Below are 143,726 nucleotides of genomic sequence, written 5' to 3' on the forward strand. Positions count from 1 at the left end.
GTTCCGCGTTGGACGCGCTGAAGTAGGAGTGTGGTGACTTCGCAGTCAGAGATGTCTTAAGAATCTAGCAGTGTTGGACAGATTTCTCTGGTCCTAGGTGCTCGTCTGGGAAACCCTGGTGGTGTAGTGGTTAAGTGCTACAGCTGCTAACCAAAGGGTCGGCAGTTCAAACCCGCCGGGCGCTCCTTGGAAACTCTGTGGGGCAGTTCTATGTCCTATGGGGTCGCTATGAGTCGGAATCGACTCGACGGCACTGGCTTTTGGTTTGGGTTGGTTTAGCTGCTCATCTGTAGCTATGGCAACTGTAAAATATATTTAAGGTCACTCAAATGCCTCGGGGTTATGAGTGCTTGTGTGAAAGGGGGTTAATAAGGATCACTAGGTTGGCCCTACACCACGACCTAGAAGTCGGCATGTGCGGGCTAAGCATCTGCTACCTGCCAGGTCGCCAAAGGGGAAGATGGGTGCCCGGGGGCCACCTCCTGTGAGACAGGTCCAATCAGAGCCCAAGTCTAGCGGGTGGGACTCGACCTCGGCAGGCAGAGGGGCGCGGAAGTCGCCTTTTATGACAACCCATGGCCCTGGAAGGCCGAACTTCCTCGAGGAAGAGGGAGAACGAAACGGTGGCTCGGGAAGGGGCTGCCCGGGGCAGATCCTCCTCTTGCTCCGTTCACGGGCCTGGTCGCTCCTGCAGGTGGTCCTGCCGCGAAGACACTCGAACGAGAACGAGCAGAGCCCATCGTGGTCAAATAAGCTTAAAGCCGTCGATCGTAATTTATGTTAATTCTTCTTCCCCAACCTTGGGACGACAGCCTGGGGCGGGTGCATTTCCAGGGCCTGGGACGACGGCCTGGGGCGGGTCCACTTCCAAGGCCCGGGACGACGGCCTGGGGCGGGTGCACTTCCTAGGCCCGGGACGACGGCCTGGGGCGGGTGCACTTCCAGGGCCTGGGACGACGGCCTGGGGCGGGTGCACTTCCAGGGCCTGGGAGGACGGCCTGGGGCGGGTCCACTTCCAGGGCCTGGGACGACGCCTGGGACGATGGCCTGGGGCGGGTGCACTTCCAGGGCCTGGGACGACGGCCTGGGGCGGGTGCACTTCCAGGGCCAGGGACGACGGCCTGGGGCGGGTGCACTTCCAGGGCCAGGGACGACGGCCTGGGGCGGGTGCACTTCCAGGGCCTGCGACGACGGCCTGGGGCGGGTGCACTTCCAGGGCCTGCGACGACGGCCTGGGGCGGGTGCACCCCAAGGCCTGGGACGACGGCCTGAGGCGGGTGCACTTCCAGGGCCTGGGAGGACGGCCTGGGGCGGGTGCACTTCCAGGGCCTGGGACGACGCCTGGGAGGACGGCCTGGGGCGGGTCCACTTCCAGGGCCTGGGACGACGCCTGGGACGATGGCCTGGGGCGGGTGCACTTCCAGGGCCTGGGACGACGGCCTGGGGCGGGTGCACTTCCAAGGCCTGGGACGATGGCCTGGGGCGGGTGCACTTCCAGGGCCAGGGACGACGGCCTGGGGCGGGTGCACTTCCAGGGCCTGCGACGACGGCCTGGGGCGGATGCACTTCCAGGGCCTGCGACGACGGCCTGGGGCGGGTGCACTCCAAGGCCTGGGACGACGGCCTGAGGCGGGTGCACTTCCAGGGCCTGGGAGGACGGCCTGGGGCGGGTCCACTTCCAGGGCCTGCGACGACGCCTGGGACGACGGCCTGGGGCGGGTGCACTTCCAGGGCCTGGGACGACGGCCTGAGGCGGGTGCAGGCCTGCGACGACGGCCTGGGGCGGGTGCACTTCCAGGGCCTGGGACGACGGCCTGAGGCGGGTGCAGGCCTGCGACGACGGCCTGGGGCGGGTGCACTTCCAGGGCCTGGGACGACGGCCTGAGGCGGGTGCACTTCCAGGGCCTGGGAGGACGGCCTGGGGCGGGTCCACTTCCAGGGCCTGCGACGACGCCTGGGACGACGGCCTGGGGCGGGTGCACTTCCAGGGCCTGGGACGACGGCCTGGGGCGGGGGCACTTCCAGGGCCTGGGAGGACGGCCTGGGGCGGGTCCACTTCCAGGGCCTGGGACGACGCCTGGGACGACAGCCTGGGGCGGGTGCACTTCCAGGGCCTGCGACGACGGCCTGGGGCGGGTGCACTTCCAAGGCCTAGGACGACGGCCTGGGGGGGGGGCACTTCCAGGGCCCACGCTTCGCTCGGGTAGACGCCGTTAACCCCGCAGCGGCAGAGCAGGATCCCACGGCTACGGAGCAGGGCTTCTGTCCGCCTACGGACTCCAGTCCGGCCTCTTACCCGATAGAAGAACGCTCAACACGGGACGACCCAGAGCTGAAAAAAGCCTGGCCCCTGGCGAGCAGGCCTGCGTCGCCCGCCCCGTGCGCGGAGGGTAACCCAGGGGCTGCCCCGGGGCCGACGAGAGGGAGTCGGCTCGCTGGAAGCAGGACAGCCCCCAGGACCGCGCTCGGCCTCGGCCAATCGCTTTCCGTCCTGCAGAGCAGCGGCGGCTCGAGCAGGGGCCGCCGGTTAGGGTCACGTTCGCCAGCGACAGCGAGGGGCGTGCTCCCCGGGGAAGCCCTACGCCTGAGGGCCGGTGACGAGCCGGGCCGCGAGGGGCGCCGGGCCAAGGGCGAGAGCGGCGGCTGCCCCGGGTCGCGCCCAGCGCTGCAGCGCCCGCTCCAGCCTCGCCTGCGGTCCGGGCTCGGCGCCGGCGGCTGTCAGTCACTGTCGTCGGCCCGCCTCTGTCGGCGCTACCCCAATCGCAGCCGAGGGGCGGGGCGAGGAGACATAGCGCGAGCAGGGCAGCTGGGGCGGGCGCCGCGGGAGCTGTGGCTGCAGGCAGAGCAGCCCGAGCCTTGGGTCGCGCCCAGCGCTGCGGCGCCCGCTCCAGCCTCGCCTGCGGTCCGGGCTCGGCGCCGGCGGCTGTCAGTCACTGTCGTCGGCCCGCCCCTGTCGGCGCTACCCCAATCGTAGCCGAGGGGCGGGGCGAGGAGACATAGCGGGAGCAGGGCAGCTGGGGCGGGCGCCGCGGGAGCTGTGGCTGCAGGCAGAGCAGCCCGAGCCTTGGGTCGCGCCCAGCGCTGCGGCGCCCGCTCCAGCCTCGCCTGCGGTCCGGGCTGGGCCCTCGCGGCTGTCAGTCACTGTCGTCGGCCCGCCCCTGTCGGCGCTACCCCAATCGTAGCCGAGGGGCGGGGCGAGGAGACAGCGGGAGCAGGGCAGCTGGGGCGGGCGCCGCGGGAGCTACGGCTGCAGCAGAGCAGCCCGAGCCTCGGGTCGCGCGCCCAGCGCTGCGGAGCCCGCTCCAGCCTCGCCTGCGGTCCGGGCTGGGCCCTCGCGGCTGTCAGTCACTGTCGTCGGCTCGCCCCTGTCGGCGCTACACCAATCGTAGCCGAGGGGCGGGGCGAGGAGACAGCGGGAGCAGGGCAGCTGGGGCGGGCGCCGCGGGAGCTACGGCTGCAGCAGAGCAGCCCGAGCCTCGGGTCGCGCCCAGCGCTGCGGCGCCCGCTCCAGCCTCGCCTGCGGTCCGGGCTGGGCCCTCGCGGCTGTCAGTCACTGTCGTCGGCCCGCCCCTGTCGGCGCTACACCAATCGTAGCCGAGGGGCGGGGCGAGGAGACAGCGGGAGCAGGGCAGCTGGGGCGGGCGTCGAGAGAGCTGCGGCTGCAGGCAGAGCAGCCCGAGCCTCGGGCGCGGGGCGCGCGGCGCGCGGCGGGGTCGCGGTGAGTGCGGGGTGCGGGCTGTGTGCAGGCGTGCGGCCAAGCTCTCGCGCGTGGCTCTCGGCTGCGGAGGCGCAGGGCCCTGGTGGCAGGGCTTCGGCGGCGGAGGCAGAGCTGGAGCCCCGGGCCGCCGCCGTGTCCGCCCGAGGAGCCCGAGCCGCTGTACGCCCGGGGCAGGGCGCGTGGGAGCCGGGCGCGACACCTCCATCCTCCGGTTTCGGGCTTGCTGCTACGGGGGCCCAGCGCAGTGGAGCCGGGACCTCGGGGGCCTGCAGGGGCGCGCTGGGGCGCGGGGACGCACGCCCCTCGTCCCCATCTGGGGACCCATCTGTGCGCTGGGCACCCTCCGCCTCTTGGCTGGCGGTGCTCCAGCACGTTGGGCTGACCTGGCCTTACCCAGCTGTTGTTTTGGGGGATCACATTCAGGTCGTGTGGGGAGAAACGAGTGTGACTTTACCAGGTGTGATGTGGAGACCCTGTCCTGTCGCCCAGCTCCGCCTCATCCCAGGCAATGCTAGGGTGCTGGCGAGAGCGATTCTCAGGGTGTCTGGAAACCGCTTGGAACGATACAAAATATGTGGGTAATTTTTAGTGATTTTTTTTTTCCTCGCTTGGATTATTTAAAAGGGGATTGTTGCCACATTTCCTGAAGATAAAAGAATCATACAGCTCTGGTGGGCCTCCTCTCTGCCCACTGTGGTTAATTATGCTTTGGAACATCGGCGTGTTTGAAGCTGGCGGGACTCCCAGACCTTGCTAATTGTCTGATTCCGCGCGGTGGAGGCAGCATCACGCTGCTTGATGTTTGGGTTCTGCTTTCTTTTGACTATGTTTAGTATCTTCTCTTCATCCCTGTAATTCTCACAGTCTCTTTGAGCTGATAAAGTAACCTTATTTGTTACTGAGAAAGGACACGAAGGGATAGATCCCTGAAGTGGGGTTGGCCGGCCTCATTGCCCCTGAACGCGCTTGTCCCGATGGAACAATGTAAGTTGCAATTTAATCATCATTTCAAAGAGGCCATCCCTGACCAACTGATACAGGTAACACCCTCTTCTGCTCTACTGGTGGTTCGCCTACCTGGCTGTATATCATAATCGTAATCCGAGGGGAATGGGTCCTGCCTATGCGACCCCTTGAGTCAATTGAGAGGCACCAGGCCTCTGAGAAATAGAAAATGGACTTTATCGCAAGCCTGTCGGGCAAGGAGCTGGGAGACCCCGAAGCTGAGGATTTTAGGGCAGTTACAGGGTTTGGGATAGGGAATTTATGCATAATTCATGAGGTTTCTGGAAATAGGCAATTTCGAGAACTAATTAACACGTATGGGTGTGCAGTGGGGATGCAATACGACTGCTGGGGTGGGGGGTTATGATAAATGAAGTTTGTCTTAGGCCAGCTTTGCGGCTTATTGCCTATGTCCGAATGGGAGGGCAGGGCAGTTGATTAGTAGTGAAGTGGCCTGGAGCAGAGAAGCAGTAAGATGAGTTGTTACAAGAGATCTTACCAGGAGCTCAAAGAGCCTGGTTGCGGGGGCGGGGAGGGGGGGGATGATAGTTTAACCCAGTGGGTTACATTTGAAAAGGGAGAGCGTTTTGGTTTTTTTTTATTTATTTTTTTATTAACTTTTATTGAGCTTCAGGTGAACGTTTACAAATCAAGTCAGTCTGTCACATATAAGTTTATATACATCTTACTCCGTACTCCCACTTGCTCTCCCCCTAATGAGTCAGCCCTTCTAGTCTCTTCTTTGGTGACAATTTAGGGAGAGCGTTTTAACCCTGTCGGTTACATGATCTTTTTAAAAAGCTGTCTCTTGGGGCCTACTCTCACAGATTCTGATTTAATTGGTATGGTGGGATGCAAGTATAGTTTTTTTTTTTTTTTTTTAATTGTGCTTTAGGTGAAAGTTTACAGAGCACATTAGCTTCTCATTCGGTAGTTTGTACATAAAGTATTTCATGACCTTGGTTTCATTCCCCACAATGTGTCAGCACTCTCCCCATTTCCGCCCTGGTTTCCTCATTTTCTTTTGTCCTGATTTTCTACCACTTCCTGCCTTCTCCTCTTTGCTTTAGGGCAGGTAATGCCCATTTGATCTCTTAAAAGTGATTGTTCTAAAGAGTACGTTCCTCTCGGGTGTTATTGTTTATCTTACGTGCTCGTCTATGGTTTGGGTGAGAGGTGGTACTGGGAATGAGGGTCAGCAGAGTGTCTTAGGGCTATAGTCTTGGTAGTTCCTCCAGTCTCTGTCAGACCAGCAAGCCTGGTCTTTTTTGTGAATTTGATTTTTTGTGCTACAATTTTCTCCCACTCTGTCCAGGACCCTGTCTCATGATCCCAGTCAGAGCAGTTGGTTTTGGTAGCATCCAGGCACCATCCAGTTCTTCTAGTCTTGGGGTTCTGTAGGCTATGGTTCATGTGGCCCATTATGCCTTTGGACTAATCGCTCCCTTGAGTCTTTAGCCTCCTTCACTCTCCCTCATCCCAGACGGGAGGAGACCAACAGTTATACCTTAGACAGCCGCTCACAAGCTTTTAAGACCCCAGATGCTACTTACTGAAGTAGGATGCAGAACACTGTCTTTATGTTGTGTCAGTTGACATAGATGTCCCCCGAGTCTATGGTCCTTTGTCTTCTAGTGTAGGAACTTCATCCTGTGAGGTGTTTGGTTGTGTCTAAGCCAGGCATCCAAAAACAAAAAGCAAACCCTTTGCCGTCATAGTATTTTTAAAAGCTTCTTGGCTAGTATTTACTGTGTGTTCAGGGTTGAGAACCACAGCCTCTCAGCATGCCCCCCCCCCACCTTTTTTTCCTATAGCATTTGCTACTAGTGGCTTATTTAACAGATTTGCTTGATTACTTCTCTTCCCACTGTGCCCCCCAGCCCCCGTAATCTCCGTGAAAACATGGGGCCCAGCTTTGGGAGAAGGGCAAGGGAAGGCTTAGGTGAGTCAGCACTTTGGGCACATGAGGTGGCTATTCCCGAAGGAGAAATGGAATCTGCAGGAAACAGCCCTTCAGGCCAGTGTCCCTGCTTCACCTTTATCCAAGAGTCGTGTAGTGAGTTTGAGGGAATTCAGGGCTGATCAAGGAAAAGCTATGACCCTGAGATAGCAGTGATGCACAACAAGCTATTTGCTGGGGCCAGTGCATTGACAGCTGCATGCAGGGTGTGGTTCTCCACAGCTGGAGGCCTTCCAGAGGCAAGTGGCACAGGGAGCCACCAGAACGGGAAGTGGACATGAAAAACCTAGAGAAGAGGAGAAGGGAGAGGGGAAGGCTTGCATGATGTCATCCTCCAGCAAACTGGCGAGTCTCTGAGTCAGAGAATTGCAAAGGCAGCAGCATCTAGAGCCCTGGTAACTATAGCCTTTTATTTTGTTTGTCAAGGGCTACCAGGTGTTGGGGTAGTTTCTGTAGGTTTGTAAAGCAGGCAGGCTGTCAGTGGCTAAAAATTTGCTTATTTGGGCTATTTTTAAAACAGTTGTTTTGTACACATTTGAGTTTAGTGCCAGTGGGTTTTTTTTTTTTTTTTTTTTTTAAACAGCCTTTAGCTTGCCATGAAGAAGTAAACAGTTTGGGGTCAATATACAGATGAAGAGACAGGTTCCAAAGATCACTTTAACCAGAGGTTATCTTTGACTCATTTATATAACAGGATGGCCCTATTTAGTTGACCCACCATTGGCATGGGCTTGGATGGGTCTCTAGTTCTTCTCTCTCTACACCCTCCTCTGTTTAGTTTCAAGGTCTTACTTAGCACCTATGAAATATAGCTGCTCTTGGAAAGTCTGAACGTAAACTAAGTTTGGACACACTCCATGTAAATCTACTTTTGTCTTTTACACAAGAAAAACAAAAGCCCCAAATAACTAGTTGCCACTTAGTCAGTTCCAACTCATGGTGACCCCATGTGTTTCAGAGTAAAACTGTGCTCCATAGGGTTTTTAATGGTGTGATCTTTAGGCCTTTCTTCCGCGGTGCGCCTGGGTGGATTAGGATCTCCAACCTTACTGTTAGTGGCCAAGTGCATAACTGTTTGCACCACCCAAGGCCTTGTGTCTTTTACATTGTTGTTAAGTACTTTTGAGTTGGTTCAAACTCATAGCGGCCCTGTGTACAACAGAATGAAACACTGCCTGGTCTTGTGCCATCCTCATGATTGTTGCTGTTTGAGCCCCTTGTTGCAGCTGCTGTATCAGTCCACCTCATTGAGGGTCTTCCTCTTTTTCACTTTCCCTCTACTTTACCAAGCATGATGTTGTTCTCCAGCGACTGGTCCCTCCTGATAACATGTCCAAAGTATGCGAGATAAGGTCTTGCCATCCTCGCATTCTGGCTGTACTTGCCAAGACAGATTTGTTCATTCTTCTGGCAATCCATGGTATAGTCAGTAGTCTTCATCAACACTATAATTCAATTGCATCAATTCTTCTTTGGCCTTCTTTATTCATTGTCCAGCTTTCACATTGCATATGAGGTGACTGAAAACACCATGACTTGGGAAGGCGCACCTTAGTCTTCAAGGTGACATCTTTGCTTTTTAGCACTTTAAAGAGGTGTTTTGCATTAGATTTGCTTCTTCAACGGGCGTTGATTGTGGATTCAAGTAAGATGAAATCCTTGACAACTTAAGGCTTTTTCTGTTTATCATGATGTTGCTTATTGGTCCAGTCGTGAGGATTTTTTTTTTTTTTAACAGACTTTATTTCTTAGAGAAGTTTTAGGTTTACAGAAACATTGTACAGACAGCACAGAGCTCTAATATGCTCTCTCCCCTCTTCACAGATATTATTAATATCTTGGATTAGTGTCCTACTCTTGTTAGAATTGATGAACCCGTATCAATACATTATTATTAACTAAAGTTCATCGTTCACGTTAGGGTCCACTCTTTGAGTTTGACTTCTGTGGGTTTTGACAAATGCATGATGTCAGGTATCATATCCATCATTACAGTTATCACGCAGAACTTGCACTCCTGTGCTGCACTCGCTACAGTTGATGAACAAATATTGATACATTATTAACTAAAGTCCAAGTTTACATTAGGGTTGACAATTCTTTGGGTTTTGACACATGCATTATATCATGTATCCACCATTACAGTTACAGTATCATGCAGAATATTTTCACTGCCCTAAAAAGGCACTGTGTTTCATCTGTTTATCTATTCATCTGCTTACTTACTGTCATAGATTGAACTATGTCCCCCCAAAAATGTGTGTATCAAATTGACTGGGCCATGATTCCCGGTATTGTATGATTTTCCTATATGTTGTAAATCCTGCCTCTACGATGTTAATGAGGGAGGATGGGCGGCAGTTGTGTTAGTGAGGCAGGACTCAACCTACAAGATGGGATTGTGTCTTGAGGCAATCTCTTGAGATATTAAAGAGAGAAGGGAGCAGAGAGACAGGAGGACCTCATACCACTAAGAAAGCAGCACCAGGAGCAGAGCATGTCCTTTGGACACGGGGTTCCTGCACAAAAAAGCTCCTAGTCCCAGGGAAGATTGATGAGAAGGCCAATGGAGAGAGAAAACCTTCCCCTGGAGCTGACACCCTGAATTTGGACTTTTAGTCTACTTTACTGTGAGAAAATAAACTCTTTGTTAAAGCCATCCACTCATGGTATTTCTGTTACAGCAGCACTAGACGACTAAGACACCTACATAAAATAAATTTGTATAGTTTTTTTTATTCTGGCAACAACTAATCTTTTTACTATAGTATTATCTATGCCACAATGCCATATAGTTGGAATCAAATAAACCCAAAATCCAGTGCCGTTGGAATCATATAGTGTGTAGCTATTTCAGGCTGGCTTCTTTCACTTAGCACTATGCATTTAAGATTCAGCCCTCTCTTTTTGTAGCTTCGTAACTCATTTATCTTTACTGCTGAAAAATACTCCATTGTATAGGTGTACCACAGTTCATCTAGTCACTCATTGAAGGGCATCTGGATTGCTTCCAAGTGTTGGGAATTATGAATAAAGTTGCTATAAACATTCTTGTGCAGGTTTTTGTGTAGACATAAGTTTTCAACTCATTTGGGTAAATATTTAGGTGTAGGATTGCTGGATTGTATGGTAAGCCTGTGTTTAGCTTTGTAAGAAACTGCCAGACTCTTCCAAAGAGGCTGTACCATTTTACATTCCCACCAGCAACGAATGAGGGTTCCTGTTGTTCTGCATCTTCCCCGGTGTTTGTTGTTGTCAGTGTTTTGGATTTTAGCAATATCTCGTTGTTTTAATTTTCAATTCCCTAATAACATGACGTTGAGCATTTTTTCATATACTTATTTGCCATCTGTGTGTCTTCTTTGGTCAGATGTCCGTTCAGATCTTTTGCCCATTTTGTAATTGGGTTCTTTGTTTTCTTATTGTGAAGTTTTTAAGAGTTCTTTGTATATCTTGGACACAAGTCCTTTCACAGATACGTGTTTTGCATATATTTTCTCCCAGTCTGTCGTTAGCCTTTTCATTCTCTTCGTGTATGTTTTCTAGCTTATGTTCTGGTAAACTTGGCTGTAACTCCGAGCTCCTTCAGAGAATACCCATTGTTCCCCTATACAAAGGAGGAATAGCTTGCATCATAGCTTTAAAGGTAAAGGAGTAGGAGCAATGAATTTGTATCTTCTGATTGCCAAAACAGTGCTCATAATAACAGAAAGAAGGAGGCACCTCCTAACCTCCCCTTGACTTTCTACCAACATCATTGGAAACAAAAAGAAGAGTTGGGGAGGGCTTCACGAAGATGCTCCTGTGGTCATGGTGGTGGTGATGGGAGGGAGATGGGTTTCGTCACAGCCTCAGCTGGAAAAATCTTTCTTCTGCATGTCTAGTGGACCTCTGTAGTGAATCATTCGTTTCAATTAGTCTACCCTTCATCTCCAGAATTTCTACGTGTTTTCTTTCTATAATATCTATTCCTTATTGATGAGCTCATAATTTTCATTCAATGTATTTTTGGTTTCCTTTAGTCATTTAGCCAAGCTTTCCACTCTTTCAAGCTTTTCCGTATCTCCTTGAGCATATTTACAATAGCTAGTCTCCAGACTTTGTCTGACCATATTCCATATTCTGACCCCATTCTGTATTTGATAGCTGGCCCCCCCCAGGGTCAGTTTCTGTAGATGTATTTTTTTTTTTCTGTGAGTGGGCCGCCCTCTCCTGAGTCTTTGGATGCCTCGTAACTCTTCCTTGAAAACTAGGGTCCGTTTGTGTAGATTTCCTTCTTTTCTGTGTATGGGCCATTCATTCCTGATTCTTTGCATGCCTGGTAACTCTCCATTGAAAACGGGGCATTTTGAATAGTATACTGTGGTAACTCTGGAGATCAGATTCTCCTCTTTCCCTGGGGTTTGCTTTTATTGGATCTTGATGGGTTAGTTGTTAATTTAGTGGCATTTCCAAAGTATTTTTGCAAAGGCTGTGTTCCTTAGAGTGTGTGGCCAGTAGAGGCCCGTTATCTCAGTAGCCAGCCAGGCACCTGACAGAGATTTCTTTTAATTCAAAATTCAGGTCCTGTTTTCTTCATTAAGCAGTCCTCTTGTTCCTGTAAATTTCAGATTAGACTCCAGAGTTCTAAAAGAGCTGACTCTGTAGATCTCTGCCAGTTTATGGCTGTTTCAGTGGAAAGGCTGATTCTTCCAGCGCCCTGCCCGCCTATGAGTCGGAATCGACTCGATGGTGACAGGTCAGGATTTTTTACCCTGCCATGTTCTGTGATGTCAGCGTAATTCATATTAAAGGTTATAGCCTTTGATCTTCATCCGCTTCTCGGATTATTTGCTCAGCATACAGATTGAATAAGTATGGTGAAAAGATACAACCCCGATGCACAACTTTTCTGATTTTAAATTACGCAGGATCCCCTTGTTTTGTTCGAACAACTAACTCTTCATCTTTGTACAGGTTCCCATGAGCACAATTAAGTGTTCTAGAATTCCCGTTCTTTGCAATGTTATCCATAGTTTGTTATCCACACAGTCGAATGTCTTTGCATAGTCAATAAAACACAGGTAAACACTTTTATGGCATTCTCTGCTTTCAGCCAAGTCCATCTGATATCAGCAATGATATCCTTAGTTCCACATCCTCTTCTGAATCTGACTTGAATTTCTGGCACTTTTTAACTTTCTTTTACATGTTGTTGTTAGGTGCTATTGAGTCGGTTCCAACTCAAAGTGACCCTATGGTACAACAGAACCGAACATTGCCTGGTCCTGCCCCATTCTCACATGGTTGTTATGCTTGAGCCCAGTGTTGCAGCCACCGTATCAGTCTGTCTTGTTGAGGGTCTTCCTCTTTTTTGCTGACTCTCTGCCAAGCATGATGTCTTCTCCAGGACTGGTCTCTTCTGATAATATGTCCAAAGTATGTGAGATGAAGTTTTGCCATCCTTGCTTCTCATGAGCATTCTGGCTGTACTTCCTCCAAGACAGATTTGTTTGTTGTTCAGGCAGTTGATGGTATATTCAGTATTCTTCACCAACACTGTAACAATTCTTCTTTAGTCTTCTTTTTTCACTGTCCCGCTTTCATGTGCATATGAGGCGATTGAAAACACCATGGCTTGGGTCAGGACCACCTTAGTCCTTAAAGTGACATCTTTGCTTTTTAACACTTTAAAGAGGTCTTTTGCAGCAGATATGCCCCATGCAATACATTGTTTGATTTCTTGACTATTGCTTCCATGGGTGTTGATTGTGGATCCAAGTATAATGAAATCCTTTACAACTTCAGTATTTTCTCCATTTGTCATGATGTTGTTTATTGGTCGAGTTGTGAGGATATTTGTTTTTTTTATGTTGAGGTTTTTTTATGTTAATTCATACTAAAGGCTGTGGTCTTTGATCCTCATCACTAAGTACTTCAAGTCCTCTTGACTTTCAGCAAATAATACTATGTCACCTGCATATGGCAGGTTGTTAATGAACCTTCCTCCAATCCTGATACATTGTTTTTCTTCATATAGTCTCGGTTTATTTGCTCAACATACAGACTGAGTAAGTGTGGTGAAAAGATACAACCCTGACGCACACCTTTCTTGACTTTAAACCAATCAGTGTTTCCTCGTTCTGTTCGAATGACTGCCTCTTGGTCTATGTACAGGTTCCCCATGAGGACAATTAAAAGTTCTGGAATTCCCATTCTTCACAATATTAGCCATAATTTGTTATAATCCATGCAGTTGAATGCTTTTACATAGCCAATAAAACACAGGTTAACATCTTTCTGGTGTTTTCTGTCTTGAGTCTTGATCCATCTGATGTCAGCAATGACCTCCCTTGTTCCATGTCCCCTTATGAATCCAGCTTGAATTTCTGGCAGTTCCCTGTTGATGTACTGCTCTTTTACATAAAACCCATTTGTGGTTGAGTTGATTCTGACTCATAGCCACCCTATAGGACAGAGTAGAACTGCCCCATAGGGTGTCCAGGGAATGGCTGCTGGATTCAAACTACCAACCTTTTTGGTTAGCAGCCAAGCTCTTAACCACTGTGCCACCAGGGCGTCATGTTCTTTTACGTAGGGAACCATATTTTATGAATTAAAATTCCAGACACTTGCTCTAATGAGTACAATTAAGTTTATGTGGATAACATTTTCAGTAACGTAAGCAGCCACTTAGTAATTCTCTGCGGATGAGGGTAGGAAGTCAGGTAACTAACGCCAGCCTAGGTTTGTTAGCCATAGGCCGTAAAGAAGTTACATTGGCCAGACATATCCCAGTACTACTCGGGAGTAGTCTAATTCAAAATTTGGCAAAACAGCCCCAACAAACACTTGGTTCCAAATGCGCGACGGACCATGCATTTTATTTTTTGCATCTCCTTTGAACATAAAAATAAAGCATGACTTTATAAAAAAAAAAAAAAAAATTTTTTTATATGGAAAGGAAAGAGACCCTGAATAGCTACAGCAATATTGAAGAAGGACAACAAAGTAGGAGGCCTCACACTCCCTGTCCTAGTTATCTAGTGCAGCTATACCAGAAATACCACAGGTGGATGGCTTTAACAAAGAGAAATTTATTCCCTCACAGTCTAGGAGGCTAGAAGTCTGAATTCAGGGTGCTGTCTCCAGGGGAGGCCTTTATCTGTCAGCTCTGGGGGAAGGTCCTTGTCATCAGTATTCCCCTGGTCTTGGGACTTCTCAATGTAGGGACCCTGGGTCCAAAGAACATGCTCCCCTCCTGGTTCTTCATTCTTGGTCCCCCTGCCTCTCTCCTCACTTCTCTCTTTTATATCTCAAAAGAGATTGATTCAAGATACAACCTAATCTTATAGATTGAGTCCTGCCTCATTAACACGTTGTTGTTGTTAGGTGCTGTCAGTTGGTTCTGACTCATAGCAACCCTGTGTATGACAGAATGAAACATTGCCCGGTTCTGCGCCATCCTCACAGTCATCGTTACGCTTGAGCCCATTGTTGCAGCCACCGTGTCAGTCCATCTTGTTGAGGGTCTTCCTCTTTTTTGCTGACCCTCTACTTTACCAAGCATGATGTCCTCCAGGGATTGGTCGCTTGAGATAACATGTCCAAAGTCTATAAGACAAAGTCTTGCCATCTTTGCTTCTAAGGAGCATTCTGGCTCATCAATGTAACTGCCTCTAATCTGCCTCATTAACATCATAGAGGTAGGATTTACAACAGGTAGGAAAATCACATCAGATGACAATCACACAATACTGGGAAAGCCTAGCCAAGTTGACACACATTTTTGGGGGACACAGTTCAATCCATAACACCCCTTGATCTCAAAACATCCTATATAGCCACAGTCATAAAATCAACTTGGTACTGGTTCAATGACAGACACACAGACCGGTGGAATAGAATTGAGAATTCAGAAATAAATCTATCCTTCTATGGGCAGTGGAAAAGAGGAAGACCCTCAACGAGATGGATTGACACAATGACTGCAACAATGGGCTCAAGCATAACAACGATTGTAAGGAAGGCGCAGGACTGGGCAGTGTTTCGTTTTGTGGTGCATAGAGTTGCTATGAGTCAGAACTGACAACAACAACATGGGCAGCTGATTTTCAGCAAGGGGTCAAAGTCCATTCTATGGTGAAGAGGCAGTCTCTTTAACAAATGGCGCTGGCAAAACTGAATATTTGATTGCAGAAAAACGAAACAGGATCCATACCTAACACCATATGTAAAAACTAATTCCAAATGGATCAAAGACTTAAAGCCAAAACTGTAACACTCCTGGGAAATAATATAGTGACAAAACTATGAGACCTAATTTTTTTCAGTAGTAGATTACCAAACACAACTATGAATACATGAGCAATAGAAGATAAGGTAGATAACAGGGACCACCTAAAAATTAAATGCTTATGCTCATTAAAAGACCTTACCAAAAGAATAAAAAGAGAACCTACAGACTGGGAAGAAAGCTTTGTGAATGATATATCTGATAAGGGTCTAATCTCTAAAATATATAGAAAACTTCAACTCAACAGCAGAAAGACAAGCAACTCAATTAAAAAATAGGCAAAGGACATGAACGCACACTTCACCAAAGAGGACATTCAGTGGCCAATAAACACACGAAAAGATGCTTGTGATCATTAGCCATCAGAGAGATGCAAATCAAAACTACAATGAGATAGCATCTCACTCCTACAAAAATGGCATTGACCAAAAGACAGAAAACAATAAATGCTGACAAAGTTGTGAGGAGATTGGAGCGCTGCTCCACTCTTGGTGGGATTGTAAATTGGTTCATCCACTGTGGAAAACCATATGGCGCTTCCTCAAAAAGCTAGACATAGAAATACTCTATGATCCAGCAATCCCACTCCTAGGTATATATCCTAGAGAACTAAAACTGCTGACATGAACAGATATATGCACACCTATGGTCATTGCAGCATTATTTACAATAGCAAAAAGATGGAAACAACCTAACTGCCCATCAACAGATGAATGGATAAACTATGGTACATACACACAGTGAAATACTATGCAGCCGTAATGAATAATGATGAGTTCTCAAAGCATACTGTAACAGATGAATCTGGAGGTCATTATGCTGAGTAAAATAAGCCAATCATAAGACAAGAATAGATGTGCATACAGAAAGCGACATTCTTGGGTGGTTACTAGGGATGGGAGGAAGAGGAAGGGAGAATCACACTCTAGACAGACACTTGTTAGTTTTGGTGATGAGTAAGGCAATACCATATAAGGGTGAAGTCAGTATAACTTGTCCAAGGTAAAAGATGACGCTAAGAAGTACATAAGAATGAGGGACGATTTTGGTAAAAGCCACGACATATATACTTTTGCAGCAATAGTAATAACCAAAAAAATGTGTGTGTGGTTACATAGGTAGTTAAGTATGCTTATATGTGTATATATACATGGGTGGTCATGTATAGGTTTCTGTAGGCAAATGCATACACATATGTGTGTGTGCTGTGTATATAAATATCCACATGTAAAATAGAGTACCTAGGTGAAAGGAGAAAAACAAAAGCTGCCCAGACGTGACCACTAATAATGTTTTGGTGTATGTCTTTTCAAAGAGAGGTCTATCTGCTGTACCTCAGGCTACATCTATTTTTTTTTTTTAGTAATATTTTATTGTGTTTTTGGTGAAGGTTTACACAGCAGTTTAGGTTCCCATTCAACAATTTCTATACAAGTTGTTCAGTGACATTGGTTACATTCTTCACAATGCTTAACATTATTTCCGTTCTGGTTGTTTCATTTTCATAAATATAGCTGCCCTGCCCCCTTACATTCTCATTTTTGTTTTAAAGTGATTGTTGCCTGTTTAGTCTCATACAGGTGAATTTTCAGAGGAGCACAGCACTTACAGGTGTCATTCATTATTTTTAAGCCAATTTGTTATTTAGCTACAGGGTGACCTCAGGGGTTAGTTTTGGTTCAAGGTTTGAAGAGTATTTCAGGGCGATAGTCTCGGGGAGTCCTCCAGCCTCAACCAGTCCAGTAGGTCTGTTTTATTTTATTTTTTAAAAGAATTTAAGGTTCTAGTCCACATTTTCTTCCATTCTATCAGGGTCTATCTATTGTAGCCCTGATAAGAATGGTTAGTAGTGGTAGCCAGGCACCATCTAGTTCTTTAAGTCTTGGCGTGGATGAAGCCGTGACTCACGTAGACTGTTTGTCCTGGGGACTAGTTTCTTCTTTGAGTCATTGGTTTCCTTCTTTCTCTTTTGCTCCAAACAAGTAGAAACTAATAGTTTTATCTTAGATGGTTACTTGCAAGAGTATGCCTAGGATGTAGACCTTAACTTTATGAACTATATTATGCCAATTGACTGAGATACTGCATGAAACTATGGTCCTAGTTCAGGCTGCATCTTTTTAATGTGAATGAATGGGTCTCAAATGTCAGCGCCCTGCTTGCTTGTAGCAGGACATAAGGTTTTTTCCTGGCATGACCTTCCATAATGATTTCAGTAGGAGTGCCTGGCCATGAGTGGCTTCTTATCTCTTTTCATTGCTACTTATAAGCCCTGTAGTTCCTTTACTTTGGAGTCTGTTGCCCTTGCCATCTTTTGACACCTTGGCCACTGACTTATGTGCTGCTGCTGACTGCTTCTGAATCACACTGACATCCTCCACACTGCCAACGTCTACACAGCCCACAAACCACTCCTGTCCGTGCTGTGGCTAAATTCCCGGAGAACATCATCTTTTGTCTTCTTCCTCATTCGCTATCAGAGAAACCATGATTTTTATGACCAACTCTTTGAGAAGGGTTTTGTCTTAGGCTGGGTTCTCTAGAGAAACAAAACCAGTAAAGTGTGTAAATACATATAGAGAGAGATTTGTATCAAGGAAACAGCTTATGTGATTGTAGAGGCAGGAATGTCTCGAGTCCGTGCATTAGGATAGAGGCTTCTTCTGATTCATGTAGCCACAGGGGCTGGTAAACCCAAGATTGGCAGGTCGGCGAGTAGGGCTTTTGCTCAAAGGTTGTGAAGATCTACAAATCTCAAGGTTGGCGGGCACGATCCCAAGGCTTCTTCTGAATCACGTAGCTGCAGGGGATGGTGAGCCCAAGATCAGCAGGTTGGAGACCAGGAGTCTTGCTCATAGGCTGTAAAGATTGACCAATCCCAAGATCGGCTGGTAAGCTGCTAGCTCAAGTCCCAAGAACCGGAGGTTAGATGAGCAGGAGGCAGCTGCAGGACCCAGAGCAGGCAAAAGCCAGAATGTCCACTTATATTTGGATGTAGGCTACACGCCCAAAAAAGCTCCCTCTCAACTGATTGGCTACTCACAACAGATTCCATCATGTAGGTGATCACATATAAAATCTGAGAATCATGGCTCAGCTCATTTGACACAATCTTAACCATCATAGGTTTCTACAGCAGTGTTGGGGGCCCTGGCGATAGCTTTTTCCACTGTTTTACAGTCATTTCTTTCCCAGAATTTACAGGCATTTCAGGATGGCTAGGTGGGTGTTGGGGGTTTTGAGATAGTGCTGTCTTTTATAGTGGTGCCTGGCAAACCTGCAGAGGTGACCAGTAGTGGTGGATTTATTCCTCTTGAATTTAAGAAGGAGATCTACTCCTTGCCTAATATGAGTGTAAGCTTTTTAAGGGGAAATTTCTGGCACTTTGTCCAGTACCCTGTACAGAGTAGCCCTGCATAATTACTTGTTTCATGAACTGTTGAATCCCTGCACACCATGTTGTGTGGTAAGGACCAACATGAATCCAGTCCTCAAGATGTGGAGATTGATCTAGTCCTCACTTTCTCACTTCTCCATTCTCATCGCCAGCTGTGCCCACGACACTTTCTCTGACCCTAGCCACCTGGAGTTAGGTCAGGGCTCACGAGTTAAAAGGACCCAGTTCTTCAGACTGCTAAATAGGCAGATGCCAGCTGCAAATTTGGGGAGTCCACATGACATTCCAACCTTCTGACTGGCTGGCTACATATTTGGGACTGGTTTCTCACTACCCGTTTTCAGGATACCAGCTGCAAGCTTGGGAATCCACATGACACCCTCACTTTCTGACCTGCTGGCTCCCACTGCCACTTTGGGTTCAATAATTTGCTGGAACAGCTCACAGAACTCACAGAGAGTATGCTGTGTGTACGACTACAGATTTATTGTAGCCAAAAAGGATACAAATGAAGAGATGCGTAGGCCGAGGTCTGGGAGGGTTCCCAGTGCAAGCTTCCATGTTCCAAGGGATACAGTACCCTCCTTAGAGCAGATGTTCTCATCAACCAGGAAGCTCTCTGAGCCTTCATGTTCAGGGCTTTTATTGGCCAGTCCTGCATGATAGGCTAAATCATGCCTCCTGAGGATAGTTGATATCGGCCTCCTAGGGGCATCTTCTGGTCTGGCCAGCCCCCACTCACCAGCACAGATTCTCAGGTGTAGCCTGGAAGTCCCAGAGCAAGGCACCCTTATTACTACAAAGGTTATTTTTCTGGAGCCAAGGACAAAGGTCACCTTATTTAGCATAAAACTAGGTACTTTATTCCACACATGTGAAAAGCTAAGTATAGCTAGGAGTCAAAAGAGGATGATAAATTGTTATCACTAGGTTGCTTATTCTCTGATATGTGGTTTCTTTTTTTTTTTTTTTTATGTAATTAGTACAGTCCAGTTTGGGAGACAAGAAATATATACAAATACAGAGATCATCTGAGAGGTGAAAATGGTAAGTGCTATGGGAATTCTAGGAACAGAGCAGAGAGAGCATGTTGGAAGAGTACAGCAGTACAGCCTTGTGTGCGTTATGCAGCTCTGCTAGGGAAGAGCTGACCTGTTCCTTCTGGGACTGGAATGTTTCACATAGATGGAGAGGAGTGAAGGGAGGGTGCTTGGCAGGCTGAACCCAACGCTGAGGGAAGACTAGTGCAGCTAAGGCATTCTGTGATACTGTACACCGTGATTATGCACCCCTTTCCACTCCTACAACCATGGAAAGCCTCACTGGAAACAAAATACTAGCACCTCCTTTTTTACCTTTATCAGAATAACAGCTGTGGGAAGCATTTTGATTCAATACATGGGAGAACAGTGACTGTTAGGAGTGGCAGCTCTGAAGCCCTGCTTCTAGCAGCTCTGACAATAGATTTGGGTGTACTGTTGGCCACCCTGCAAGCTTCACTTTCCTCCCCCACATCTCCAGAGCAGGAGTCTCTTCTCTTTGTTACTAAGCTGAGGGACCACCAGGACCACACATATAGTGGGGGAGCTGGTAATAGCACCTGCTTCCCCCACATCAGGATGACTTCCAGGCTGCTAAAGAGGGGAAAGGATAGGGAGTCCTCAAAACCCAAATGCTGTTTCCTGTCTTCATCCCTACGGAAGAATGGAACTCCTTATTTCCAGAGAATGTCAAGGTGATTTGCACAATATCACAAAACTCCTTACAAAGACACTAGGTTTTCTGCTAATCATCTTTAAATATAATTCATATAGTAGTGTTATATAATTTAAGAGAGCAATGGTGGTTCAGTGGTAGAATTTTCTTCCATGTGGGAAACCTACCTTCAATTCTTGGCCAATGCACCTCATGTGTAGCACCATTCGTCTGTTGGTGGAAGCTCCATGTGATGCTGAACAGCTTCCGGATTAAGACATACTAGGAAGAAAGGTCTGGCAATCTACTTCTGAAAATCAGTCAGGGAAAATCCTATGGATCACAGTGATCTGATTGCAACTTATCATGGGATGGCACCGTTTTTGTTTCGCTGTGCGTGGGGTTGCTGTGAGCTGGGGGCTAACTTGAGGGCAGCTAACAGCAACATCTGACTTACACTGTAAGGGAAGGGAAGCTATTACTTACTCTGTAGAAATTTAACAGTTACTTTTATTTTGCAATTTCTAAAAGTTTGAGGACATTCTTCTTTGCTCTATTAAAGGTTAAAACCTAAATTGTAACAAGGCAAATATTACTATATTTACACAGAAGCCTGTGGGAAAGGAAACTGTGAGGATATTGGAAAGGAATAGCTGTGCCCCGGGTCTTTGCTTTCCCCGTGTGACTTTGGGGTTAAGGAAGAGGAAATGTAATGCGTTTCCTCTCACCCTGCCCTAGTCTATTGCTACTGGTGATCTGTTTTCTCATCTCCCTTCTTTGAAGGAGTTATTCAAAGAAAAATGTGCTGCTTGAGTCGATCCCAGTCTCTCCTCTACACGAAGAACTCTTAAGGATATTAGCAGGAAAGAAGCAAATGAAACTGAAACTCATCTGCGCTTCAGAAAAACAACATGGCGTCTTGAGGAGTGAAGGTAGCATGGTGTCGGCCATGGGTGATCAAGACACAGCCAGACAATGTGGACCAATTTCTTCAAACTACGGCTCTTCTGCTGCCTATTTGCAGTGTTGGTGGTGGTGGCGCTAGTCATCAATGTTACTCAGGTAGAGGTGAGTACCCAGCACACTTCTTTATGACTAAGGGAGCCAAATCTAGGGATTTGAGGCTAACTCGCCTGGGACAGTGTTGGTCATCAGGACACTTATCCTGGTCACAGTTCTTGTTTTCATTGATTTAGTAAGTATTTGATGCCTGCTGTGGTTATATGCTGTGTTAGTCGCTGAGGGTGCTGGTGGTGGGGGTTGGTGCTAATGAGCGGTAAAGGAGATAGACTTGATTTCTTAACTGACGGAGCTCATGTTCTAAGTGCACATGGGAGAAAAAATACTGATAGTCGTAATCATCTGATATAACAATAAATGATAATTAGAGTGTGTGAAAAGAGCTATAAAGAAAGGAAAGGGAGCTACTTTAGGGTGAAGAAGGAAACCCTATTGAAGGAGGGGACTTTTTATTTATTTATTTTTATTGTACTTTAGATGAAAGTTTATAGAACAAACTAGTTTCTCATTAAATAGTACACACATTGTTCTATGACATTGGTTAACAACCCCACGACATGTCAACACTCTCCCTTCTCAGCCTTGGGTTCCCTGTTCCTTCCTGCCTCCTAGTCCCTGCCCCTGGGCTGGTGTGCCCCTTTAGTCTTATTTTGTTTTATGGACCTGTCCAATTTTTGGCTGAAGGGTGAACTTCAGGTGTGACGTCATTACTGAGCTGAAAGGAAGGGTGTCTAGGGGCCATACCCTCAGGGTTTTTCTAGTCTCTGTCAGGCCAGCAAGTCTGGTCTTTTGTTTTTGAGTTAGAATTTTGTTCTACATTTTTCTCCAGCTCTGTTGGGGACCCTCTATTGTGATCCCTGTCAGAGCAGGCAATGGTGGTAGCTGGGCACCATCTAGTTGTACTGGACTCAGTCTGGTGGAGGCGATGGTAGATGTGGTCTCTTAGTCCTTTGGACTAATCTTTCCCTTGTGTGTTTAGTTTTCTTCATTCTTCCTTGCTCCTAAAGGGGTGAAACCATTGGAGTATCCTAGATGACCGTGCACAGGCTTTTAAGACCCCAGATGCTACTCACCAATGTAAAATGTGAAACATTTTCTTTATGAACTATGTCGTGCCAATTGAGCTAGATGTTACCCGAGACCATGGTCCCCACAGCTCTCAGCCCAGCAATTCAGACCCTCAGGGAGTTTGGATATGTCTGTGGAGCTTCCATTACCTTTCCTTGCATAAGCTGTGCTGGCTTTCCAAGTATTTTGTACTGTCTTACCCTTCACCAAAGTTACCACTTATCTATTGTCTATTTGGTGTTTTTCCATCCCCACCCCTCCCCAAGGAGGGGACTTTTTAGCTGACACCTGGCAAAAAGCTGAAAGAAATTTCAGGAGAAGGAGCTGATGATGAATCTGTTTTGAAACTACTGTATAGCACTCAAGGTCAGGGACTGTGAGTTATTGCACCCTTCACAAGTGTCTGCTGCTAAGAAAATACTTAGTAGTACCCTTCTGCCATCTGCATGAACTCGTATGTCATCAAAATTTATATAGCAGTTTCTGTACAAAAGGGTGCCATCCTTTTAATTTTGTTGGCTTGTGGTACTTCTCAGGTTAAAGTCCCATCTTAATTATGGCATTTCTTTGCTTATTGGCTTTTATTAGCACAAGATGTTCTAAAGCTAAGCCATATATTTTTTCATTCCTCCTGTTTGACTCACTTTGTGATTTTAGCAGAACATCTAATCTCATTGTGAAATGGGAACACCAAGGTCCTGCAGATATTTTTTGTGAGCCAGTAGTTACATTTGTAAGGCATTTTGAAGAATGCAAAGTGCTTCTGTTAAAGATCTCCTACTAGAAATGCCTTAAAGCATGAAAGCTGGGTATTTCCTGTTTTCTTTGGTTAAACTGCCCTTACGTGGTTTGCTAAAGATGCCAATTCCACAATGACAGTGCCTGTACCCAGGAACTTGTCAATGATGCTTCTAGATATTACAGAAACTCCTAATTGCTTAAGATTTTTTTTAACCTTTCTTCTTTAAAAATGTAATTGTTTTTCTTTTGTTTTTTCCCCCTATATAAGTAGGCGTCAGTTTTGTTGAATTCAAACATTTAAGATAAGGCCACTAAAAAAAAAAAAAACATTGCCATCGAGTTATTCCAACTCATAGCGGCCATATAGGACAGAGTAGAACTGCCCTGCAGGGTTTCCAAGGCTGTAAATCTTTATGGGAGCAGACTGTCACACCTTTCTCCTGCAGAGCAGCTGGTGGGCTAGAACTGCTGCGCAGCCAAGTGCTTTCACCGCTGTGCCACCAGGGCTCCATAAGGCCACTTAGCAGGTGTCAATTTTTTCTGAAAAGTTTTTTTTTTTATCATGATACTTAATGGGATGTGATGTTTGTTGTTTAGTATCAATAATGGTGTGTTAAAGCCTCAGTTAGCCAGAATCTCTTAGTTGAAATTATTTGCCATTATTTTTGTCAGTGCTTTGAAAGAGTTCTGTGGAAAATGAGAAACACACCAACTTGGAGGGGTTATCCTGAGTTTCCATTCTCCTCCAGACTCTGTATCTGCAGCTGGATGTGTGGAGATCTGATTTCCAGAATGACGACCATAAAGCCCTAGAAGATGCTTAATAAGTAAACTGTCTGTTATGGTTCCTTGACTACCAGTTAAGTAGCAAAAATAGTCTCAGTGCATCCTAGAAAGGTTTTCAACAAGATAGATCTTTGAGCTTAGCTTTCCAATAAATAGCTCAGTCATTTAACTGCTGTTCTCTCAGCTGCAGTGAATGGTTTTTGCTGTATTAAGCAGTTGGGGAAAGATCATTGTAGCAACATGTGTTTTACTTGGTGACAGTTTATGTCGGACGCCTTGGAAAAAGTAAGTCAGAAATCTTCCATTCATTTTAGAGAAAGGCTAGGTCCCAGGAGAAGCCTTGATACTGACGAGTAACATTCGCTGAGAAAGGAATAAAATAAGAAACATCTGGTATATTCCAGGAAGGACTTGTTAGAGATCTGTTGGTAAAGAACTGAGAAGTGGGAAGAATGTGAGAACAGGATCAGCCTGTCTGGTTTCCATTAAGATTTGTAGAGTAAGTTAATAATGGGGAGGAATTAGAAAATAACAGGGAGTAAAAATGAAAAATGAGTCCCTAGGTGGTGCAGCTGGTTAAGTGCTTGATTACTAGCCAAAAGGTTGGGTATTTGAACCTACCCAGAGGTTCCTCAGGAGATGGGCCTGGCAATCTGCTTCTGAAAGATCACAGCCTTGAGAACCCTATGGAGCAGCTCTACCCTGCACGGTTGGGTCACTGTGAGCTGGAATCGACTTGATGGCAACTAACAACAACCATAATGACAACCACAATATATCATTCTTCCATAACTTATTTAACCAGTCCCTATTGTTGGACTGGAAACCCTAGTGGCGTAGTGGGTAACAGCTATGGCTTCTAACCAAATGGTCAGCAGTTTGAATCCACCAGGCACTTCTTGGAAACTAGGGGGCAGGTCTACTCTGTCCTGTAGGGTTGCTGTGAGTTGGAATCAGCTCAATGGCAATGAGCTGAGGTTGATTACCATACTGACAAGTCAGTAGTGTGCTCATATTTTCTGATAGACTAGACACAGACACCACCAGGATAAATCAATAAAGGTGTGCTTATATAAAGGGTAGGGAAGAAAGTCAGTTCAGTCAGGATGAATGGAGGTAGAAGCTTTTAGATTTCAGCCCTCAGTTATAGGCAGTGATGTCTGAGTGAATTAGGGTCCCAGAGACATTCTGGAAGCTTGGCAGTCTCTCACTGGGCCCTGCCTTATGTATTAGTTCAGAGAAGTTCTGCAGATAGGCTATTCTGGCTATGTGTTGGGGACCACCTTATCTGAGCCAAGTATATTTCAGCATACTTGGTGTTATAAGGTATATAACATAAGTAGAGTACACCTCTTCCAGGCTGACTCAACTTGGTCCAAGTACACGTTCCCGAATCCAGAGCTGCAGGTCTATAATAAGGGTTGATCACCTAGGTGTCCTGGATGTCACAGTCACATGCTCTTAGACTTTGTAGGACCTTTCCTGCATTGACATTTAGGGTGTCTCCAGTATTATTATTTTTCTCTTTTACAAATAGAAAAAGTGCTTATAACATCCTTTATATCAGAACTTTAATGTACATCAGAATCACCTGGAGGGGCTTTTTTTTTTTTTTAATAATTTTTATTGTGCTTTAAGTAAAAGTTTACAAATCAAGTCAGTCTTACACACACATATGAACTTATATACACCTTACTACATACTCCCATTTACTCTCCCCCTAATGAGTCAGCCTGCTCCCTCCTTCCAGTCTCTCCTTTCGTGACTGTTTTGCCAGTTTCTAACCCCCTCTACCCTCCCATCTCCCCTCCAGACAGGAGATGCCAACAGTCTCAAGTGTCCACCTGATACAAGTAGCTCACTCCTCATCAGCATCTCTCTCCAACCCATTGTCCAGTCCATTCCACGTCTGATGAGTTGTCTTCGAGAATGGTTCCTATCCTGGGCCAACAGAAGGTTTGGGGACCATGACCACCGGGATTCTTCTATTCTCAGTCAGACCATTAAGTCTGGTCTTTTTATGAGAATTTGGGGCCTGCATCCCACTGTTCTTCTGCTCCCTCAGGGGTTCTCTGTTGTGCTCCCTGTCAGGGCAGTCATTGGTTGTGGCCGGGCACCATCTACTTCTTCTGGTCTCAGGATGATGTAAGTCTCTAGTTCATGTGGCCCTTTCTGTCTCTTGGGCTCATAATTATCTTGTGACCTTGGTGTTCTTCATCCTCCTTTGATCCAGGTGGGTTGATACCAATTAATGCATCTTAGATGGCCGCTTGTTAGCATTTAAGACCCCAGATGCCACACCTCAAAGTGGGATGCAGAATGATTTCTTAATAGAATTTATTTTGCCAATTGACTTAGATGTCCCCTGAAGCCATAGTCCCCAAACCCCCGCCCTTGCTCTGCTGACCTTTGAAGCATTCAGTTTATTCCGGAAACTTCTTTGCTTTTGGTCCAGTCCAGTTGAGCTGACCTTCCCTGTATTGAATATTGTCCTTCCCTTCACCTAAAGTAGTTCTTATCTACTAACTAATCAGTAAATAACCCTCTCCCACCCTCCCTCCCTCCTCCCTCTCGTAACCACAAAAGAATGTGTTCTTCTCAGTTTATACTATTTCTCAAGATCTTATAATAGTGGTCTTATACAATATTTGTCCTTTTGCCTCTGACTAATTTCACTCAGCATAATGCCTTCCAGGTTCCTCCATGTTATGAAATGTTTCACAGATTCGTCACTGTTCTTTATCCATGCATAGTATCCCATTGTGTGAATATACCACAATTTATTTACTGGAAGGCTTTTTAAAACATAGATTGGTGGATTCCACTCCTAGATTGAAAGAAGACTAATGAGATGTGACAAGTAAATATAACACATGACCCTGTACTAGATCTTTACTGGAAAAAATTTGTTATGAAAGATATTATTGGGACGATTGACAAAATTGGAATACAGACTCTAGATTAGATGAAAGTGAGTCAGAATTGATTTGACAGCAGCAGAAGTATAACAGTGACAGATTTCCTGAATTTGTTAACTCTACTGTGGTTATTTAAAAGAATATTCTTGTTCTTTGGGAGTATACGTTGAAGAATCAAAGGCTAAAGGGTCACGATATATGTAGGCAATCTACTGCCAAGTGGTTCAGGAAAATAATACGTATGGAGAGAAAGAGAATAAAAAAGTAAATGTGGCAAAATAGTGATAACTGGTGAATCTGGGTAAAGGGTATATGGCTGTTATTTGTGCTATTCTTGTAGTATCTGAGAGTTTGAAATTTTTTCAAAATAAAAATTAAACTTATGGGTTATTTAAAATTTTGATGGATTTTGCCAGGTTGTCCTCTAAGTCATGACACCAGTAGTTCCTTGCCACCATGAGTGGTTTGGTGCAGCTGTTCGATGTAGCTATTTTGATACAGCTATCACTTTGTTGTTTCCAATTTATTATGAGTATTTTCAAAAGTGTAGAAAAGTTGAATGCATAGTGCAATGAACAACCATAACCCACCACCCAGAATCAACAGTTGTTGATGTTTTGCTACGTCTCCGTTACTCCTTGATAATACTTTCTTTGCTGAATCATTAGGAAGTGGCAAACATTCGGATACTTTACTCTTTTAAGCACTTTAGCATGCATCTCCTAAAATAATTATTCGCCTGCATGACCACAATCCCATGATCACATCTAAGAAAGTTAACAATTCTCTAATGTCATCCAATACAAAGGCCATATTCATATTTCCTCAGCTGTCACCAAAATATATTTATAGCTGTTTTTTGGAAACAAGACCTTTAATCTCTTAATTTAAGAAGCTTACCACCTTTCATTTTTCATGACATTGACTTTTTTTTTGGATAATCAGGCCAATTGTCTTATATAATGTTCCACATTGTGGATTTGTCAGGCACTGTTATCATGGTGGGAAACCTTGTGGCGTAGTGGCTAAGAGCTAGGGCTGCCAACCAAAAGGCTGGGAGTTCAAGACCACCAGGCGCTCCTCGGAGACTCTGTGGGGTGGCTCTGCTCTCTCTTATAGTGTCACTATGAGTTGGAATCAACTCGATGACAATGGGTTTAATTTTTTTTAATTATCATGGTGAGGAGCCCTAGTGTCGCAGTGGTTAAGAGCCTGGCTGTTCAGCAGAAGGTCAGCAGCTTGAATCCACCAGCTGTTCCTTGGAAACCCTGTGTGGCATTTCTACTCTGTCCTATAGGGTGGCTGTGAGTTGGAATCGACTTGATGACAATAGGTTTTTTTTTTGGTTTTATTATCATGGTATTATTTAACTTGCTCCTCTAAACTATATATTTTTTGTAAATGCTTGATTAGATTTAGGTTAAGCATTTTTTGGTAAGAATATTTCATAATTTCCTATTTCGTACCTCATATTGCCTCATGTCTGGTTGTTCTGGGGACTTCTAAAACTTTTTTTATCATGAAAAGTTACAAGCATTCACAGATGTTTGCAGAATGAGCCCCAGTTGTATCCTATCATCCAGCTTCAAAAATGATCATGCTGCCATATTGCCAGTAGGGTTTCAATACGAAGCCCTTCACATTTGTTTGTTTATTTATTTGGTTATTTGTTGGAGTGTTTTAAAGCAAATCCCAGATGTAATATAATTTTTCCCATAACTACCTCTGTATAGATCTCTAACTTCTAACATTTTAAAATATAATCACTATGACATTGCCATATCTAACAAAATTAACAATTCCTTTGTATCATTTAATGCCTGGTCCATTTCACATTTCTCTGAATATTTCAAAGATAACTTTTTACAGTTGTTTTGCTTGAATCAGGATCTAAACAATGTCCACTCATGGCTTTTGCTTGTTGTGTCTCTTAAGTTTTTCTTTTTCTATAAGAATACACATTCCTTTTTAGAATTTTTGTCCCCTTGATTATTGGACAAACCTGGTCCTATATGTGGAACTATAGAATGTTCCACATTCTGGATTTGGGCGATTGCTTTCTCGAGGTTTGTGTCATTTGTATTTGCTGTGATCGTTAGAGCAAAAGATTTGATTAGATCCAGGTTCAGATTTTCTTGGACAGTGTAATGCTGTGTACTTCCTTACATGGTACCCTTAGGCATACAATGTCTGCTCATTTCACTTTTAGTGATAAGATTTATCCATGAGTTCAGGTCCTGAAGTGACTTTGATGAACTTTAAATATCAAACTTTAACCCATCTGCTTAGAAAAAAAAAATTACAAAATGTTTTGTGCAAAAGAGAGAACTTTCCCCTCCACTTATTCCATCACTCCATCCCTGAGGTGTGTATCGGGGATAAGGTAGAGGAGCATAGAAGCAAATCTAGATCTGACTTTAAAGAAAGCCCTCTATTTTTATTTATTAGCTGCCTTATTCAGGTTATTTTAGGGAAATCATAAATCACCATTGCCTGTATCCCTGTTGCAAATCACGCCAAAGCACAGTACCGTGATTCTTTCCATTGGAGAGCAGATCCACACCTGCGGCTTGGAGGTCAGCTTCGTGCCTTTTGATTACAGACTCTTTTGTGTAACCACCCCTTGTTTTTGCCATCCTCAGCTTTCTAATTCAGACAGCTTGTCCCAGTCAGCAGCCGCACAGACCCCTCAGGGTGACAGCTTCTCTCTGGATGATCCCCCAAGGTGAACTTTACAGTCACCACAAGCCTGTGTTTCAGGTAGATTGTCCCGTATTTTCAAATTTGCTGAGTACCCATTTTCTTCCAGTGCTCTGGAAGGTGACTGCCTACTGCTGTATGCTCCACAGGGTCTTTTGGACACTGTTTCAAAAAAGCCCTGTCAGAAGGGCTGTATTTTGCTTCCTCTGGGAGTAGGGGGAAGGATACTTTTCTTCATGCACAGAGATTATGTGTCGTAAGGTACAAGTCTGGTGATTCCAATAATACCAGAAGAAAAGTCTCCCCACATGTGTTGCTCTAGCATAATAAAGCAGATTTCTAAGAAGTAAGCAGCCATCTAGGAAGATGGTTTTAAATGTTAAAATGCCTTACTAATTAATGCCCACTGCTTTCCAGGAGCTTGGTGGAGCTGACGTTGCTATTGCATTCTTTGGAGAGAGGGATTAATTAGATCCTACTCATCTGTATTCCCCATTGTGCCTAGCAGTGACCTTCACGTTATGAAAGTTAAATTATGGTACAAGGAAATGAATCAGTGGTAGAAGTGAACATTGGGTTTGTGGGACAAAGAACTTGGTTTGGCCCCCTGAGTCTGGTTTCTGAAAATAACCTGAGCAGTCAAGATGCCTTTGCTTTCCAAAATAGCGGGGCTAGTAGGGGCTACACAGTGCCTACAGTTGGCCAACTAACCTTGGAAAGAGAGGGGGCCTTGTGCAGCCATTCATGTTCATTGATTGGATTAATCATATCTATGCATTAAGGCCCAAATCATGCACAGTCATTGAGGTCCCAATGACTAGGGGACCCAGGACCTTGGAGCACTCTTTGAGGACTCCTGGATCTGTGAGAACATCCATGCACGTCCCTGGGGACAGTGGAGGCCTGTGCCGGAAACTCCCCCAGACCTTGGCTGATGTGTCTCTGCACTTGTATCCTTTCTGGTTATAATCAATGGGTAGCTGTTAGTATAGGTGATAGTTTCCTTGAGTTCTGTGAGACGTTCTAGTGAATTATTGAACCCATGGGGGCAGGCAGGTGGTGGTGGCAGTGAGAACCAGCAGAGAGGCTGGTGTTTGCCCATTTGGCAGGGCCTGAAAGGATAGAGTCCTAACCTGTGAAGACCCAACTCTGGGTGGTTAGGGTCAGAGAGAAAGTGCCACATGGCAGGCTGGTGTCAGAATGATAAAGAGGAAAGTCAGGATATGAGTCATCTGCACGTTTTGGCAATTACCTTTATGTCGGATATTATTCATACGGGGTTTTAAATAATTACTCCACAAGCCATTTCTAAGAAGAAATCTTTCAGAAGGACAATTTATTCTTGGATAAATCAGAAAGCATTGCTAGTTAGGTAATTTCACTGCAGTAATCGCTGTCGCTTAGCTTGCATGTCAGAAGATCTGGGCCTAACTGACCAACTGGATGATCTTCCACGAGTTACTGGGTTTGAATTCCTTCCTCTACATAAGAAAAGATTACACCAGTTGGATATGTAAAATCGTTTCCGCGGTTTACCTTTCTGCTTCTGTTATGACCCAAATATTCAGCAGGACAGCAGCATCCCCTGGTATCAGTCGTCTCTAGAATGTCCCTCAGCTTCGTTTCTTCCCATCCTGATTTTATTGTATCACAGCAAGATAACCCTGTAAAACTTGTGAGCTCTGGTTTTTGAAATGATATTATTTCCCAAGTGGTTTTATTAATGTTTAAATGAGGCAGAAATTTGCTTGGCCCGACGTAAAGAGATTTGTCATAGCTGTTGTCTCTGTTGTTTGTGTCTTTCTTTCAGCACTTGGACCATGAGGCTGTCTCAGCCACATTCATCGACAACACTGGACAGTTTCTTTCCCCCCAGGTGACAGGAATTAGCCGGAACCCCTACTGTGGCTATGAGCACCAGACCCTGTCTAGCCGGGAGCGCACGGAGGAGGACTCCTTGCTGGCGGCCTTGCAATGGCAGGTGCCTGGCCTGGGCCCAGTCCCGTTTGTTAAGAGCACTGACCCTTCTTCCAGCTACTTTGTCATCTTGAACTCTGGATCCTTCTTCAAGGTGGGCAGCCAGCTGGAGGTGCTGGTTCGTGTACAGGATTTTCAAAGAAAGCCCAAGCAGTATGGTGGTGACTACCTGCAGGCCAGAATCCACTCTCCCAAGCTGCAGGCCGGGGCTGTGGGCAGAGTGGTAGACTACCAGAATGGGTTTTACAAGATCTTCTTTACTTTGCTCTGGCCAGGCCAAGTTACTGTGTCTGTATCTCTGGTCCACCCCAGTGAAGGGATCAGAGTTCTTCAGCAGCTGCAGGAAGAGAGACCAGACAGGGTCTATTTCAAGAGTCTCTTCCGTTCAGGAAGAATTTCGGAAACTACTGAGTGTAACGTCTGTCTTCCTGGGAGCCTGCCCTTGTGTAACTTCACAGATCTCTACAGTGGGGAGCCCTGGTTCTGCTTCAGGCCAAAGCAGCTGCCTTGCAGCAGCAGAATCAACCACTACAAAGGCGGCTACGTGAAGGGCCTCCTGACTGCCGCGGACAGCGCCTTCTTCCAGAGGTGGGTCGGTGCTCCTTGGTCTGGGGTGGTTTAGAGCCCTTTTCTTCCCTTCTGTTCCAACTTAGGAGAAGCTTTCTTGTTTTGGCTATGTGTTCCTTACAGCTTTCTAAACTTGCCCTAATTCAGGAAAGATGGTGCATTCCGACTCATGGTGACCCTATAAGACAGAGTAGAACTGCCCTGTAGGGTTTCCAAGGAGCAGCTGGTGGATTCGAACTGCTGACCTCTTGGTTAGCAGCCGAGATCTTAACCACTGCGCCACCAGTGCTCCGTAAACGGATAACAAATAAAAATCTGTGTTTATGTTGTTTCCTCACCTGGGGACCTGCTGAGGAAACAGTGCTGGGGCAGCGTAGGTTTTTAGAAATCAAAAATTTGACAGAGTCTTCATACTTATTTTATTTTTTGCATTTCTGATTTTGTTAAAGTTCTGAAATATTGCACTGGGCCGTATGAAAAGAAAAATAGAAAGATGAAAATTGACCTTTCAGCGATCTTTGGGCGTGCTATTTTGAGTTCATGACCTGAATATATTGAGTTGTGCTCATTTTTACCTTTCTGCTCACAAGATTACTTAATTCAGAAAAAATTAGGACGCTCAGCCTTGGTCCTTGGTTCCTGAAATGATGTTGGACAATTAAGGCAATTGTAGTCTGTTCTTTACCCACAAGGAAAAAAGTATCGTCTTAGAAAAGGATACTATTTTGCTTAAAAGAAAAAAAAAAAAACCTTTAATATGAAGGAATGCATTTTGAAATAATGAGCCTATCACATAAAAAGCTTCCTTTTTATTTTAGCCTGATTTATGCTTAAATCCACTTTTGACCGGAATTTCTTGCGTTGGGTGCCAGGGAATTTAAGGGAACGGTGAGGGGATTTATAGGCCTTGCAATGACCTAGTCTGTTAGGTCATCCAGTGTCCCTCTTTTTACATCACCATCCACCTTCTGTCATCACCTCTTTTTTTTTTTCTTTCTTTCTCTCAAACTTTGTATTTTGAAAAACTTCAGATGTTTAGGAACGTTGCCAGAATAATAGCGGTGACTGCTCATATACATTCACCCTAGATTCATCATCATCGGTGTGTTGCCACGTTTGGTTTCTCTCTCTCTTTCTCTGCATGTGTGTGTATGTGTGTGTCTAATGTTTTTTTTTTCCTTGAAGTAGTTGGGAGTAAATTGCACCTGAACCGTTTAAGTTGTAGACATCATGGCACTTCACCCCTAAATACTAGATGCACATCTGCTGAGAATAAGGACTTTTACAACACAGTGATCACATTTGGGACATTTATTATTGAAATAATTCTGTTATTCAATATGCAGTCTGTATTCAGGTTTCTCTACTTGTCCCAGTATTGCCCTGTAAAGCTACTTTTTAAATTTTCAGTTCTAATTGATGATCACACAACATGTTTTACTGTCTGCTTAATCTCCTTTAACCCACAGCAATTCTCTATTTTGTTTTTCATGACATGGGCATTTTTGATGTCACTGTTTGCAGAATGCCCCTTAATTTGTTGTTGTTGTTTTTTTTTTTCCTACACAGCTAGATTCAGATTAAACGTTTTTGTGGGGGGACGTGCTGTGCGTTCTGTTTGCTGTTATATCCCTGGCATCCAGGACAATGCCTGTACGTAGTAGGTGCTGAAAATTACTTATTGAATGAATGAGTGAATCTTTTCTGAAACTGATGAAACAGTAAAAAGTTATGACTTCAAGCTCTTGTATGAGTAATTTGGAAAGTTAGCATTTGTTTGTTTGTTTGTTGGTGAAAGCAGTGAAGTTAGAACTGTAACCAGTTTCTTCCCTAGTTTTTCATCCATCAAGTATTTATGGAAAACTCACTCTAGTTCAGGTCTGTGCTAAGTGCTGAAGATACAAAGATGAACGTAGCACAGGCTGTGTCTTTGAGGAATGTATATTTTAGCAAGGGGAATGCACCTTAAAGGGCCAGAGTAATGACCAGCAAAGTGCTGCAAGAGCACATCAGGGCCAGTGTGCCCCATAGGACTCACTTCAGATCCCGGCAAGGCCTAAGGAATCTGACATATGACTCAGTATTACATAGACTCGGAAACCTGAAGGCTGTTGTTGTTAGGTGCTGTTGAGCTGTTTCTGATTCATAGCAGCCCTACGTACAAGTGAGTGAAACACTGCCTGGTCCTGTGCCATCCTCACAATTGTTGTTGTGCTGGAGCCCATTGTTGCAGACATTTTGTCAATCCATCTTGTCGAGGGTCTTCCTCTTTTTCGCTGACCCTCTGTTTAAGCAAGTGTGGTGTCCTCCAGGGACTGGTCCTCCCTGATAACATGTCCAAAGTACATGAGACAAAGTCTCACAGTCTTTGATCCTAAGGAAAATTCTGAATATACTTTTTCCAGGACAGATTTGTTCATTCTTCTGGCTCAAACCCATTGTCATCGAGTCAATTCTGACTCATAGCGACCCTGTAGGAAAGAGTTTAACTGCCACATAGGGTTTCCAAGGAGCAGCTGGTAGATTCAACCTGCCGACCTTTTGGTTTGCAGCCGTAGCTCTTAACCACTGCACCACCAGGGCTCCATTCTTCTGGCAGTCCATGGTATATTCAGTATTCTTCACCTACACCGTAATTCATAAGCATCAATTCTTCTTTGGTCTTTCTAATTCATTGTCCAGCTTTTGCATACATACGAGGCGATGGAAGACACCATGCTTGGGTCAGGCGCACCTTAGTCCTCAAAGTGACATCTTTGCTTTTTAAACACTTTAAAGAGGTCTTTTGTAGCAGATTTGCCCAGTGCAATATGTTGATTTCCTGACTGCTGTTCCCATGGGTGTTGATCCAAGTCTTCATGATTTCTCTGTTCATCATGATGTTGCTTATTGGTCCGGTTGTGAAGATTTTTTTTTCTTTATGTTGAGGTGTAATCCATACTGAAGGCTGTAGTCTTTGATTTTCATCAGTAAGTGCTTCAAGTCCTCTTTGCTTTCAGCAAGCAAGGTTGTATCATGTGCATATTGCAGGCTGTTAACGAGTCTTTCTTCAGACCTGATGCCATGTTCTTCATATAGTCCAGCTTCTCAGATTATTTGCTCAGCATACAGATTGATTAAGTATGGTGAAAGGATACAACCCTGATGTACACCTTTCCTGATTTTAAACCACACGCTATCCCCTTGTTCTGTTGGAACGACTGCCTCTTGGTTTATGTACAGGTTACAGTTGAGCACAATTAAGTGTATTCTTTGCAGTGTTATCCATAATTTGTTATGATCCACACAGTCCAATGCCTTTGCGTGGTCAATAAAACACAGGCAAACATCTTTCTGGTGTTCTCTGGTTTCAGCCAAGATCCATCTGAGATCAGCAGTGATATTCCTCACTCCACATCCTCTTTTGAAACCAGCTTGAATTTCTGGCAGTTCCCTGTCGATCTACTGCTGCAACTGCTTTTGAATGACCTTCAGCAAAATTTCATTTGTGTGCAATATTAATGATATTGTTCAATAAGCTCCACATTCTGTTGGATCACCTTTCTTTGGAGCGGGCACAAATATGGATCTCTTCCAGTCGGTTGGCCAGATAGCTCTCTTCCAAATTTCTTGGCATAGACAAATGAGCACCTTCAGCTTTGCATCCGTTTGCTGAAACATCTCAACTGGTATTCCGTCAATTATGGAGCCTCGTTTTTTGCCAGTGCCTTCAGTGCAGCTTGGACTTCTTCCTTCAGTACCATTAGTTCTCGATCATATGCCACCTCCTGTGAAATGGTTGAATGTCGACCAGTTCTTTTTGGTACAGTGACTCTGTAATCTTTCCATCTTCTTTTGATGCTTCTTGTGTCGTTTAGTGTTTTCCCTGTAGAAGCCTTTAATATTGTAACTTGAGGCTTGAGTTTTTCCTTCAAATCTTTCAGCTTGAGAAATGCTGAGCTTGTACTTTTTCCTTTTTAATTTTTATTGTGCTTTAAGTGAAAGTTTACAAATCAAGTCAGTGTCTCATACAAAAATTTGTATATACCTTGCTATATACTCCTAATTGCTCTCCCCCTTATGAGACAGTCTGCTCCTTCCCTCCACTCTCTCTTTTTGTGTCCATTCTGCCAGCTTCTGACCCCCTCTGCCCTCTCATCTCCCCTCCAGATAGGAGATGCCAACATAGTCTCAAGTATCTGCTTGATCCAAGAAGCTCATTCTTCACCAGCATCTTTTTCTATCCCATTGTCCAGTCCAATCCCTGTCTGAAGAGTTGGCTTTGGGAATGGTTCCTGTCCTGGGCTAACAGAAGGTCTGGGGGCCATGACCACTGGGGCCCTTCTAGTCTCAGTCAGACCATTAAGTCTGGTCTTCTTACGAGAATTTGGGGTCTGCGTCCCACAGCTCTCCTGCTCCCTCGAGGGTTCTCTGTTGTGTTCCCTGTCAGGGCAGTCATCGGTTGTAGGCAGGCACCATCTAGTTCTTCTGGTCTCAGGCTGATGTAGTCTCTGGTTTATATGGCCTTTTCTGTGTCTTGGGCTCATAATTACCTTGTGTCTTTGGTGTTCTTCATTCTCCTTTGATCCATGTGGGTTGAGATCAACTGATGCATCCTAGCTGGCTGCTTGCTAGCATTTAAGACCCCAGACGTCACTCTCCTAAGTGGAATGCATGATGTTTTCTTAATAGATTTTATTATGACAATTGACTTAGATGCCCCCTGAAACCATGGTCCCCAAACCCCCGCCCCTGCTATGCTGGCCTTCAAAGCATTCAATTAATTCAGAAAACTTCTTTGCTTTTGGTTTTGTCCGGTTGTGCTGACCTCTCCTGTATTGCGTGTTGTCTTTCCCTTCACCTAAAGTAGTTCTTATCTACTGTGTAATTAGTGAATACCCCTCTTCTTCCCGCCCTCTCTCCCCATCTCATAACCATCAAAGAATATTTTCTTCTCTGTTTAAACTTTTTCTTGAGTTCTTATAATAGAGGTCTTATACAATGTTTGTCCCTTTGCAACGGACTAATTTCACTCAGCATAATGCCTTCTAGATTCCTCCATGTTATGAAATGTTTCACAGATTCATCACTGTTCTTTATCGATGTGTAGTATTCCATTGTGTGAATATACCATAATTTATTCATTCATTCATCCATTGATGGGCACCTTGGGTGCTTCCATCTTTTTGGTATTGTAAAGTGCTGCAGTGAACATGGTTGTGCATATATCTGTTTGTGTAAAGGCTCTTATTTCTCGAGGATATATGCTAAGGAGTGGGATTGCTGGATTGTATGGTAGTTCTATTTCTAGCTTTTTTTAAAAAAAAAAGCTTTTTAAGGAAGCGCCAAATTGATTTCCATGTACTTTTTCTTTTGGTTTTCTAAATCCAGGTCTTTTCACATTTCTTTAGAATAGTTTGCTTTGTCTTCTTGAACCATCCTGTGAAATCTTCTTCTCAGCTCTTATACTTCATCATTTCTTCCATTTGCTTTAGCTACTCTGTGTTCAAGAGCAAGTTTCAGAGTCTCTTCTGACATCCATCTCCATCTTTTCCTTCCTTTTTTAATGAGCTTTTGCTTCTTCATATATGATGTCCTTGATGTCATTCCACAGTTTGTCTGGTCTTTGGTCATTAGTATTCAATACGTCACATCTGTTCTTGAGATGATCTCTAAATTCAGGTGGGAGGTACTGAAGGTTGTATTTTGGCTCCCATGGACTTGCTCTAATTTTCTTCGGCCTCAACTTGAACTTGCATGAGAGCAATTGATGGTCTGTTCTGCAGTTAGCCCCTGGCCTTGTTCTGACTGATAATACTGAGCTTCTCCATTGTCTCTTTCCACAGATGTAATTGATTTGATTCCTGTGTTATTCCATCTGGCGAAATCCATGTATATAAAACTGAAAAAACCAAACCTGTTGCCATTGACTCAATTCCGACTCATAGTGACCCCATAGGACAGAGTAGAACTGCCCCATAGGATTTCCAAGGAGTGGCTGGTGGATTTGAACAGCTGACCTTTTGGTTAGCAGCTGAGCTCTTAACCACTGTGCCACCACGTATATAGGATCTGTTTATGTTGTTGAAAAAAGCTATTTGCAATGAAGAAGTTGTTGGTCTTGCAAAATTTAACATGTGATCTCTGTTGTTTCTGTTACCAAGGCCATATTTTCCAACTGTTGATCCATCTTCTTTGTCACCATTCCAATCAGCAGTAATTATCAACACATCTTGATTGTAGTTTCATCAATTTCAGACTGCAGAAATTGGTAAAAATCTTCAGTTTCTTCATCTTTGGCCTTAGTGGTTGGTGGGTAAATTTGAATAATAGTCTCATTTAACTGGTCTTTCTTTTAGGCATATGGATATTATTCTATCACTGACAGCGTTGTACTTCAGGATAGATCTTGAAATATTCTTTTTGACAATGACTGCGTCACCATTCCTTTTCAATTTGTCATTCCTGGCATGGTAGACCATATGATTGTCTGATTCAAAATGGCCAATACCAGTCCATTTCAGCTCAGTAATGCCTAGGATATCAATCTTTATGGTGTTCTGTTTCATTTTTGATGACTTCCAATTTCCCTAGATTCATACTTCTTTCATTCCATGTTCCTATTACTAATGGATGTTTGCAGCTGTTTCTTCTCATTTGGAGTCGTGGCACATCAGCAAATGAACGTCTTGAAAGTTTTACTTCATTCTTGTTATTAAGGTCAACTCTACTTTGAGGAGGCAGCTCTTCCCCAGTCATATTTTGAGTGCCTCCCAACGTGAGGGGTTCATCTTCCCGCACTATGTCAGACAGTGTTCCTGTGCTATTCATAACGTTTTCACTGGCCAGTTTTTTAGAAGTAGACTGCCAGGTCCTTCTTCCTAGTCCGTGTTTGTCTGGAAGTTCTGCTGAAACCTGCCCACGATGGGTGACCCTGCTGGTATTTGAAATATCAGTGGCATAGCTTCTAGCATCACAGCAACACACGAGTCACCACAGTACGACAAACTGACAGATGAGTGAAGACCAGGTATTAATAAAATAGACATTCTGGTCAGTATGAACCATTCTCTAGTTGAAGGGTAATAAGTAGCTCAGTGAGGAGCCAGGGTGGTATAGTGGTTAAGTGCTTGGCTGCTAACCTAAAGTTCAGGGATTCGAACCCACCAGCTGCTCTTCAGGAGGAAGATGTGGCAGTTTACTTCTGTAAAGATTACGGCCTTGGAAATGCTATGGGGTTGTATGCCTTCACCACACTTATTCAGTCTGTATGCCGGGCAAATAATCCAAGAAGCCAGACTGTATGAAGAAGAATGTGGGATCAGGACTGTTAATAATCACTCATTAACAACCTGTGATGTGCAGATTTTACAACCTTGCTTGCTCAAAGTGAAGAGGACTTGAAGCACTTAACAATGAAGGTCAAAGACCACAGCCTTCAGTATGAGGCTCAACATAAAGAAAACCAAAATCTTCACAACTGGACCAATAAGCAGCATCATGATAAATGGAGAAAAGATTGAAGTTGTCAAAAATTTCACTTTACTTGGATCCACAATCAACGGCCATGGAAGCAGCAGTCAAGAAATTACACTACACGTATTGTATTGGGCAAATTTGCTGCAAAAGACCTCTTTAAAGTCTTGAAAAGGAAAGATGTCACCTTGAGGACCAAAGTGGGCTGGACCCAAGCCAGGGTATTTTCATTCACCTCATATGCATGGGAAGGCTGGACTATGAATAAGGAAGATGGAAGAGGAATTGATGCCTTTGAATTATGGTGTCGGTGAAGAATATTGAATACACCATGGACTGCCGGAAGAACGAATAAGTTCGTGTTGAAAGAAATACAGCCAGAGTGCTCCTTGGAAGTGAGGATGGCGAGAGTTCGTCTCACGTACTTTGGACATATCATCAGCAGGGACTGTAACCGAACAAGTGTTCTTGTCCTGTCTTATTAGCCGATCAAAATATGATGGACGCCACACCACCAGTTGCAAGGGAAACAGAAAGCGGAAATTTATTGTCTGCACAGACAAGGAGCAACGTGGGGTCTAGTGACCATAGGCCATGTGCTTCCTGTCTAAGGGGGCTGGGGAGCTTTTTGTTTCCATTGGCACTGGGGGTTAGGTTTGGTACCTGGAACTCTCCACCCTTAGCCCTCCCACGCTCATACTTAGAGGTCCTGATATTAAATCATCTCCTGTCGGATGTGTGTGTAGTGGGACCCCTCACTTCTAAAACGGAATTGGATGAAATCATGGGCTAGGAAATATTTTTCTTTCTGGTGACAGTCGGGTCCGGGGTGGGTTGAAGGACATGATCTCCTCAATCTGCGTATGCTTCAAGGTGTAGCTTGGGCTAGTTCAGTGGATGGAGCCACTACCTGTTGTGACTTCCTGAAAAATGTTGCTCAAAACAAGTCTGTGGTTAGCAAGACAAAGAAGGGGGGCGGGAAGGGGTGTTGATTCGGGTTTTCAGGACCAGTTCCTGGAGAAGGACATCATGCTTGGTAAAGAAGAGGGTCAGTGAAAAAAGGAAAGACCCCCAACGAGATGGATTCTCACAGTGGCTGCAACAGTGGGCTCAAACATAGCAATGTTTGTGAGGATAGTGCAGGACTGGGCAGTGTTTTTGTTCTTTTGTACATAGGGTTGCGATATGTTGGAACCAACTTGATGGCACCTAACAACAACAACAAGCACAACCAGTTTAAACTACTTATTCGTTATTTTGGAGTTTACAGCCTTTTGCCGGGATAAGCAGTGCTCAGTGTGAAAAAATATTAAAAACCTATTTAATTCTTATAGTCTTATAAGAAATCTTATAATCTGCTTATTCTAAGAGACCTATAGGTTATTTATTAGTTATTGTGTTGGTTAACATTTTTAAGTACAGTAAAACCTGCGAAAGCCGGAAACTGTGTGAGTGAAAACCTATCAGAGAAGGAAATCTCAAATATTTTCCACTGAAACAAGTGTTAAAAAAGTGGTAAGACTGCACCCTATCAAAGGTGGAAAACGTGTGAGACCCGGAAAAACAAGACAGTACCTTTGAGTTCTGGCTCTCACAGGTTTCACTGTATATTTAGTCGTAATAAGGCCCTGTGAAATCATGTCCATTTTTTTTATTTGCAAATAAAGATACATAATGGAAAATGAATGTTCCTAAATCTAAGCTTGTGTTATTTTTATTGCTTTTAAAGTGGTGTCAATATCAAAATGCCGATCAACTCGAGTGGACCTGATTGGGTGACTGTGGTTCCCAGGAGAATAAAAGGTAAAAAGAAAAGAGCTTGACAATTTATTTATTGCTAAGCAGTGTGAGCTGCTGTAGTTTCACTGATACCACAAAAGCTTTTTTTTCCTTTAACATGGCATGATAACTTCTTGACATAATTGAAAATACTGAAAGGACCGTTTGATTAAAAAAAAAAACGATAAGTAGACATTGTTATGAGTTGATTGTGTTCCCCAATACGTATACAGTTCTGGGTTTTGTTATTTATGCTTGTGTCCCCCCCACGACACCCCCACCCCCGTTTGGCCCCTTAAGGACCTCTAGAATTGTGGTGTCCAATATGGCAGCTATTTAAATTAAAAATTTAGGTCTTTGGTCACACCAGCCATATTTCATGTACTGAATAGTCACATGTGATCAGTGGGTACCATATTGGACAATATTTGATGTAGGATGTGTCTGTTATCACAGAAAGTTTAGTTGGATATTTCTGTTCTAGACATATTCAAGAAATGTGTATGAAACTGTCATGAAAAGTTTTTAAATGGAAAAGCACTAGGTTAGTGAATGCTTCTGAGCCCGATCTCCCGACCAGCAGCATTAGCATTACAAGGGAACTTCCCAGAATTGCAAATTCTTGGGGCTGCAACTCAGACTACTGAATCAGAAACTCTGGGGAGGCGGGGCAGAGGTACCCAGGTTTTAACAAACCTTTTTGGTGATTCTCATTCACTGGTGTAGGATGTTGCTAATAATAAAAGAATGAAATTCAGAAGTGTAAATTATGTGGTGCAATGACGAAGCACTCGGCTGCTAACCAAGAGGTTTGTGGTTTGAACCTACCAGCCACTCCTTGGGGGAAATACGTGGCAGTCTGCTTCCATAAAGATTACAGCCTTGGAAACCCTATGGGGCAGCTCTACTCTGCCTATAGGGTTGCCGTGAGTTGGAATCAACTCCATGGCAGTGGGTTTGATTTGGTTTTGGACTTGACTTCTAAAGGACCCCCAGTGGCACAAATGGCTAAACTTAGCTGCTAACCGAAAGATCAGCGGTTCGAACCCAACAGCTGCTCCTGGGAGAAAGATGTGGCAGTCTGCTCTCATAGAGATTCCAGCCTAGGAAACCCTATGGGGCAGTTCTGTTCTGTCATATAGAGTTGCTATGAGTTGGAATTGACTTGATGGTACATAACAACAACGATTATGCATTTTGTTTTTGCAGAATAGACATGATTAGCTATAGTGATTTTTAGAAAGAAAGGATCAGTGTTATTAAGGAGACTTACACAGATGGCAGGCCCTTTCAACCGCCATCCCACACGGCAGGTACTACAGACATTCATGGCCAGGGGCTAGGCAGGTGATGCACATGAATTGTCAGGCTGGGTATCTGCTGCACCTTGTGTGAGAGGTGGGGAAGGTGAGGTGAGGAAGGAACCCAGAGCGAGGACCCTTTAAAGGGGTAGTAGCCTCTCAGCTCCAGCTGTGTTCACGCAGAAATGTAGAACAGTGCTACCAGATCTGCAGATTTTTTTTTTTCCCATGAGAAACTGGAAATCTTACATTTTAAATGTGAAATCTCCAGATCTTAAAACATTGGCATCCAATTCAGAACTTTTTAAAGCACTTTGTGCGCTAAATAAAATTTGCCTGTGGCTCAGATGCAGACAGGACACTGTCAGTCTGTATCTCTGGTCTCCGCTATCCTATCAGGAGCTATAAGAATTCCGTCTTTTCCTAATGAAGAGTGTTGTAGGGGGAAAAAAATCACAAAGTTTAGTAAAGCAAAAAGAAAGTTTTATTTGGCATATATTCAAAAAGGCAAAAGTGGGAAGTAGACAAGCATGTTGCTAGAGCTGTGTCTGCTCAAGTCCAAAGAATATTACAGAATAAGTAAGAATGGGAAAACAGACAAGCATGGGGCCACGGCCATGTCTGCTCCAATCTAAAGAAATATTACAGAATAGGCAAGAATGGGAAAACGGACAAGCACGGGGCCATGGCCGTGTCTGCTCCAGTCTAAGGAAATATTACAGAATAGGCAAGAATGGAAAAGCAGACAAGCATGGGGCCACGGCCATGTCTGCTCCAGTCTAAGGAAATATTACAGAATAGAGAAGAATGGGAAAACGGACAGGCATGGGGCTACAGCCGTGTCTGCTCCAGTCTAAGGAAATATTACAGAATAGGCAAGAATGGAAAAGCAGACAAGCTTGGGGCCACGGCCATGTCTGCTCCAGTCTAAGGAAATATTACAGAATAGGCAAGAATGGGAAAACGGACAAGCACGGGGCCATGGCCATGTCTGCTCCAGGCTAAGGAAATATTACAGAATAGGCAAGAATGGAAAAGCAGACAAGCATGGGGCCACGGCCGTGTCTGCTCCAGCCTAAAGAAATATTACAGAATAGGCAAGAATGGGAAAACGGACAAGCATGGGGCCATGGCCGTGTCTGCTCCAGTCTAAGGAAATATTACAGAATAGGCAAGAATGGGAAAACGGACAAGCATGGGGCCATGGCCGTGTCTGCTCCAGTCTGAGGAAATATCACAGAATAGGCAAGAATGGGAAAACGGACAGGCATGGGGCCACGGCCGTGTCTGCTCCAGTCTAAGGAAATATTACAGAATAGGCAAGAATGGAAAAGCAGACAAGCATGGGGCCACGGCCATGTCTGCTCCAGTCTAAGGAAATATTACAGAATAGGCAAGAATGGAAAAGCAGAAAAGCATGGGGCCACGGCCGTGTCTGCTCCAGTCTGAGGAAATATCACAGAATAGACAAGAATGGGAAAAGGGACAAGCATGGGGCCACGGCCGTGTCTGCTCCAGTCTAAGGAAGTATTACAGAATAGACAAGAATGGGAGAATGGACAGGCATGGGGCCACGGCCGTGTCTGCTCCAGTCTAAGGAAGTATTACAGAATAGACAAGAATGGGAAAACAGACAGGCATGGGGCCACGGCCTTGTCTGCTCCAGTCTAAGGAAGTATTACAGAATAGACAAGAATGGGAAAACGGACAGGCATGGGGCCACAGCCGTGTCTGCTCCAGTCTAAGGAAGTATTACAGAATAGACAAGAATGGGAGAAGGGACAGGCATGAGGCCACGGCCGTGTCTGCTCCAGTCTAAGGAAGTATTACAGAATAGACAAGAATGGGAGAATGGACAGGCATGGGGCCAGGGCCGTGTCTGCTCCAGTCTAAGGAAGTATTACAGAATAGACAAGAATGGGAGAATGGACAGGCATGAGGCCACGGCCGTGTCTGCTCCAGTCTAAGGAAGTATTACAGAATAGACAAGAATGGGAGAATGGACAGGCATGAGGCCACGGCCGTGTCTGCTCCAGTCTAAGGAAGTATTACAGAATAGACAAGAATGGGAGAACGGACAGGCATGGGGCCAGGGCCGTGTCTGCCCAAGTCCAAGGACATTACAGAGTCATTAGTATATGTTAACACTACAGAATGGGTGAGGCCACTGAAAGCTTCATCTCTTCACAGGTTGGCTAGAAACTGTGATCCTGCACTTTGAATTACTTCTTAGCTGTCGTTGGTACAGGTTGCAGTAATGACAGTCAGAGGGTCCTCGATGGTCCAACAAATGGAATATCTTTTGTGTTCTGGCTTGTGTGAAAGGTTCCCTAAAGGATATTTTCCAAGATTATCGTATTGATTGTCTTTACACCTCAGGGCCCAGTTGATGTGTCTTTGTTGAGTCCTTGTGAGTCCACCTTCAGCTGGGTCACATTCTCTGTGCTCAAGTACAGGGAATAATGATGCCAATATTATTTTCTAAATCAAAGCTGCATTTGATTTATCTGAACCTGGTAAGTTGCCAGTTTTAGAGGATACATATTGAAACATCATAAACGGAAATACTTATCTGCAGTCTGTCTGGGCCTCCACCCCATGGCAGAGATGTGGGTAGACACGGCACCCCCTACCAGTAGTGTGGTCTTCACTCGTTCCCACGTCTGCCGTTCTTAGGAGGCCCCATCGTTCTGCATCTGCCCTTCCCTCCCACAGCCTTGACTGTCTGGAGGAGACTGACTTGCCCACCTTGTGATATCTCTGGGTGTCCAGCGGGATGGTCAGTGGGAAGAACTTTGGATGGTTTACCTGCACTTGACCCATCTTGGAGATCAGCCCGTAGTGCCTGCCTGCTTGTGATGTGCTATTCTGTTGTATTGTACTATCAGCAAAGAGAAGACAGACTCAGTAACTAGTGAGGATTTTGATGGATTTTTAGAGGAAGAAAGCAACCATGAATCAGTAGGAGCAGAATGGTCTAGCATTGAATTCTGTAGCAGTTACATAATTAGATTGCTTTTTTTATGGAGTATCAAAGGAGCCCAACCTGGCTGGACTTCACCGAAGTTCACTCTTTGACCACTGGGGGCCGCTCAGAGACCCTAAATCAAGGGTGTCTTTAAAATGATTTTTTTCCTTTCAAGATAATTTTAGACTTAAATAAGAGTTGCAGAACTAATGAATTCCTGTATACAATTTTATGGGAGCCCTGGTGGTGCAGTGGTTAAGTGCTCAACTGCTAACCGAATGGTCAGTGGATCAAACCCACCAGTCGCTCCTCGGGAGAAAGATGGGGCAGTCTGCTCCCATAAAGATTTACAGCCTTGGAGACTGTTGGGCAGTTCTACTATGTTCTATAGGGTCGCCATGAGTCAGAATCGACCAGGCGGCAGTGGGTTTGGTTTTTGGATACAGTATTATTTACTACAGAATTTATCTGGATTTCATCAGCTTTTCCACGAATGTTCTTTTCCTGCTCCAGAATTCCAGTCCAGGATCCCACATTGCATGTAGTCACCATGCCAACTTAGTCTCCTCCAATCTGTGACAATTCTTCAGTCTTTGTTTTTTTTCATGACCTTGACCCTTTTGAAGAGTATCGGTCAGGTGTTTTGTAGAATGTCTCTCAGTTTGGGTTTGTCTGATGTTTTCTTGTGGTTAGAATGAGCTTATGCATTTTGGCAAAATAGCACAGAAATGATACTGTGTTCTTTTCCAGGGGAACATGATGGAGATATGTTAGCAATGTTAACCTTGATCACTTGGTGCAAGTGGGGCCTGCCAGGGTTTTCCACTGTAAAGTTACTATTTGTATCTTTGTATTTACTTATTATTCTGGGGAGATATTTGAGACTATGGTAGGCTGAGGAATGACCCCCAAAGATATCCAAGTCCTAATCCCTAGAACCTGTGAATGTAACTTTATAGAACAAAAGAGACTTTGCATGTGTGATTAATTAAGGATCTTGAGACAAGATGATCCTGAGTTATTTGAGTGGGCCTGAAATGCGGTCACGTATGTCATTGTAAGAGGGAGCCAGACAGAAGGTGATGTGATGATGGAAGCGGGGAGAAATTTGGAGGTATTCCACTCTTGGCTCAGAAGAGGGAGCAGAGGGCCATGGATCGAGGTGTGCAGCTGTAGGACCTGGCAAAGACACGGAAACAGCTTCTCCCTTAGGGTCTCCAGAGGGAGGTTGGCTCTGGTGACACCTTGGTTTTAGCCCAGTGAAATCGATGACCCTTCTGGGCTCCAGAGCTGTAAGAGATTCAGCTTGTGTTGTTTCAAGCCATTACATTTGTGATAACTTGTTACAGCAGAGAACTAATACAGGACTCTGCAAACGTTCTGTTTCTGCTTAAACTTTGACCCATTAGTTTTAGCATCCATCAGTTGATCTTGCTCGAAGCAGTTATTTCTCGTGGTAACTTTTATCGCTAATTCCTTTGACCTTTATTAATTGGAAATTTTCAGTAAGGAAGAGTTGTCTCATCTTCCCCATTTATTTAATTACTTATATCAGTATAGACTCATGAGTACTTATTTTATTCTCTGGGTTGTAATCAATACTATCATTATTTATTTTGTTGCTTAAATTGAACTTTTTTAGCCTCTGTGTGCTTTTGACATGCTCTCATTCTTTTTTGGGGAACGCTTCCTTACTGTCTCATCTCACAAAGTAGTCCAGGCTCATCTTGTACTTTCTTTACCCTAGCCTTGGAAAAGCTCATAGCCTTTTCATTTTTATTATTTCACTTGTGAATCCAATGTGTTGAAGTTTTTTTCACTAAGAAATTGTGTTATGTATTAGTTCATTGATTTTCCTACAAGGTAAAATTCTTCTAAGATGCATATTGATGCATATAAGATGCGTTTTGCTTGAGAGTGCCAGTGCTACCCTTGTGAGTGTGTGTAATTCCAGTCCAAAGCAAAGAAACAGGTTTTAATTAGACTACAGATCAAGGCCAGAGGCTGGCTCCGGACTGGCCTCGCCTGTAACAGAATTGCTGCTTGATTCTCATTAGAGCCTGTACTGTGGTCCCCAGTCCTCCATAGCTAAACAGTTTGGGAGTGTTCCTGGCCTCTGACCTCACCAACAGGGGGCAATGGTGGTTCAGTGGTGGAATTCTGGCCTTCCTTACAGGAGACCAGGGTTTGACTTCTGACCAAGGCATCTCAAGCTACCGTCTGTCTTATCAGTGGACGCTTGCATGCTGCTGTGATGCCGAACAGGTTTCAGTGGAGCTTCCAGGCTAAAACAGACTAGGAAGAAAGACCTGGTGACCTATTTCTGAAAAATCAGCCAGCGAAAGCCCTGTGGATCACAGTGGTCTGATCCTGTTGTATATGGGGTCACCATGAGATGGGGGCCGACTTGACAGCAGCTAACAACAACAACCTCAGTAACAACTAGACTTCATATTTTGGGGGTGGGGGGCTTTTTGAGAGTTTGAGATAAGACTAGATCTAATAGTAATAAAATAAATTTTTAGAGCTCATTACTGTTTTTTATTATTTATTGAGCTATAATACAACAGGACACACATAAGGAAGGATAAGTATATAGTACAACAAAGTTTTACCTTTGTGTATATCTTTGTAACTAAGAATTCTCAGATGAATCCCAATGATCCATGCCTTTTATATAACCCCTTCCCTTGAGTGTTGGAGGGACCTGTAAATATCATGGGTGTCACTGCCATGATTAGGTTATATCATATGGCAGTTTTGATTTTTAAAAAGGGAGATTATTCTGGGTTGACCTGACCTAATCAGGTAAGCCTTTAACAGGATCAGACTTCCTGAAGGAAGAGATTCTCAGTGTGAGAGGGATTCCACATGAGGGAGATCCTTCATTCCTGGCCTTGAAAATAAAAAAAAAAAAATTTTTAGAGGGGGTCAAATGGCAAGGAATATGGGTGGCTTCGAGATGCTGAGGGGAGCCGCTGCCTGACAGTGAGCAGGGAAATGTGAGCCCCAGTCCTTCAAGCACAAGGAACTAAATTTGGCCAACAACTTGAATGAGCTTGAACGTAGATTTTCCCCAGAGTCTCCAGAAAAGAATGCAGCCCTACTGACACCCTGATTTCAGCCTGTGAGACCCTGAGCAGAGAATCCAGTGACACAGTGCCTGGACTCCTGACCTGCAGAACTGTGGGATGACAAATGTCCCTTTTTCTAAGCCATTAAGTTTGTGCTAATTTGTTACAAAGCCATAGAAAATGAATAAAGTAGCGTTAGAACATAATGTTTTCAGCACCCCAGATAGCCCTTTACTGTTAACAGGCTGCTTTTACACTATTACAGTATTGAATTTTCACAGCAGCCCTACAACATAACCAGTAGTTTCATAGATGATGAAACCAAGGCCCAGAGACTCATTCACTGGGTCATCATTTTTGCCACGTGCTCTGTGCCAAGTGCTAGACCAGACTGAGGATACAGGGGATGACTGAGATGAGTCTCATAGTTAGAGAGCTGGCACTTTTTTTTTTATTACCCCTTAACCATGCTTGGGAGGGTGGCCAGGGGTATCTTGATGTTTTGCTTCATCTGCAGTAGTGGGATTTAGTCAACTCCCTAGTACGCACAGCAGTTAAGAGCTCGGCTGTTAACCAAAAGGTCGGCAGTTCGAATCCACCAGTTGCCCCTTGGAAGCCCTATAGTGCAGTTCTACTCTGTCCTATTGGGTTGCTTTGAGTTGGAATCGACTCAACAACAATGGGTTTGCTTTGCTTTGGAATCCAGATGTATCCATGTGATAGAGTGTTTTTCATGTTGTGCAGTGAAAGCTAAACTAGTGAGTGTCCTTATGGACAAGACTTCTCTCTGGTAATAGTTTCCTAAAAAATGGCAAAGAAGAAATGCTATCATAGCAAGTGGGACAAAGCTACTTTAAAGGCGAGTATTTTGCCAATTGTTGGAACGATAATTTGATACAGAACACGTAGTTAACCTACAGTATTAGAGGGCTTATATCCTGCATATAAAACCTTAGCTAACTGATGTCATTTGAGGGAAGAAAACCTGTCAATCATGCTATGTAAGGTATCTTAATGCAAATAATATGCACATTATACATTTTTTGCCAGCTTCACAACCCACCTTCACTATTTTCGTAAGCAGGGTGTGCCACGCATTGTATGTGAGGATGCGTTATTTGTGGAAAAATACGGTGTTTGTCTTTGCACACAGACAGCCTGTGTTTGAATGCTGCCTCTACCACTCTCTGAGGAATGCTGGCAAATGACTCGATCACTGTGTGACTTGCTTTCCGCACTTTTAAATGAGGTATTTGGACTAGCTCCTTATCAAGGCCCCTTTTAACTTTCGTGTTCTGTAAATCTACAAATATTTCTACTTATAAAACATCTTTAGCTTTCCTCCGTAAAATGCTTAGCTTTTAGAGGACTCAAATATAAAGAAAAAAAAAAAATCGAATTCACCAGGTTTTGTGGGAGGAGCTCAAACTCAAACTCAAGCCACTGTACTTACTGTGTAGCCAGGCCCTTCTCAGATTGCCCGCACAGGACAGGGCGCGCCTACCTGGCTCTTCACACACTGTCCCCATTCTGTATCTACTGAGGCGGCGTCCAGGCTTTCCTGTGCTCATGGCGTCCTCTGGTGCAGGGATCCCTTGACCCTGCTCCTTCTCTGTCTTGTCCGTCCCCCTCCCCCACAAATCACGCATGCTTCTTTGTCCTGTCTTTTACTGTTCTATAAGCCTACAGATTATTCTGTACCGTATAAGGTACATTAATAAACAAAAAACTCTGTTGTGATTCTGACTCATGGCAACCTTATAGGCCTGAGTAGAACTGTCCTATAGAGTTCCCAAGGGGCAGCTGGGGGATTCAAACTGCTGACCTTCCTTTTGGTTAGCAGCTGAGCTCTTAACCTCTGCGCCACTTGATTCACACATACCCCTCTCCTCCAGCCTTTTCTAGACAGCTTAGGGAGATGTCAGTCCTGCCTTCTCATCTCTCATTTTGTCCTATTTGTGGCACACATGGCCCCCATCATGGCTGATGAAGGGTGTGCGACTCACCCTTCGGGGAAAAGCAAGAGAAGCCAAGCCATTTTAGAGATGCGGGAACTTTGCTTTCAAAGAATCAAAAACATCCCCTCTGATTTTGTACAAAGATCCCCCTACCTGTTTTTACCAATGCCTCTGTTTAAACCTTTCCCTTCTGCACCAGTATTCAAGATAACCATAAAATTGAGTGATAGCTCATTTTTGTTTTATTTCACATGCATAGTACGTTAGGGGTTACTTTATCAATTTAAGAGACTTTCATTTTTAGTTATCTGACGTGAAAATATATCCTGAGTTCTAAGAAACTTACTGACTTTTGAAACACCACCTCAGAACCAAAAACCAAACCCACTGCTGTCGAGTCAATTCTGACTCATAGCAATCCTATAGAACAGAGTAGAACTGCCCTATAGAGTTTCCAAGGAGCGCCTGGCAGATTCGAACGGCTGACCCCTTGGTTAGCAGCCATAGCACTTAACCACTACACCACGAAAAAAAAAAATCATGTTGAGTCAGGAAATGATTCCTGTCCCAGTTGACCACAAGAGGGCAGTGCAGGCACACTCATGTCACTTTAAAAATGCGATTATGCTCTCTAGTGTGACTTGTTTAAAAAAATAATGTCAGGTTCAGTAATTGATTTGCTTTGCTTGGCTTACCTCTGGTAGTAAATATAATTAACATTTGAATGGAAATGTAATTGTTTCCTCTGTGATGTACACTCTGTCTTTCTAACATGTATTTGACACAGAACAGTCGACTCTAGCTACTAAATTAACCTTGCTAAAAATTGTACTTCAAAATAACTTTTAATTGCCATTCTGCTAAATGTTTTCTTTGGGCCCCAGGTGTCTTCCCTGAAGCTCTTTAGCCTCTCCAGTCATGACGTACTGATCTAATGACAAAGCTTCAGGCCAGGTGTGGTGACATGGTAAACCCACAGTTGGTAACATGTTGAGAAATTGTTTTTAAATAAACCAAATAAATATCTACCCTATCCCCATTTTTACTTTGACAATCTCATTTGCCCAATAAAGCTTTTAAAAACCTTGTTTACCTTTCAACTTGGATCCTGAACCTGCGAAGAATTAGCAGGCGCTCCTTGGAAACTCTGTGGGGCAGCTCTGCTCTGTCCTGTAGGGTTGCTATGAGTTGGGATTGACTCGAGGATAGTGGGTTTAAGGAAAAAAAAGAGTGAATGAGCAAATAGGGCATCTTTGAAGGGAATACAAATGAAAATAATTTTGCATAAAATGGATGACATCAAGGAGTCGATTTAGCCGAAAATAGTCACAAATGGAGGACTCAGTTAAATTTCTGAATCATGTAAAATTTAGATTGCAAGTTGTGGTCTAGTGGGTGACTGGAATGATTGGATTATGATCAAGGTTGAACTTTGGGGCATGCAAGGAAGTGATATAAAATGATTGGTGGCTTCCTGAAGATTTTAGATTTGAACACCTATTAGAAAGGAATAAGTATACCTCTTCAAAAAAAAAAAGCCGTAAAGAAATGGCTGGCACCCGTAACCGTCTTTTCTCAGAGGAGGTCTAGTACAGTGATTAAGGGCATGGGCTTCGGGGTCGTCTGCTTGGACCGGTTACTGGCTTTGCCACCTACTAGCTCTGGGACCTTGGTCAGTTTGCTTAACTGTTCTGAAAGATGGGGATAATAATGGGGCCTACCTTCGAGGGTTGTTGTGATCATCATATGAGATAGTACATTTAATTGCTCAAATCCGTATCTGATGTAAAGTAAGCTTGCAAGAAACGTGAGCTACCGCTGTTTGTTTTGAAGCATGTAAGCGTGTGGTTTCCACAGTGACATCTTCCAAGGGGAGCGTCAGGGCAGAGGGTGTTGACTCCCTCCGGAAGGTGTCCTGGCGCTTGTGTTATCGCGTGTAGCCAGGCTACACCCACGAGCACCCATGGCCGATGCACTTTCGGTATTGTTCATTGTGCATAAAGATCTTGGAAATCTTTGCATGGTGGGAAGTAATTATTTAGACTCTATGTCACTAGTTCTCTGTATTAAGCGGTGGTTTTCTGAATTAAAATTTGATTGTAGGAGCCATGGATTAAAACTTTCCTTTTAGAAGGCTGTGACACAGCAGGCTAGTATCACTCTGCATGTGTGGTAACAGGAATGTAAGTTGTTAACTGCCTCAAAGGCCTTTGGATGAGAAATTTCTTTCTTACTCTGGGATAACATTGGGCAATACTTACATCCACATATTTCCTTGTTTTTTGTCTCCGTTTATTTTTGACTATGATAAAAATGTGCCTAATCAGAGGGAATGCTCCAGGGCCCCTTTCTCCCTTCTGTCCACCAACACCCTCATCCTCGTTTCATATCTTCCCATTTTGTGCAAAGGAGAGCCTCTTGTAACAGTGGAAAATCTGGGATTTCTTTGCGATATGACGGCGGGATATGTTGCCCACATGCCAGCAGTCCAGCACGTATATGGACAGAATTGTGTGGGAACATTTTCCATCTATGGTTTGTTGGTGGAAAATTTCTTATTTTTCTTTTTTCATTCTAGACAGTGACAACCCAGAACTATCTCAAGGCTCAGGAACTTTTCCTTCTGGGTACTATTACCGAGACCAGTGGAGGCCCAGAAGGCTCAGGATGCGCCGGTTTAATGACCCCGACAACATTACAGAATGCTTACAAAGGAAAGTCGTGTATTTATTTGGTGACTCAACCATCAGGCAGTGGTTTGAATACCTTACTACCTTTGTTCCAGGTTGGTACTTTGCTTTTTGTTTCGTAACTCTTTCCCACAAGCATGAAATCAGCTTTGAAAACAGCACAGACTCACTCAGGTGCTTGAAGAAAGGCACCATGTGAGGCAGCAGTTCTCTCTCTGCAGGACTGAGGAGGCATCCCAACCCTGGAGGGGTGTGTGTCTTTCACTTTTAATATTCTGGTTGTAAAATATAAGTGGACATTTTCAGTTGTTCGCCCCTAGTTATGTGTGGTCCAACTCAAGGTTACAGTAGATTCAACTGGAGGGAAGTAGCCAAGCCCACTGTGGCTCCATTTTAATGCAGCAAAGCTCTCCTGGTGTCATTCACTGGGCCTTCCACTGGTGTGGCTCTGAGGTGGGACTGCCTGCCAGCAAGGGAGTCTGTGTAAGCATTCTTAGTGTCCTGGTTTCTCTGCTGGGCCTGGGATGGCTCTCCAGGGTCAGAACAAAACCACATTGGCTGAAGGGCCACACCTTATACGAATGGGCCTTCTCTTCTTGGAAAGCCTATGGTTGGGGTGAGGATGGATGGATCCCTAGGGCTGGGAATAAAGACCCTGCTTACAGTTTTTTTACAGTTTAGAGAGTTGGTAAACCGTTTTGTAAAAGTGTTTTTGAGAGCTATATATTGGCAGGGCCTTTCACGAAGTAAATTCGCATGGTTTGTTGTGAGTCATCATTTTGTGATGTTTGTTTTTCATCAGCTCTTATTGCATCAGGTTAGTTTCAGATTTAATTTTCAGCAGGAAAGGGGGATATGGATATTGCCCCCAAAAGTGGGAAGTCATTTTCTAGCTTTTGTTTTGCTTTTTATTTTTCTAAAATCAAAATAGACGGCTGAGTTCTAGTTGATAAAGAATAGAAATAAAACTCAGGAGGCGGGAGATGATTTATATGGCAGGATGGTAGGCAGGGTTCGGTGCTGACCAGGCAGGCAGGGCCCTCCAGGAGTCTACAGTTGTTTTACTCTTTGGCTGTAATGATGGAACTCGTCATTTCCTTTGATAGCAGTGATCGCGTTGGCTATCTCGATCATTTTCACCATATCCTCTACAGACAGATTTTTACTTGATAAAGCCTTGTGTCAGTGTTTGATCTTAATCAAAAGAAGGAACGATAGCTGGAGCTTATATGCATCTTAAGTGGGGCTGGATGCTAAGTAGTAATAAATTAGGTAGGAAAGCCTAGAAGAGAAACTGGGGACTACGCGGAAAAAAAAGTGCAACATTTATTTTAAACCTAAAAAGTAAGAGGACAATTATAATCTGATTTTACTTCTTCAAAATTGACTGTAAACTTCTTGTCAGCAAAGACTTTTGTGACTTATTCATCTGAACATTGTTGGCTTGTAGCACTTTATAGTAGCTGGCACCGAATAGGGGCTTCCCAAAACCAAACCCAACACCGTCGAGTCGATTCCGACTCATAGCGACCCTATAGGATAGAGTAGAACTGCCCCATAGGGTTTCCAAGCAGCGGCTGGTGGATTCCAACTGCCGATCTTTTGGTTAGCGGCTGAGCTCTTAACCACTGTCCACCGGGGCTCCTGAATAGGTACTTAAGAAACAAACCAAACCCATTGCTGTTGAGTCTGTTCCTACTCATAGCGACCCTAAAGGACAGGGTAGAACTGCCCTGTAGAGTTTCCAAGTAGCGCCTGGCGGATTTGAACTGCCGACCTTTTGGTTAGCAGCCATAGCTCTTAACCACTATGCCACAAGGGTTTCTGAATAGGCGCTTAAACCAAAAACCCACTGCTGTCGAGTCAATTCCGACTCATAGCGACCCTGTAGGACAGAGTAGAACTGCCCCATAGAGTTTCCAAGGAGCGCCTGGCGGATTTGAACTGCTGACCTCTTGGTTAGCAGCCGTAGCACTTAACCACTACGCCACCAGGGTTTCCGAATAGGTGCTTAGGAAATGTTAATTGAATTGGATTTCCAAAATTTACTTTTGTTTGCTAGGCACTTACGGGAATATGTAGGGATATGAAACAGACCCTCTTTCCTTGTGGGACGTGTGTTAAGTGATAAATGAATTGTACAGAAATCTTTTAGGAATAGCAAAGAGGGAGTCAGTTGCTACCTCCCGGGGCCTTCAGGAGATTTCAGAGGAGCTGGACCTTGAAGCTGGACTTAGATAAAGGAGAGAGGGAGGGGAGGGCTAAGGACATTCTAACTTGTTGTACTGTCTTTGTTATTTGCATGGTAGAGATAGTTCTTCTCTAGGGCAGTAATAGGATTTTCCAAACTTAGAGTGAAATCGAAAGTAAAAAATAATGGTCGTTCCTTTCTTTTATCTTTAGCTTATTTCAAGAAGAGGCATTTACCTGCTAGTGTGTGTTCATATAAAACCAGAAGTTATAGTCCTTGTCCTGGAAGAAATAATATTTATCTGTTAGAACAGTAAGTTTAAATTCCAAGTTGAATTTTAAATATTCACTGATCAATGGAAACTGCAGGGTTTCTTGGCTCAATAGCTAGAAGTGAAACAGGGCATTTTGTTTCTGAGGCATAGACATAGAATTGATCACTGATGGTATTACTTGTAACATCATGTTTTTTGAACAATTTCAATAATAAATAGTAAAGGTCCATTGATTTAAAGTGGGCAAGGGTTCAGTAAAGTGGGTATTCCCTTTATGTTTGTATTGTACCTTTCAACATTGTACTTTTATTTTGAAAATTGTTCTTTGAAGCCACTCCGTAAAGAATAATCAAGATATATATGCTTGATTGGATGTTTTTATGAATTTGAGTTTTCCTTGTTTCAGATTTAGGAGAGTTTAACTTGGGTAGTCCCAAGAATGTCGGTCCCTTTCTTGCGGTGGACAAGAAGCACAACATCCTGCTGAAATACCGCTGCCACGGTCCACCCATTCGCTTCACAACTGTCTTCAGCAACGAGCTGCGCTATGTGGCAAATGAGCTGAATGGCATCGTGGGAGGGAAGAACACGGTGGTGGCCATAGCCATATGGTCGCACTTCAGCACCTTCCCCTTGGAAGTGTACATCCGGCGGCTCAGGAACATTCGCCGAGCAGTCATCCAGCTCCTGGATCGAAGCCCTAAGACTGTAGTGGTCATCCGAACGGCCAATGCCCAAGAGCTGGGACCCGAGGCGAGCCTTTTCAGCAGCGACTGGTACAACTTTCAGCTGGACACCATCCTTCGGAAAATGTTCTCAGGGGTTGGAGTATACCTTGTTGATGCCTGGGAAATGACTCTGGCCCACTATCTACCCCACAAGCTGCATCCAGATGAGATTATTGTGAAGAATCAGCTGGACATGTTTTTGTCCTTTGTGTGCCCCTCGGAGACCTAGCCTGTCCTGGAAGGGACTGGAGAATCGCATCACTTGCATTACAGGAAGTTTGTGAGTGGCCCCATGGAGAGATGGCTGCCGTCGACTTCAAGTAATGACTTGCAAGGAGCTTAGAAACTGCAGGTTACATTTATATATACATATATATACCTGTAGGATTCTTTTCCAGACTTGACTTAGCCGTGGGAGAACCGTTATTAACAACATCTATACACTATATTGTCCTTGTAACCAAAGATGCTTATGAGTGTACTTGAACTAGCTTCTCTTGGGAGGGGAGATGAATGTCCCAAAAAGTGTTCTGCCCTAAATGGAACGGACAAGTTTGGTTGGCAAGGGAGTGTTTGTGGCTTCTCTAGTAAAGCAAATTGAGCACATGTGCATAAATAGCACAAGTGGGGTGTCTTCAGCGGGGTGAGCTAGAGAGGGCTCCCAGTCAGTGGCTTCTGTGGACACAGTGAAGACTGCCTTCCTCATCTCAGGAGTTTTCCTTAATCCCCTACCTTTTCTGAATTGCTTGAAAAGGTCAGTGTCCTTGGTAAGAATTTTATAATGAGGATATTTACCATTTCCTGCTTTTTTCTAGAGTAGAAGCAAAAGAGAGAGATATGAAATCAAGTATATATAAAATCTGTGTTTTGAATTGATATTTGCATTGGATGAATGTTTCTTGATCCAGCTAAATTTTGCATAATGAATACTTACTCTAAGAATAGCCACTTTTGGAACTGGAAGGGGGAAATCTATGAACTCAGATTTATTTTTGTGTTCTGAAATGTTAGGGTTTTGAGAATTGGCTTTTGTGTAAAGAATGCTATTGATTATCATAAAGTTGTGGAAGCTGTTTCCACCAATTTGAAGTGTTTCTTTGTTGTTATTATCTTGAACTGCATACCAAAACTAGAAATTAAGATCTAGTTAGAAATTAAAGTTAGATATTAAAATCTAAGACAGCTGTTTCTTGATTTGGACATAAGGTACACATTCTCATGGTTAGAAATGAAAAGCTGCTATTCCTACTGGTTACCTAAAAATAGTTGAATTATCAGTTTTATTTTACTGTCTTTTTAATTTTAAATGAGTTAACTTGGGATCATTTAGTAAGTACTGTTCTTCCTGAGCCACAATGGATTACAGTCTAGTTTTAGTTGTCCGTAAAAGGACATGAAGAAGCTGGAGAGGCTTTAGAGATGAAGATAGATGCTTAAAGCATAAAAGATTTATACCCTTATGAGAATGGCTCAAAGAATTTGGGTGTTTAACTTAACATAGAGTCTAAGGTCTTCCTTTCCTAACCTTGACCACCTTCAAGTCTATGAAATATTTTATGAGGAAAGAAGACTTTTAGTTACTTTCTGAGTCTAAAGAGGATCAACCAGCTAACTATATCAAGATAGCTTAATTTTAATGATCTTTAAGTTTTAGAGTACCTTAGGCTTTCTAAATAAAACGTAGAATTAGGGGCCGTGCCTCTGGCCATTCTGGACTCAACCCATGTGATGAGTGACCAGTGAATTTGATGTAATGGTCCTCATCCACACTTTGAGAAACCCTGACTAAGGGAAGAGGGAAGATGAAAATAGGAAAGTAACGTTGCTTGGCTGTTTTTTCAGGGGGCTTGCCAATAATGTACGTGATTCTGATCCTGACCTAGTAGTGTGGGCAATCAAACCAAAACCAGACCCAGTGCCGTCGAGTCGACTCCGACTCATAGCGACCCTACAGGACAGAGTAGAACTGCCCCACAGAGTTTTCAAGGAGCGCCTGGCGGATTCAAACTGCTGACCCTTTGGTTAGCTCCTGCAGCTCTTAACCACTACGCCACCAGGGTTTCCAGTGTAGGCGAGAGTAGCTCCATATTGTAGATGAGAAACTTGAGTTTGGATTTGAACGAAGGTACGTGAGAGTCTAGAGCCCTTTTAAACAACAACTTGCTGAATTTTTGTAAAGAAAGGTTTTATTTTTCATGAAAGAACTTTTGACCATTTTCTCAAGGATTGCTGAAGGAGACTATGGTATCTTCCTCCTGGGAGAGTTTGGAGAGAGGACGCTGCTACTTGGACAAATGATTTCTTGTGATCTTGTCCAGTTTCTGGTATTTTTTTATTTGGTGACATAAACTCCTATAGTTTTGGTGACACAGTTTCTTGAAGTATTTACAGTCATTTCCTTCCCTCTTCTAGTTTCACTTTCTACACTTTGGTGTGGAAAATTTTCAAAAAATGCATAAGCGTAGAGATTGGAATATTACCTAAATCATTCTCAGAATAACTAGATAATTAAATTTCTTCTGAAAAGTTTATTTTAGGCCAGTATTGCATAGTTGTGAATATCAGCATACCAACTTAATAATATAGTTTGTCATAAGTATGTATTTTCCTTATAAACACAGAGGATATAATTAATGTAAAATATAGAAGAAATCATAATTCTGTCATCTGATTGTGACGAGCATTAGCATTTGACTATATTTCCTTCCACGTGTTTTTAAACCACATAGTTGTGGTCATAACAAACCAAAACAAAGCCCTTGCTGTTGAGTCGATTCCGACTCATAGCAAGTTGTAATCGTAGAGAATATATAATTTATATGTGATTTGTATTTAACATATAAATATTTTTGTTAGCTAGTCTTCATAACTTAATTGTAAAGGTCTGCCTAATAGTTCAGCTAATGGTATTATCATTAGTTATATAAATTTTACCATTTGGCTGAACACTTAGGCTTATAATAAAATATTAAAATATTTATTATAATAAAATATTAAAATACACTGTCGTTGGCTTAAAATATGGATTTTTATCTTGAAATGACAGGATTAATTTCATTTGGTACATGTCCTCATGTGCCAAAGTGCAAATGATTGAGCTAATGTTACTTCTAAACCTGGGAATCTGTAAGGCCCTTAAGGCCATTCTGAGCAAATTACGGAGTCCCTGGGTGGCATAAAAGGCTAAGTGCTTGACTACTAACCAGAGGGTTGCTGGTTCCAACCCACCCAGAGGCGCCTTGGAAGAAAGACTGGGTGATCTGCTTCCAAAAGGTCACAGCCTTGAAAACTCTATGGAGCAAATGCAAATTATATGGTATAGAAATTACACTATTAAAGTAACCTTTCCTCAGCAAATACAAAAGAGACCCTCTGTGTACTAACACGATCCATATTTACCATTCCGAACAGCGATCATTTTATTAAATACCAATTACCTGATACTTCCCAGCTTCAGGTAGTAAGTTTCAGACTGATAAATGGGGGTGAGTAAATATGGGAAGCCTTTTTTTTTTTTTTTACATATTTGTGTGTTACATGCTGAAATTAAGTCTGTCCGTGAGGCCAGTTAAATGAAATAGCAATTGTTGAGAGGTATAGGAAAATAAACACTCAAAACAAAAGAGACAAGACCCCCTCCAAAAAAAAAAGCTGCTCAACATTATCTTAGTGAGTTTTGGGTAAATTCAACGTTTTCAAGTTGTTGTTAGCTGCCGTTGAGTCATCTTTGACTCGTGGGGACCTTACGTATAACAGAATGAAACTTGCCCACTGCTGTGCCATCTTCATGACCGTTTGGTATGTTTGACTCCACTGTTGTGCATATTATGTCAATCCATCCCGTTGATGGTTTCCCTCGGTTTTTGCTGACCCTCTACCGACCATGGTGTCCTTTTCTATGAGAAAAGCCTTACGGATGACAGCAGAACATGTTGACCTTTACTAGTTGCGAATGCCAGAAATTCCTCTTGAAGAGCATTTCCTTGTGTTAAGCGTTATTCTCCCCAGCACCTAGGGTTGTGTATTCTCCCAGGCTTAGGTCTACAGCGCAGTCTCGGTGTGCTGCACCTGACACTTCAGTATGCAACAAGTAAACAAGATTTTGAAGTTGCTGTTTTTCTCTTTGAAAGTGAGACCACAGTCCCCGAGTGCCCAGACCCCTGAACATCTGGGGGGTTGAAGAGAAGAGGGTTGTTGAGGGCAGAAATTGACAGGACACAGAGCGAGAGAAGGGCACAAGGTAAGGACCTCAGCTTCTCAGTCTAGCCTGCCTCTTAAAAGTGCCCTTACGTTTTGACTTCTTTTAACAAGCATGAATTTAAATATTAAATTTTGCCAGTGTAAGGAGAGGAAACCCTTCGCTGTGTAGCTGTAGATAGCCATTCCTCTTGGAGAACTGGACATCGTTGCCTGTGTAGTTACAAAGCCTGGTTGTAACACTGCCTGGAGAAGATTCAAAAAGAGGAAGCTGTACCGAGATTACAGCAGCAAGAGTCACAAAAAAAGGAAAAGAGGCCACAGTGAAATTAAATGTCCTTAAGGAGAAACCCTTTTCAATGTTGTGAGGCGTTCATTCCCTGTTTAAAAGCGTCCCCGTGAAAATAACACCGTCGTGTTACCAGATCACTGCCTCGCTTAGGCCGGAGATTCCCAGTTCCCGAATTTGTCAATGAAGGCACGTGATAGCGACACTACTTTTTGATCGCTATATTGAAAAAACTGTGTTGGAGAAGGTCACTCCTCTTCCAGAAAAAAAAAAAAAAAAAAAAAAAAAGAACACGAAATCTAAAGAGAATGTGGATTTAACGAGGCAATTCAAATGCCCGGCAGTGGGCAAACGGACTTCTCTGACAGGCACCTTCGGGGGACGCCGGTGGTGGAGGATGCCTCTGAATCCTCTGCCGAGCTCCAGGCCGGGTCTTGGCGCCGGCCCCGAGGGGACTGTCCGGACTCGGGTCGGTCCCTCTCGGCCCGGGAATTTCCAGCAGGCAGAAAAAGTCCGCGAGCCTCGTCCTGCTGGCGGCCCCTCCCACCCGGCCGCCTCCGTGCCCACGCAGCCCCGCTGGGGCCAGAGGATGACCCGATTGTGCGTTTCAGAAAAGAGGCCCCTGGCTTCCCCCGCCCTCACCCCACACTGGTGTCGTGAACCAGAAACCCAACCCTATAAAGGGGGCCCGGAGAGGTCCGGTCCCCGCCACGCGGTCAGACGCTGTTCTTAGAGAAAAAGGCTGCTTAACGGCTGCTTATCAGGCAATCTCGAAAGGAAGCTCCTCGTCTTTCTCTTGCTCTCACGTACTTGGGTTATTATCGCTGATTACAGCTGGAAACTATTTGCTTTTACGTATTCGTATCACTTGGCTCTTCAAACACAAAGGTATATTTTTATTATTTGATATTTAGTAGGAAAGTCTCTTAAAATGCTGTTTTTTTCCACCCTTTCCCATATTAAGATTCTTTCATTTGGGATCACTTTCTGATGTTTGGTTAATACTACTTGTCTGGGGACAGAATACTGAGGGGTAGTCTTTTGGGGAAAGAAAATCCTGTTTTTTTAAAGATAGTTTGGTAATGGCTATGAATCGGGTCTGTTTGCCCAGGAAGGACTAAGATGCTGTTAGAGGAGGTGGACGGAACAGGTGTTGAAGGCAGCGAAAATCTCATGTAACATTTCCTCTTTAGTCAGTGATGTAGAGCTGTGATACCCCACGGCAGAAATCTCTGAGGAAGCCGGATGTGTGTGGGTTTAGAGGTACACTTTCCCACAACGGGTAGACATAGAACTGTATCTTCATGGAAGACTGTATGAGTGGATCAAAGTGTTTTGTAGCATATCCTAATTAATTCTTATAGTGCCCGTGTAAAATTAAAGACGAGTATTTCAAGACCATTTTATGAATGAGTTATGTCAGAAATTTGTTGGCTCGGGCTGGAATTACAGATTCATTACTGTCCCTATAAAGTGTTTTAAGGGATTCCCAGGTGGAGTGGATTATAGATTCTCTTCACAGGGATTACTGAACTGTAGGGTGCTGTGTGTGTGTCCCAAAGAGGGTGACGATAGCCGACAATTACGGAAAAAAAAAAATTTTTTTTTTTTTGGTAATATACATATTCCGTCACCTTAAATCTGGCATCTAAAGAAATACATTATCTGGCTAGGTGGAATACTTTTTGCCTCTTAGGCAGTAGATTGTTTAAAAAAAAAAAACAAAAAAAACCCCGTTGCTGTTGAGTCGATTCTGACTCATAGTGACCCTATAAGACAGAGTAGAACTGCTCTGTAGAGTTTCCAAGGAGTGCCTGGTGGACTCGAACGGACAACCTTTTTGGTTAGCAGCGTAGCACTTAACCACTGCACCACCAGGGTTTCCAGTAGGTTGTTTAGACAATAGAGAGAGAAAAATTTTCTAGGGCACAGTCATCGCCCTCAGTGATACCTGATGGAGGCAGGGATCAGCCACACAGATCGCCCAAACATGTGCAGAACCGGGCAATCTTTTTATTGGGCTTCAGAATACAGTGTATGACCCACCACAGCCCTCCTCCATCTTTCTAGCATCATTTTGCTTAGTGGAAGTCCCAGCACAGCAGGGTGCAGGCCAGGACCCTGGGATGGTAGAAGGTCTGACAGCATCCTTTCCCGTGTGGAGACGATGTTGACCACCTTGGTCCGCATAATTTAGTTGTCCAGTACAGAGTCTTCCTCACTGAGGTAGACCCTTTTCTTTGTAGTCTCTCCTGAAACAGACCTGTCTTTCAGAAGCTCAAGGCACAAAGAGCAGTGCTGAGGAGGAAGATTGCCTGATGGCTCTGAGAGCTGTAATGAATTGCTCCTGGGAAAACCGTTTCTCTGGCTCATAGCTGACACTCATCTGGCGGCTTCTTGATTTCCCCCCAGGTTAACCGGAAGATCACCAGGGTGCAGGCTGAACTTCATCTTTTGGCTTTCTTGGCCTGATGCTGAACTCCAGAGGGTGAGAAGGACGAACTTTTCTAGCCAATTAGGGCCCAGGTGCTCCCTAGGCCTTGGCTGATGTGGTCAAATTGGGCAGTGGGATATTTTCTGAGATTCCTGGGATTCTTAATTTAATCAGATCCTTTAATCTTCATCTCTTATCGCCTCGGAATTACTCTAAATTTTGCTAAGATAGGCATTTTCCTGAGATTTCTTGTGAATTAAGATTTCTCGGTGGTTGAGCATCCTTTTAACCGATGGGTTGACTATCCACCTTCGGATGTGTGATCACCATTATTACTATTTTCCGTGGGACCAGGACACACGTGAACACACCTGAGAGGGGAATTCAGCTGTCTACGCTGATGGTCTCAGGGTTATGCAATCTTTTAACCCACTCGAGGGGGGTGTCTGCCTCCTGGTTTTGGTGAAGGGCTCATTAAAGTTAGTGTGTGTGGTTTCTGATTAAAGCACTTCCTGTTCCTTTAATTTGGGACTAAGAGGTAACGTACTTTCCTTCCAAACTTAGTGGATGAGAATATTGTACTGATCCTGGGGGAGTTAGTGGAGAGGGAATTAACGTTTATGAAATACTTCTTTTGGGAGCTTCCCAGCAAGCTCTCATCTAGCCCTTTTAACAGCATTTGAGGTAGACATTATGAACCTCAATTATAGATGAGAAAGTTAAGGCTCAGGGATTGGTCAGCTGGCTCAAGATCACCCAGGTAGTAAGCGGAGAGCGTGGATTTGAATTTCTTTATCTCCAGAGCCACTGCCCTTGCCACCAGGCCACTGGGATATTAGCAAAGGTGCAGTGGGGAGAGGTCAGCCTCTTTCCAGGACTCTGATTTCCCTAAGATCCTTCCCTTCCCTGGCTCATTCCTGGCTGTCAGCAACCCAGTTCAGGCTTAACTGATAAAGTTTTAGTTGATAGCCATCGTAACCCTTCACATTGTAAGAAGACCACAGCAGACTCTTTTAGATCTCAAAGAGTGACACCCTAATGGTAGAATTGATGAGTGGTGGGGCTGATGTTCTGGGGACAGGCAGTCTCTCACTAAGCTACCTTTGGTCGCAGCAACTGGGGTTATAAAGAAAAGGGCAGCCTGCTGCCTTTTGCTCTGCTCCCCTGAGACTTGGAAGAGCACTGGTAGCGACACCGGCGGTGGAGGAAGAGCACAGGTAGTGACACTGGCGGTGGAGGCCCACTGCTGCCGCTTCTGAAGCGGGAACCACGGGCACCTGCCAGACCCACCCTCCTGTTCTCTACCATCCCAGCTATCGCAGAGTGGGTTCATAAACAATTTTAATTAACTTCTTTCAGAGATAGTCCCCGGGGTAGAAATTTGTATGTTTTTCATCTCTGATGATTTTTTTTTTTTAAGCTCACATGATCCTTTTCTAGTTGCATTTCCTGTAGGATCTATTCCTACTCAGTGGCCCTAGGAGTTGGAATTGATGGCTGTGGGTTTTTGGTTATAGGATCTATGGTATAGGGTGAGTGGAGAAATCAATAAGTCTGCTTGGGTACTTAAAGTGTAAGATATTCTGAGGAATTAAGGAAGAATTGATGTTTGTCTTTTAAGGGAGTGCTTCTCAAACTTTACTGTGCAGAAAATCATAGTAGGTGTGGGCTGGAGACTGTGGTTCTGCATTTTTTACAAGCTCCCAGGTGATACTGCTGTTGAGAGTCCCAGGCCCGCACTTTGAGTAGCAAAGTTCTCAGGCATGTTAAATTCCAGTTAAGAAGAGTTATGGAGTCTTTCTATAAAGCCTGTGTGTATACATTTACCAGGTGGGAAAATAAATTGTCGTGATTATGTTAAACAACAATGGGGATGCTATGTTCTCTATACATGATACTGAATATCTGGTTTAAATTTATCAAAACTCTGTTAATCACCTAGGCGTTATACATGTCCAGTGCCAAGCTTCCACATATCTAGAAACATTAAACATGAATTTTTCACTTTTCGGCTAGATGTTTCGAAGTGTGCAGATACTTTTAATATTGATGCGAGACTTTTGGGCACCTTTTAGCCTTTGTTAGTATATGTGCAGCCCAGCCCTCTGATTGTTTCAGTCACATTTGCTCTTTGTCACCCCTGTTTTGTAGAGTAGCTAACACTGTAAATCACGCATTCTCAGTAAGGGTGATACTGCCCCCAAGAGGGCAAATATTGATTCTTAGGGGGGAAATTTTAGCTATTCCAGTGGTCTTGACTGAGGGTCGAAAAGATGTTTCTTGGCTCAGTTTTCTCTGTGTCTTGCTTTGTGTCTACCTCATTGCCTTGGATTTTTAACATATTGGCTTCCAGAGGAGGGGTGATTGCTGCATAACTCATTTCGTGTGGTCTTAGCAGAGTGCAGGGAATAAGTCTGTACACCATGAATATATGACAGAAAGTGATACCGAGTGTAAACAATCTGCTAATGATCCACCACCATGACTGTTAAGACATCGTCCCCCACACATTCACACGTGCGTGTGAAACACACTACAAAACAGGTGGGTTAGGAAGAATTCCTGTGAGCATTGCTGAGATAATGTATTTATGTTCCATATGGGTCAGACCCTTTGAAAACTCAGGCCATGTGCGTGCAAATGCCACATTTAAGAGAAAGCTTTGAGAGCCTTGGTGGAGGTTCGGAAGGACCAGACCTACAAAGGTGAGCCACAGATGTGGGAACCAGACCTTGTAAATAAGGGTGAACTGATCCAAGAGCACCTTGAGAATAGAAGTTGTCAAGTTCTGATTTTTGCCCTCCTCTTCCTCCCTCTCTCCACCTCCTCCCCTCACCTCTGCAGTTTAGCCCAGGGCGCTGCGTGAATTTTGGTTGAACAAATAACTCAGAATGGAAAAAAAAGTAAAAGAATTCTTGAAGTAATTGTTTTCTAATCTGTGAAAAGACTCTTAAGAACTTTCTATTTTGTATCTCTGCCAAGGGCAAAGGAGGTGAGTTTAACTAAGGGCACGGTGGAAGTCCAGAGTTGGAGGAAACCAAAAGAGCTCTCCGGGCAAGGCTGTTGGATTTACTGTCAGCATTTCTGGTGTCATAACAGATGACCTGGAGCTATCCGAAGGATGCCAGAGGCTGCTATGTTGTGGACCTTCCTAACCCTGCTGTTCTATGCTAGTGGTTCATAACTTTTAAACAGCCAGTGAAAAATATTTGTTCAATACTTGTGGTGTTGAACAGCATCCAGCATTAAGATAAGAAAAGAGTTCTTAAACATAACATCAATGTCAAAATCTAGGGGCCTGGTGACAGATTGCATCCAGAGAAAGTGTTTGTAGCAGGCAGAAAAGAAGGTGGAGTGTGGAGTGATAATGTTAAAGGAAACACTTTCCATCCCATGCCTCCAAATCTCGTGGTTGTTCATTTGGGGGCGTCTCTCTTAAAATGCAAATAGCTTTAAAGAAAGGTAACAGGTTCTGCCTTGGTGTGAATTAATTTTGAGATTCCCTCTTGAAGTTTTCTTGGAAAAGAAGGGCGAAGAGACTGCCCTGATCACACTGCAGATACAACGTTTGATGCCGTAGCCAGGAACAGCACAGGGACCAAATGCGAAGGCTAAAGTCAGCTTGATGCCTCCCCCAGTCCCTGTCGCCTGGCGTCCGTGTTCCTGGTCATGGTGCCGCCACTCGCTCAGTCTCATCACCTCTGTCTCAGCCCTCTCTGTGTTAGGTCTGTTGCCGGTCCTGTAAGTTACATCTCGAAATGTTTCTCTAAACATTCCCTCCTTTCCATTGCTGTGGGCACTGCTCTAGTTCAGTCCTTCATGCAATGTCACCTTGACTATTGCAGAACAGCTGCTGCTTTATCCTTCCTACAGCGTAGCTCTGATCAGGCTTTTACCCTGTTCAGAAATCCTGAATGGCGCCCAAGGACTTACCACATCAATGCCAACATCCTCAGGCGCCATCAAGGCCCTGGAGGGTAGGGCTCCAAACTTGACTGCCATGATCCTGTTCTTCTCCTTTTTGCTCTTCAAGTGGGGCTGGTGGTCCAAAGAGGCCAGAATGCTTAACAATCAACAAGTATTAAATGGAGCTTAGAAAAATGGATAATAATAATAATAATAACTACTGTCATTGAGTGCAAACTGTGTACCAAGAGTGCTAGGCATATCAGTTATGCTACTTCATTTAACCTGCGTGCAGACTGAATGCAGTTGATAATATCCCCATTTTATGGATATGAACCACAGTCTTAGAGAAATTAATTAAAGCTACATGGTTATTAACTGAAGGGAGCTGGGATTTGAGCCCTAGTTTGTTTGACTTCAAAACCCTATGCTTTTAAGCACAGGAGGAGGAACTTTCTAGGTAAGAATTCCAGCTTGAGTAAAAGTATAGGAGAAAGAATTATTGTGCTGTTTCCCAGGATAATTTGTAAGAACTGCGTGTTGAAGAATAGAAGGAAGTATGACGCGATAGGTTGAATGTAGCTGGATTTCCGAGGATGTGAAAACCAAGCATGGGAATTTAGTTTTGATGTGGAATGTCATAGGGGCCAACTGTGCTTGAACTGGGAAAACATGATTATCGTGGCTTTTCCAAACGATTCCAACTGCTCTTGAGTGTGATGGTAGCGAGAATGAGGACTAAAAGGTGAATGGGATGCGTTTTGGCAGGAACTGTTAGGACTGTTGGGAGCAGAAGGAGTCAAAGAATCTTTGAGGCATCTAGGGATTTCTGAAAGGATTGACTTCTGGCAAAAATGAGAGTACTAGGCTTGCTAGTACTAGAGAATGAGAGTACTAGGCCTGCTAGTACAGACACTAGACAAATCCCAAGGGTACAGCCCCTAGATACCCTTTTAACTCAGTACTGAAGTTACTCCTGAGGTTCACCCTTTAGCCAAAGATTTGACAGGTCTGTAGGGCCAGCAATAACACACATGAGGGATTGCTTTAGAGTTAAATCATGTATACAAGACTAATGGGCACACCAGCCCAAAAGCAAAGACAAGAAGGCAGGAAGGGACAGGAAAACTGGACAAATGGAAACAGAACCTGGGGTGGAGAAGGGGAGAGTGTTGACACATTGTGGGGTTGGCAACCAATGTCAGAAAATAATTTGTGTATTAACTGTTTAATGAGAAACTAATTTGCTCTGTAAACTTTCACTTAAGTCACAGTAACAACAACAACAGCAACAACAACAAAAATAAGAGGGTACGAGGAAAATGAAGATCTTTTGGTGGAGTAGAGGGCAAAGCGAGAATATGACAAGTTTGGCTTTAGATTTATCGATTATACTCTTGGCAACATGGAATTAGAACTCAGAGGAAAGGTCAGAGCTGGACATCGGGATCTGGAGTCTTTATACAAGTCAGAGTTGAACCTGTGGGAGTGGGTAAGACTGCTAGTGTTCCAAAAGGACAGGAGACAAGAATTCCCAGCTCTCAAACTGCTTTGTTGTCACACAGGTTTGGGCGATAGTAGGGAGGTTTTCCAGGACCTGTTGAGTTAGAATAGCACCTCTGGTTCTCCCTTTACCTTACTTCGGTTTTCTTATAGCACGTGATCACCACCTGGCATTATCTTATAGGGCTCTGTGGTTATTGTCTCTTTCTCCCAGGAGAATGTAATCTCCACAGAGCATAGACTTTGTGTTTTGGTTTAGCACTGGATTTCTAGTGAAGGGAAAAGTATTCAGAACATTGGCTGGTACTCAATACATATTTATTGAGTGAATCTATGAATAGGTGAATTTTTACAAACAATAGAATTTAAATTTAATGATAATTAGATGGCTGGATATTGCCTATTTATCTCAAAGAAAAATTTTGTTCTTTAGCAAATGCTTTTTGGTAAATGAACACATGGACACACGTATTTGAGAATCTTCTCAAAATATACAACCTAAACACTTCGTTTTGTTTATATTTGTGTTTTCCCTTAAATTGTACTTTCCTCAGATCAAGATCACCTAGTTACTTCTTTGAAATGCCATTTCTTTGTGAGACAGCAGGTGTGACTTTCTTTAAAAATCTAAGCATTTGGACAGTCTAGTAACTCTTATCAGGTTATCCATTTGGATCTACTTTTGTGTGTGTGTGATTTTCATAGACAGTTATTTGTGGAGTCTTTGGTTTCCGGTCAGTTCACTTTTCCCTTTGTTCACCGTACCTGTACATAAAGATTCTCATCTCATTTTTCTTACGTGGGTGCCAACAGTCCATACAAACAGAGAAGTCTGTTTATCACCTTCCTCTATAGTTTTCTACAGGAAGACTGCTAGTTACGGGATGGTGTGATGAGGTTTTCATAAAATACGACCACAGGTAGGATAGGCATTTAAACCAAATCTCTCCTGCCCTCTCTTTTTTTTTTTTAAATTTAATAATATTTTATTGTATTTAAGGTGAACACTTACACAGCGAATTAGATTCTTAACAATTTCTGCACAAGTTATTTAGTGATATCGATTACATTTTTCACAATGCATCATCATTCTCATTCATTCTATTCTGGCTTTACCATTGCCAGCACCCTAATTTCCCTGCCCCTTCCCTCCTCATGGAAACCCTGGCGAAGTAGTAGTTAAGAGCTACTAACTGAAAGGTCGGATGCTAACTAAAAGGTCAGCAGTTCAAATCTACCAGGTGCTCCTCGGAAACTCTATAGGGCAGTTCTACTATGTCCTATATGGTCACTATGAGTCGGAATCGACTTGACGGCAGTGGGTTTGGTTTTGTTTTGGTTTCCCTCCTCATTACCCTCTTTACAGTAATTTTTGACCATTTGGTTTCATATAGATTATTTTTTAAAGGAGCTCATTACTCATGGGTAATATTCTTTATTTTATGAGCCAATCTGTTATTTGGCTAAAAGGTGACCTCAAGAGGTAATTTTGGTTTAAGATTTAAAGAGTATTTCAGGGTGATAGGCTTGAGGACTCCTCTAGTCTCAACTGGTCCAATGAGTCTGGATTTTAAGAATTTAAATTCCGTTCCACATTTTTCTCCTGTTCCATCAGGATCCACCTATCGTAGCCCTGATCAGAATGGTCTGTAGTGATAGCTGGGCACCATATAGTTCTTCTGGTCTCAGGATAGATAAGCCTATGTTAATTTTTCACACAATGTGTTGACTATTAGTCCTGTAGATTACTTTCTTCCCTGAGTTTTTGGTTTCCTTCTTTTTCTTTTGTTCTGGATGAGTAGAGACCAATACTTGTATCTTAGATGGCCACTTGCAACCTTTTAAAATCCCAGACACTATTCACCAAGCTAGGATGTAGAACATACACTTTATGAATAATATTATGCCAATTAACTGAGCTGTTCCACAAGACCATGGTCCTAAGCCTTCAAACCCACAAAACCAATCTCATGGCATGTTTGGTTATGTCTAAGAAGTATCTGTAACTGTGTCCCATATGTGTGTATGTATATATATGTGTGTGTATATATATGCATGCACACACATATCTGTATGTACATATCCCTATAGACACATCTATTTGTACACACGTATGTACTCACATATTCATATCCATACATATATATTTCTATATACATATTTGTCGAACCACACGCACATTTTTGGTTGTTGTTGGTTCCACTTTTTTTTTTTTTTAAAGGAATCATAATCAAAGGTCAATCTGAATCTGCTTGTATTTCATAAAGGTGAGGATTCTTATTAAATCTAACTTGTCTTTTTCAGATAGTCTGAGTGGTATAAATGATACTAGAACTATTGGATAAAGTAATTTAAAGCAGTAGTTCTCCAACAGATAGGGGGTGCCTTAGTCATCTAGTGCTGCTCTAACAGAAATACTACAAGTGAACGGTTTTGACAGAGAAATTTCTTCTCCCACAGCCTAGGAGCCTAGAAGTCCAAATTCAGGTCAGTAGCTCTAGGCGAAGAATTTCTCTTTGTGTTGGTTCTGGGGAAGGGTCTTTGTCATCAATCTTCTGCTGGTCTTGGAGCTTCTTAGGGCAGAAACCTTGGGTCCAAAAGATGCGCTCTGCTCCCAGCACCGCTTTCTTGGTGGTATGAGGTCACCCTGTCTCTCTGCTTGCGCCTCTCTTATATCTCAAGAGTTTGGCTTAAATTGTAGATTAATCTTGTAGATTGTATCTACATAACTGCCACTAATCCTATCTCATTAAATCATAATGGCAGGATTTACAACACATAGGAAAATCACATCAGATGACAAAATGGTGGACAATCACACAATACTGGGAATCATGACTTAGCCAAGTTGATACACATTTTTGAGGGACACAATTAAATCAATGACAGGGGGATTCCTCCATAAAGGACCATCAAAATCACTGGAGAAATGTTTTCAAGGGCCACATAACCAAATTCTGGGGATTGTGGTGTCCAGAGAGCACCTTACCGGTGGGCGTGTGTCATACCCCTTAGGTGTGCCGGGAATCACTGGTCAAAGATTCCAAGAGTTAAAATGAAAGGAACATGTGAAACTGAAAGATGACTTTGTTTCTCTCTCTCCTCTGCTTCTTACAGCAGCATTGCTTTTTGGTCCCCTAAGTCTTGTTTGCTAGAATTTTATAGAATTTTGAACTGTATAGGATGATGTAGCCTGATAGAAATCTTTAAAACGCAGAAAGAGGCTCAGAGATGATATCGTGAGCATATATATTGGAAACAGAAAAATATGGAAGGAAGTTAACAGGAGAACCTGTTTACTGAACCTGGTGGCCAATTTAGTGTGTCTAGGAATTGTTCATTATGATAGTTTTCTGACTTACAAATTCTATAGTCATGATTTTTTATACATTGGGCTCCTTCCTAACCGGTTTGATTGCACTAAATATGAAAGTGCTTTAGGGGAAAAAATGCCATGCAGACACAAGGTGTGGCTACCCAGGTTTTTGTCCAGTCTGTAATCTACCCCATCTCTCACCCCAACTACACACACAGCGAGGTGGAGAGTTATTCAGTGGTCATAATTTATGGAAACTAACATATTGTAAGTGCCTAGTATGTGCCAAGTACCTTGCCTACATTGCACACTGTGTCTCATTTGATCTTAGCAGTTTGATTGGATACTAGTATCCCAACTTATGGAGCCCTGGTGGCACAGTGGTTAAGAGCTTAGCTGCTAACCAAAAGGTCGGCAGTTCTAATCCACCAGCTGCTCCTTGGAAACCCTATGGAGCAGTTCTCCTCTGTCCTGTAGGGTCACTATGAGTTGAAATTGACTTGATAGTGGTAGGATACCAGTTTATTTGTGAGTAGATTGAGGCTCAGAGATTAAAGAACTTGCCCAAGGTCACACAGAGGTGTGTCTGCAGGTTTTAAAGCCCTGACCATAGTGCCTCCAAGCACTTTTGCTTCAAGGAGAGTTTGGTAAACTTTTCCTGTTAATAGGCCAAATACTAGATATTTTATTATTGGCCCTTTGTGGGCCAAGAGGCAAAATGGAGGATATTGTGGAGGCACTTATATAACCACTTAAAATGTAACCATTTAAAAATGTAAAAACCGTTCTTAGCTCTCAGACTGTACAAACAGAGGTGGAGGCCCAGTCTGGTTTGGAGGTTGTAGTTTGGCCTGCAGGATTCAGAAAGTGCAAGCAAAGGCAATTTTGGGGAGATAAAGTGGTCGAATGCGTAATTGTCATTAACTTTGTATGAAGTGCACACAGTCTCCCCCCCCACCCCCCCGCCACCCCGTTGCTGTTGAGTTGATTCCGACTCGTAGCGACCCTATAGGACAGAATAGAACTGCTCCATGGAGTTTCCAAGGAGCGCCTGGTGGATTCGAACTGTGGACCTTCTGGTTAGCAGCCACAGCTCTTAACCACTATGCCACCAGGGTTTCCAACATAGTCTTTTAGTACCTGGGCATTCAGATTTCCTTATTAATTCTGATATCAAATTATCCTTTCAATCATAAAATTGTCTCTTATTGGTAGCTATGCATGTGTGTTGTATTTTATCTGCTAGACTGGATTGTGGTTGGAAAGACTTTACAAGTGCATATTTGCCCTCAATCTATGACCCTTCTCCCAGCATTTACTTACGTTAGAGATAGTGTATGTAAAGAACCTAACGTAGTATTCAGTACAGGTTGTCATTCAGTAGTGGTAGTTATTATTAACCTTATCAATATATGAGTGAGTTATTATATTGTGGGTCCATAATTTTTTATTGTTTTATGATGTCTGTTTTGACCATGAGTTAGGCTGATTTCTCCATGTCTGCTCTTAAACATTTTTCTGATTAGTCTTTCTATCCGGCACATGCTACTGCCCTTATTTATAGAAATTAAAAATAAACCTGTGTAGACATACGCTTCAGTGGTAGAATTCTCACCTTCCATGCGGGAGACCCATGTTCAAGACGAAACCAACACACCTCACGTGTAGCCATCACTCACCTGTCGGTGGAGATTTGCAAGTTGCTGTGATGCTGAACAGGTTTTGGCTGAGCTTCCAGACTAAGATGGACTAGGCCGTCGACTTCTATAGGTCACAGTGGTCTGATCTGGTACTGATCACGAGGATCAGGTCCAGGACCAGGACGGGGGAGTGTTTTGTTCCATTGTGCGTGGGATTGCCGTGAGTCTGGGGCCAACTCAGTGGCAGCTAAGAACAACAATAGACATAGGTGAAAAGTCAAAACACCCTGACATTTTAAACTCTGAACTAAAAGTTCTTGAAGTAAAATTCTTAAAAAAAAAAAAAGCAGCATAGAAGGCATTAAATTAGATTTTTTCTCATCCCTTACCCAGTTTGACAAATATTTATGTTAAAGGAAGGGAAAAAGAGATTATGAATCTGAAAGTTTTGAAAAATATATGTCAACATATAAATCGGTTCAATCAAGCGAGCATTTACAAGTAAGCTATCCCATTCTACGGTATTGGGGCATTACCCACTTTTCAAATTTAAGCTTTTCTTCTGGGAAGAGGCCAAGTTTAAGCCAATACCTTAAAAAGAAAGTAGAATAATACCTGGATGTTTCTTGGCTTCATGCCTTGGCAGCAGAAGGAGGCTAGTGCATCATACAAAGGAAGTGTGAACTGTCTGTCAAAATCCTTAATTGCTATAGATCCTAAAATTCAACCATGAAACATTCAGTCCTTTGGGGTTAATTAACTGTGGTCAGAATTTTTACTCCTTAAAAAGTAAATATTCCCAGGAAAGGCGATAAACAGTTAAAATTTACATTACAGCGTGAATTTGTTTATCAGTGATTTCTTCCTGAAAACTGAGATAATTTCCCAGAGGATGGAAGTTTTTTACCGTGGTGAAGTGAAGGGTACTTTTGGACTTCGTATTATCGCCTGGAAACCCCAGATCTGTGTGGGAAAAAGCGTGGCAAAGAAGAGAAGGAAGAGGAAACAAGGACGGAGGAAGGGGAGCTGGAAAGAGAAGATACTTTTCTTTCTTCAGTTTTCTGTTTAAGGCAGTTCAGATTTTAGTATCTTTTAAAGCAGGCAAGAATTGACAACAATCCTACATTGAGTGTGTATGATGGGGATTTCATTCATGCGTGTGGAAATGAAATCATTGACTGTCAGCAAGGCGGACAAAGCAGAAGCAGCCACAAAGCTTGCAGTGCTCTGCCCTTCGGGACAAAGCTCAACGACATCACTTTGATGTCTGTGCATGTGTCCATTATGAAGTTCATTGTCATAAATACAAAGCAGGAGGCACCCTTGCGAGCTGATGCTCCACAGGGTGAATTTTTGGAAAGTGCACTTGTTTCATGTGAACGTTTTGTGTGTTTTGATCATCGCCTAGTAGAGAATGTGTTCCACCAGTTAGCCTTCAGACCAACACCAAACATGACTCCATTATACATATCATATGATCGTGCATCAGTTAATATATGCGTTTATAGTATGTGCATATTTTCCCAAATCAAATAGAAAACCTCTTTATTTCTTTAGGAAAAATAAGTGTTAAAGGGGAAGACAGATTTGCCTTGTTTTTCGTTTTACATGTTGTTAGCTGCTGCTGAGTTGGTCCCTGACTCATGGCAACCCCATGCACAGTGGAGTGAAATGCTGCTGGTCCTGTGCAGCCCCCATGGTTGCAGATTAGGCCATTGTGATCTATAGGGTTTTCACTGGCTGGTTTTTCAGAAGTAGATCACCAGGCCTTTGTTCCTAGTCCGTCTTAGACTGGAAGCTCTGTTCCGCTGCAGCCTGTTGTGCATCATAGCAACACGCGAACCTCCGCTGACATAGGGCTGACTGCTCGCGGGGTGCCCTGGCCAGGAATCAAACCCGGGTCTCCTGCATGGAAGGTGAGAATTCTGCCACTGAACCGTTACTGCCCCCATTCATTTTACGTACTTGGGTTTTAATTTGTTGCTGGGCTAGAAGGATATGAAGCTGAGAAAATATTTCAGGGTACTGTGGCCTTGCTAGAGGGTCGCTACAAGTCAGAATCGACTCAACGGCAACAGGTTTTGGTTTGGTGGTGTGTAATTAACCGGGTTGTGTAGCTGTGTAACCTGGCTTGCACATGGAACCTCTCCTGCCCTTCCATCAGTGGACAGACTTTGCGCGCGAAGGAGTTCTGTTCTAATGAGGACGATTTACCTGGCACGTCGTGGGTGCTCAAAATGTTTGTGGAATGGAAAAAGTGGTACATGACACGTCTCTGACACTTGATGACAGAGAAAGCTCCAGAGAGATGTCTTCTGGGACACTCCATGGTTGACTTTGCCTTGACACAATCAGTCCATAATATGCAAAGGTGTACATTCTGTATACACAGTACTTAGAAGTATCTCAGGTTCAGTCTGTCACCACTGAGGAGAGTGTACCAAAATGTACAAACCTGTTGTTGATCTGTCTGCTCAGGGATTAGGTCACTGGACAGGTGTATCTGCCTGCTTTGAAACATTTTCTAAGCAGAAATATAATGGCATAATGTTCTTTGGCATCGGAATATAATAATTTGCTACAATCAGAACCTAGAAAATTATTTTAGAAGACAGCGTTTCGGTCTTTCCAGACTGAGCTTGTGTGCATTATTTGCGCAGACGAACATGTTATACCATTTGGAAGGAAGCGGTTTGTGGAGTGTAGTAATTACAGCTGTCTGCTCCATAGCCTGGGAGGTCAGCTGTTGAAGGTTTTCTGTTGAGAATTATTTGAGTTCCCAGCAGAACTCAGTATGTGTATCTTAGTATCTGAATATACGACCAGAACGTTCATACCTCCAGATACAAGCTCCATGAAGACAGGAGGTGTCTGTCTGATGCACTGCTGTACCCCAGTGCCTAAAAAAGTACCTGCCACTTAGAAGGCACTTCCATATTGAAGAATGAATGGCTTTTAAAAATATATCATCTAATTTGCTCCTCTGCACTTTTTTGCATCTATTAGAACACCCAGAACTTTTGAATGTTTCTTGAGATGTTCAAAAATGTTTTACATTGCCATAGCGAGAATGAGGCATTAGTGTGGTTCAGCAGGAGAATTCTTGCTTTCCCTGTGGGAGGCCTGGTTCGATTCCTGGCCAGTGCACCTCAGGGGCAGCCACCACCCATTTGTCAGCAGAGGCTTGCGTGTTGCTGTGATGCTGAATGGGTTTCAGTGGAGCTTCCAGACTAAGACAAAGAAGAAAGGCCTGGCAATCTACCTCCAAAAATAAGCTGATGAAAACCCTGTCAACAGTCTGATCTGCAGCTTATCGTGAGGATGGCACAGGACCAGGCAACGTTTTATTCTGCTGTGCATGGGGTCACCGTGAGTCGGGGCTAGCTAACGTCATGAGAAGAATAACAGATTATTATTTTTTCAGGAAGAGCATCCAACAAATTGGTAAAATGATTATCATTTTAATCATAAAATGATATCTGTTTTGAAAGTCCCTGAAAGCATTCTATATTCTTTACAAAGTTGATAAAACCCACTGCCACTGAGTCGATTCCGACTCATAGCGACCCTATAGGGCAGAATAGAACTGCCCCATAGAGTTTCCAGGAAGCACATGGCGGATTCATACTGCTGACCTTTTGGTCAGCAGCCGCAGCACTTAACCACTCTACCACCAGGGTTTCCAAAAAATCCTGAGCAAAAGAGAACTGGGTTTTTATGTTCAAGATATATGAAAATAGTTTTATCGTAATCTAGGTGATGAAAACAAGGGGATTCTAATTCATGGGGCCAGAGAGTCAGGGAAGGCTCTAGGTGTGTTGGGTGTGAAGCTGAGTCTTCAGGGAGTGAGTATGAATTGGCCAGTGAGAAAGGAGAGACATTCTGGGCAGAGAGAACAGCAGGAGCAATGTCCCAGAGCCGTGAGAAACTACGCAGTTTGGTTTTACTGAGGGTAATGAGGAAGTGGGGGCTTGTAAGGGAGGCAGGGCTCAGATACCTCTGCCATTCTAAGAAGACAGGACTTGATGCTAAGGGTGAGGGAGCCGTTAAAGGATTTTTAATAGAGTGAAGGCATGCTTAGATTTGGTTGTAGGGTGGATTTTGGGTGTGCAAGACTGGATGCAGGGCGATCATTTCGCTCACGTGAGATGTGAAGGCCCGAATGACACTGAACAGTGGAGCTTCTAGACTGAGATGGACTAGGAAGAAAGGTATGAGACCTATTTCCAAAAAATCAGCCAGTAAAAACCCTATGGTTCACAATGGTTTGATCCACAAACAATCAAGGAGATGGCGCAGGACCTGGCCGCATTTAATTCCATTGTGCGTGGGGTCACCAGGAGTTGGGGGCTGACTTGACAGCAGTTAACGACAACTTGGACAGTAGAAGGGGTAGGTTCCAGAACTAGGTGTTCAACAGTGACTAGTCTGGTCTGGAAGTATGGGGTTGGATGATACACTGTCTACATTCTCCCACTAAAAATTAAAAAAAGAAAAATCTTTGCTAATCTATGACTTCGTGATATAAATAACATGTATTTAAATAGAACTATATTGTAAAAAAAATTTTTTTTTTTTTAATATTTTCCAAACCAAAAAACGTTTAGGAGAAGAGCTGCATTGTTTTTGATTTTTGCGTGTATCTAGGTGGCTGTCTTTAGAGAAGACGGATTCTCGTATCTACCTTTGCATTTAATTTGTTGCAATATGTTGTTTTGGTTGAAGTAGATGAAGAAAATCTGGCCTCATGCAGATAGGTAGTTGGAAAAGAGATATTTTAATAGTCTTTTCAGATAATTGTGGCTATTCTTATTTAATATTACACCAAAACAAGGGGTCTTTCCTTAAAGGAGAGTTGCCATGTGGATTGTGAAGTCACACTGATAAACTTTCTGTACCCCCATAAATTAAGATAAATTGGTCTCACTTGAAATGCATCTTTTACCCAAGTGTGATTTTGTAACATCTTGCATTGTTCATTTGGAAAATATTTGTTCACTGAGTTATGAAAATCTTCCAACTATTGCCACATTTCATTACAGACTGTCAAAAAATTTATGTTTTTTAATGATGTATCACCTCTGATCTCATCAGAAAAATCTCCAAGTACTGGGAAGCTGTCAAGCTCATGATGTCAGGAGTTTCCCAGAATTCTAATTTTTATTTGAAAGTTTGAGTTTTTATGACTGGCAGCAAATACTGTCCGTTGTTTTTCCTTGACTTGACAGGCTTACTTTGTTCATTTTTTGGAAAAAAAAAAAATTGTCAAATACCCATGTCTGAACAGCCACAGTTTGTGACATTTTCAAGTAAAGTTGCTATTCCATGAAAAACAGTGGCTAGCTCAGCTCGCAGTGCAAACAGTGTTTGATTAGAATAAATGGCAACGTCATATCGTTCAACCTAAAAGACCAAGTGCTTTTCCTGGAGACAGCCGTCGTACTTCAGAAGCAGCAGAGGCGTTAATGCTTGCTTCCTATTTTGTTACACATATTTTCAATATCTTTTGTATATCAAAGGTCAAGATTTAATAAAATTAACAATCGTTACCATTTCCTCAAGGGCATTCTTCAGTGAGACTGGCTTTTTTTTTTTCCCTGAAAGCAGCTGGTGGTGAAGCATACGTGACCACTAGTTCACTTTTTTTTGGCCACTTGATTTGTTTTAAGGTACCGGCAACTTTCCCACCATTGCTTTGGTACCAAGAGTGCAAATGTCAACGCAGTTGTTCCGGAATAAACCATGAGATTCCAAAAGGTTATTGTATACTTTGGAAGCTTCAGTGCCACTGTTTGTTGTCAAGTGTTCGTATAAGAGATCTCCCCAGATGATTAGCTGAAGCTGATACTGGCTGTACACCATCAAAACAGCAAACCGGACAGTCCATCCATTGGTCCACTTTTGAGACAGAAGTGCAATTCTGTAGATGTGATATTAGCTCGGTTTTTATGTTCGTTAAATCTTTGATTAGTTACTGTATCCTTGGAAAGTGGCAGGCCTTTATTTCTTTTGCTAACTTTTCATCTATCGGGCATGTAGGAAAATAAACTCCCCCAGGCGTTACTGCTGTCTCAGGTATGGTTCACTTCTTCAGCCCATGCAAATACAATTAACATAAGATGCTTCAGTGGCTTTCAAATGTAAAGATCTGCAACCAACATTTTTTTTTTGGCTTTTCAAAAGTTCATCACATCTACGTTTAAGAACTCAACTTGTTTTTAAGCTCCGAATGACTGGTGTCAAAATGGTTGCACAATTTAACCGCAACTTAATACTATCAAGAATGTTCTGTTGTGTCAGTTATTAACATCTGTAAAGCCAAGGGAAAGGTAGCTTCGTTATACTTTTTTTTTCCCTCTTTATTTGCAGCTTCCATTTGCTTTGGGATAGAGTTCTTTCTTCCATGAATCAGAGAACCCCCTGATATGTCATTTTAATCTTTTTTAATGTCTTTAGATGTAGACTGTGCAGCTGAGGCTTGAGAAAACCAGTTTTATGTTCTCTGTTTTGAAAGCAAGATGTCAGGCTCCGGGGTTAGACAGATGTGGGTTTTAATTCCTTCTCCACCAGCGATAAGTGGTGTGTATTCGGGGATAATCTTAAGGCCCCATTTTTCTTGTATACTTTCTGTGGATTAGGAACCTGGGAGTGGCTCTCGGAGGTTCTGGTTCAAGGTCTATCATGAGGCTGATGTCATCGGCAGGGTGACTGGGGTTGGACAACTGGGCAAGTTGGTGCTGGCTGTCGGCCTCAGTGGATCTTCCCACAGGGTGCCCATGTGACATGGTGGCTGTCTCTTCCCGAGTGCTCAGCCACATTTGATTAGAACAATGGCAGTGTCATGTCATTCAGTCGAATAGACAAAATTGAGTTTGTATTCAACATTTAAGTAAGCAAAGTATTTCAATTTCCCTTTTGTAGTGCTGTTATATCCCGGGGGAGGATATCTGGAGGAGGGGATTGTGGTCGTCCAAATCAGACATAAATATTGCTTTGGCATTTCATAGAAAACTTAGAATGTTTATTTTGAAATATTAGCCTTTCACTGGACTATATTAAGTTCTCCAGAGGCCTTGGCTTTGAAGTTTTAATTTCGGAAAGAATTAATTAAAATAAATTGGGCCATCACCACTACCTGTTTCCAATCGTTTTCATCACCCCTACCAAAAAGCAGGAAACACTGGTGGCGTAGTGGTTAAGTGCTACAGCTGCTAACCAAACGGTTGGTGGTTCAAATCCACCAGGCGCTCCTTGGAAACTCTATGGGGCAGTTCTACTCTGTCCTATAGGGTCGCTATGAGTCGGAATCGGAATCGACTTGATGGCAGTGGGGTTTTTTTTTTTTTTTTTTTTGGTTTATGGGGCAGTTTTACTCTGTCCTGTAGGGTCACTATGAGTCAGAATCAACTTGATGTCAACAGTTTGGGGTTTTTTTTTTTTTGGTAGTATTTTCAGCAGATAAATCAAAGGAGTTTTTTCCTTTCTATTTTACTTTTTAATTTACGAAAATTCAAAAAAAGGGGGAAGAGAGAGGCAGCAAGCAGTTTCCCAAGCAATACAACGCTATCGTGAAAATACTTACTTTGAAACTGTACCTACCACACATTAACACTGACTCATAAACCAAGTTCATGATCTCCTTCCTTCCCTGATTCCTAACAAGTGGCTTCTGCTGGTTTCCTGTGATCTGAAGTCGGCACCCCAGTTCTCTTCACTCCACCCCAAACCCCAGCCCGAATGGGGCCCTTCATTGCTCCCTACCTCCAGTGGTGCTAGCCTTGAGGATTCTGCCCCAGCGGTGTTGTCCAGCTCTGCCTTCTTTCCATTCACTTTCCCCTGCCCCGCCGAGAGGAGCCCCGGTGGCACAGTGGTTAAGTGCTATAGCTGCCAACCAAAAGGGCAGTCTGAATCCATCAGCCGCTCCTTGGAAACCCTGTGGGGCAGTTCTGCTCCCTGTGGGGCAGTTCTGCTCCCTGTGGGGCAGTTCTGCTCCCTGTGGGGCAGTTCTGCTCTGGCCTGTAGGGTCGCTATGAGTCCGACTTGACTTGATGGCAACGGGTTTGGTTTTTCCCACAGAGGAGGAGTCCCTGGGTGGCAAACAGATAACGTGCTCACTATGAATCAAACAGATCCACGCAGTGCTTTGGAAGAAATGCCTGGCCATCTACTTAAAACAAATCAGCCATTGAAAACTCTGTGAAGCACAATTCTACTCTGACAATTCTAGTCCATTGCCATGAGATAGAACAGACTCAATGGCAACTTACTTATTTTTTTGTTTGTTTTCCACTTCAGGATACCCTATGGTCATGTCAGTTCTCTCCTGAGCTACTGCAGAGATTTCTTAATGACCTCTGGGTCCTCAGTTGCACTCCCTCTGAACTGCTTCCAGATTTTTTGTTTTGTTTGTATAGCACTTCATTTTCTATAGAGATCTTTCCTGTTAGCTCATTTAAAACTAATAAATACTGATCCCAAAACTAAAAACTCATTGCTGATGATTTCGACTCATGAAGACTCCACACGTATAGAGAAGAACTGCTCTATGGGGTTTTCAAGGCTGTGACCTTTTGGAAGCAGATTGCCAGGCCTTTCTTCCAAGGCACCCCTGGGTGGGTATGAAGCACCATCTTTTGGTTAGTAGTCGATGGCTTTACTGTTTGCACCTCCCAGGGACTCCTGATAAATGCTGATAAGCTGATAGGCTGACTAAAATTAACTCAGAGAGCAGTTTCCCCTTCCCACAGTGAAACACAGGGCCGGTTTGCACTGCCAGACACAGAATTTAAATCTTACAGATTAATTTTGCCAGCATAAAATTCTTCTGTTTCTCAATATTTATTAAATAAAATCCCAGTGTCTCAGCCTGCCACTAGAAGTGCTCCACGCGAAGGCATCAAGTTACCTTTTATATTTAAAATCATCATATTTCTTTTGACCATCCTAACAGGACTGCAAGTTTTTATCCCATTTCTCTCCTTAGTTCTTTGTTCATCTCTTCCTGTATGAGAGACAACCTTGCCAGACACTGCTTTGCTGTGTCATAATTGCGGTCCACCCCAGTACTGGCCAGTTGTACTTGATTTCTAGACAGCCAGGAGGCCATTAGAAAAAGGACAGCAATAACTCATGAGTTGCTCCATTTCTATCATGTCCTTCCATTGAGAGCTTGAACACACATTAGCACGTACAGAGTAGCTTTTATTACTTACAATACACGGACAATATAAAACACACGAGCAGTCCCGTGGCACAAAAGCTATCCGGGCTGAGATGAGAACTTCTATGCACTCCCCACTTTGTGTCGTGGATGAGGGACTTAAGTGGGACAGCTAGAAACAGGACACATTGTCCCCTCTGGCTTCTGGGATACAAAGAGCCCTTCCACCCAGACCCTCCGCCTGGCATTCTGGCTGAGGACACAATGGGAGCCTACCTTTTGCCAGTATCCACCTGGCCAGGTAGGCCCACTTTGGTGGGCTGTATAGTTAATGCTACACGTGCCCCAGTAGCAGGAGAACCCCCAGCCAACCTTTTTTAAATTCTAAAGCCCAGGTGGCACACTACTTGGGCACACCTGAGGGCTCAGAAGGTGGTCACTGTGGAAGTCTGGGTATGCTCCCTCCCTTCCTGAGGCTGTTGCCAAGGAGATGAATTAGGCACTCCCAATACATTTTTTTAAAAATACATTTAGGTATGTGTAAGTATGGCCTGGCTCTTTTAGAAAGACAAAAGGTTCCTTAATTGCTCAGGCTATTTTCAGGAACCAGTGTTCCACTGTGTAAATGGCTGTGGGTTGAAATCCCACCCATCCTTTAGGGCCAATCTCAAATCCACCTTCTCTGCAAAGATTTTCCAGGCTGCCTACCCTTTTTTTCACTCCTTTTGGGAAGCCCACGAACTTTGTACCCCTCATAATATTTAATCATAATCGTTTTAGTATAGCCTGTGTGTACTTTATCGTCCCTCCAAGATAAGGTACTTGAAAGGACCGACTTAATCACTCATCGTTTTCTCCTGCAATACCAAGCAATGGGACTTCAGTAAAGACCGTATACATCCATTAAAAAAAGTAAGACAGGGAAAAAAAAAAAAAAAAAAAAAGATAGGAGAGAGGAAAATTCCTGTTTATCGGATGCAGCGTACTTATGCAGAATAAAAAACTTATACGTATACACATACATATATGTATTGTATCGTTATACTACGATGGCTTTGTGCTAGCATTGAAGGATACTGGGGTGTGGGTATTGCTTTTTATTCTGGCACTATGAAAAACATGAAATAGAAACTTGTTGCTCAGATTTTATCAAGACAGAAAACGATTTCAACACCTCGTTCAATCTGAGGCCGGGTAAAAGAACATTGGCAAACGCTGAAAAAGTTAGGAGAAAAGCCGCTCTAAGGAGCTGGAAGTGACGCGCCCGAAAAAAACTTCCAGAGACGCCTTATCTCGCGCGGGCGAGCAGTTTGCCGCGTCAGGGCGGGCAGAGGGGTGCGGGGCGCGCAACTGGCAGGACTTCCTGCTCCCGGGGAACCAGGCCGACCTGTTCCCACCGCCGCCGCCCCTTCTCCCTCTGCAGGCCCAATGCCCAGCGCCGCGCGCCCTCTTCCTGGGCGCCGGGGCCCGGCCGGGGCGCGCCGGGGGCAGGGCCGGCCCGGGCATCCCTGGCGGGCGGCCGGGGCGGGAGTCCGGGCCGCGGAGGCCGCCGTGGGCCGGGTTTCCAGGTGCAGGCAGGCGAACAACCGGTCGGCCAGGGCGGAGCCGGGCGGCCGGGGCGAGGGCGGAGGGCATATTGCCTCATCCTGTACATTTTACTGGAAACGGGGCGCATCCGGAGGAGGGGCCGGGAGGCGGCCCCGGCGTTGCCAGTGGCCGGGCGCAGCGCGGGGGAGGTCGGCGAGCGCGGAGGCCCACTCCCCCGGCCCCGGCGGCCCCTTAAATGCGCAGGCGGCCCGGGGCCGCGCCCGTACCGGCGTCGTCCTCCTGCCGTGCCAGTGCCCCGCCGCCACAGCTACAGCCGGGAGGGACCGCGCGCAGCGACCGGTGGGCAGGTGTCTGGGGGTTCCCGAGCGGCGCGCCCGGGAGCATGATCGTGGACAAGCTGCTGGAAGACAGCCGCGGCGGAGAGGGGCTGCTGGACGCGGCCGGCGACTGCGGCCTCATGACCAGCCCGCTCAACCTGGCCTACTTCTACGGCGCGTCGCCGCCGGCCGCGGCCCCGGGGACCTGCGACGCCGGCTGCTCGTCGGGGCCCTCGGCGCCCGGCTCGCCCGGCTCGGACTCCTCGGACTTCTCCTCCGCTTCGTCCGTGTCCTCCTGCGGGGCCGTCGAGTCCCGACCGAGAGGCGGTGTCCGCGCCGAGCGGCTGACAGGTACTCACCGCCGGGCTGGCGAGGGCCGTTCATCCTCCTGGAAGGGTGGGGTCAGGGCTCCCCAGATGTGTCCAGAGGTGACCTCGACCCCATGTAAGCTGGCCACCTGCGCGTTGGTTAGCCGCGGTGCGCGATCCCATTAGCCGTCGTTGGTGAGCGATGCTGGCCGCGTAGCCGGTGCTGGACGCCTGGCCGTGTCTGAAATCCAGCTGTCCTCGTAGCTGGAAACACGGATCGTAGCAGAGCGCTGGTTACTCGGGGAGTGACCACATGCGGCCTTCCGCTTGTGGTGAGGCTCGTTTTGTTAATTGTTGTTTTGTGTGTGTGTGTGTGTGTATCAACAGCTTTATTGAGCTATAATTCAAATACTGTGGTGAGGTTTTGGGTCCGTTGTAGTTAATTTTCTTTTGTGGCTATTTTAGTGAAAGGCCGTAGCTAGGCATCAGGGTTTGGTTACTGTGTATTAAGGTCATGACTTATTTCTTCAAGTATCTGTGGAAATTTTAGGTGAAAGGACTTTATGTTAAAGTAAAGCAGCTGCTGCCCTCAAGATGTAAGATGAAACTGAAGACCAACTGAAATCATGCCTGTTGTTTGTGATGTTTGGGAGTTTCGGAAGTCAGAGTCAGCAGGATCTGCAGTCTTGTTTTTGTTCTGTCTGCTTTAAAATGGTTAAACCGTATCTAGTAAAGAAAGGCATGATGTTTCCTTTCTTTGGTTTTGAATTGGTTAGTTTCCTTTTTGTAAGGTAATGAACTGAGTTTCATAATTTGGAGGACAACAGGATGCCACTGTGGGTAAACTCAAGAAAGTCTAGATAATCTCCAATGTTGGAGCATCTCATCAGTAGTATTCGCCACTGCTAAAAAACTAGCCCCTCCTATTTTGGTTGTCTTTTTTTTTTCCTTTAAAGGGCTTTTTCCTGTGTGATTTATTTTAAGCTGCTTGGTTACCTGAAGTGCTCACTGTTCCTTAAGTGTCTGGCAGATGCCAAATGGTAGTGCCTATACCCTCAACCCTTGCCGTGGAGTGGATTCCTACTCACAGCAAGCCTATAGGACAGAGTAGAAGTACCCCATAGAGTTTCCAAGGAGCGGCTTGTGGATTCGAACTGCTGACATTTTGGTTAGCAGCCGTAGCTCTTAACCACTGTGCCACCAGGAATTTTTAAAACTGTGTGTATGTATGTTTTTAGAAACTTTGCTCCCACGTTTGGCCTTCATCTGGCTGAAACTGTTTTGCTGGTTCCTTGGTTTACCACATAGCCGTAGGGGATTTCTGAAATTGAATTTTTCTCTGGGACGTGACGTTAAAGTATTAACTCCTGTCATTCCAGGGAAATTCTGTGTTAGATTCTGGCAGTTCTGGTATCCCTAAAATCTAAAACAAATGTGAAACCAACTAGTTGCTTACTTCCGTCTATCGTTAAGTTATTTATGATATTTTGTATATATATATGTGTATTCTAATTGTTCATTATCACTTGTTCTGTTTTCTTACTTTTTTCTACTCTTAATGGAATGGCTGAATTATTCATTTCCTGACTTTGTATGTTTACTTTGTGATCAACTCATATCCTATGCGATTGTGACATAATCGCGTGGTCACAAATGGAATGCCGTACTCATACACCACATTTTCAAGTGTGCTTCAAAGTTTAAATGTGAAACGAGCCTGTTTCCTTTTTACTTAGAAGGCCTGTGTTGGCAATTCCACAAACAATCGGTGAGAGGAAATCCTGTGTGGAAACGTGTTTCAGCGTAGTGAGTTTAAGCAGCTTTCTTGGCATGGCCAAACTGAGGGAAATAATGAAAAAATCTAAGGCATTGTTAATTGATAGGCTTTGGTACACTGAGATATTGGAGGAAGTTTGCTTTTGCCTTTTTAGGTGAATGGAATTAATAGACTTAAATTCCTGAACATAAAGTCTTTGGTTTGAAAAGCTAACACTTCATTACTTATCCTTTGCCCCCCACCCCTCCCCAGACTTTTCAAAAGTCAAGAATAATTACAGGTCTGTGAGAAGGTGTGACCCTGCCTATCGGGTAAATAGGGCTGAGAGAAAAGCTGAATTGGTCTGGGGACCCTCCTGCCCCCACCATACTTTTGTGAACTTGAGTTCCTGAAAAAGCCTGGTGGGGAAAGTTCCAGACAACATAAAACCTTGGAGTGGGGTGGGGGACTGACATGCAAGTTAGAAGGCTTTTCGGTCTGCTGGGAGGACTTTATCCATTACACAGCTGTGCTTTTGGGGTTAAGATTTGTGTCTGTAAGAGATTTAATTGAGATATATGTATTTTTTCTTTTGATCAGTTGAGCCCCATATGGGGGTTGGAAGGCAGCAGAGGGGACCCTTTCAAGGTGTTCGTGTGAGAAACTCGGTGAAGGAACTCCTGCTGCACATTCGGAGTCATAAACAGAAGGCTTCCGCCCAAGCTGTGGATGGTTTTAAGGTGGCTTCTGGTTTTTGTTTGGGGGGTGGCAGGGAGGTTAGTCTTGGTTATTATTGTCTGTTGACCTAGGTCCGGTTAGTAACTTGCGGATTTCCTAAACTGCAAGATTCGTGGCACAGAGGTCACATTTGTCTTATGGTCTGCCATGTTCGTATCACCCAGTCCAGTGCCGGTCACCTAGGAGGTGTGCAAGAGAAATTTAATAGATGAGTAAATGAAGGCAAGTTAGGGGCCAGGAAATAAATAGGAATTAATTGAAATGGAACACTTCAACTAGAAAGGAAAAAACCAAATGGCTTTATTCTTTTCATCTTAGCCTGAGCTGAGCTAAGGTGAAAGTGAAAATGGGAGATAGAATGAAAATGAAGTTAGAAAATAAATATTGGTAGAGTAAGCATATCAAAGATTTATGGTGGGCCGTTCAGGGTGATAGAGATAAGTGTTTATTGATGGATATTAAGCAGGAAGCCATTGTATATACACTAAATCAGAAACTTTTTTTTTTTTCTTATAGACACAAGGTGTGAACGTAGAGCAATTCACAGGTAGGAGTTACTTCTGTTTATTATTTTATGGGGGCTTTAGAGTAAAATAATTTAGTATGGTTATGAGTCAGTTTTGTATAATAGAAAACACAGGATCCCATGTTCCTTTCTTGGGTACAGAACTGAAGAACACAGCATCATACAGTGGGAAACGGAAAGGGCCTGATTCGTCGTCTGATGGACCAGCCTGCAAAAGGCCGGCTCTGTTGCATACCCAATTTTTGGTAAGTTTTTCACTATTTCCTTTTGAAAACCCTTCTGAACTTTTTCCTGGGATAATTTTAGAAGGAAGTGAGTGTGAGACTTGATTTGTCTTCTTTCCAGACACCACCCCAAACACCAACGCCAGGGGAGAGCATGGAAGATGTCCATCACAATGAACCCAAACATGACAGCAGTGCTGATCTGCTTCAGAACATTATCAACATTAAGAATGAATGCAACCCTGTCTCCCTGAACACGGTCCAAGTTAGCTGGATGAGCCCTGTGGTCGTCCCCCAGAGTTCCCCCAGAGAGCAGTGTCAGGGCTTCCATGGAGGGCAGCTCTTCTCTCCACCGCAGAAATACCAGCCATTCCCAGTCAGTGGCTCCCCGCAGATGATGGACCAGGCTTCCTTGTTCCAGTATTCTCCACAGAACCAGCATGTGCAGCCGCAGCAACAGCACCACTATACCCACGACCCGAGTCTGGAATATGCTCTTTATTCCAGAGCTCCATCCCCCACCTATGAACCAAATCTCTTTGACGGTCAGAAACTGCAGTTCTGCCCAGACCAAAGTTTTGCATCTCTTCTAAGTAATCATGGGGAATCTGAGAATGTTGCTCTTCCCCTTCAGACTGCCCCCAGCATCCAGCAACAAAGTGATGCCGGCCCCCCGACCTTCAGTGTGATGCCAGACAGCGCCTGTGAGGCCATGCCGGGGCACGAGGCAGCCTCTCCCCCTTTAAGCACCTCACTGCCATTTCAGAACATCACCGAAGGGCCAATGAACACCACACAGTTAGGAAAGTCATTTTTTCAGTGGCAAGTAGAGCAGGAAGAAAGCAAATTGGCAAACATTTCCCAAGACCAGTTTCTCTCAAAGGATGCAGATGGTGACACGTGAGTATCCCTTTATCTCCGGTACCTAATTCGATGAGCCACGCTCGTTGGACCTAGTGGGCGCACACACAGTTTCTCTAAGGCATACCAAGCTGTACCTTACCACCAGAAATTGTTTAGGTAGAAAGTGCTACTCAACGATAGCTAATACTTCAAGGAAGGGTTTTTATTTGTTTATTTTCCTGGGTGAACAAATTATCTGTTCTAAATTGATAAAAATGTTTGTGTCTTCTTTGAATAATTGGTTTTGGAAGATCAGCATAGACTGTCTGTGGGGCAGGAGCAGTTCAATCACGATTAGATAATAAACTGTTAGTTGACTTACAGATTGAATCTTGATCTGCCCTGGTGTCTTTATGGCCTTGGGCAAGTTATTTCACTTCTGTATGCCTTAGTTTCTTGACATGTAAAATAATACTTCCTTTGTAGGGTTTTCATAATATTAAAAAGAATGGATTTGAAGTGATCAGCATGGTGCCTGCTAGGCAATCTTACTATCTCTGGCAGCTGAACTCCTTCTGTTGCAGCTCAGATCTATTACCAGCCTAGCAGAACAGACAAGTTATGCTCTGTAAGGTTTCATTTGAGTGCATATCAAGAAAGGGGCTAAAGGGAGAATTTTTTTTAATGAACTTAGTGAAATCACAAGTAATTTACCTCTTTCCCCTTCCCTCTTCCCCAGGTTCCTCCACATTGCTGTTGCCCAAGGGCGAAGGGCACTTTCCTATGTCCTTGCAAGAAAGATGAATGCGCTTCACATGCTGGATATTAAAGAGCACAATGGCCAGGTGAGCATTTCCACAGTCTGAAATGGCAGAGACGTGTAGTCATGGTGAGGAGGAACGATGGCCCACCTCATGCTTACGGTAGACAGTTTTAGAGCTCAAGAGCAAGAGGGTTTAGTTAATATTAACTTTGAAATGTTGACTCTTTGCCACTGTCAACCATGAAGTTATTAACGTTAACTTTGTAGTTATTTGACCAAAGACCAACTGGGCGCAATAAAGCCACACCCTGTCTTTATTTTAGTTTCCTTGTCTTTCAGTGTTTGATTGCTTATTAGTAGGATTTATTTTCTGTGGGGATTTTCCCCCAGTTTAGTTTCATATTCCTTGTTATGACAGAGTTATATATTAAAAAAAAAATTTTTTTCCTCTGAATGTCCACAGAGTGCATTTCAGGTGGCAGTGGCTGCCAACCAGCACCTCATTGTTCAGGACCTGGTGAACCTCGGGGCCCAGGTGAACACCACAGACTGCTGGGGACGAACGCCTCTGCATGTCTGTGCTGAGAAGGGCCACTCCCAGGTGCTTCAGGTAAGAGGCCGTGAGTGAGGCTCCCGTTGTCACAGGGTCAAAGACATAGGGCGTGGGTATTATAAGTTGGATGTACGTTGTCTGTGGCAGTCGTTTATTTTGGGTTGACTTGATCATTTCTTGGGATGCTAGTAGATCGGTGTTTGTGTAGCTTCGCTTTTGCTAATGGATGTCTGTTTTAAACTTTTGCAGGCAATTCAGAAGGGAGCTGTGAGGAGCAATCAGTTCGTGGATCTTGAGGCAACCAACTATGAAGGTAAGCAGCTGAAATTTTATTGGACAAAGAACCATTTAGAGAGTGCGAACCATACGTTCTAAGGGTATTAAGTATCATAACCAAGAAGGAAGGGAAGTAACTAAAGCAGAATAGCCTACAAATAAAACGAGCAGTGAGTTCCAGTGGAGGGCCTACTCAGATTTCCTTACAAGTTCTTGGGTAGCCCATCTCTAGGTCAGGTTAGAGGCATCCTCGAGGTTTGCATTGGCAGAGCAACAAAGACTTGATGGGATGCTTGACGGCGCTTCATTATGCTTTACCTCCAGGCCTTACCCCTCTCCACTGTGCGGTGCTGGCCCACAATGCCGTGGTGCATGAACTCCAGAGAAACCAACAGCCACATTCACCTGAAGTTCAGGAGCTGTTACTGAAGAATAAGAGTCTGGTAGACACCATTAAGTGTCTGATTCAAATGGGAGCAGCAGTGGAAGCTAAGGTAAATTCATGGAAGAGGTTTGAAATGGGGTAGGGGGCAAAAGTGGTTAGTGCAAAAGGCGTTTATACCTTGCTCCCAGATACAGGTGAAAACATTTTTTTTTTTTTTTAAATTAGTGGTGTGAGTAGCAATATACAGATAGTTAAGGAGCTTAGATTTTCAAAGATCACCTCACCTCCTTTCTTGACCTGCTTTTACCCTGTGGATTGTCATCCCAAAGGTCATTTAGTTGTGAGATTAGTCTTTGTCTGAAAGGACAAGGTTAGAATTGATACTATCATTTTGACTTCGATTTTCATACACTGGCAGTTAAAGTAGTGCTTTCTGTAAGGGTTTCTTCATGGCTGTGGGAACTGAACTAAACCTTTTGTTTTTTAAACTGAAGAATATTTTTTTCTTTTTAAATTGGGGGTTATTCCACTGGGTATCTCCTCTGTGCAAGGCACTGGGTCAGGTGCTTTGGGGGAAAAACGGTTAAACCCACTAGGCGTTTGGGGAACTTGCTGTCTGATAGAAGAGGTGAAATGACACAGTTAAATAATAGCTCCACTGGGTGAACACTAAGTCTGGAAACACAGTCAAATTACATATTTTATGTTGATATTATATTACAGTATATGATGAAACTGTTGTCTGTGTTTCTATAATTTATGGCCATGGTGTATACAAGGTAGACTGTGATAAAAGGCACATAGGCAAATTAACAGGGAATTTAAGGAGGAATGAGAGATTCCATCTGGCCTGGGGATTAAGGAAAGCTTTAGGTGGAAGGGAGCAGTCAGAGTGTGGAGGCTGAGTCAGAGCTTTGGGAGGCTGGGCAAAAAGGATTCCACAGCATAGTGTCTGAATGTTCATCTTTTTCTCCTTGCCTTTGACAAGGATCGGAAAAGTGGCCGCACAGCTCTGCATTTGGCGGCCGAAGAAGCAAACCTGGAACTCATTCGCCTCTTTTTGGAGCTGCCCAGTTGTCTGTCTTTTGTGAATGCAAAGGTAATGACCTTCTTTCCACCTCCCTCGAGCTTTTGAGCTCCTTTCCTGAAAGCCTGCCTTCCTGATGGGTGTTATTTTATCCCTTTGGTCTTCAGGCGTACAATGGGAATACTGCCCTCCACGTTGCTGCCAGCCTGCAGTATCGGTTGACACAGTTGGATGCGGTCCGCCTGCTGATGAGGAAGGGAGCAGACCCGAGTACTCGGAACTTGGAGAACGAACAGCCCGTGCATTTGGTTCCTGATGGCCCTGTGGGAGAACAGGTGAGAGCCACAGACGGGGGAGGAGATGCCTTCAGGAGGGAGGTGACCTTGTGTAAGGCAGAGGCCACGGGTGCCCTTCAGGTGGCTCAGGCGGTGTCCACATTTCACAGCGTTCATTGTTGCACCTCAGAGTTAATTGCTTTGTTTCCAGCAGCTAGCCTTTTCTCCTTTTCCTTGACACAAACTCAGTTTTAGAGTACTTCAGAATAGCCTGGGGGTTGGGAAGCTGATGGAGAAGCTAAATCTGCAAGTACCAAGGAAAAAGGATCTTAGTTTTATGTGTAAACTATGAGTCTTCAAAAAGGATTACTGTGGGTATGAAATGGGCTGATACCTGACGTGTTCAGAAAGGTTCCGGGCACTTTGTAAGTGGTCAGTAAAATCAGCTGTTACAAGTATTTCCATCAACTTACTGATACTGAACAAGAAATGGAGAGGTTATTTACAGGACTCAGAACCTAGAAATATTTTACTCTTTAAATGAAATTATGCTTCAGTTATCAAATATGGTTATATGTTATCATTGGAGGTTAAATAGTGATACATGAGTGAACTTTTTTAGTGCTGTTTTAACAGAACTACTCCAAGTGGGTGGCTTTAAAGAAGAGAAATTTATTTTTTGTACAATTCAGGAGGCTGGAAGTCTGAATTGAGGGTACCAGCTTTCGGGGAAGGCTCGCGCTCTTTGTCAGCTCTGGGGGACGATCCTTGTCTCGGCTTTTGTAGCCCTGGTATTCCTTGGTTCCTTGGCAGTCCTCCCGTGGCACCTGTCTCCCTCCATTTGTGCTTGCTTGTTTCCATGTCTGCTGCCCCATATAACACAGAATGATTAGGTTTAGGACACACCCCACACTAATACAGCCTTAACAAAACCATGTTCCCAAGTGGGATTACATCCACAGGTATACAGGTTAGGGTTACAACACATATTTTGGGGGGACACAATTCAAGCCATGGAACCCTGCTCGCATGGTGGTTTAAGTGTTTGCCTGTTAACCGAAAGGTTGGCACTTTGAATCCACCAGCCACTCCTTGGAAACCCTTTGGGGCAGTTCTTCTCTGTCCTGTAGGATCGCTCTGAGTTGGAATTGACTCGACGGCAACGGGTTTGGTTTTAGTTTTAATTCAGTCCATAATACTGTTGTTAGGTACTGTTGAGTCGATTTTCGACTCATAGTGACCCCGTGCGACAGAGAGAAACTGCCCCGTGGGGTTTTCTAGCTGTAATCTAGCAACGGATCACCAGGTTTTTCTCCTGTTCCATAGCACTAGATAACAAGAATTTAATCTCTTAAGAACTTAAATATATTTGATGGAAGTCTTTCCCCGAGGGGGATGGTGGCTGTAGGTAGGCTAGTACATACATTTGTAATCATGAAATAAAATATGTGGAATGCAGTTTAACCCTTTCTTTGACTCATGGTCCTTATGATCGTAATGTAGTAGCAACCCTGTTTGTATAGCTCTTTATAAATGGAAAAAAAAAAATCTCTTTATAAAGCATTTCCATGTATATTATGCCACTTAATGATTATGAAAAGTCTGCAGTATAAAGGTTCAGCTGAGAAAATTGAGATTCAGAGAGGCTCCAGGGACAGAAGCCAAAATCATTACATAGTAAATGGCAGAGTCCTGAGCCCAGCGTTTGCTTCTGCTTCGCTTGTTGCGCAGTGCCGCCACGTTGCGGGGTTCTCAGGGAATGTTGAGGTACGGAGGGCCCTTTGACTCTTCACTGAATGTTCTCAGATAGCTCTCTTTCTGCTTTTGTATCTTTTTTTTTGGGTGGGGTGGTCTTTTCTCTTGTTGTCACGCTGTGGCTGTCGTGTCTCCTTCTGGCAGCTATCGATTGCATCTCCTACCTTAGTCTTGTTTTTTTGAATTTGTTGTTTCTGATCTGCTCTGGGCCGAGAGAGGAAATGTGTCGGGCTGCAGCATAAAATAAATGACTAGGCTCTAAATGAAAGCCTGGGCCTTTCCTGTGAGCCATAACGTTGTGTGCAGGTGCTTTGGTACTTGGCTGTCATGACAGTTGTTTTGACTTGTGTGTATATAGGGGGCTCTGGGCTCCTGCTGAAGCAGACTTCTAGATAAGTGTGGTATAATGTACACCATAAATAATTGTGTTGTATTAAATATTCTCAAAAACAGTGGGAGTAAAGATTAGGGAATGAGTGTAGATCTTACTTAAATTGTTAGAGATTGTCAACTACAGATAATTTTTAATGGAGTTGCTTTACTTTCTTAAATGTGGAGATTATTGTTATTATTATAGGAGATCCGTAATCTTTAAAAAGAGTTGTAAATCTTTTCTTAAGTTGCCTTAAACCCAAACCCGTTGCTGTTGAGTTGATTCTGACTCATAGTGACCCTGTAGGACAGAGTAGAACTGCCCCATAGAGTTTCCAAGGCTGTAATCTTTACGGAAGCAGAGTGCCACATCTTTCTCCCGTGGAGCAGCTGGTGTGTTCAAACTGCCAACGTCTTACTTGGCACCTGAGATCTTAACCACTGTGCCACCAGGGCTCTTTTAAGTTGCCTTAAAGTCTTGAACGATATTGCGTATTTCTTCATGCACTCACAAGTCAGCAAGTGTGGCATAGAGTATGCAAGAAAGGGGTGGGACTCTGGAAGAAATGTGGCACCTTGTCCATGAAAATAAACCTTATAGACCTGTCTGTCTCTCTTCCAGATCCGACGTATCCTGAAGGGAAAGTCCATTCAGCAGAGAGCCCCGCCATATTAGCTCCACTGACTCGGAGCCTGGTCGGCAACACTCACTGTCAGTTAGGCAGTCCTAATGTATCTGTACATAGACCATTTGCCCTGTATTGGCAAATGTAAGTTGTTTCTATGAAACAAACATATTTAGTTCACTATTATATAGTGGGTTATATTAAAAGAAAAGAAGAAGAATATCTAATTCCTCTTGGCAGATTCGAATATTTCATACCCAGGTATCTGGGATTGAGACACCTGAATTTAATCTGAAAGGTAGTTGAAAGGACTTCAACTAACGGCTTTTGGGTAGGGAAAGACTTTGATTTGTATGCTATGAGGCATTGCTCACGTAGCTCTTGCCAGTTTAAAGGCAGGTAAATTGTAAACATTTCTTTAAGAAAAATGAATGCATTTGAAAGGAAAAAATATTATATATGCCTGTTGTGTTAAGGCTGCTTTTGGCCTGATGCAGTATCTGGCAGTTATCATTGGTGGTGTAAAGTTTCTAGTCATTGGACTAGATGGAAAATGTCCATTGTTAAAATTTGATCTCTGCAGACTGTATATAATTGTTGTATTTGTTTAAAAATAGAGAACCTGTACATATTTGGCCATTAACATGGCCACATTTCACTTTGCTATTTTACTCATTTGAAATGTAAATGAATAAGATGGCAAAAGAGCCAGTGAATTGTCACTATTTTTAAGGATTACACACATTCGGAAGAGCTGTTATTTTATCATCACCCAACCAAAGTCTCCATAGGGGTCCCCGGTGGAGGGTGGTTCCCTTGGTGCTGATCAAGCTGCGTTGGGACCCTAAATGTGCGTGTTCTCACACATCAAGACGAAACCTGTGTAGGGAACTAAATGCAGGCTCTGGAGCACCTCTTTATGCCTTGCTTTCTAGAATTTATAGTTTACGTGTTCTCTTGGAATTTTTGTTTCACCTTGATGTGAACAACAGAAAGTCAATATTGAAACATGTCTTACTGTTTTCCTAGTGTAAAATAATGATAATATGCCATGATGTTTTATAGGGTTACTCAGAAAGCATGCTTTGTGTTATTTTTTAGGAGCCTTAATCCATTAATGTTATTTTGCTTACCTCTGATATGCCTCGAGAAACTTCTTTGGCTTTGATTGCACACTAATTCTTTATAATAAATTTGGTTCATTAAAAACTTTTTCTTTTTCTGTTTTTTTAAAAGAGGAGTCTCACAAATGACTGACAGATAGTCATCTTTGTAGCTCAGTACTTAAATCCTTTTTGAGATGCCGACCCCCCTTGGATTGATCACATTGTTTGACCCAGTATGTCTTGTGGACAAAAGTTACCGTTGCTTGCTGTCTGTGACTACAGTTGTGATACAAACCAGTCTGTTCACACTGGAAAAACTTATGCATGGTTTTAAATAAACTTTAATTCAACAATAATATTCATCTTAAGGATGTGCATTTTCTTTTCCTAGACCTTATTTATATTTTCCCTAAGTAGAAAAGTGCTATTCATTTCTAATCTAAATAACTTTTAAATTAGTTTTTTTTAAAACTACTTTAAAATCAGTATGTTTTAATTTGGGTTTTTTGGAAAATGTTTCCTGAAGATACACGCACAAGATTTAACACCAAAAAAACCTACCAGGTTTCTGTTAAGATCTGAAAATACGGTGGAAGTTCAATTAAAAAAAAAAAACCCCAAACCACTGCCGTTGAGTCGATTCTGACCCATGGCGACCCTATAGGACAGAGTAGAGCTGCCCCACAAGGTTTCCAAGGCTGTAATCTTTACCGAAGCAGACGGCCACATATTTCTCTCATGGAGCGGCTGGTGGGTTCAAACTGCTGACCTTTAGGTTAGCAGCCGAGTGCTTAATCGCTGCAATACTGGTAATTATTCAGAAGTTTATATGCCTATAAATTATTTCCCTGGAAAAATGCACATGTGGTGTGTGTGTATATATATATATATATATACATGGTATATATATAACATTAAGGGCTTCACAGCCCCCCAGGAGTGTATGGCACACAGGTTAATAATTGGCTTTAGATAGTTCCATATCTGTACGTGAAGTTACTGTAGAAGAATCAATTCTTTCATACAATTGATATTTTAAGAGTAATTTGCTTTACAAATGCAACTTGGCGAAAAGTTGCTATGTCCCCAGTGAACATAGACATACAGTAAGCTTTCTCTAAGTTCTCTCATAATTATTCAGTTGAACCCAGGTTTTGTGTGTGTGTGCAAAGCTGTATATGAGAGGATATGAGACATTCAGAGACACAGAAGGCACATTTCTTACCCTTAACATGTTTATGTGAGAGAGAAGTCATACGTCTGATTAGGTAGATGTTAAGTACTGTAAAAAAGGGAGGAGAAATATAGGAAGAATTTACATCTGTGTGGGAGAATGGGCAAGGCCTGAAGGTAGAGAGGGCATTTGAGCTGAATTTTTAGAACAATTGACTTGGACATACATACAAGTGGGGAGAGGTAGGATAAAGAAGCAGAAAACAACATGAAGCAAGGCATGGTGTTCTGGGGGAACTGGAACCCTGGTGGCTTAGTGGTAAGAGCTGTTGTTGCTAACCAAAAGGTCGGCAGTTCGAATCCACCAGGCGCTCTTTGGAAACCCTATGTGGCAGTTCTACTCTGTCCTATAGGGTCGCTATGAGTCGGAATCCAGTTCTACTCTGTCCTGTAGGGTCGCAATGAGTCGGAATCTACAGCAGTAGGTTTTTGGAGGCGACTCAGTGTAGTTTGGTTAGAGTCTGGGACGGCTAGTAAATTTCGTCTTGTGTTTTACCTCTGACTGGCAAAATCCTTGGAGTGTAATGTTGAGAAAGGTCCTCAGACAGTCTAGAGGCTTGGCAGGGGATTAGCAATGTCTGCTGCATGGAGAGGGGTGGCTCTTGGTGGAACAAGCCTCAATCAGCCCTGTGGCAGCCAAGACTGCTCATTGCTGCAACCTCAGTCCCTGGCATATAGTAAAAAAAACAAAACAAAACCCAGTTGCTGGTGAGTCAATTCTGACTCATAGCAACCCCGCATGTAGTAGGAGCTCATAAAATACTGGCTAAATGAGTGAATGTATGCCTGTCCTGGTTGGGATCATTTTTTGTGTGTGTGTGTGTGTGTGTGTGTGTGTGGAGGGGGGGATTGGTGATTTGAGCGAGCGATATACTATTAAATAATAATAATGACTATCATCTTTCTGAACTTGAGTTAGTCATGTAATTTAACAGTGACATCAATAATGTGTTAATAAAAATAGGCATAGTTGGACCCATTCTTTTTTTTTTTTTTTGTAATTTGGTAGTCCCTCTTTGCAAAGGACTAAGTCCAGTACTGTAGTTTGACATTTCATTAAGGAATCCCCACAAGTGTTGGGACAAAATCTTTCAGTTCTATTTGTTAATCACGTTACCAACAATGTCTTTTCTATTGGTCTTACTTAATCAGGCAGTGGGGTTTTTTTTTTTTTTTTTTAATCAGGAGATGAAAATTTCCTCAAGCTCCTTTAACATTTAATAAATGTCAGCTCCTTAAACTCATCACCATTGACTTCCACTTCAGTAACATCAGTTGTTTTGTATTGAATGTGACCACAAGGGGAAATCAGCATTAGTCACATGAGGATTCCTCTGGGATCAGGTTTGGGTACAAGGTTTTAGATTAGCTACAACCAGGCTATGGGTTTTCTGCTAGATTAGTTACAACCAGGCTATTGGTTTTCTGTTTTTCTTGCTGGTGCCCAGTGTTAGTCTGTGAGAGAAGGGCAGTGACCTAGTGCATTACCTGACACATAGCAAACAGTCAATACATACTTTTTAAAGTGAATTTAATTTTTTGGCTCTCTTTTAAATTTGTCTTTTCAGTATATTTTTATGCTTCAATATATAAACATTTTACCATTCACATGGAGTTTATGATTTAATACAGAGATACTTTCTTGCTTCAGCTCTACACCAAGTCTGGTTTGCTTTCCCAGTCCTCTCGCTCTGCCTCTGGAGTCTGCACAAACCCAGAAAACCTGCATTGAGGGTACATTCCCAGAAGTAAGATTGCAGAGTCCTCTCAAGATGTGTCTTGAAAAATCCTTTTTTAAAAATTCTACTGTGGTAAATGTGTAACAAAACATTTGCCTTTTCACCATTCTTCATAATATTGTGTAACTATTGCTATTATCCATTTCCAGATTTTTCCATCACGCTTAACAGAAGCTCAGTGTTTTCTAAGCAAGGAGTTTACCTTTTCCCGCCTTCCCTCCCACCTGCCCCTGGTAACCACCAATAACTTTAGGTCTGTATACACTCTCCTAGATATTTCATGAAAGTGGAATCATACAGTATTTGTCCTTGTTGCAACTGACATTTCACTCAGCATGATGTTTAAAAGGTTTACCCGTGTTGTAACATGTATCAGGACTTTATTTCTCTGTGGCTAAATAGTATTCCATTGTATGTATGTACCACATTTGGTTTATCCTTTCATTTATTGTTGGACGTTTAGGTTGTTTCCACCTTTTGGCTGTTGTGAATAGTGCTGCAATGAATGTTGGTGTCTGGGTTTCTGTTTGTGTTCCTGCTTTTGGGTATATACCTAGAAATGGAATTGCTGGACTGCAATTGTAATTCTACGTTTAACTTTTTGAGGCACCACCAGACGGTTCTCCACGGTGGCTGTACATTCCCCTTGACAACAGATGAGAACTGTTTCTCCGCATCCTTGCGACTGTTACATGTGTTCTTGGTTCTTCCTCCCCATGGTCCCTGCTCCCTGCATCCTGCCATTCCATCAGCCAAAGTTATATCAAATCTTTTGTCAAGGTCAAATGGCTGTTGAATTAATCTTTTTTGCCTGTATTTTCCCTGCCGCTATCCATGTTTAATGCTCCTTAGAGGCAAAGATGGCGAGACTACGCCTGACATACTTCGGGCATGTTATCAGGAGGGATCAGTCCTTGGAGAAGGACATCATGCTTGGTAAAGTAGAGGGTCCGCAAAAAAGACGAAGACCCTCAACGAGATGGATTGACACAGTGGCTGCAACAATGGGCTCAGGTGTAACAACAATTGTGAGGCTGGAACAGGACCGGGCAGTGTTTCCTTCTGTTGTACACAGGGTCGCTATGAGTCGGAGCTGACTCCATGATACCCAACAATAGCAATGACAATCCACAGTTAGGTTTGCGTGACCTCATTCCTTAATTGCCACGATAGTCTTAAAAAAATTTTTTTTTTATTATGGAAATATTCAAACACAGAAAAACAGAATACTATAGTGAGCCCTCATGTATCTGTCATTAAGCTTCAACAATTACAGACATTTTGCTGTCCTTGTTTCTTCTAGTCCCTGTTTTTTTTCTGTAACATGTTAAAGCACACCTCACTCATCATAGAATGTCAGTTATGTATCTCTGACGGATAATGAATTTGTGTTTCTTGTAAACTTCTAATTATTCTTCCTCCAATCTTTTTCTCACCAATCCAGAAATTCCAGCCCTTGGGCATATTTTGCAGAAACCTAAAACAGTCTTCAAGGGCTTAATATTGCCTGTTGAATCAAATGCAAACCCTTATCCTGGTCTATCCAGACATCTTTAATTTAGCTTCACCTTGTCTGTCCACTTTTATCTTCCACTGCTCCCAAGCTATCAGGTGGGTCTCCTCACTGCCTCAGCTGATGCCCTGTTTATTCCTGACTGTTGTCATGCCCTTGCCTACGAACTCCTATGCATTCCAGAAGGCCCTGACTGGGTGCCGCTTCCTCTGAGAAGCTTTTCCTAGCCCACACTGAACTCAGTCCCTTTCCCTGAACTCCTGGGATTTCAACACAGTTTCTCTAACTTCAAATCTGGTGTTTTTATGGTGTTCTAGTCTTAATTCTTAAAATCTGGAAAGTGGGCTCTGAATCACTGAATCACAGCTTTTTTTTTTTTTTTTTAAAGACTAAATTAAATTGTCTTGGTGAATGGTAACTCTAAGGAAGGTCAGCAGTGTTGGATATCATCAACATAGCTATGGTAGGCAGAATTCTAAGATGGCCCCATGATCTTCACTCCCTGGTGTTACTGCCATGATTATGTTACATGGCAAAGGAAATTCTGCAGATGTAACTAAGGTTACTAATAAGTTGACCTTAAGATACAGAGATTACCCAAATAGGTCTGACTTCATTACATGAGCCCCTTAAAAGCAGTTTTCCCCAACAGCAGGAGAGTACACATTCTACTTTGGTGCACATAGACCATTCTCCAGGATAAACCTATGTAAGGTCACAAAACAAGTACCAGTACACTTAAAAATACTGAATTCAGACGAAGTATCTTCTGTGACCACAAAAGAATGAAACAGAAGAGCTGGAAAATTCGCAAATAATATGGAAATCACAAGGGAAATTAGAATATTTCTAAAGATGAATGAAAATGAAAGCAGAGCTTACCAAAAATTATGGGATTCAGGGAAGAAAATTCTCAGAAGGAAATTAATAGTTATAAATGTGTCTATGTTACTCCCCCCCACCATGTGTCATTCCTTTTTTATAAGACACCACTCAGAAGGAATTAGGAGACATCACTCAAAGGGAGTTAGGGTTAGGACCCACCCTACTCTGGTATGACTTCATTTGACCCAACTAATAAGAGAAAAACCCAATTTCCCCAAGTCACAGGTACAAGGGTTAGGACTTAACGTACATATTTGTAGTACACAATTCAATCCATAACAAATTCTTAAATTCATATGGAATTGCAAGGGGCCCTGAATAACCTAAATAACCTTGAAGGAGAACAAAGTAGGAGGACTCACTTCCTGATTTTAAAATATGCCACAAAGCTACAGTAATCAAAACAGTATGGTGCTGGTATAAGGACTGACATATATACCGATGGAATAGACTTGAAAGTCCAGAAATAAATCCATACATCTATAACCAATTGATTTTCAATTAAGGGTGCCAACTTCATTCAGTGGAGGAAAGAACGGTCTCTTTAACAAATGGTGCTGGGACAACTGGATTTCTACATGCAGAAGAATGAAGTTGGACCCTTTCTACTTCATGTTATATATGAAAATCAGCTAAAAATAGATCAATGACCCAAATATAAGAGCTAAAATCACAAAACTCTTAGAAGAAAACGTTGGGGCAAATCTTTAGAAGCTTGTATTTGGAAATAAATTCTAGATAAAACACCAAGGCATGAGCAACAAAAGGAAAAAAAAAAAAGAAAAAATGGACTTCATGAAAATAAATGCCTTTTGCATATCAAAGGACATTATCAAGAAAGTGAAAAGAGAGTCTATAGATGGGAGAAAATACATGGAAATCATATATCTGACAAGGGTTTAATATCCAGGATATGTAAAGAATTCCTACAACTCAACTACAAAATGATAAACAACCCAATCAAAAAATGAGCAAAGGACTTGAGTAGGCATGTCTCCAGAGAAGATATACGAATGGCCAATAAGCACATGAAAAGATGATCAATATTATTAGTCATTAAAAAAAAAAACAAAAAACCAAACCCATTGCAGTCAAGTTGATTCTGACTCAAAGCCACCCTATAGGACAGAGAACTGCCCCATAGAGTTTCCATGAGCACCTGGTGGATTCGAACTGCTGACCTTTTGGTTAACAGCCAGAGCACTTAACCACTACACCACTAGGGTTTCCTTATTAGTCATTAGGGAAATGCAAATTAAAACCACTTCACACCCATTGCTGTTGTTAGGTGCCATGAAATCAATTCCGACTCACAGTGACCCTATGTACAGCAGAATGAAACATTGCCGGGTCTCGCGCCATCCTCACAGTCATTGTTATGCTTGAGCCCATTGTTGTAGCTACTGTGTCAATCCATCCTGCTGAGGGTCTTCCTCTTTTTCACTGATCCTCTACTTTACCAAGCATGATGTCTGTCTCCAGGGTCTGGTCCCTTCTGATAACCTGTCCAAAGTATGTGAGACATAGTCTCGCCATCCTTGCTTCTGAGGAGAATTCTGGTTGTACTTCTTCCAAGACAGATTTGTTTGTTCTTTTGGCAGTCCATGGTATAGTCAATATTCTCCGCCAAAACTGTAATTCAAAGGCGCCAGCTCTTTTGTAGTCTTCCTTATTCGTTGTCCAGCTTTTGCAAGCATATGAGGCTATTGAAAACGCCATGGCTTGGGTCAGGTACACCTTAGTCCTTAAAGTGACATCTTTGCTTTTTAACACTTTAAAGAGGTCTTTTGCAGCAGATATGCCTAATGTAATGTGTCTTTTTATGTCTTTACTGCTGCTTCCATGGGTATTGATTGTGACTCTTAAGTAAAATGAAATCTTTGACAATCTCAGTATTTTCTCCATTTATCATAATATTGCTTATTGGTCCAGTTGTGAGGATTTTTGTTTTCTTTATGTTGAGGTGTAATCCATACTGAAGGCTGTGGTCTTTGATTTTCATCAGTAAGTGCTTCAAGCCTTCTTTGCTTTCAGCAAGGAAGGTTGTATCATCTGCATAATACAGGCTGTTAATGAGTCTTCCTCCAATTCTGATGCCCTGTTCTTCATAAAGTCCAGCTTCTCAGACTATTTGCTCAGCATACAGATTGAGTAAGTATGGTGAAAGGCACACCTTTCCTGACTTTAAACCACACAGTATCCCCTCCTTCTGTTCGAACAACTTCCTCTTGATCTAAATACAGGTTCCTCTTAAACAAAATTAAGTGTTCTGGAATTCCCATTCTTCGTGATGTTGTCCATAATTTGTTACAATCCACAGAGTTGAATGCCTTGCAGAGTGAATAAAACACACCCATTAGGATGGTTATTATGTATATACGGGAAAATAACAAGTGTTGGTGAGGATTTAGAGAAATTGGAACCCTCACTCATTGTTGGTGGGAATGTGAAATGGTAAAGCCACTGTTAAGAGTTTGATGATTTTTCAGAAAGTTAAACATAGAATTACTATATGACTCAGCAACCCCACTCCTGGGTGTTTCAAGTCTCAAAGACTTTTCAAAGACTTGAAAGCAGGGACTGAAGCAGATACTTGTACAGCAATGTTCGTTGCAGGATTGTTAAAAAATAGCTAAAAGATGGATATAACCCAAATGTACACCAACAGGTAAATGGATAAACAAAATGTGGTATATGCGTACAATGGAATATTATTCCTCCATAGAAAAAGAATGAATTTTTAATATGTACTGTAACATAGATACAGAGCCCAGGTGGTGAAGTGGTTAAGACCTCAGCTGCTAACCAAAAGGTCGGCAGTTTGAATCCACCAGCGGCTCCTTGGAAACCCTAGGGGGCAGTTCTACTTTGTCCTTCAGGGTCGCCATGAGTTGGAATCAACTTGATGGCACGCAACAAAAACAACATAGATGAACCTTGAAAACATGCTAAGTGAAATAAGCTGGATACAAAAGGAGAAATGTTGAGCCCAGTTATACGAAATGTTTAGAACGGGCAAATACATGACAGAAAGTAGATTCCTGGTTACCAGGGTAGGGAAGGGGAAAATAGGGAGTTAATGCTTATTGGGCACAGGGTTTCTGTTTGGGATGACAAAAAAGTTTAGGAAACAAATAGTGGTGATGGTTGCACAGCGTTGTGAATATAATTAATGCCGCTGAATTGTACGCTTAAAAATGGCTAAAACGGGAAATTTCATGTTATATATATTTTACTGGAAACCCTGGTGGCATAGTGGTTAAGTGCTATGGCTGCTAACCAAAGGGTTGGCAGTTCAAATCCACCAGGCGCTCCTTGGAAACTCTCTAGAGCAGTTCTGCTCTGTCCTATAGGGTCGCTATGAGTTGGAATCGACTCGACGGCACTGGGTTTGGTTTTACATATTTTACCACACCAGAACAAAGTATAACAAAACAAAACAGGAAACAAAAAACAAACAAACAAAAAACCCAAAAAACAAAAACCGGGCAGAATTGTCTCCAGTTGGTCATAGAAGTAGTCGAGATTCTAAGGCTGAGAAGGATTCAACCTGCCATTGCTGGCTTTGAATATGAAGGGGAACCAGGACTGCAGGCTGTTTCTAGAAGCTGAGAGTGGCCCCTGGCTACAGCCAGAGAGGAAATGCGGGCCCCAGTCCTGCAACCTTGAGAAACAATTCTGCCAACAACCTGAAAGAGCAAGGAAGCAGATTCTTCCCCAGAGCCCCCAGGTAAGAGCCAAGCCCAACCGATACTCTAAGCAGAGAACCAGCCAAGCCCCCTGAGACTTCTGATCTGCAGAACTGTGAAATAATAAATGAGTGTCATTTTAAGCTGCCAAGTTTGTGATTTGTTACAGCAGCAATAGAAAACTAATACAATAGGTAACCTAGGGATTGAATTTGTAGTGAAATTCTATGCATTTCTCGCTGTACTTATTAAGGCTCTGAAACAGTAAGGGAAGCTTTCCAGTAAATGGGGCACCCATCATAGCAGGCGTGGCCATCCCACAGGATAGCAGTGCCCTTAGTTTATGGTACCTAGCTCTTGTCCATCCATATCCCACTCCAAATAGGCAAATTTCAAAGAAGGGAAAGTCTAGCTTCTCTACTGCCTGTGTTTTCAAAAGAGTCTGGAAGAGAGTGTCTTTGAGCAGAGGAGGGTGATTCAGCCAGGATATCTGACCAGCAATAGGATCAGTTTACTCTGCAGCCAGTCACTTACTGTTTAGCTCTGCTGCGAGGCTGGGGAATGTTTCATAGGAATGTACTCTAAGCCCTGTAGCAGTCAAGATTTCAAATCGCATAATTTGTTTATAAAATAAATACATATGTTCACTCTGTACAGGAGCCGATCAACAAATGGTTACTGACGGCACCTAGAAAGATGACAACTGGAGTTAGTTTCTTCTGCAGCCTAGTATCAGATGATGAGCAGGGCCTTTATTAGTTTAACGGGCATCCATTTCTCCAGCCACGCACATATAACAAATGAATGGTTAGACATGCTGGGGTGCCTGTGTGTGATTCACAAAGAACTTGTTCCTCATAAAATTTATTGCTGAATGACTCATTACAGAATGATGTTGAAAACAAAGCTTCTAATGTAAAGGGTTAGGGAAGCATGCTTTTGAAAATAAACTTTGCTGAGGTGTAGTTTACATAAAATAAAAAAGCATACATTCGAAGTGCTCAGTCCAATCAGTGTCTTCACCCATGTAACCATCACCTAAGCCAAGACATAAACCACTTTCGTGACCTCGGGAAGTTCCCTGGTGCCCTTGTCAGTCAGTCAATCCCTCCTACCACCTGCCACTCTGGGCACCCACTGATCTGATCCCTGTGACCATACCTAAGTTTGCCTCTGCTAGCACTTCACAGAAAAGGAATCACAGCATTTATTTCATTGTGTCGCGCTGCTTTCATTACGCATGATGTTTTTGTGATTCATCCACGTTGTTGTATTATTTATCAGTAGTTTTTTATTGTTGAGTAGTATTCTATTGTATTAATACCTTGATTTTGTTTAGACACTCCACTCATGTATTGGTGGACATTTGGGTTGTTTCCAGTTTTGGGATGTTATGAATAAAGTTGCTATGAATAGTAGTGTACAAGCCTTTGTATGGACGTATGTTTTCATTTCATTTTGGAAAATGCATAGGAGTGGAATAGCTGGACCATAATAGGATAAGTGTATGCTTACCTTTAAAAGAAACTGTCAAACTGTTTTCTAAAGTGGTTGTACCATTTTTCACTCCGAATAGCAATCAATGTATGGGAGTGTCACTTGTTTCTCATCTTCATCAATACTTAGTATGATCAGCCTTTTTAATATCAGCCTTTCTAATGGATGTGCAGTAGTATCTTATTATAGTTTTAATTTGCATTTCCCTGATGACTAATGGTGTTGATTATCTTTTCTTATGCTTATATCTTCTTTGCTGAAGTGTCTGTTCAAGTCTTTTGCCCATTATGAAATAGTTTGTATTCTTATTGAATTGTAAGAGTTCTTTTTCATATTCTGGATACAAGTCCTTTGTCGCTGTTATGTGTTTTCTCCCAGTCTGTGTTTTGACTTTTCATTCTCATACTGGTATATTTTAAAAAGCAGAGCAGAAAGTTTTAATTTTGATTAAGTCCAATTAATCAATTTTTTTTTTTTTCTGTTCTAAATTATCTGCCTAGTCCAAGGTCACTAAATTGTTTTCCTCTCATTGTTTTATGGCTTTGATTTATGATATAGATTTAGGTTTAGGATCTATTTTGAATTAACTTTGTTTATGCTGTGTAATACAGGCCAAAGTTCATTTTTTACCAGACCGATACCTAGTTGGTTCAGCACCATTTATCAAAAAGATCATATACTTTCCTTACTAAATAGCGTTGGTGCCTCTGTTGAAAATCAATTGCCTGCCTATGTGTGGGTCTATTTTTATACTCTATTTTCTCCATTGTCCAGCTTTCATATGCACATGAGGGGATAGAAAATACCATGGCTTGGGTCAGGTGCACCTTAGTCTTCAAGGTGAGAGCTTTGCTTTTCAACACCTTAAAGAGGTCTTTTGCAGCAGATTTGCCCAATGCAATACATCATTTGATTACTTGGCTGCTGTTTCTGTGGGTGTTGTTTGTGGATCCAAGTAAAATGAAATCCTTGACAACTTCAATCTTTTCTCCATTTATCATGATGTTGCTTATTGGTCCAGTTGTGAGGATTTTTGTTTTCTTTATGTTAAAGTGTAACCCATACTGAAGGCTGTAGCTTTTGATCTTCATCAGTAAATGCTTCAAGTTCTCTTTGCTTTCAGAAAGCAAGGTTGGGTCTTCTGCATAACACAGGTCGTTAATGAGTCTTCCTCCAATCCTGATGCCACGTTTTTCTTCACATAGTCCAGCTTCTCGAATTACTCGCTCAGCATACAGACCGAATACGGTGAAAGGATACAACCCTGGAGCCTACTTTTCCTGAGTTTAAGCCAAGGATACAACCTTGACACACACCTGTCCTGATTTTAACTGACTCATATGACAGACTAGAACTGCCCCATGCGGTTCCCTAGGCTGTAAATCTTTACCTGAGCAGATCACCAGGTCTTTTCTTGTGCAGAGTGGCTGGCTGGTATATTCTAATCACTGACCTTATGGTTAGCAGCTGAGTGCTTAACCACTGCACCACCAGAATGCCTTTTGTCTTCATTAAACTAAAAAAAACCAAACCCATTGCCATCTAGTCAATTAAAGAAAAAACAACTGTGTCTTAATTGTAAGTTTTGAAATTAGTATTAGTCCTCCAACTCTTGTTTATTTTTCAAGATTTTTTTTAGCTGTTTTTTTTTTTTTAATTCCTTTGTGTTCTATATAAATTTTAGAATCTGCTTGTCAGTTTCTTACAAAGAGTCTGCTGGGATTTTAACTCAATAGGTTCATTTGGAGAGAATGAATGTGTTAGTAATATAGTCTTCCAATCCATGAACATGTTATAACCCTCCATTTTGATATTTTAAAAATTCTCCCAGCAATATTTTGTAGTTATCAGCAGTAAATATTGGGCTAAATTTGTCCCGATGTATTTTGTGTGTTTTGATTATAATTGGTACTATTGTGAATTTTATTTTAAAAACCTTTCATTTTCCAACTGTTTGATGCTAGTATATAAGGATAAATTGATTTTTTAAATACTGTGACCTTTCTATATTTACTTATTACTTTTGGTTGTTTTCTCATCGATTCCTTGGGAAGTTCTATGTACACAAGCCTGTCATCTGTGCATAAAGTCTTTACTTCTTCGTTTCCAGGTTGTTTGCCTTGCCATTCTCTTCTTTCCTTCCCCATTCTCTCTTTTTGTCTTACTATATTGGCTAAACATCTGGTAGAATACTGAATGTAAGTGGTGAGACTGGATATCCTTGCCTGGTTCCCAATCTTATGGCAAAGTCTTTCATCACTGAGGAGGATGTTAGCTGTAAGTTTTCCATATATGCCCTTTATTAGGGATAAGAAGTTTCTACTTCTAGTTTGTTAAGATTTTTTTTTTCCCATGAATGCTTTTTGAATTTATTAAATGGGGATGATTATGGGATTTTCTCCTTTATTCTGGTAATGTGGTAAATTATGTGGATTATTAAATGCTGAATTGACCTTGCATTCCTGGCATAAAACTCACATGTTTGTGACATATTATAATTTTCATATAATTTTGGATTTTGTTCAGTCTAAATTCATGAAGGATATTAGCCTGTACTTCCCTTTGCTTGTAATGTCTAATTCAGGTTTTGGTATCAGTATTATGTTGGCCTTATAAAACAGCAGTGTTCTTTATCCTCTATTTCTGAAGAAGTTTTGGTGATATTGTCATTATTCCTTCCCCAAAAGTTTGAATTCACCAGTAAAACCATCTAAGCCTCAAGTTTTTTTGCAAGAAGGTTTTAATTATGAATTCAATTTCTTTCATGGAAATAAGGTCATTCAGCCTTTTCTTGAGTTAATTTTGGTAAGTTGTGTTTTTAAAGAAATTTTCTATTTTATCTAAGTTCATTTGATAAGTTATTGAATTTATTGACCCAAAGTTTAAAAAATATTCCATTATCCTTTTGATGTCTGTAGAATCTCTACTGCTATCCCTTAATGTTGGAAACTTGCATTTTCTTTTTTTATTTTTTAAGCTTGCTAGGGATTTATCAATTTTATTAATCTCTTCAGAGAACCAACATTCATATTTTTCAATATTTTATATTGTTTGTCTAGTTTCTATTTTCTTGATTTCTGTTCTTTGTTATTTCTTTACTTCCATCTGCTTTGCATTTAATTTCTTTTTCTAGCTTTTAAAGGTGGAAACTTAGAGCAATTTTTTTAAACATATGGCATTTAAAGTTATAAATTTCCTTCTAAGCCTTTTAGCTGCATCTCTCATATTTTGATATGTCTTATTTTCATTAAAACCTTTCATTAAAATGTTTTTTACTTCTTTGGTCTATGGGTTATTTAGGAGTATATTATTTAATTCCCAAGTATTGGATGCTCTTCCTTATTTTATTGATTCCTAATTTTAGTTCCCTTGTGACCTGAAAACAAACTCTGTAAGATTTTGATCTTTCCAAATTTAATGAGACTGAAATGAATATACAGCCTACCTTGGTGAACAATTGTATTTGCACTCGAAAATACTGCTACTTCTACAGGTTAAGGGTGGGAGGAGAGTTTGATTACAAAGGGTTTGCAATGGAAAGAACTTTTTTGGGAGATGAAACTGTTCTGTGTCTTGATCGTGATGGTGGTTACGTGAGGTATGCATCTGTAGAAACTCGTAGAACCGAGGATTGACTATTCGTACATTACCCTGGACTCTTCTTTCCATCCAGTTTTGTCTATGTTTCAGCTATCTTACTGTTCGGTAACAATACTAACTCCTTTATCAGAGAAGTGAAACTGAACTTAGAGAGTTATTATACCCAGTTATGCCTCATATGGAATGATTTGGGCAAATAATGACTACTTGGAATAATAAGGAGATGGACACTAGGTCAGTGGGGCTTTTGTCAGTGGTTTGTAATTTCTGCTCTCTTAACTGCTCTTACATTTGTATGCATCTTTACTTCACTACTCCTGCCTTAACTCAGGTTTGTGGTCTCACCTAGATCATTGCAATGGCCTCCATACTGGTTTCCTTGACTGTAATATTTCTTTTCTTTGTGTAGTGAACTTTTTAAGACTCAAGTGGAATTCGGATACTCTCTTGGAAACTCTTCACTGAGTCTCAGTACTGACCCTCAGCACTTTAGCATATCATTCATGGCTCTTCATGAGTCCCCTGCTTACTTTTTCAGAATCATCTTTATTGGATCTTGTCCCTTCCACTCTGTGATGTTCCAGTTGTCCCAAATTATGTTATTTTCTGAATTTTCCATATGTTTAATGTCTGAGTACTTTTCCTCATGCTGTACGGAAAGGCTTCCCTCACTTTATCTGGCCAGTGAATACCTACTCGTTTTTAAAAACTCAACACCTGCTGTCTCTTGCTTTCTTCCTAAAGAACCACTTGACTCTTCCCTCTTTTGTTCTCTCAGTCATCGTGCCCCAAATTTCATAGTGTATACATATGCTCACATAGCTGTTTCCTACCCACTAGGAACAAAACTCCTTCAGGCCAAGTATGTCTCCTATTCATGTTTGAATGTCTAGCACCTAGCAAAGTGCCTGCCGTATAGTAGGTGCTCAATAAATATTGCTGAATGAACATATGAATAAAGTTTTTATTGAATAGTTGGTTGAGCATTTTAATAATTTTCACAAATCTTTTTTAGTCTTTTTTTTATGTTTTGGAAAATCTTTGATCGTGTACTCTCTCATTTTCACAGGAAGGTGATGATCTCACATGGCCACATGAAGTTCTCTCCAGCCTTCTACTAGATACTATGCATGTATATCTGGGTGATCTGGTCAGTTGGCATTATTCCAACTGGGCTTACCCATGGCTGTCTGCTTGCGTATAGAAACTCGATTTGTAACTGTGGAAGTGAAAAAGGGAAAAACTGGGGATGTCGAAAGTGAACATGAATTTCCCATCAGTGGCTTCGAACTTCCTCTCCAATCAAACTCAGAGTAAAGTCAAAGCTGTCCCTGTGTGCTCAGGCCTAGACTGGCTACAGGTCACACTGTCATTCTGCTCTTTATCTGTGTGTTCAGTACCATGTTAACTGTATGGACTTTCACCCTAGGGACCTTCGTCCCAAGGTGTTTGGGGTTCAATGTGTTTGGTGTGGAAGTACAGACAGTAATTCCTTGGGAAAGTGATAACATTAAGTCCTCTAAAAAGTATTCTTGATCCAACTAATCATGTCATCTCATTATTAAAAAAAAAAAAAAAACACTGGCATAGAATATGATTTTCATTAATAAAGCGATCATATTTGTGACCAGCCAGTTTTGGGCTAGGGGTGAAGGCAGATGGGAGAAGGGAGGAAATAGTTTCTATGTTTATGTCAGTTATGGACAGGGTTAGAGTCTGAATGGGAAGCTACCTTCTTTTTGTTGAATGCCCACAAGTATAAGCTTGGAGATCTCTGGAAAGGAAATTGCCACCTTTTAGGGCAAGTATTCTAGAAAATCCCAAGTTGAAAGAAAATGCTTAGCACCATGAATTACTTTTTGAATTATCATGTCATTGATTTAGGCTGCTGCTATATTTCTTTAACTTATGGAAAACCAAACGTCCTGGGTTTCCATCCTGGAAATTCCTGCTCAGCAAAAGATCTCTTTTAAGTGTTAAAAAGCAAAGATGTCACTTTGAAGGCTAAGGTGCATCCTATGTATGTGAAAGCTGGACAATGAATAAGGAAGACCGAAGAAGAACTGATGCCTTTGAATTATGATGCTGTCAAAGAACACTGAATACACCACGGACTGCCAAAAGAATGAACAAGTCTGTCTGGGAAGAAGTGCAGCCAGAATGCTCTTTAGAAGTGAAAATGGTGAGACTTTGTCTCATATACTTTGGACATGTTATCAGAAGAGACCAGTCCTTGGAGAAAGACATCATGCTTGGTAAAGTAGAAGGTCATAGAAAAAGAGGAAGACCTTCAATGAGATGGATTGGCACAGTGGCTGCACCAGGGGTAGATTATCCAACAAGCAAGGTAAGCACAGGCTTACTTGTGCTCACTTGCTCATCTGTAGTGAATGATTTCACATGGGTTTGACCACATTGCGCTTACCTTGCTTACTGGGTCATCTGCCCCCGCCAAGGATTGTAAATTTCCAAAGTGGCTTTGATTCTGTAGGATTCTGTAGGAAGGCGCCATGGGGTTCGGAAAGAGACAGATGCGCTCCATACCTAGAAGCAGAATCTTTGATGTGGTGAAAAAATGTCGAATTTTTCACTACAAATTAGTAAGTAAGTATAGGTAAGCACGTGCTTACCTTGGTTATTGGATAATTCTCTCCTGGCTGCAACAATGAGCTCAACAGCAATGACTGTGAGGATGGCGCAGGACTGGGCAGTGTTTCACTCTGTTGTACATAGGGTCGTTATGAGTCTGAACCGACTCCACGGCACCTAACAACAGCAGAGTTGGAGTGGGCAGCTGCATTTTTAATAAGCCTTCTGGGTGATTCTGATGGACAAAGATGGAAAACTCTTTATCTTCTTTTGAATTATTGGAGCTAACCAGGACAATGTGATCGTTTTTATAGGAGCGCTTGGTGTTCCAAGTCTGATGACAGCTCAGTGAACCTTTATAAAAAGAGGTTCCAAAAACTGGGATATTCTGTCCCCTAAACCTTACTTGCTTTCAGTGTCTAGAAGCTCATTTGATCTTGTGGAAAATACCCATGAGCAAAAAACAAAGGTGACATCCAAGACGGAGTTGCAGTCTTGTTCAGTGGAGTGCTCATCCCAGCAGAATTTAAAGGTAGATTTTCCAAGTGACTCCCGATGCTTCTCCTCAGGATGTGCACTTGGAGTGAGCTGAATTTGTGTTAGTGCATCTTCCTGCTCTGATTTATACATTTGTTATAAGGGCAGCACTAAGCAAACCTGGATATGTTTGACATGGTGGTTGCAGAAATGGGGTGAAGCGGAGCAGGATGAAAGAGGCACAGCTACTTAAATGGACGAACCCAGTGCAGACATGGTGTCTTTTAACCTGCTAACTGCTATGAGTTGAATTACGAAAAGTTTGTTCAAGTCTCCAGGTGTAGTTCAGGTCTCTAAAAGATAGGTTTAGACCTCAGTGTTCATACCATCTTTCTGCTGAATGAATTCTGGAATTAGGGGTTACTTTTTTTTTTGGGGGGGGTGAGCGGGGGGGTGGGGTGGGGTGGGGAGTGGAGTTAGCAAAAGATTTTCTCTTAAGTTTCATTGAATAATAAATAACTCATACAATATCCTGAGAAGCCTGAAATTTTCAAAGACCTTTTTAGGTGACCATTTCCCAGATACTTTTTTTTATGTCTATCTTGGGGAGTTTTGAGGGGGTGGGGCACACTCCAGCCTTGTGGTAGACTGCAGAAACACTTCAACTTGTCTCAGTAGCCAGAATATTATGTATGGTCAAGGACAGGGGATTGCTGTGGTTTCTTTTTTGAAGAGAAAATTTCATGTAACTGATGAGAGCAATTTTCTGTTTACTATATCCTCATTTCTGGGGCTGGGTAATTAGCAGAAATTATACAATTCTTAAAATTGTTGTTGCTGTTAGTTGCCATCAAGTAGATTCCAGCTCATCAAAGCAGAGTTGCTCCATAGGGCTTTCAAGGCTGTGACCTTTCAGAAGAAGACCACCAGGTCTGTCATCTAAGGTATCTCTGGGTGGGTTTGAACTGCCAACCTTTTGGCTAATAGTGGAACACAACTATTTGCACCACCTAAGGACTCCTATTCTTAAACTACTGAGACATAGTTAATGAGATATCATTATGTTTAGGTTTGGAAAATTAGAAAAGGGCACTAAAAATCAGGGAATTATGGAATCTAAGAGGGACCTTAGAGATATCAGGTTCAACCCCTGGAATCACCTTATCCCTTTCTTTCAGGTGGTTGTCTGGCTTCATATTAATACAACAGTACAATCCACTACTCTTTTCCTACCTACCTACCTAAGTCACTAAAATTCAAACACAAAGGGCCTGGGTGAGGACTTCTGACCTGCTCTCTGTCTCTTTGAAGTGAAGTGCTTCAATACTTGCTATCACCCAGCCCAGAAAGTTTTTGGCCAAGGAGTCACTGGAGTGGAACATAAAGCCCTAACACAGTCTCTCTTGGGTACAAAAATTGGTGTTGGAGCCAGACTCAGCACAGTGAGAATTTTCTGGTTGTTTGGCTATGAGTATGTCATTTAACCTGTCAAAATCTTTGTGTTTTCACCTGTAACTTTTGTGGACTGAATGAAATAGAGACAATAAATTATATATACATTTTGCCTGGGCAAATAACATTTTTATGATGCTATTAGCAATACTCTCCATTACTCATTGCACTCTTTCAAAGGAGACAGAAATGAGACTGGAGTTAATAAAGGACACTGAGAAGGAAAAATTGATCTGATTTGGAGGAGCGGATAAAGGTGAGCCTGCTAAAAGCAAACAACCTGAAGCTCCTCTCTTCATAGGCAGCATCCTGTCTGTCTGTACTTTGGCAAAACCATGTGTGGATAAACAAATATTTTATTTGATATTATATAAAAAAAAAAAATTTTTTTTTTATCCTAAAAAGGCCAAACTCCAAAGACAATGTTTGCATCTCTGGCAAACCCTCTCAAAAGAACAAAAGAATGTGTTCATTTAAAACATTTGACATTATGACTCTACAAAGAGAAGGTATTAGGATCAGAAAATTGCTCAGCCAGAGCTCAATTTTAAAAAATTGATCCAGGCAGTTCTTGGACTATAATTTAAGATACATAACCATCTTTGTTGAGTTGTTGTTAGGTGCTGTTGAATTGGTTCTAGCTTATAGTGACACTATGCACAACAGAACATATGTGAAGAAGAACGTGACATCAGGATTGGAGGAAGACTCATTGACAACCCGTGATGTGCAGATGACACAACCTTGCTTGAAGAGGACTTGAAGCACTTACTGATGAAGATCAAAGACCACAGCCTTCAGTAGGGATTACACCCCAACATAATGAAAACCAAAGTTCTCACAACTGGACCAAGAAGCAACATCATGATAAATGGAGAAAAGATTGAAGTTGTCAAGGATTTCATTTTACTTGGATCCACACTCAATGCCCATGGAAGCAGCAGTCAAGAAATCAAACGATGTATTGCATGGGGCAAATCTGCTGCAAAAGACTTCTTTAAAGTGTTAAAAAAGCAAAGATATCGCTTTGAGGATTAAGTGTGCCTGATCCCAGCCATGGTATTTTCGATAGCCTCCTATGCATGTGAAAGCTGGACAATGAATAAGGAGGACTGAAGAATTGATGCCTTGGAATTATGGTGCTGGCAAAGAATATTGCTCAACATACAGGTTGAATAAGTATGGTGAAAGGATAGAATCTGGATTTACACCATTTCTGATTTTAAACCACACAGTAACCCCTTGTTCTGTTTGAATGACTTCTTCTCGGTCTGTGTACAGGTTCCACATGAACGTAATTATCTTTGTTGTTGTTAGGTGCCGTCAAGCCGGTTCTGACTCATAGCAACCCTATGCACAACAGAGCAAACACTGTCTGGTCCTGCATCATCCTCACAATCGTTGCTACACTTGAGCCCATTGTTGCAGCCACTGTGTCAATCCATCTTGTTGAGAGTTTTCCTGTTTTTTGCTGACCCTCTATTTTACCAACCATGATGTCCTTCTCCGGGGACTGATCCCTCCTGACAACATGTCCAAAGAATGTGAGATGCAGTCTCACCATCCTTTCTTCCAAGGAGCATTCTGATTGTACTTCCAATTATCTTTAGGGGCAAGTATGTACATGTCTGCAATTAGAAAGGGGCAAGTATGTACATGTCTGTCTATCTGCATTGCACATGCAGACAGGCTGAGCCTCAAACTTCCAGGCAGCCATAAGACAGCTAAGAATGAGACACACCCACTGGCATCAGCCGTTCCATGGTGCTACATTCATCTGTGATTGAGCCAGACACAAGATACACAGTGTTGGCAAAGTGAATGCCATAGTCATTATTTATAGAAAGTAAATGGTAAACAATAAGAACAGATTCTCCAAGGGGAAACTCTTACCCTCTCCCAAATTATCCATCCCATTCGTATGTTACTGGACAAGCATGCCAGTGGTTCAGGTCAGATGCTGTGCGCATGCCACCGCTGCCTCCGACTACCACCAAGCTGCTCAAGGCTTCTGCTCTGCCACTGGACCTCCCCTCACTGTCTGGGGGAAGACACTTCTCCAGGATCTTACAAGCCTCTGCCACTGGGCCCTTCTAAGCCTCTGCTGCAGGCTCCCACCCCACAAGTATTATAGCTCTTTTAACTCTGCTGACAAGGATCCTGCCTGAAGGTGCTCAGCTCTCACTCCATGAGCTGGCAAGCCCACTGCAGCCAACTCACTCCATGGACTGACTGCAAACCCGACACTGCTGTCGCTTGCCACCTTCAGTGTTTGCACTTTCTTCTGAGTCTGGGAGGTTCTCAGAGCAAGGACCCCAGGTCCTTTCTCCAAAGGACATGTTCCACTCCAGACTCTTCTTCTTGATGGTAGTGAGGTCTCCCTGAACCTCTGTGATGGGCCTCTATGTAAGGAAACACTTTGTCAATTTCAAGGCATGGACCTCCTACCGGGGCCACGAACTCAATTTGCATATTTCCAGCCAATCATTTTGTGAGAGTTACAAGACCATGGCTAGAAAGGCCATATAAAAGTGATTCATTGCACCACAGAGCACTAAAAACATCTGTGTTTTGTGCAAATTAATTTTTAGTAAGTACATTTTACTTGTTTTTCTTCCTTCACATGAAACTATGGTGGTTCCATATTATCTTCCTCCTAGCCCTGGTGGCGCAGTAGTTAAGAGCTTGGTTGCTAACCAAAAGGTCGGCAGTTTGAATCCACCAGCCACTCATTGGAAACCCTATGGGGCAGTTCTACTCTGTCCTATAGGATCCCTAGCAGTCAGAATTGGCTCCATGGCAATGGGTTTGTTTTTGTTTTGTTTAGCACTCTTTTTTCAAGTCTAACCTTCACCCTTTCCCTTCTACCTCAACACTTCTCACCACTTGGCCTGTGCCTACCACCTCCTCCCTCCCCTTTTTTGGAAGCGTATCCAGAGTTGGTAACTTCTCACCATCACGATAACAATAACAAACACTGATATAAACCTCTTTACAAACTGATTTGACAGGCATGGCTTGTTTACTCCTAATAATCCTGTATGGTAAGTTATTTCAACTCTGAGAAGAAATTGAGGTCAGGAGAGGTGGCAAAGCAAGTAATATCAGATCTTGACGTGGTTCACCTTATCTTTTATTAATCTTCTGCTTTACCTATTGTACCACATTGTCTCCTCTGCAGAGAAAAATCTTGTTTTGACCAATGGGTCCTGTAATCTGTATTTTAAAAGTCTTGATTCCAGATATTATTTGGGTTAGGACAATACTTTATGGAGATTCTTCTACAGTGTGTATGTCTATGCCAGGAAGAGCAGAAAAATGAAATAGTCTTGGTAGTTAAGAAACTGCTGAGTATCAACAAAAAAAAAAAAAGGAAAAGGGAAGGAAATATATTATTTAATATGAAAGTGAGAACATTTGAGTTACTAAAAAAAGCCATGATTTGAATAACTATGAGCCTACAATCCACAGTCTCAGGAAATCTTGCTAGTGAGATTCCCTGAAGGCTATTCTAGGACCTTGCTGAGCAATCAATGGAAAAAAACAGCTGAAAAAACAAAGGCAATTCTGTCAGTTCTCTGTTGTGGTCCGAGATAAATTTTGTGAAATGAAGTACTGTTTAAAGTATCTGTTGTACTTTTGGGTTGTAGTTTTATACAGCTGATTTTTCTTAATTCTAAAAAAAGAACATTTATGGTTGAACCTTATGGAACTGTAGTTTTAGCCACATGTTAAAAAAAAATTTATTTTGCTTTTAGTGAAAGTTTTCAAGTCAGTCCCTCATACAAAAATTTATGTACACCTTGCTATATACTCCCAGTTGCTCTCCCCCTAATGAGACAGTACACTCCTCTCTCCACCCTGTATTTCTGTGTCCATTCAGCCGGCTTCGGTCCCCCTCTGCCTTTTCATCTCCCCTTGAGACAGGAGCTGTCCATATAGTCTCATGTGTCTACTTGATCCAAGAAGCTCACTCCTCACCAGTATCATTTTCTATTCTATAGTCCAGTCCAATCCCTGTCTGAAGAGTTGGCTTTGGGAATGATTCCTGTCCTGGGCTAACAGAAAGCCTGGGGACTATGACCTCTGGGGTCCTTCTAGTCTCAGTCAGACCATTAAGTCTGGTCTTTTTACAAGAATTTGAGGTCTGCATCTATGTCTGTCCTGCTCCTTCAGGGGTTCTCTGTTGTGTTCTCTGTCAGGGCTGGCCTTCGAAGCATTCAGTTTATTCAGGAAATTGGTTTTGGTTTAGTCCAGTTGTTCTGACCTCTCTTGTATTGTGTGTTATTCTTTCCCTTCACCTAAAATAGTTCTTGTCTACTATCTAATTAGTGACTACCCCTCTCCCTCCCTCCTTTCCTGCTCTTGTAACAATCAAAGAATATTTTCTTCTCTGTTTAAACTATTTCTCGAGTTCTTATAATAGTGTTCTTATACAATATTTGTCCCTTTACAACTGACTAATTTCACTCAGCATAATGCCTTCCAAATTCCTCCATGTTATGAAATGTTTCACAGATTCATCACTGTCCTTTATTGATGTGTAGTATTCCATTGTGTGAATATACCATAATTTATTTATCCATTCATCCATCGATGGGTACCTCGGTTTCTTCCATCTTTTTTGTTATTGTAAGCAGTGCTGCAATGAACATGGGTGTGCATATGTCTGTTCTTGTAAAGGCTCTTATTTCTCTAGGATATATTCCAAGGAGTGAGATTCCTGGATCGTATGGTAATTCTATATCTAGCTTTTTAAGGAAGTGCCAAATCAATTTCCAAAGCGGTTGCACTGTTTTATATTCCCACCAGTAGTGTATAAGTGTTCCAGTCTCTCCACAACCTCTCCAACATTTACTGTTTTGTGTTTTTTGGACTAATGCCAACCTTGTTGGAGTGAGATGGAATCTCATTGTAGTTTTGATTTGCATTTCTCTAATGGCTAATGATGGTGAGTATTTCCTCATGTATCTGTTAGCTACCCAGATGTTGTCTTCAGTGAAGTGCCTGTTCATCTTCTTTGCCCATTTTTTAACTGGGTTATTTGTCTTTTTGTTGTTGAGTTTTTGCAGTATCATGCAGATTTTAGAAAACAGAAGCTGATCGGAAATGTCATAGCTAAAAACTTCTTTTTCCCAGTCTGTAGGTAATCTTTTTATTCTTTTGGTGAAGTCTTTGGATGAGCATAGATGGTCAATTTTTAGGAGCTTCCAGTTATCTAGCTTCTCTTCTGGTATTTGTGCATTGTTAATAACGGTTCATATACTGTTTATGCCATGTATTAGGGCTCCTAGTGTTGTTCCTATTTTTTTCTTCCATGATCTTTATTGTTTTAGATTTTATATGTACGTCTTTGATCCATTTTGAGTTAGTTTTTGTGTATGGTGTGAGGTATGGGTCTTGTGTCATTTTTTTGCAGAGGGATATCCAGTTATGCCAGCACCATTTGTTAAAGAGACGGTCTTTTGCCCATTCAACAGACTTTGGGTCTTTGTCAAATATCAGCTGCTCATACGTGGATGGATTTATGTCTGGATTCTCAATTCTGTTCCATCGGTCTATGTGTCTGTTGTACCATTACCAGCCTGTTTTGATTACTGTGGTGGTATAATAGGTTCTAAAATCAGGTAGCGTGAGGCCTCCCACTTGGTCCTTTTTCAGCAATGCTTTACTTATCTGGGCCTCTTCCCTTTCCATATGAATTTGGTGCTTTGTTTCTCCATCTCATTGAAAAATGTCATTGGAATTTGGATGGGAATTGCATTGCATCTATAGATGGCTTTTGGTAGAATAGACATTTTTACAATGTTAAGTCTTCCTGTCCATGAGCAAGGTATGTTTTTTCACTTATGTAGGTCTCTTTTGGTTTCTTGCAGAAGTGTCTTGTAGTTTTCTTTGTATAGGTCTTTTATGTCTCTGGCAAGATTTATTCCTAAGTATTTTATCTTCTTGGGGGATACTGTAAATGGTATTGATTTGGTGATTTCTTCTTCAATGTTCTTTTTGTTGGTGTAGAGGAATCCAACTGATTTTTGTATGTTTATCTTGCATCCTTATACTCTGCTGAACTCTTCTATCAGTTTCAGTAGTTTTCTTGAGGATTCTTTAGTGTTTTCTGTGTATAAGATCATGTCTTCTGCAAATAGAGATACTTTTACTTCTTCCTTACTAATATAAAAAAAAATTTTACCAATATGGATACCGTTTATTTCTTTATCTAGTCTAATTGCTCTGGCTAGGACTCCCAGCACAATGTTGAATAAGAGTGGTGACAAAGGGCATCCTTGTCTGGTTCCCATTCTCAAGGGGAATGCTTTCAGACTCTCTCCATTTAGGATGATGCTGGCTGCTGGCTTTGTATAAACGCCCTTTATTATACTGAGGAATTTTCCTTCTATTCTACTTTACTGAGAGCTTTTATCATGAATAGGTGTTGAACTTTGTCAAATGCCTTTTCTGCCTCAATTGATAAAATCATGTGATTCTTGTCTTTTGTTTTATTTATATGATGGATTACATTGTTTTTCTAATGTTGAACCATCCCTGCATGCCTGGTATGAATCGCACTTGGTCACTGTGAATTATCTTTATGATGTGTTGTTGAATTCTACTGGCTAGCATTTTGTTGAGGATTTTTGCATCTAAGTTCATGAGGGATATAAGTCTGTAATTTTCTTTTTTTGTGGTATCTTTACCTGATTTTGGTATCAGGGATATGCTGACTTCATAGAATAAGTTTGAGAGTATTCCATCCTTTTCTATGCTCTGAAATACCTTTAGTAGTAGTGGTATTAACTCTTCTCTGAAAGTTTGGTAGAACTCTCTAGCGAAGCCATCCGGGCCAGGGGTTTTTTTTTTTGTTGGCAGTTTTTTGATTACCTTTTCAATCTCTCCTTTTGTTATGGGTTTATTTAGCTGTTCTACCTCTGTATTACTTTAGGTAGGTAGTGTGTTTCTAGAAATTCATCCATTTCTTCTAGGTTTTCAAATGTGTTAGAGTACAATTTTTCGTAGTGGTCTGATATGTTCTTTTAATTTCCATTGGGTCTGTTGTGATATTGCCGATCTCATTTCTTATTTGGGTTATTTGCTTCCTCTCCTGTTATTCTCTCAGTTTGGCCAATACTTTGTCAATTTTGCTAATTTTTTCAAAGAACCAGCTTTTGGTCTTGTTAACTCTTTCAATTGTTTTTCTGTTCTCTGTCTCATTTAATTCTGCTTTAATTTTTATTTGCTTTCTTCTGGTGCCTGAGGGTTTCTTTTGTTGCTCTCTTTCTATTTGTTCAAGTTGTAGGGATAGTTCTTTGATTTTGGCCTTTTCTTCTTTTTGTATGTGTGCATTTATGGATTTAAATTGACCTCTGAGCACTGCTTTTGCTGTGTCCCAAAGGTTCTGATAGGAAGTGTTTTCCTTCTCATTGGATTCTATGAATTTCTTTATTCTATCCTTAATGTCTTCTATAACCCAGTCGTTTTTGAGAAAGGCATTGTTCAGTTTCCAAGTGTTGGATTTCTTTTCCCTGCTTTTTCTGTTATTGATTTCTACTTTTATAGCCTTACGGTCAGAGAAGATGCTTTGTAATGTTTCGGGTTCTGCTAAGGCTTGCTTTATGACCTAATATGTGGTCTGTTTGGGAGAATGTTCCATGTGCATTGGAGAAGAAGGTATACTTGGCTGCTGTTCGGTAGAGTTTTCTGTATATGTCTATGAGGTTAAGTTGGCTGACTGTGGCATTTAGATCTTCTGGGTCTTTACTAAGCGTCTTTCTGGCTGTTATCTCGTTCACTGAAAGTGGTATGTTGAAGTCTCCTATTGTTATTGTGGAGCTTTCTATCTCACTTTTCAATGCTGTTAGAGTTTGTTTTATGTATCTTGAAGCCCTGTCATTTGGTGCATAAATATTTAATATGGCTATACGCTCCTGGTATATTGTCCCTTTAATCATTATATAGTGTCCTTACTTATCCTTTGTGGTGGATTTAACTTTAAGGTCTATTTTGTTAGAAATTAATATTGCCACTCCTGCTCTTATTGATTGTTATTTGCTTGATATATTTTTTCCATCCTTTGAGTTTTAGTTTGTTTGTGTCTCGAAGTCTAAGGTGTGTCTCTTGTAGCCAGCATATAGATGGATCTTTTTTTTTTTTTTAATTCATTCTGTCACTCTGTCTCTTTATTGGTGCATTTAGTCTATTTACATTCAGTGTAATTATGGAGAGGTATGAGTTTAGTGCTGTCATTTTGATGCCTTTTTTTGTGTGTTGACAGTTTCTTTTTCCCACCTAATTTCTTGTGCTGAGTAGTTTATCTTTACCTATTGTGTTTTCCTCTTTTTCATTGCTGATTTTGTTTCTGCTGAGTCTTTTTTTCTTGTGTTTTATTTTGGTGAATAGGATTGTTATTCTCCTTTGTGGTTACGTTAATATTTACCCCTAATTTTCTAAGTTTAAACCCAACTTTTATTTCTTCATATCACCTTGACTTCCCTTTCCATATGAAAGATCTATGACTACATTTCTTAGCCCCTCTTTATTGTTTTAATGTTGTCTTCTTTTACATAATGGCATCACTGTTTGCCTGTTTTGAGCATTTTTAAAAAGTCTTTAATTATTTTTGTGATTTCCCTGTCTGGGTTGACATCTGGTTGCTCTGTCCAGTGTTCTAGTCTTGGGTTGATATCTGATATTATTGATTTTCTAACGAGAGAACTCCCTTTAGTATTTCTTGTAGTTTTGGTTTGGTTTTTACAAATTCTCTAAACTTCTGTTTATCTGGAAATGTCTTAATTTTGCCTTCATATTTGAAAGAGAAAGTTTTGCTGGCTATATGATTCTTGCTTTTCTTGGAAAACTTGGTTTTGGAATCCATGCTGTGAGGAAGCTCAAGTAGCTTGTGGAGAGCACAATTTAAAGAGGAATCAAGGTACTTGGTCCACAGTCCTGCCTGAATTCCCAGTTGACACTCAGCACCCATTATACAGCCATATGAATGAGCCATTTTGAAAGTGGATCCATGAGCCCCTAGTAGAGCTGCTTCAGCTAATTTAGCATGATGCAGAGGTAAGTTGCTCTCATTAAGACCTGCCCAAATTACAGATTTAGGAGCACAATAAGTGATTTTTGTTTTAAGCCAGTAAGTCCTGGAGCGGTTTTTTATGCAGCAATAGATAATTAATTCATTTTATATATTGCTCATAGATTATAAAGTTTTGATTTGTAAGTCTTATACATTGTCTGACCTAGCCCCTCACTGTGGAGATGAGGAAACAAGCCCCAAGAAATTAAATGACCAGTCTAGGGTTCAATTAGATTTCAGACATACTCTTACTGTGCTCCTTTGGCTGGAGGAAGAGGGTTTGAAGGAAAGAGTCCTGGATCTGAAATGAGAAGACTGAATTTGTGGTCTAGCTCTACCACTTAAGAGCGAGGTGACTTGGGCAAGAGACTTATTCTTCTGGACCCCAGTTTCTTCTTTGGTTAAATGGGAATACTAATAACAGACTTATATTTGTCTTACTTCTCTACACCCCAAATTCATTTTTTCATTTACTTATTCAATAATCATTTATAGATGAACTACAATGCATCATGCCCTATGTAAGCAATGAACATACAAAGATCAACATGACAAATTTCTTATTCTCATGGAGTTCATAGCTTACTAGGGGAGCCAGTGACATAATGAAGTTATTGTAAAAAGAACTTAAAGAGAACTCCTGAAAAAGAACTCCCAAAAAAGAGCTCAAATACTTGAAAGAGAACCTTCCAAGTGATTAAATCAAAATATAACAGGATTGGGTTGTAATTTAGAAAGATCTGGAGCAGTGTGGGGTATGGACTTTGGAGGTAGGTGGTGAAGAGGCAGGAAAAAAGAAGGCAGGATACAGGCTGTTTGGATGTCTGGTAGGATGCTATATGTAAAAGTCCAGATGAGACTTGATGAGGGCCTGAACTAAGGCAGAAGCAGAAGGAAAGGGGACAGAAAGACTCAGAGGAAGGAAGTGATATTAGTGTAGAAGGACTGTCACAGATCCCTGTGCTGTGCTCTGCAAGGTCTTCAATGGGCTGTGGGCCCTTGGTACCTAGACACTTCTAAGAAAAGGGTGGCCTTTCCTCTTCAGGGACATTAAGGAAAAGCACAACCTTAAGTTTTCCTCCATCAGCTTCTCTCTAGGCAAAAGAGAGTCAACTGGAATGGCTTGAAAAGAGGATTTGCTTGCTCATTCCCCACAAAAAGTGAAATCTACTGAAACCTAGGTGAGCTGATTGAAAATGGCAACATCAAAATGATCATCACTGCCTTAGGGAGATTGGCCGCTCATTGCTTTAACTCAGGAAACACTCAGAACTGACCACAAGTTTGGATAGTATGGGTTCCTCAGATGGGCAAACATTGGAAAGAAGGAAAGATATTTACAAAGGCACAGAGATGTAAAACAATTTTGTGTTGACTTATTTGCAAGAGCTTGAGATATGGAATGATGGAAAATAAGATTGAAGAGAGAGGCAAGGGCTGGATTTTGTATCCTATTCAAAGGAGTTGGGATATAGAAGAAAGGAATCCCAGAAATTATTCAGTCAAGGAAGAGCCAGGATCCGGGCATAATTTAGAAAGACCTGAATGTGTGTGGAGTAGGGGCAGATTATCCAATAAGTAAGGTAAGCACGGGCTTACTTGTGCTTACTAAATGTAGTGAACATGATATGGTGAAACCCTTCTAAAATTGTTGATGAGATAAAACCCATGTGAAATGGGGTTAGTAAGTAAACCTGTAGTAAATCAGTATAGGTTAGTAAGTTAGGACAAGTAAGCCTACCTTTACCTTGCTTATTGGGTCATCCACCCCTGTCAGGGATTGTAAATTTGAGAAGAGGCTTCGATTCTGTAGGAAGGTGCTGTGAAATTGGGAGAGAGACAGATGCCAGCCATACTGAGAGGCAGAATCTTTGATGTGGTGAAAAAATGTGAAATTGTTCACTACAGATTAGTAAGTGAGTTCAAGTAAGCCCGTGTTTACCTTGTTTATTGAGTAATTTGCCCCTGACCTGACTGTGGAAGATCTGGAAACCCTGGTGGTATAGAGGTGTGCTACAGCTTCTAACCAAAATGTCAGCAGTTTGAATCCACCAGGAGCTCCTTGGAAACTCTGTGGGGCAGTTCTACTCTGTCCTATAGGGTTGCTATGAGTCGGAATCAACTCGACGGCAGTGGGTTTTGTTTGGTTTTTGGGTGGAAGATGGGTTGTGGTCTACAGTATGCCTGTTAAAGTTGAGACGTGTATTCTTTCCCCAGCAAGAATACATGAAGGGATAATAAGGGTGTTTGCATTATGAGCAAGGATCAGGACTTCATTACCTTGTCATCTTTCATCATGGATATACCTTCTTTATACCAGCCTCTCAGCTCTTGCCTGAGAATCATTGGTCCTTGTCCCAGGTGGAACAGCAGAGAACAGGGGGTTTCTGTGGAGCTCCATTAATCACCAAGGAGAGGCAGCTGCCTATAAAATCCACATGGAGTGGATCTAGGTAAGTTGAAAGTGTGGCTGAAACCCAATGAACACCTCACTCTAATTTTGCCCTCCCTGCCCTTGGGTGAAAATGAGTCAAGCAAAGGAATACTCAGGCAGAATGTTGGGGCCGAGGCTGGTCCTTTATAGAGAAGGAGGCTCTGTGGTAGTTATTAAAGAGAAAGGTGGGTATCCAAGGGGTTCTGGAAGTTTCTGAATTTTTTTCTGATTTGGATGACTCCATTATTTTGCTCTATCTCCAAGCCGGTTCTCTAGCACAATAATTTGTTTCTCTTCTTCAGAAAATCTATCACTATGCTTGATAGAGTACTTAATACTTAAAATTTGCAGATAAACTATTTTACTTAAAAAGGTTAAATAGGAATGAGGAAGCAAGACTTGACCACTGCGGGTAGAAAGACGGTTCAGTAATTTATGCAATTATTGACTCTCTGATCCAAAAGGCATTTGAAGAAAGATCCAGTGCCTCTGACTTGATTCCCCTGTATGACTCCGAGCAGCAGTTGCCCTGCCTGTGAATACACATAGCGTGGGAATCTCACTACCTTCTTGAGCAGCCCACCTCTGGCTGGTTCCTGACTGAAACCTGCTTCCGGTCATGGCCACCACTGCTCATAATTCCACTTTTTTTTCTCATTGCAGAGCAAGAGGGACAAACAACAAGGGCAAAAGCATAGATCCTTTTGACTCCTAGAAACACTAGGACTAGTGCCATGTGTTTTGCAATAATCTCGCCTTGTGATTGAATTTGCTGCCCTTTGCAAACAGTTGCTCTGTCCCCTCTTTGCCTCTGCCTTTCCTTCCCTTTCGCCCACTCGCCTAATATGCAAAATATGTAGAATCTGGTTTTTACCAACAGTAACATAAAATACTTGATTCTTAAGCCATTTTCAATATGGAAAACCACATGTTATCCTATCCTGAGCATCAGATTAAGGTCTAATTTTCTTGGAATTGAACTTAGGAGGATTTTTTGTTTGTACGTGTTTGTTTTTCTGGCAAGAATCTGCACCTTTTCTGAGAAGGACCTGGTGGAGAGGGAATATCCAGAATTCCTGTCTCTAGGATCCTTGACTATCATATTAGGACTAAATCCTTCTGCTACTAAGGAGTGTGCCCAAATAAATTTAACAGAATGACAGATTGGTCACAATTCAAGATACTATTTTAAAAATTCAAGAAGCAGTTTTGAGTTATTACCCCTTAGTGATGTCCCTTCCTCCCTCCGTATAATAAATGAGTGGGTGGGTGGATGTGTGCAGCAAAATCTGGGAGCTGAAGTTAATGGAATTGTTCTTGTGTGGTTAGGTCTTTTTTTTTTTTTTTTTTTAATGGTTGTGTTGTTCCTACCCTTCTAGTCTTCTTTTGACCAACTCCTTCCCCATCTCTTCACCCTAAACCCCCCAAAACCACAACCACAGTCAAATAGTTAAGCACATGAAACAAATAAAACCGTCTCTGTGTGAATATGCCTCTCTGGTCACGCCATCCCTGTGAGAGACGCCTTGCTCGTAAACAGTAAGAGGTAGAATTTCTCTAGTGAGCCAGGCACACAGCAGACTCTGTACCCACAGGGCAGAAGGGAGAGGGAAGGCCAGCGCCTCTGGAATGCTTTGGGCCTGTTGATTCTTGGAAGCTGGGGGGAAAGTGGAGCAAAGGCACTCCCAGGAGTTCTGGCACGACTCAGAAGGGAGAGGAAGAAAAATTTCCCATTTTTTTAGCCATTAGGGCCATTTGTTCATTGAACAAAATTTGTGACTTGGTGTTTTGGGCTTTTGGCTGAACTAGAGTGAGAGAGATCTGAGATTGCAGATCTGACATGACCATAAACAAAAAACCCAAACTTTTAAGGAGCCCTTTAAAACATACTCTCCTGCCTCAGAATACTAGAGCTCCAGCTAAAATCTAACTAAAAGGTTAAGTTCTAAAATGATAGTTCTGCAGTTTGCAAATTTCCTGTCATCAGTTCTAGCATGGGGTGACAAGGTTGCTGGTGAACACTAAAACTTGCCTGGGAAGCTTTTAGAAAATTTTATTGTCTGAGGCCCACCTAAGATCAATGAAACCAGAAATTCTACCAGATGAGGTACAAGTTCCTGAATTTAACGCACAACCAGGATTGAGAACCATCGCTTAGATGAACCAACAGGTCGACAAGAATTTCTAGAAATTTCCTCAGTGTTAACATTGTGCTATAATGTGGGAGTAGAGTTAAACAGACGACATGGACCTCAGTGAAGGAACTGACAACAGCTTGTAGGGATCTGTGGAGAGCTCAGCCTGAAGGAGGAAAACCAGGAGAGAACAGAGTCATAGAAGACCAAGGAGGAGGGTGTTTCAAGGACTATGGCCTGGTCAACTGAGTCTGGCACTGCAGGGCCGTCCTATAATAAAATGATTTAAAATCTCTCTTAGGTTTGACAACAGGAGGATTATTGGTGACCTTGATGAAATCAGTTGCGGTGAGACTTCAGTTGACTGAGGAAATAAGGAAATAAAGACAAGTGGGGACTGCAGTTTTAAAAATTCTGGCTGTGAAGTGACACAGTCTTAAAAGGGGATATAGGGTCTACGAAGATTTTTTTTTTTAATAGAAAAATGGGTGAGATCTGAGTGTATGCATATACTAAGGGGTAGGGAGTGGATGAAGATATAGGGGAGAATGAACAGTGGATGAAACACGTTTCCTGCGAATATGAAAGGGATGGGATCCAGAGCATAGGCCAAGGCTTAGCCTTGAACAGGAAGAAAGAAGAGACTCCACTGCCGTTATAACAGGAGGAAGATGTAATTGCTGGTGTGGACGAGTAAATGTTTAGGCATGAACTTGGAGACATGTTTCCCTGATGGTCTGTAATTCATTCTGAAGTGGAGATAAGGTTAGTTACAGAATTCTTTAGTAAACTTTTTCCCTCTGAGGGCTTCTGGAACTATAGAGGTAGAGTGACAGCCAGGGTTGAGTATGTCCTCATTTCTAGGTTACTCCCTTCTGACACATGGAACAGGGGTGGCTACTCTGACACACATTGGGTTACCATGAGTTGGAGTCAACTTGATGGCAACTGGTGTTTTTATGCCTTTTATGCCTGGAAGGAACTGAGTTGGGGCAGGATGGGGTGGGGGCACTTTGTCCTCTCTATGTGACTCTTCATTTCTCACTGTCCCCTACTTTCCCCTCCCCACTCCCTTGCCTCTTGTGGACCACAGAACCATTCTATCTTCTATATCTTCATTGTTCCTTTTTTTCTTTCCCTTGAGTAAGAATATCAACCTTCAATTGGTCATCACTTAGATGTCTTTCTGGGTTTTTGCATGAATGCTAATAGTCAGGTAGTTAGTCAACATCACTAGTTAATCAGTGTCCTGGAGGTCATTACACACTCTTAGAAACATTTATAGACTTCTCAAAACAGGCCTGAATTATACAACAAGCAGAAACAACGCTATTATGAGGAGCCAGCCTTCTAGCCCAGTGTTCTTTCATCTTCACCTTACAATTTCTGTAAACTTCTCAAAATTCAAGCCTGGGAAAGATGTGGCAAAGGCCCCTGAAAGATGGGCTCAAAATGTCGTAGGCAACAGCTCCCAAAAGGTAACTTGATATCAGCTTTCTCCTTAATGAGCCGTAGGCCTGGCTCACTTTACATCCTGCTTGAATCAAGCAGATTTTGGGCTCAGTTCTTTTGCAACTAGGTGTTGGCATGATGATTCACTCAATGGAGAAATTGGGTTAATAGCATTTTAAGATTTTTGCAGCCTGTATTTGAAGCTATATTACAGGGTCTTATCAAACCAAGGCTTTTTATTTTTCTCCAGTAACTCTATCACAGTACCTGTTTTGAAACAGAGTAGGTAATGGCTCTTTGAGGTAAATTCCAATTTTAAGTAGCATTAAATGTGGCTGTGCCCAGTTCTTTCATTTTAATTTATGATAATTTGGTTCAAAATTTTACATAAACCAGATACTATGTCTGGACATAGCAAACAGGAAGATATCCATTATTCTCTATGCTGATAACAGGTCCTACACTGAACGGTTGGATTCTGTCTGGAGGAACAGCTCAGTATCGTGTGTCAACTTTAGAAAGCATTCCTGTTAAATGGAGCTACAAAACTCTGTTAAGTAGATTAGTTATGTTTTGGTGGTGCTAGGCTGGTGATACATACTTTGGAACCAACTCCTCCCTGTTAGCCATTGGGATTCAATTCTGCTCTAAATTAAAGGTTCCACATGAGCAGTATTAAAGTTCCTAAGTGGCAGGGGCAGGTGGTTGCTAGATTCTGCCCTAAAAATCTTTCAGAACAAGGATATCACCAAGTGTTGCAGATGTGGAAATGTAGGGCTTCACTATACTTGGTAGTGCCTTGGATCCATAGCTGCTTTTTTGAGAAAAGTCTTACTTATAGGCGTTTTTGGCCCACTCTGTGTTAAAGTCACACCGCTGGGCAAGAGCATAAACCACACCCTTTAATTTCCTTAATCATCAACATGATTTGGCATCTATAGCATATGAATCTCCTTCCAATCAGCCCCAGGGAATAGGTAGGAAAATTATGAACTCAATTTGGATTGTTTTCTATAGAAACCTTGCTAATGCCCTGAAGAGAAAAATTGTATGTGAGAAGTACAGCCAAGGAGAGAGGCTAACCACTCAGTCCTTGAGCTCTTGCCTGATACTGAGTTGCTGTGCCCAAAACTAGGTGATGCAGTGTATTGCTGTGGCTCCACACAGAAAACACTGCCCACGTTGACACCTAGCAACATTCCTTTAACTTCTGTTGAGGCGTTCTATAAGAAATAGCCATGAAGGCTTTTTTTCTTTTTCTTTTTTTGGTAACACTGTAATAAAGCACACTCTCTGTGTGCTGTTACTCTGGACACACAGCTATATGCAGTGCATTGTTTTCAAAAGTCCAAGCTAGGAAAGAAAAGTCTTCTGAAAGGTGCTTTGCTTCCTTTTTTTGTTTTTTAAAACAAAAACATAGTTATATTACCCTATGAATTTCTTTCGATCATGTTTGATCAACATGCAATTGAGATGCATTGATAATCACTGGTGATTGGAATGTGAAAGCTGGAAACAAAGAAGAAGGATCAGTAGCAGGAAAATACAGCCTTGGCGATAGAAACAATGCGGAGATCAAATGACAGAATTTTGCAAGACCAATGACTTCTTCACTGAAAATACCTTCTTTCACCAACATAAATGGCAACTATACACATGGACCTCCCCAGATGGAACATCAGAAATCAAATTGACTACATCTGTGGAAAGAGACGATGGAAAAGTTCAATATCAACAGTGAGAACAAGGCCAGGGGTCGACTGTGGAACAGACCATCAATTGCTCATATGCAAGTTCAAGCTGAAACTGAAGAAAATCAGAGCAAGTCCATGAGAGCCAAAATATGACCTTGAGTATATCCCACTTGAATTTAGAAACCATTTCAAGAATAGATTTGACACATTGAACACTAGTGACCGAAGACCAGATGAGTTGTGGAATGACACCAAGGACATCATCCATGAAGAAAGCAAGAGGTCATTGAAAAGACAGGAAAGAAAGAAAAGACCAAGATGGATGTCAGAGGAGACTCTGAAACTTGCTCTCGAATGTCGAGCAGCTAAAGGAAAAGGAAGAATTGATGAAGTAAAAGAACTGAACAGAAGATTTCAAAGGGCAGCTTGAGAAGACAAAGTATTGTAACGACATGTGCAAAGAGCTGGAAATAGAACACCAAAAGGGAAGAACACGCTTGGCATTTCTCAAGCTGAAAGAACTGAAGAAAAAATTCAAGCCTTGAGTTGCAATAGTGAAGGATTCTATGGGGAAAATATTAAACAATGCAGGAAGCATCAAAAGGAGATGAAAGGAATACACAGAGTCATTATACCAAAAAGAATTAGTCGATATTCAACCGTTTCAAGAGGTGGCATATGATCAGGAACTGATGGTACTGAAGGAAGAAGTCCAAGCTTCTCTGGAAGCATTGGCGAAAAACATGGCTCCAGGAATTGATGGAATGTTAATTGAGATGTTTCAACAAACAGATGCAGCATTGGAGGTGCTCACTCGTCTATGCCAAGAAATATGGAAGACAGCTTCCTGGCCAACTGACTGGAAGAGATCCATATTTATGCCTATTCCCAAGAAAGGTGATCCAACAAAATGTGGAAATTATAGAGCAGTATCATTAATATCACACACAAGCAAAATTTTGCTGAAGATCATCCAAAAATGGCTGCAGCAGTATATCGACAGGGAACTGCCAGAAATTCAGGCCGGTTTCAGAAGAGGACGTGGAACCAGGGATATCATTGCTGATGTCAGATGGATCTTGGCTGAAAGCAGAGAATACCAGAAGGATGTTTACCTGTGTTTTAAACTATGCAAAGGCATTCGACTGTGTGGATCATAACAAATTATGGATAACATTGGAAAGAATGGGAATTCCAGAACACTTAATTGTGCTCATGAAGAACCTTTACATAGATCAAGAGGCAGTTGTTTGGACAGAACAAGGGGATACTGATTGGTTTAAAGTCAAGAAAGATGTGCATCAGGGTTGTATTCTTTCACCATACCTATTCAGTCTGTATGCTGAGCAAATAATACAAGAAGCTGGACTAGATGAAGAAGAACAGGGCATCAAGATTGGAGGAAGACTCATTAACAACCTGTGTTATGCGGACGACACAACCTTGCTTGCTGAAAGTGAAGAGGGCTTTTGAAGCACTTACTAATGAAGATCAAAGACCACAGGCTTCAGTATGGATTGCACCTGAACATAAAGGAAACAAAAATCCTCACGACTGGGCCAATGAGCAACGTCATGATAAACAGAGAAAAGGTTGAAGTTGTCAAGGATTTCATTTTACTTGGATCCACAATCCACAGCCATGGAAGCAGCAGTCAAGAAATCAAAAGACACATTGCATTGGGTAAGTCTGCTGCAAAGGACCTCTTTAAAATGTTGAAGAGCAAAGAAGTCACCTTGAAGACTAAGGTGCGCCTGACCCAAGCCATGGTATTTTCAATCACATCATATGCATGTGAAAGCTGGACAATGAATACGGAAGACCGAAGAAGAATTGACACCTTTGAATTGTGGTGTTGGCAAAAAATATTGAATATACCATGGACTGCCAAAAGTTCGAATAAATCTGTCTTGGAAGAAGTATAACCAGCATGCTCTTTAGAAGCAAGGATGGCGAGACTGTATCTTACATACTTTGGACATGTTGTCAGGAGGGATCAGTCCCTGGAGAAGGACATCATTCTTGGCAGAGTACAGCGTCAGCAGAAAAGAGGAAGACCCTCAATGAGGTAAATTTACAGTGACTGCAACAAGCATAACAACCATTAAGCTCAAGCATAACAACCATTGTAAGGATGGCTCAGAACCAAGCAGTGTTTTGTTCTGTCGTACATAGGGTCGCTATGAGTTGGAACTGACTCGAAGGCACCTAACAACAACACCACGAATTTCTTTGCTTTTGCATTGGCTGTCAGGAAGGTCAGTTTTAAACACAATCATTCTTTTTTTTTTTTTTTTTGTTCTTCTTGTGTTAAAATTTATCATACTTTAGGTGCAAGTTTACAGGACAAAGTAATTTCTCATTCAAAATTTATACACAAATTGTTTTGTGACATTCATTGGTTGCGATCCCCGCAACGTGTTAGCACTCTCCCCCTTTCCCTTTCCACCCCTGGTTCCCCGTGTCTATTCCTCCAGTTTTCCTGTCCCTTCCTGCCTTCTCCTCTTGCTTTGGGGGAAGTGTTGCCCATTTGGTCTCCTATATTTGATTAAACTAAGCAGCACGTTCCTCACATGTGTTATCATTTATTTTATAGGACTGTCTCATCTTCGGCTGAAGGTGGATTTCGGGAGCAGTTTCAGTTCTGAGTTAGCAGGGTGTCTGGGGACCATAGCCTTGGAGGGTTCTCCAGTCTCGGTCAGACTAGTAAGTCTTGTCATTTTTTGTGAATTTGAATTTTAGTCTACGGTTTTCTCTGGCTGTGTCCAGGAACCTGTATTGTGAGGCCTGTCAGAGCAGTTGGTGGTGGTAGGTGGGCACCATCTAGTTGTGCTGAACTCAGTCTAGTGGAGGCTGTGGTTCATGTGGTCTGTTAGTCTTTTGGACTAATATTTTCCTCGTGTCTTTAGTTTTCTCCATTCTCCTTTGTTCTGGAGAGGACGGGACCAATAGATGTATCTTAGATGGCTTCTCACAAGCTTTTAAGGCCCCAGACACTACTTGCTGAAGTAGGATGTAGAACCTTTTTTTTCTGAACTATGTTATGCCAGTTGCCCTAGGTATTCCCCAAGACCATGGTCCCCAGCCCACATTCCAATAACTCAGTCCCTCAAGGAGTTTGGATATGTTTAGGAAGCTTCTATGACTTTGCCTTCATCAAGTTGTGCTGACTTCCCCCGTATTGTGTGCTGTCTTTCACCAAAGTTAACACTTGTCTACTACCTAATTAGTGATTTCCCCTCCCCACCCCTCCTTATATCCATCAAAGATTGCTTTTGTCTGTGTGTAAACCTTTTCTTGGGTTTTTATATTAGTGGTCTCACACAATATTTGTCCTTTTGTGATTGACTTATTTCACTCAGAGTCATCCATGTTGTGAGATGGTTCACAGATTCATCATTTTTTATTGTTGTGTAGTATTCCATTGTGTGTATATACCGTAATTTGTTTATGTATTCATCTGTTGATGAGCACTTAGGTTGTTTCCATCTTTTTGCTATTATGAACAACGCTGCAATGGACATGGTTGTGCATATGTCTATTTGTGCGACAGCTCTTGTTTCTCTAGGATATATTCCTAGGAGTGGGATTGCTGGTATGGTGTTTTTGTTTCTTGCTTTTTAAGGAAGCTCCATATTGTTTCCCACAGTGGTTGTACCATTTTACATCCCCACCAGCAGCGCGTAAGAGTTCTAATATCCCTGCGACCTCTCCAACATTTCTTATTTTCTGTTTTTTTTTTTTTAATTGGTGCCAGTAATATCGGGTGAGATGTTATCTCATTGTAGTTTTGATATGCATTTCTCTAATGGCTAATGATCGCAAGCATTTCCTCATGTGTCTGTTAGCTGCCTAAATGTTTCCTTTGCTGAAGTGTCTGTTCGTATCCTTTGCCCATTTTTTAAAATTGGGTTGTTTGTCTTTTTGCTTTTGAGGTGTCAAAGCATTCTGTAGATTTTAGAGATTAGACCCTTGTCATATATGTTGTAGCCAAAGTTTTTTCCCTTTTTACTCTTTTGGTAAACGTGTTTAATTTTTAGGAGCTCCCAGTTATCTAGTTTATCTTTTGCTGTTCGTGCATTGTTAGTTATGGTTCGTATTGTACTTATGCCATGTATTGGGCCCCTAGCATTGTCCCTATTTTTTCTTCCATGATCTTTATCAATTTAGGTTTTATATTTAGGTCTTTGATCCATTTTGAGTTAATTTTTGTGTATGGTGTGAAGTCTAAGTCCTATTTCATTTTTTCACAGATGGACATCCAGTTTTGCCAGTACCATTTGTTAAAAAGACTGTATTTTCCCCATTTAGTGAACTTTGATCCTTTGTCAAAGATCAGCTTACCATAGCTGAATGGATTTACGTCTGGGTTCTTTATTGCAATCATTCTTTTTAATCTAATATTTTTTGGATATTGATATTTGCTGATCCTGTTTTATACTTGTTTTTATAAACAGCTTTATTAAGGTATAATTTACATACCATAAAATTTCATCTATTTAAACCATACAATTTAAAGACTTTGTAAATTTGCAGAGTGTGCAACCACCATTACAATCCAATTTTAGAATATTTTAGAATATTTTCATCATCCCCAGAAGATTCCCTCTCCCCAGGCCTAAGCTACAAATCATCTATTTTCTACCTCTTACAGACTCATCTGTTCTGGACATTTTATATAAATGGACAAAGCATGTAATATGTAGTCTTTGTGATGGGCTACTTTCACTGAGCGTGATATTTTCAAGGTTCACCCATGTTGCACTGCGAATCAGTACTTCGTTCTTTTTTGTTGCTAAGTACTCCATTGTATGGATCTATCATATTTTGCTTATACATTCACCAGTTGAAGGGTATTTGGATTGTTTCCAGATTTTGGCTATTATGAATAATTCTGATGTGAACATTCATGTCCTAGTCCTTGTATATTTTCATTTCTTCTTGGATAGATATGCATATCTTGTGTCCTTATAGTTTCAGAATGAGGTGGCAATATGGCTGGTGAGCAATAAAATTCACCTGGAATTGCTTGGCCTTAGGTAAATTTATTTTTAACTTTTTAAGAAACTGCCCATCTCTTTTCCAAAGTAGCTGCAGTATTTTGCATTTCATCTAGCAATGCACGAGGGTTTAAGTTTTTGCCTGTCCTCACCAACACTTATTATTGTCTGCGCGTTGGGCTATAGTCATTCTAGTAGGTGCGAAGTTATATACATTGTGATTTAATTGGCATTTCCCTAGTGACTAAGTATGTTGAGAATATTTTCATGTGCTTATTGGATGGTCATTTATTTTCTTTAATGAAATGTCTATTCAAATCTCTTGCCTATTTTGATATTGGGTTGTCTTACTATTGAATTGTAAGTGTTCTTAATATATTCTGGATGTAAGTCCTTAATCAGATGTATACTTTGCAAATATTTTCTGTTGGTTGTCTTTTCACTGTCTTGATGGTATCTTTTGAAGTACAAAATTTTTAAATTTTGATGAAATCCAATTAACTAATTTTGATTTTATAGATTGGTATCATATCTAAGAAATCTTTGCCTAACTCAAAGTCTCCTATGTCTTCTTGTAAAAGTTGTTTTGTTTTAGCTCTTATATTTAGCTCTATGATTAATTGTGAATTAACTTTTATTTACAATGTGAAGTAAAAGTCTAAAATAATCCTTTTCCCTGTGGATATCTAAGTGTCTCAACACTGTTGAAAAGATGGCCGTGTATTGTTGACTCTGCTTTTATTACATTTGTGCCTTCCAGGAAAAGGTGAAGTAAGAAGGGCAGGCATAAAGAATTAATGTCTGAATGAAGACGAAGAGACTCTTGTGTGTAGAAATTTTAAACACATGTATCTCTGAAAGAATGAGCATCTGGCTTTTTTTTTTTTAGTAATATTTTAATGTGTTTTAGGTGAAAGTTTACACAGCAAATTAGGCTATCCTTTAGCAATCTTTATACAAATTGTTCTGTGCCATTGGTTACGATTTTCACAATGTGTCAGCATTCTCCTTATTTCTATTCTGTTTGTTTTGTTTCCATTGATCTGGCCTCCCTTCCCCTCCTTGCGGTCTCGTCTTTGCTTTTGGCTAACTACTGACTGTTTGGTTTCATATAGTTAATTGTTTAAGGAAGCACTTTGCTCACGGGTGATATTGTTTATTTTATAAGCCAATCTATTATTTGGCTGAAAGGTGACCTGCAGAAATAGCTCCAAGTTAAAAGGGCATTTTAGGGTGATAATCTCAGGGGTTCCTCTCGTCTCGATTGGCCTAGTAGGTCTGGCCTTTTTTTCGGAATTTTAGTTTTGTTCTACATTTTTCTACCATTGTATCTGGGACCTTCTATTGAATAATCTGTAATGATAGCAGGGTGTCATCTAGTTCTTCTGGTTTCAGGTTTGAAGAGGTTGTAATTCGTGTGGGCTATTAGTCCCAGGGACTAATTTCTTCTTTGAGCCTTTGATCCCCTTCATTCTCTTTTGCTCCATATAAGTAGAGACCAATAGTTATATCTTAAATGCCTGCTTGCAAGCTTTTAAGACCCCAGATGCTACTCACCAAATTTAGATGTAGAACATTATCTTTGTGAACTATGTGATGCCAATTGACTAAGCTGTCCCCTAAGACTGTGGTCCCAAGCCTTTGGATTCAGTAAACCAATCCTGTGAGTTGTTAGGATATGTCTAGGAAGGCTCTGTAACTGTGCCCCGTAGGTGGTTTGTTATATATGTGAATATGTATGCAACATGCACTAAGGTGTTTATATGAATGCCTACAGATACACCTATACATGTATGTGCGTTTACTTGCATGTGCTTTCCTATAAACATAGATGCATCCCTATCTACCTATATAACCACATACATATATTTTGGTTGTTTTTACTGTTGTTTCAAAACTGTATATGTTATAGCATTTACTGGAATTGTCCCTTTTTCTCATGTACTTCTTAATGTCTTTATTTTCCTTGATCAAGTTGTGCTGACTTTATCCACATTTGGGGTTGCCTTTCCCATCACCAAAAGTAACAAATGTCTACTGTTTAGAAAGTGATTACCCCTCCTTCTCCCTCCCATCACTGGTAACCATCAAAGAACTTTGCTTTCTGTGTGTGTATCTATTATTGACTTTTTATAATAGTGGAACCATGCAATATTTGTCTTTTTGTAATTAACTTATTTTACTCACCGTAATCCTCCAGATGCTTCATGTGATGTTTCATGGGCTCCTCATTATTCTTTACTGTCGTATAATATTCCATTGTGTGTGTATACCAGAATTTGTTCATCCATTGGGCACTTAGGTTATGTCCATCTTTTTACTATTGTGAATAATGCTGCAACGAACAGAGGTATACATACGTTTATTTGTGTCTATGCCTTTATATCTCTAGGATATATACCTAGGAGTAGGATTGATAGATCATAAGGTATTTCTATTTCTAGCTTTTTGAGGAAGCACCATACCATTTTCCGTAGTGGTTGTACAATTTTACAACCCCACCAGCAGTGTATAAGATCCAATCTCCCCACAAATCTTGGCAGCATCTGTTGTTTTCTGTTTTTTGATCAGTGCCATTTTTGCAGAGGTGAGATGGTGTCTCATTGTAGTTTTGATTTGCATCTCTCTGATGGCTAATGATGGTGAGCATCTCTTCATGTGTTTGTTAGCCACCTGAATGTCTTCTTTGGTGAAGTGTCTGTTTATGCCCTTTGGCCATTTTTTAATTGGGTTGTTTTTATAATTGAAGCTTTCTATGTATTTTAGAGATTAGACCATTATCAGATATGTTGTTGCCAAAGATTTTTTTCCTAGTCTGTAGGTTCTCTTTTTACTCTTTTGGTAAAGTCTTTTAATGAGATTAAATGATTAATGAAATTAATAAGTATTTAATTTTTAGGAGGTCCCAGTAATCTAATTTGTATTCTGTTGCTCATGCATTTGTAGTTGTGTTTGATAGGCTGTTTATACCCAATATTAAGTCCTCTAGTTTTGTCCCTATGTTATCTTCTAGGAACTTTATATTTTTAGCTTTAACGTTTAGGTCTTTGATCCATTTTGAGTTAATTTTTGTGTATGGTGTTAGATATGGATTCTGTTTCATTTTTCTTCAAATAGATATCCAGTTTTGCCAGGATCATTTGTTAAAGGACTCTTCCTTCCCCATCGAATGGACTTTGGTCTTTTGTCAAAGATTAGCTGCCTGCAGATGGTTGGATTTACTTCTGCATTCTCAATTCTATTCCTTTGGTCTATGTGTCTGTCATGGGACCAGTACCAGGCTGTTTAGATAATTGTGGGTATACATTTATGTTTTGAGATCGGGAAGTGTGAGGTCTCCTACTTTGTTCTTTTTCAACATTGCTTTGGCTATTTGGGGACTCTTTCCTTTCCATACGAAGTTGGTGATTAGTTTTTCTGTTTCATTAAAGAATGTTCTTGGGATTTAGATAAGGATTGCATTATATCTATAGATCACTTTCAGCAGTATTGACATTTTCACAGTGTTAAGCTCCCAGTCCATAAGCATGGAATATTTTTCCATTTATGTAGGTCTCTTTTAGTTTCTTGCAGTAGTGTTTTGTATTTTTCTTTGTATAAATCTTTTATGTCCTAGGTTAGGTTTATGCCTAGGTATTTTATCCTTTTGGGAGCTATTGTAAATGGTATTGATTTCTTGATTTCCTTTCTGATTTTTGTGTGTTGATCTTCTACCCTGGCACTTTGCTAAATCCTTCTGTTAGTTCCAGTAACTTTCTTGTGAAGCCTCTGGGGTTTTCTATGTATAGGATGATGTTATCTGTGAATAGGGATAGTTTTATTTCTTTCTAGTTTGGATACTGTCTTAGTCATCTAGTACTGCTATAACAGAAATACCACAAGTGGATGGCTTTAACAAAGAAAAATTTATTCTCTCACAGTCTAGTAGGTTATAAGTCCAAATTGAGAATGTCAGCTCCAGGGGAGGGCTTTCTCTCTTTTGTTGGCTTTGGAGGAAGGTCTTTGTCCTCAATCTTCCCATGGTCGAGGAGCTTCTCAGGTGCAGGGACCCCAGGTCCAAAGGATGCACTCTTTTCCTGGCACGGCCTTCTTGGTGGTATGAGGTCCCCAACTCTCTGCCTGCTTCTCTTTCCCTTTACCTTGGATTGGGGAGGTGACCTGAGTAAGGGTGGTGTTACAATCCCACCTTAATTCTCTCAACATAAAATTACAATCACAAAATGGAGGACAACCACACAACACTGGGAACCATGGCTCAACCAAGTTGATACATACATTTTCTGGGGGACACAACTTAATCCATGACAGATATCTTTTGTTTTCCTTTCTTGCCTTATTGCTCTAGCTAGGACTTCCAGTACAATATTGAAGAAGAGTGGCGATAAAGGGCATCCTTGTCCCATTCCTGTTCTAAAGGGGAATGCTCTTAATCTTTCTCCATTGAGAATAATGTTGGCTGTTGGTTTTGCACCAAAAACCCATTGCTGTCAAGTCAATTCTGACTCATAGCAATCCTATAGGACAGACTAGAACTGCCCCATAAAGTTTCCAAGGAGCAGCTGGTGGCCTTGAACTGCTGACCTTTTGGTTAGCAGCCGTAGCTCTTAACAACTGTATTACCAGGGCTCCACTTTGTTTTGCCCATATGCCCTTAATTATGTTGAGGAATATCCTTTCTATTACCATTTTGCTGAGAGTTTTCATCAGGAAAGGGTGTTGGATTTTATCAAATGCCTTTTCTCCAGTGATTGAGATGATCATGTGATTCTTTGTTTTATTTATGTGGTGAATTACATTCATTGATTTTCTAATGTTGAACTTCCTTACTTCCTTGGCATGAATCTCACTTGATCATGATGTATTATTTTTTGATATGGTGTTGAATTCAGTTAGCTAGAATTTTGTTGAAAATTTTTGCTTCTGTATCATTAGGGTTATTAGTCTGTAATTTTCTTTTTTAGAGGAAAAAAAATTTTTTTTTTTTTTTTTGGTCTGGCTTTGGTATTAGGGTTATGCTGGCTTCATAGAATTAATTCAGGAGTATTCCTTCCTTTTCTGTGTTCTGGAATAATTTGAGTAGATTTGGTGTCAACTCTTCCCTGAATGTTTGGTAGAATTCTGGGCCGGGGCTTATTTTTCTCGAGAAGTTTTTTTTTTTTTTTTAATGACATCTTCAATTTCTTCTTTTGTTATGGGTCTGTTCAAATTTTCTACCTCTATTTGTGTTAGTTTTGGTAGGTAGTGTGTTTCTAGAAATTTGTCCATTTCTCCTAGATTTTCAAATTTTTTGGAGTACAGCTTTTCATAATATTCTGTTATGATTTTTTTATCTCGGTTCTTTTGTAATGTCGCCCTTCTCATTTCTTATTTTGGTTATTTGCACCTTCTCATCTTTTTTCCTTTGTCAGTTTGGCTGGTGGTTTGTCAGTTTTATTGATCTTTTCAAAGAACCAACTTCTAGTCTTGTCGATTCTATTGTTTTCTGTTTTCTAGTTCATTTATTTCTGCTCTGATCTTTATTATTTCATTTTTTTCTGGTGACTGTGGACTTCATTTGCTGCTGCTATCCTATTTGTTCGAGTTGTAGTGTTAAGCTATTGATTTTGGCCCCTTCTTCTTTTTCATGTGTACATTTTTTGCTATATATTCTACTCTGAGCACTGTTTTGCAGTGTCCCAAAGGTTGTGTTATGTTGTTTTCATTCTCGTTTGATTCTAAGAATTTTTAAATTTCATTTTTTAATTTCTTCTATTACCCAATAGTTTTTAAGTAAGATGCTATTCAGCTTTCATGTGCTTATTTTTTTCTTCTACTTTCTGTTATTAATTTCAAGCTTTATAGCATTATGATCAGAGAAGATGCTTTGTATTATTTCGATGTTTTTGGATTGAGGCTTACTTTGTGGCCTAAAATATGGTCTGTTCTGGAGAACGATCCGTGTGCTTTGGAGAAGAATGTGTCCTGTGCTGCTGTTGGTGGTGTGTTCTGTACATGTCTATGAGGTCGAGTTGGTTAAATGTGTTATTTAGATCTTCTAAATAACATAATTATTTAGATCTTTGTTGCGTTTCTTTCTAGTTGTTTTGTCCATCATTGAAAAGTGGTGTGTTAAAGCCTCCTACTATTATTGCAGAAGTGTCTATTTCTCTTTTCAATTCTATCAAAGTTTGTTTTGTGTATCTTGGAGCTCTGTCACTGGATGCATATTTATTATATTATATCCTCTTGGTGTATTGACCCTTTAATTATTATATAATGCCCTTCTATGCCTCTTGTAATGGATTTTGACTTAAAGTCTCTTTTATCAGTGATTATTATTGCCACTCCTGGTCTCTTTTGGTTACTTTTTGTTTGCTATATTTTTTTCCATCCTTTGATTTTAACCTATTTATGTCTTTGTGTCTAAGCTGTGTCTCCTGTAGGCAATATATTGATAGGTCATGTTATTTTATCCATTCTGTCACTCTCTGTATCTTGACTGGTGCATTTAAACCATTTATATTCAGTGAGATTATCAATATGCTGCCGTTTTTTTCCTATTATATTATTTTTGTGGTGTTAATGTTTTTTTTTGTTCTGCTTGATTTTCTGTGCTAAATTCCTTTTCTTTATGGATTTTCTGTTTGTGTCCTTCATTGTTGTTGATTTTGTGTTTACTGAGTGTTTTTGATTTTCTTCTTTATTTTGGTGAGTAGATTTATTTTCTTTGTGACTGCTCTGAAATTTGCCTTTTTCTTTCTAAGTTTAAAACTGTATTATATCTTCATATCACCCTCTCCACATGGAAGTTCTATAGCTACACCATTTATTTCCCCTTTTGTTTTGAAGTTGTCGTTGTTTACAGATTGACATCTCTGTTTTCTTGTGTTCAGTTTTGCAGCTTTATTTTACTTTTGCGAATTCTTTATCTGGGTTGGTATCTGGGTGATGGCGTTGTATGTCTTAATCTCAGGTCATACTCTGATATTCTTGGTCTCTGTCTAAAGGACTCCTTCTAATATTTCTTGTAAATTTGGTCTGGTTTTTATGAATTCCGTTTTTTTTGCTTATCTGGGAATGTCCTAGTTTTGCCATCATATTTGAAAGAAAATTTTGCTGCATATATGAATCTTGATTGGCAATTCTTTTTTCGAGGGTTTTATGTATGTTGTCCTGTTGCCTGCTTAACTATGT

The 143,726-nt window shown here is 42.2% G+C and overlaps 3 protein-coding genes across 6 annotated transcripts; all 3 read left to right on the forward strand.

Annotated features, from left to right (window-relative positions):
- Nucleotides 1-460: 460 nt before the first annotated feature.
- LOC126061380 (elastin-like) lies at nt 461-20,922 on the forward strand. Its single transcript, XM_049857881.1, has 7 exons — nt 461-770; nt 813-1,853; nt 1,903-2,136; nt 2,226-2,929; nt 2,975-3,718; nt 19,339-19,402; nt 20,834-20,922. The coding sequence occupies exons 1-7, from the start codon at nt 461-463 to the stop codon at nt 20,899-20,901; spliced, it is 3,165 nt and encodes a 1,054-aa protein (XP_049713838.1). The 3' UTR covers nt 20,902-20,922.
- Nucleotides 20,923-21,025: 103 nt separating this feature from the next.
- Nucleotides 21,026-57,325, forward strand: NXPE3 (neurexophilin and PC-esterase domain family member 3). Of its 2 annotated transcripts, XM_049857956.1 has the most exons (5): nt 21,026-21,118; nt 31,094-31,848; nt 41,012-41,085; nt 52,941-53,147; nt 55,924-57,324. In XM_049857956.1, exons 1-5 carry the CDS (start codon nt 21,026-21,028, stop codon nt 56,472-56,474), a joined length of 1,680 nt encoding a protein of 559 aa, XP_049713913.1. In that variant the 3' UTR covers nt 56,475-57,324. The 2 variants fall into 2 exon arrangements, with proteins under 2 accessions (XP_049713913.1, XP_049713914.1); XM_049857957.1 differs by lacking the exon at nt 52,941-53,147 and having other exon boundaries at nt 55,924-57,325.
- A 3,683-nt stretch (nt 57,326-61,008) lies between these two features.
- NFKBIZ (NFKB inhibitor zeta) lies at nt 61,009-96,461 on the forward strand. 3 transcript variants are annotated; one of them, XM_049858006.1, is made up of 12 exons: nt 61,009-61,619; nt 63,144-63,219; nt 87,220-87,359; nt 87,874-87,904; nt 88,025-88,128; nt 88,229-89,007; nt 89,690-89,795; nt 90,177-90,323; nt 90,516-90,579; nt 90,867-91,036; nt 91,916-92,026; nt 92,122-94,972. In XM_049858006.1, exons 3-12 carry the CDS (start codon nt 87,231-87,233, stop codon nt 92,482-92,484), a joined length of 2,004 nt encoding a protein of 667 aa, XP_049713963.1. In that variant the 5' UTR covers nt 61,009-61,619; nt 63,144-63,219; nt 87,220-87,230; the 3' UTR covers nt 92,485-94,972. The 3 variants fall into 3 exon arrangements, with proteins under 3 accessions (XP_049713963.1, XP_049713961.1, XP_049713962.1); XM_049858005.1 differs by lacking the exons at nt 61,009-61,619; nt 63,144-63,219 and adding exons at nt 84,431-84,906; nt 94,979-96,461 and having other exon boundaries at nt 92,122-92,289; XM_049858004.1 differs by lacking the exons at nt 61,009-61,619; nt 63,144-63,219 and adding an exon at nt 84,430-84,906.
- The last annotated feature ends 47,265 nt before the right edge of the window (nt 96,462-143,726 follow it).

The sequence above is a fragment of the Elephas maximus genome, chromosome 18, assembly GCF_024166365.1.
Source record: "Elephas maximus indicus isolate mEleMax1 chromosome 18, mEleMax1 primary haplotype, whole genome shotgun sequence".
Classification (NCBI taxonomy): domain Eukaryota; kingdom Metazoa; phylum Chordata; class Mammalia; order Proboscidea; family Elephantidae; genus Elephas; species Elephas maximus.

What these genes read in the sequence shown, in the direction of transcription:
- NXPE3 (XM_049857956.1), top strand. Translation starts at nt 21,026, where the DNA reads ATGTGGACCAATTTCTTCAAACTACGGCTCTTCTGCTGCCTATTTGCA. An exon ending in GACAGCGCCTTCTTCCAGAG is followed by an intron (nt 31,849 to 41,011) that starts GTGGGTCGGTGC and finishes TTGCTTTTAAAG; the next exon opens with TGGTGTCAATATCAAAATGC. An exon ending in GGTTCCCAGGAGAATAAAAG is followed by an intron (nt 41,086 to 52,940) that starts GTAAAAAGAAAA and finishes TTTTCATTCTAG; the next exon opens with ACAGTGACAACCCAGAACTA.
- LOC126061380 (XM_049857881.1), top strand. Translation starts at nt 461, where the DNA reads ATGGGTGCCCGGGGGCCACCTCCTGTGAGACAGGTCCAATCAGAGCCC. An exon ending in GCGACGACGGCCTGGGGCGG is followed by an intron (nt 1,854 to 1,902) that starts GTGCACTTCCAG and finishes GTGCACTTCCAG; the next exon opens with GGCCTGGGAGGACGGCCTGG. An exon ending in GCGACGACGGCCTGGGGCGG is followed by an intron (nt 2,137 to 2,225) that starts GTGCACTTCCAA and finishes TTAACCCCGCAG; the next exon opens with CGGCAGAGCAGGATCCCACG.
- NFKBIZ (XM_049858004.1), top strand. Translation starts at nt 84,474, where the DNA reads ATGCGCAGGCGGCCCGGGGCCGCGCCCGTACCGGCGTCGTCCTCCTGC. An exon ending in AAGCTGTGGATGGTTTTAAG is followed by an intron (nt 87,360 to 87,873) that starts GTGGCTTCTGGT and finishes TTTTTCTTATAG; the next exon opens with ACACAAGGTGTGAACGTAGA. An exon ending in TGTCTTTTGTGAATGCAAAG is followed by an intron (nt 92,027 to 92,121) that starts GTAATGACCTTC and finishes TTTGGTCTTCAG; the next exon opens with GCGTACAATGGGAATACTGC.